At 40.4% G+C, this 144,179-nt stretch overlaps 4 protein-coding genes across 9 annotated transcripts; 3 read left to right on the plus strand and 1 right to left on the minus strand.

Annotated features, from left to right (window-relative positions):
• Positions 1-965: 965 nt before the first annotated feature.
• On the plus strand, positions 966-14,023 carry tnfrsf11a (tumor necrosis factor receptor superfamily, member 11a, NFKB activator). 2 transcript variants are annotated; one of them, XM_026179704.2, is made up of 10 exons: positions 966-1,019; positions 5,136-5,211; positions 5,669-5,794; positions 6,873-7,019; positions 7,116-7,197; positions 7,587-7,654; positions 7,806-7,925; positions 8,091-8,140; positions 8,355-9,276; positions 12,020-14,023. In XM_026179704.2, the coding sequence occupies exons 4-10, from the start codon at positions 6,884-6,886 to the stop codon at positions 12,301-12,303; spliced, it is 1,662 nt and encodes a 553-aa protein (XP_026035489.1). In that variant the 5' UTR covers positions 966-1,019; positions 5,136-5,211; positions 5,669-5,794; positions 6,873-6,883; the 3' UTR covers positions 12,304-14,023. The 2 variants fall into 2 exon arrangements, with proteins under 2 accessions (XP_026035489.1, XP_026035488.1); XM_026179703.2 differs by lacking the exon at positions 966-1,019 and adding an exon at positions 1,036-1,374.
• Positions 14,024-16,660: 2,637 nt separating this feature from the next.
• On the plus strand, positions 16,661-19,561 carry LOC113029089 (retinol dehydrogenase 11). Its single transcript, XM_026179705.2, has 7 exons — positions 16,661-16,813; positions 16,915-17,030; positions 17,415-17,570; positions 17,674-17,778; positions 17,955-18,164; positions 18,569-18,761; positions 19,389-19,561. Exons 1-7 carry the CDS (start codon positions 16,800-16,802, stop codon positions 19,489-19,491), a joined length of 897 nt encoding a protein of 298 aa, XP_026035490.2. The 5' UTR covers positions 16,661-16,799; the 3' UTR covers positions 19,492-19,561.
• Positions 19,562-19,786: 225 nt separating this feature from the next.
• LOC113029090 (retinol dehydrogenase 12) lies at positions 19,787-26,496 on the plus strand. Of its 2 annotated transcripts, XM_026179706.2 has the most exons (7): positions 19,787-20,022; positions 20,425-20,540; positions 22,484-22,639; positions 22,891-22,995; positions 24,170-24,379; positions 25,004-25,196; positions 25,386-26,496. In XM_026179706.2, exons 1-7 carry the CDS (start codon positions 20,012-20,014, stop codon positions 25,486-25,488), a joined length of 894 nt encoding a protein of 297 aa, XP_026035491.1. In that variant the 5' UTR covers positions 19,787-20,011; the 3' UTR covers positions 25,489-26,496. The 2 variants fall into 2 exon arrangements, with proteins under 2 accessions (XP_026035491.1, XP_080162578.1); XM_080306452.1 differs by lacking the exon at positions 19,787-20,022 and having other exon boundaries at positions 20,029-21,339.
• Positions 26,497-28,098: 1,602 nt separating this feature from the next.
• On the minus strand, positions 28,099-117,793 carry tpk1 (thiamin pyrophosphokinase 1). 4 transcript variants are annotated; one of them, XM_080306453.1, is made up of 10 exons: positions 117,552-117,793; positions 115,803-115,963; positions 109,688-109,762; positions 90,851-90,920; positions 79,348-79,420; positions 75,977-76,072; positions 66,704-66,850; positions 59,844-59,952; positions 32,192-32,283; positions 28,099-29,196 (listed from the first exon to the last, which is right to left on the minus strand). In XM_080306453.1, the coding sequence occupies exons 2-9, from the start codon at positions 115,909-115,911 to the stop codon at positions 32,213-32,215; spliced, it is 750 nt and encodes a 249-aa protein (XP_080162579.1). In that variant the 5' UTR covers positions 115,912-115,963; positions 117,552-117,793; the 3' UTR covers positions 28,099-29,196; positions 32,192-32,212. The 4 variants fall into 4 exon arrangements, with proteins under 4 accessions (XP_080162579.1, XP_026035173.1, XP_026035174.1 ...); XM_026179388.2 differs by lacking the exon at positions 32,192-32,283 and having other exon boundaries at positions 117,552-117,790; XM_026179389.2 differs by lacking the exons at positions 32,192-32,283; positions 117,552-117,793 and adding an exon at positions 116,986-117,517.
• Between the last annotated feature and the right edge of the window lie 26,386 nt (positions 117,794-144,179).

Consider the following 144,179-nt stretch of genomic DNA (forward strand, 5'->3'; position numbering starts at 1 on the left):
TCCCCAAACATGATTCCCCAAGATGATGAAACTGGAGAAGTGGAGATCATAAGAACAAGTAGCAGGGCAGCAGATGAACAGTATCTGAAAATCATTTTATTAAGACATAGGAAAAATATCCTGCGAAAATCAAATACAGGACCTGAGAGATGCATCTGGCCCAAAATCGAATCAGACATGGTCTTGGTGAAAGGGTAAATGACAATAAGCGTTTTTTTCATGAAGAGAAAAAGTGGGGGAAAAAAGGCTGAAATGTGACAAAATATAAAAGAACTGGACTGGAAAGCAAAAGCAGATCTTATGGAGTGATGAACACAAACTTTAAACATCTGGTTGAAATAAATAGTGTCTTCAGCCATCTGTAAAGCACGGTGGAGGCTCTGTTATGATTTTGGGCTGCCTTTCATTTGGTGCTGTTAGGGATCTTGCCAAAACTGATGGACTTGAGTACAGAAAAGTACTGTCACATTTTTATCCACCATGCTAAACCATGTGGAAGACATCCATTTGGCAATAGCTTCATTTTTCTGCATGACGGTGATCACAGACATACTGCCAATGCAGTTAAAGTGCAGTTAAAGCATACCTCAGAGAAAAACACACAATGGTGTCATGGATCATTGAAGCAGCAGAAAAAGAAACAAAAGGCAGCCAACATACAAAGAAGAGCTCTGAATGTCCTTCATGAAGCCTGGAGAACTAATCCGGAAGATTGCCTAAAGACGTCAGAAGAAGGCTTGTCTATGAGAGTTCAGGCTGTGTTGAAGAATAAAGCTGGTCATACCAAATATTGACTTTCGAGCTCGTTAGACTTCTACAAACTCTGTTTTTGCCGGCACTGAATGTAGATTTTGGTTTTGCACATGTTTAAATAAATCTATCCACCTGAGAAATAAGGGGTGGTTCATAGTCGGGCGCACTAAATGTCACACACATAATTTCTCCGGCTTGATCGGGAGGGCTGCGATGGAGGCGTGGAACCGTTCTTTGCGTATGAACGTGGGAGGAGTCCACTCTCGGTAAGTCACTCATTTTTTACAAGCTGTTGCATTGCAGCTCCCTTCACTACGCGTGGGTGAAAAGCAGAAGGAAGATGAGAGGGCAGATGGGAACTGAAGCTGTCTAATCGGGAATGAAGGCGCGATGTCCTGTGAGATGTTTGGAGGTTCAACCACATTTACGCACTCAAGAAGAATTGATTTGCAGTGAGGACATTTAAAGAGTCCGGGGATCGGATCTTTGTTTATTGGCTAATAAAGAAAAGTTTGCCTCAGAAGTCGTCTTTGTAAATCAGTAGAGATGAGATTAAACTTTTCTACAAGCTGGATTTTCCGCGGCTGGATTACGTGTGTCCTTGTCACCTTTTACGCACAGGTAAAACGCGTTTTCCCCACTATTAATGATAAACATTTACCCCATTAATTAGCTAAGAGGTTGATATCAAATGAGTTGACGGTCACCTTTGAAGCCTGTGGGTCTCTTGTTTACTGCTTCCCTTGGGTTATCGGGGTCCCTTTAAATGAGAAAGTTAATGCAAAAGTGCTGAGATTAACAGTTGTTCAGTTGTTTTAGGCAAAAGATATGTAACCGTAAACCCGAGTATGTGTCAACACACCAGCATTTGCATGAGCTGGTCAGATGAGGGACGAGGGAAATTTGGGGAACAGTGTTTTTTTTTTTTTTTTTTTTACGCACAGACACTGACTAGAAACAGCTGTATTTGGGCCGAAGCCACTTCTCCCCTGCTCTGACCACAGAAAAGCCGCTGGCAACTGGACGTTCTTCTCCCTCCACCAAGTATTCTTTCCACGTCCAAGTTGCTCATCAGGAACCTCATTGGGTCAGCCAGAGGCGAGGTTTAAAAAGGTGGTGCAGGGGCCACAGCAGGATCTCTATTTTGCATATCACAACCAACTTTTACAAACTTTTTTTTTTTGTGGTTTCCTTTTTTTATCGTAGTTCGTAATATACCTAAGAAGCGCATACTAAAAAAACCCTATTAAGTAGATTTACAGAGATTAAAAATGACTTAATGTCGCAGCTGATACACTGCCACAGTTAATTTGAAGGGGAGAGTGAATATAGTCGATGGCATGTTGTTGTCCACGCCGTTGTTTAGTCCAACCAGCTAACGCTGTCCAGGTGGAGAAGTTTATGAGATGTGGTTGAAGTGGTGGGACTGTTGGGCACCAGTGATCTATCATTGCTTGTGTGCCTGCATTACCGTAAGCCAGCATTGGCATAACTTTGACTGGAACGCACGCTCTTCTTTCCTGAGGTGTGTTGCAAGAGAAAATGCTTGTGGGGGCATTTTACTTGTCAATGCAGTGATCCAGAGAGGCAATTGCGCAAAAGAAATATATAGTTGTTCCTTTCCCCCAAAAAGTCTATGAAATAAGTCAAAGTTTTACCAGCAGCAGTGGCAATAGAAAGCAAACACGTGATACAGACAGTTGTCTGGATAGGAGGGATGGAATATTTTTCAACTACGTTTTAAGGTGACATTGCAAACCCTTGGCTTTGGTTTGTTCTCACCATGGTCTTGCCATTACTGACTCACACTATTCCCAAAGAATTCCCCTTCTTTTTCTTGGTTTGCAACCACTTCATCCAATACATTCCGAGTTCATTTCAAACTGTCTTTGTGACATTGAGCAATGCACAATTGCTTCAAGATGTTCAGAGCTTAAAAGTCAATATATCATGAAGAACTGTGCTTTGTTGGGTTTATTGCTCGCCTGCCCACAAACAAGGCTCCTGAACTTTTTATTTGCCAGATTTTCAAGTCAGTCATGCATTCATCCCTGCTTGTATGCACTCGTGTTGTCCTGTTATCTATTAGCAACATCTTGCTGCCTCTTCCCTGACTTTTTTCATTGAATATTTGACCAGTAATTATTTACCTCTTCAAGTTCCGTCAAGTACCAGATCAGATTTATGACTACCTCCGGTTTAAAAAGCAGTGCACTGCCTATGAGCTCTGGATCAGGTTTCATTAAAGCAATTAGCACATATTCTTTTAACTTTTTGCAGCACCTGCTCTTCCTTGATTTTTGGGTTGTTTCTATTATATGCATTTTTTTTTCTATTCACACATCATTGACTGTCACCAATTTCCACCAATTTAACAGCCGTTCTTTGTGGGGGGGGGGGTTCTTCTGTTACTTGTAAATGAATTTTTAAGACAACTTAGTCCCTTCTTTTTTCTGTTTTGAAGAATTATAATTAAAGGTATGAGATATCAGGTCTTGATTTATGCAGGTGGCATTAAGGGGATTTGCTTTTATGGCTGTTAAGAAACAAACTAATCACAGGTGCAAACATTATACAAAGATCCAGTTGTTGTGCAATATGCTTTTACAGCATCTTATCGTGAACCAGTAAAACCCCTAGAGGCCTATGAGGTGCAGTGTGCTTCTCTTGGCTTTGAGCCTGTTGCTGCTGTGGCCGTTATGCAAATTCCCTTGTCCGCTGAAAGCTTATGGAATGTGCTCTGCATTTGATAGGGTCACACACGGCGGTGAATGTTTCTGTAAGTTAAACAAAACAGCTCGGAAACCAGCTAGGGGGCAGTTGTGACATGTCGCTGAAGGGCTGGAACTCTTAATACCTCTTTGTTCTTAAGCTTCACCAAGTCCTGCCCGCTCTGTCCATCCATATACTTTCCACTTCCCTACATCTTCTTTTTCAAGCAATTCTATAACTTCATATCTGAGTACATGCAGCACATCAAGTTAGCTCTGAGGTCGGATGTGCTATGTTTACCATTATGTTAACCTATAATCATATAGGGTGGGTCACTTGTTTTTCTTTTGCATCCATTATATATTTAGTAAATCAAAACACATTGTTTCACGTAACTCAGACCCAATGTTTAGATGTGGCGGTAACAAAAACACAATTCCCGGCATTCCTTTGGCTTCCTGTGCGCTCTGGTCCAGCTGTGCATATGAAAAGCCATATCTACCTATCTATCTATACTCAAGCCTTTTAATAGCATGGGAATCTTTCCTACTTCTGTCACTTCTGTCTCCTGCAGCATATGGTGTCCATTAGTGCTGCGGTCTGAGCTATGAGCACTGTGTATGATTATCCCTCTGGTTAGATTATAAAACAAAGATTGGCTGATGTGTGAGTCTGAGTGGAGGTAATTAAAAGCTTGAGAGTGTTCATGCTGCGCTGTCGTGGTCTGAAGTTGGAAAGACTGACACAGTCTAATCAGAGGTGTGAGAAAGAAGACAGGGGAGGATGAGAAGGGTGTGAAAACAGTGTTGAGTCCAGTATTGTATACTTGAACTGCTGGGGTAAGCTCAGGGATTTTTCCATTAAAAATCAAATGAACAAAAAGAAATTGTGAATATGCTTCCCAAAGGAAAACTTCGGGGAAGCTTTTCTGAACCTCTGCAACAACAGCAATTCAATTACAGTACAAATTACAGTATTTAGTAGTAAGGAAGATGAAGCTTAGACTGAATGGCAAAATGTTGGTGGTCAATTCAAGGTCGGAGTCAAAGCAGGCCTTTAGGTTTTATTTTTCTACATTTATATATAGACACTGTGGTTTTGGCATCATTTCTGTTATAACAGCCAAACTGTCTAATTCAGCAGTGTGGCCAGGACTTCTCCAGCCCTTAATTTAGAGCGGCTGGAAGGTCAGTACAGTAAGTAACCTTTTCAATAAAGTGTTTATTGTTTGTGAAGAGATGCAAAGATGTTTCATAGTTTGTTTCCATGCTTTCTAACGAGAGCTGTGTTTAGCTGCGTGACATCAGGAAACTTTGCATAGTGGTTTTTTTAGAGCAGAAGGCCTTTAGAAATCTAGTGTAACAACTGCACAAGATTTGTTTTTTGTTTTTTTTATTTTACAGCACAGCACTGATGGCTGGGAAAATATTTGCAAGTGATTAATTATTCAAAGTCAGCCAGAATGGATATTATATGATTCCTGTTACTTCCCTGTTGTGGACTTTGTTTTTCCTGGTCTGGAGGCTTCAGAGCTGCGCTCAGGTGTTCTGAGAGCATGGAAAGAATTTCTGGGCACGTCTTGAAAATGTTTTTACCATCCTGGTCCTGACTCAAACATTATACCTCTTACTAACTGTTACAAACTTATCTTTTGTCTTCATTAATTACAGAACGCAGATTCCAGACCTCAATGTAAAGAAACACAATACCTAAAAGACTCCAAATGCTGCAACAAGTGTCAACCAGGTAACTAACACACACACACACACACACACACACACACACACACACACACACACACACACACACACACACACACACACACACACACAGAGATAGTGGATGCATATCTGGTTTCCTCTGTGGAGTCAGCATAAAGTAAAAATAGCTTTCCATTCACAAATATTCTAAAGTAAAAGAGGAAGGATGTTTAAAAGCAGATCTTTTTGGCTTAAAGTGGCACAGACATGTGCGTGTGTTTCCACAAATGCGTGATACACACACACACACACACACACACACACACACACACTTAAACTGCTAAATATATCAACTGCTTAAAAAGAAGAAGGGAGCTCCAGTTTTATCAGTCTCTCTTTTGTTTTCTTCTATTTAATTAGGCTTTTCTGTGTTATTGTAATTATGTATGCTGGGTTCTTAAATCCTCTGCCTAACACCCACTGTCTCTTCTTTTTGCCACTAGGCTATTATGTGTTTAAAGACTGCACTGATACCGCTCAGACTATATGTCGTAAATGCAGTTACGGAGAATATCAACCCAGCTTGAACAATGCCTATCGCTGTCTTAAGCAGAAGTTTTGTGATCAGAGTGAGTACCTTCATTTATTTATCAATTCCATACATTTAAATCCATTTTTCACTTCTTACTTGTGACAAATACCATTCATTTCAATTCTAAAAAGTTAATCAATTAATTATAAAACGTTTTGCTTATTAATTTGGCAATCTCTGGTTACTTGAATGACAAAGATCAAACAACCTTTCCAAACATACTCTACAGTCACAGCTACACCATAAAAGAATACTCTCCAGTCAACAGTATTTAATTTTATACTCATGTTTTTAATGTTTTAGTTTCTCTTTTGCAACCCCTTTCCCAAAAAATCATGAAGCTGTGTAAACATTAACGAAGTGCAGACCATTTGCCACCGTCCCATTTCTAAAAAGTTGAGATTGAGACGGTTTACTGCCACGTTGGATCGCCTCATCTTTTTAAAACTCCCCATACGTCTTTGGGGACTCGGGGAGCATATTGGTGAAAAAAATCTGAACGTTTTTGCTAAATTCATTCTCAATAAAGTTTTAAGCTGTTCAGCAGTTAAGGTCTTTGTTTGCCTCGTTTAATAATGGGTCAGATATTTTCAGTAGGTCAGATTTTTTCCCCCCATGTCGTTTGGTATTGTCCTGCTGAAATAATGAAGGCCTTCCTCCAAAAAGGGCGAAAACTTTTATCATTCAACTTTAATATGGCCTTTGTAGATATCACCCTCTCCTGTGTCTCCTGACAGTGATGTTTGGAAGTGCTTCTGAGCCCATCCACTGACTCCTTTGTTTTTTGTTTTTTTTACAAGCTTGTGTACAGACATCTCCTTGCCCTCCTCTCCGAATGTTTTTTGAAACACAATAAATACATTTTCCACCTTTTCCATACTTTTATACATTATTTGTGTGCTATTTTCAATCAAATAAATGATTTTCACTTCAGTTTTTTGTTTACTCTTTACACAACACCTCTATATTCATACAAACGGGGTTGTGGTAGCCAAGAATGCTCAGATCATGGAATTATTTTTCCTTTGTATTGAGCTGTGGAATGGGAATTTGCATTTAACACACTTAATCATTCACTTCATTTGTACCTTTGTCTTTTTCTTTTAAATCTACAGCATTGGGTTTTATGAGAAATAATGAAAACTCGATAGAAGAGGAGCCATGTCGCTGTGTTGAAGGCTTCCAGTGTTACCCCATCAACTGTGAGTTCTGTGAGAAGATACCCACCTGCCGACCCGGACAGGGACTTGAGACAAAGCATGGTGAGAAAGTCCACAACGCAGAACATCCCCCATTTATAACAAGTCCCTACAAACGAGTTGTAAATCCGAGATTACGATTTGTGTTGTTAATTATAGATCAGAGGAAGGTGTGTGAGCCGTGTCCAAAAGGATTCTTCTCTGATAAGGACGATGACGAACCGTGCAAACCGTGGACAAAGTAAGCGCTTACACACACGTGCACACACGTGTTTTTAGCCTGGAATCTTTTGACATATTGTGAAGGGAAAATGCAGTTGGGCAGCCGTCCCTACCGGCAGCCAGCAGTGGTTATGAGTAATATATTCACCACTTCCTCTGGAACCCTGGCTGGAGCAGACATCAGCTTCCACTGCCAGCCAGACCTGACAGATCATCGGCGATGATGATGACGGTGGAGAGAGAAAGAATTTTGTTTTCCTCTCTATCCATCTGCCTTTCTGGTGTTATCTTTGCAGAACTGCGAGTTGAGCACGTTGGTAGGAAAATGTGGAGTAGAAGGGAGAACTAAAAAAAAACGAACTACATTCTCATTGTCTAAATATTCCTCTTCTTCTTCCTCTTTCCCAGTTGCAAGGCTGATGGCAGCAAGGAGATCAAGCAAGGCAGTGCTGAAGCCGATGCAGGGTGTGGACCACGTGAGTTTGGAAAGACACGGACATATACAATGTCATTTTTTTCCATATGACAAAATCGTTTCTGTTAATTGGAGGCTTAAATGTCACACTAAATGTGGAGAGGGAAAAAACAGTAGACTAAAAGCAAGCTCAATAATTGTCTGTCTTACAGGTGACCCGGTCATTCCTATGTCCTTCTGGGTGATGGTTTCAGTCCTGTCAATCATTATCATTCTGTGTCCCCTCATTCTGCTTCTCTTCTGCTACAAGGACAAAATGAAGTTACTCTCTGGTAGGTCGAAATTCTCTATGAACCTTTCTCTTCTGCCTGTACGACTGCTTTAACATACATGTAGACGTTGGCACAAAAACGTGAACTTTCATAAATACTGTGATTTTTTTTTTTTTTTTCCCTGCATTTTTTTCAGTACTTACATCTTGTTGTTTCATTTCTCAGTAAATCTGCGATCCTGTGTCCAGAATCTGAAGAGGACCCGGATACAACAGGTAAGGTGGAATTTCTGTTAGAATAAAAAACCTCAAACAAAACCGAATACATATAGAAACTAAACTTGTTGCAAGCTGTTTCATCTACTTTTTCTATTGTTTGTGACAATTTTTTTTTCCCATTGAAGCAAAGAGCCTGTATATATCTAACATCATCTTACGTGCATACTTGCAATAATTTACAACTCTTCTTTTATCGTTTTCTTCACTCTAGGAGACACTGGCTCCTCTTTACCACAGCGGAGCAGGAGGAGGAATAGGAGGTGGTTCTGGTGCCTCAAAATGCACGCCATGTGAGGTGACCAAACTTATCGACCAAGCACCCTCCAGCCCCACTGACAACCCCTCGTGCACCTTGCCCATCTCTGTTCCTGATGTAAAGGTCTCTCTGCCCTTCATAAAAGAGATGACAGAGGAAGGAGGGACTGAGAGGAAAACACCAATGGAGGATCAGAGCAAAAGATCTGGAGAACCAGAAGAGGTGTCGGAAGAAGAGGTCATGAGCGTGTCCCGGCTTTTGACAGGTTCTTGCATGTGTGTCATTCCTGTCCACGAGCCCCTGGAAGTAGGGGAGAATGAGGACTGTAGCCAGGCTGTCAGCCCTGGAACACCGGGATCGTGTTCATGTGGAGGGCTAGATGGAGAGAGGGATGGAGGTGGAAGTGGGAAAGAGGCTAAAGATGGAAATCTCAAGAAAGTGTCCACGAGTCAGTCGGGTGTCGCACCGCTTGTTTCTCTTTCTCCTCCTCTCCTCCACACCTCCACCGCCGTCCAGTCAACCAGTCCGCTTCCTGAACTCTACCTGCCATTGTCCCAGATGTCGCCGGAGTTCAAATTTCACCTGAAAGAGAGATCGCCAACAAAATGGGAGGGGTTGTACAGACTGATGAGCACAGACTCCACATCAACAGAACATAGCACGACCTCTGCGATGACCTCGGTCACCCCCTTGTTGCCATCCCCATCTGTTGGAGAGCTCTACATGGACAAGCCCCCTGAGGCCACAGCCCCAGAGCAAGACCAGGGAGTTCCCTGTGGGGACAGCAGAGACAACAAGCTCTCATCACAGGAGTCAGAATTGGAGTGCTCACCGGAGAGCCTTCAGAGTCAGCTGGCTGATCCAAATCTTACCTCAGGTACATGAAATTTCAAAAACTGATCATATGAGAAGCCCCAAAAAATGTTAATGATAAGGAAAAAGAGAAGTGATAAGGTACTAGCTCCAAACTAGTGGGGGAGGTAAAATATTAAGTAATAATAGTAACTTAATAGTAATCATCAAGTGTTGACAGGACAGAATTATGGCTTTTAAAATTAATGTACACTTTTGTCTATTATATTATATTATATTATATTATATTATATTATATTATACTATATTATACTATATTATATTATATTATATACTTTTTTTCCCCAAGCAGTTGAGTCGCACAGTCACAAATCTATTTTTACTCCTCTTGGGGTAATGAAAAGCTGATTTGGAGCTGGCTATTTCCTGGCTATTTTTTTGCTGTGACCGCTCAGCAGCGTCAATAAAAACTAAAAACACAGTGGTTGAGCGTTATGGGGATAATGGCTCATTACAAAGTTTGCAGGACCACAGTTGTGTTTGCCAGGTGGATTTCTGTGTTCGCTGTTTGTGTAGGCAGTCGCCATTGTGTTGCCACAGGGTCATACCCATACATGATTGGATACACCACATAGCAGTGTTCTCTTTCCACAGCATAGGTGGGACTAGCCACCAAGAATAACAGAATGAAATTTAGATTGGTTTTAATGGAAAGTTTTACAGTCACGGGGTTGAGCATGCATTGTTCTCACACAGACCTTATGGTTGTGCCAAAGAGAAAAATCTACGGGAAACATTTATTCTCTGTGCCTCGAGCTCCTAGTGGTTATGGTTAGTTATAAAAGCAGTAATATCTGAGCAGTCTGATAGAGACGGTGGTCAGCTCGAGCTCAAACGTTATTAGCCGAACACAGAATAGACAGAGGATTGGTCTCAGCGTAAAAATATGGCGTTTGTGTGATTGTTTCCAAGAAATAGCTTTTATTAAAGCCAGTATTGATAATCTGAGCCTGGATTTTGGCGGGGCCACACAGGGAGCAGGAAAAAGATATGTGTGTGTGTGTGTGTGTGTGTGTGTGTGTGTGTGTGTGTGTGTGTGTGTGTGTGTGTGATGTGCTAGTGAGCCACCAGAACCGCACTCTTAACAAACACTGCTCTTTGTGTATGTGTGCACCAGTGTCGAGTATGCCATCTACAGTACAAAACTCCTGTTTACCCAGAGTTCCATAGGGTTGCGCAAAGTGACCGCAGCTTTAATTGAACCAAGATGTGCTCAGCTTGAGTAATGCTTTTATAACCTCGCAAACCCAACAAAAACACACACACACCAACTTGTGAAGCCTTTTTTTTTTTTTTTTTTTGACTCTCACTGATGACTGGTTACTTTAATTACACATCTGATGGCTTGAAGTGAACACAGTTTCCCATCATGCAGTAATGAAAATTGTTACAAGGGCTTCCCGCCTATACTATTTAAAGGTTAGGCAAGGTTCAGAGGTTTCCCTTGTCTCACCCACAGTAGCCGTCCCAGTGCACATTAGCTTTATTTATTAGCTACTGACCGGCTCAGGGCAATTTTGGGGCTGCCTTTGTTGAGCGTCAGCTCAATAGGGCTAATGACCCACATTTAGTCTGACAATCAAAGACTTAAGCTGACACCTATCCATGAAAAATTGGCAGATTCTGATAGAGAATATGCACAAGTCAGTTTTACCCCTGTCAGCGCAGTTTTTGGGTATCCAAAAAGATCAACGTGGTACTGAGAGAGGATAAACAGAAGACCCAAGCAGATTCCTCAGAGCATTGTTTTCAGAGCTGTGGTGAAATGGCATATTTTCAAGCTTGCCCTCTCAGACTGGTATTCCGGGAAATGCGATTGGATACTGAAACAGAGACACACACATTTTGAGACTCTGTGGTAGCGTTTGCCTTTGGCTGCATGTGCTTTTGAGCGCATACGTGTATGTGTAGGTGTGAAAATGCCTGTTAGTGCATTTTCTTACATTTACTGTATGTGTGTGCGTGTGCATATGTGTGAACAGATGGAACATAAGCTGTGAGTCATGGAGGTTTGGCCTCCTCTGTCGCCTGGAAAGTCAGACAGGAGGCTGGAGAAAATAGGAACCAGAGGTTTGATGCGGTGTAATGCGATTTACAAAACAAAACTGTTTATCTCCTAATTCACCTGCTGGTTTAACTCTGTAGGTGAGCAATATACAGGCACTGGCACAAAGGGTATTGATGCAAGTTTGTGTTTGGCAGGAAAGCAACTGTAGGATGGAGATTAGACACTGAGATGTTCGTGGATGGAGCGGCACATTTTAAAAAAAAAATTGTTCAGTTGAATCCTTAAAACCCCAAAACCTGTGACAAATTGCTTCCCTTTAGTGGTCTTGAGTTTCACTTAGTTAGAAGTGCTGGATACTGACGGAGCTATGTCGAGAAGGATATGATATGGCGGTCTCTGTAGCCGTTGCCTTTTTGTGGTCATCCTGCAAAGTCATTACACCCACTGTCCATTTGTCACATGAGGTTAGCCAACAGTTAGTCCCTTCTTCACTTGTGTCATGAAATAGGGCTCTGGAAGCCTGTTTGTACAGGAAAAATGAAAGTCCTACACAACCCTACAATTATAGCAACACATCTCGTTGAATTTCACAATAGGCTGTTATTGCATCGGCATTTTCTATACCAGTCTGGGGATACAGTGTTTATGATTTTCACGTGAAACTAAAGATTTTCTCAGACATCGTCTATAAATAGCCTCCTAACCATTTACGCCTCCTCTGTGTTACTTTTCTATTTAGGTCAGGTGTCTGGGAACCACAACACCACCTTCATCTCCAGCGGTCAAGTGATGAACTTTAGCGGTGACGTCATTGTTGTCTGCGTCAGCCAGACGTCTCACGGCAGCGACGAGGTGGAGCGGGATGATGGCTTCGGCAACCCTGTCCAGGAAGAAGCCACTGAGACTGCTCCGTTTTTTCAGACCAGCTTGAGATCACAAGGGGACTACATTTCCCACTGTACTTTGCAAGATGAAACACTGCCAGTCCAGGAAGCGATGGAGGAGCAATCACTGGGAAAGTGAAAAGCGGCCGGTGGCTTTGCTTTATGTTTTATGTCACTTCAGAGATCATCGCCATAGTCCGGGTGCCTATGTTATCTTTTGATTACACCAATCAGCCACAACATTAAAACTGCTGTCAGCTGAAATGAATCATGTTGATTATATTGTTACAATGCAATGTTCTGCTGGGAAATCTTGGGTCCTCTTCCATTGACTCATACCACCCACCTAAACATCGTTAAAGATCAGTCACATCCCTCCATGGCAACGGCATCCCCTGACAACAGAATTCTCTCCAATGGGACAGAGTGTCCTGTCACAACAAAAAAACTGCTCGACAACTTGGCATAACACATGGCAGTCCAATCAAACATCTGCTGAGTTAGCAAGAACAAGCCTGATCTGCAGAGGCGCACAGGACCCAAAGGACCCACTGGCCAGACACCACAGGACACCCTCAGTGAGCTCATGTGCATGCACAGCAGAGGTTTTTTTTTTTTTTTGGCAGAATGGTGGGTTTAGTGTTATGGCTAAGAGGTGTACATCAAATAAGTTATAGTAATAATGAAAAACAAATGTGTCTTGTCATGTCTGTTTTCCAGATAAAAACAAGGAAAGGATGGTGTAAAGTCATTTTAAAGTGATCAGTCAGATAACTGGGAGATCAGTCTTTTGGGAATCTGACTCTGTGTCTCCACAGTTGTCTTACTAATGAACCATCTATAACCTGGCCTATTTCAGACATTAGTCACTGAATCTTGCCACGGGAATCTATTCCCAGAAAAAAAAAGAAGAAAAGCTGCAGACCTTTTCAGATGGAAACTCCCTCCATTCCAGACAGTGATGGGGAATTTTGTTGTGAAATGGATGTGGAAGTAGAGTTCATACTGCAGGTGCATAATAGTTTTATCGTTGCATTGAACTTACAGCTTGGTCTCGATACAAAGAAGTTACAAAATATTTAATGTCCCACACATTTCTATTGATTACTTGCTTTAGGTAACATCTGTAAGCTCTTAGTTTTTAACTTTTGTAAGTCTGGATGATTTTGATACTTGCGTAACGGAATATCCACCGTGTGGAACATGCGTTTTAGTTGTTGTATCATAGAACTTTGAATATGCAAGCCACAATAAGATCTGGCTGGACAGAATTTTAAACATATCAATGAGTGAATTCTTCTTTCTTGCCTGCAGGATCTGTTTATTTTTTAAGAGACACGTCCAGTTTTGGTACGATGCTTGTTTGTAGACTTTATTTTCTCCCTACTGCAACACAAGTGCAGTTTTTGTCTTCGAAACAAAATGCTATGCATTTGATAAGCTATTCTATTAGTGATTTCTTTTATTCGATTTTAATGCCCAGGCCTTCCGATGCTTGTTAATAATAACTGTTTTGTTTAAAAAAAAAAAGGAAAAAAAAGAAAGATTTTACGAGGCAGATTGTTTGTGTGTATTTCAGAAGTTTCAGATGTGATCAGTGTGTGTATATATTTCATCTGTTTCTCAAAGACGAATGAATATGCTGTCAATTGATTTATTGTGTGGATTTTGTGAAGTCGAGTGGTGCCATTAACAGCGAAGCGCACACAGGAGTTTCAATGAACTGTTAATTTATAGCCCTGCCATATGTATGCAGCTTTGCAAAAAACAAACAAACAAAAAATGTACATATAAATCAAATCTATTGCAATGAATTACTGAAAGACTATTTTGATCGAAATTAAATGTTTTGCATCTAATTTTTTTCACGGATGGCTGCCATCCTGCATTCTGTGGTTACTCTTGGTCAACTTTCCTATTTTAGGGGGGGGAAGATTGACAAAACACAACCAAGGCTTCATTTATCTCCACAAGATGATCTATAATCTTTGTGAAGCAATGCTAATTACACATGTGGCAAGGCCTCTGTGCCTTTGTCCCTGTGTTGACAGACAGGCAGCCTTTCATCAGGCCCGGGGATGGCAAGCAGCTGTGAGGAGAAACTAATCTAGCAGTCAGACCAGCTAGCGTCACAGAGAGACCACATGAGAGGAACTGGCAGCACTCATTTGGGCCTGGTTTGGGTCAGCAGGAGTATGTTTATATGTGTGTGTGCATGTGTGTAAGAGTGCGTCTTGTCTCAGCTTATTTTATGGTTGTTTGTGAAAACAGGAAGTTATGACTAGCTTTCACATGGTTTACATGAGAATTGGCTGGCTGGCCAACACAGAGCCCGACTGCACATTTAAATGATTTCAGCTTTTTCTTTTCTTTTCATGTGTGAGAGAACAGCCTTTCATTTGACTTATATGTAGGGTAGCAACCACCTTGTGTTGCTATAGTGTGCCTCCTAGTGGTAAGTGCAGGTTAAGATGATAAACAAGACAACAAATCATGGATAAATGTTCATGTTCATGTTTACAGTTTCAGCAACACAAGAAACGAGATGCATCTGTTTGTTGCATTTGTATAGGCATTTCTAAACAGACATACAGACATATTATTGTGTACCACCTTATTTATTTGCTTGCAATTTTAAAAGAGGAATCGAGATCACTGGAAAAGAGGAAATGGGCTCTTGAGAAAGGGTTTGTCTTTCATACTGGAGCACTTTCGAGGCATGAGAAAAAGCCCAATCAGCTGTTGGTTTAATAACCTGACAGTCGGTGTAACCAGGTGACAGCGCAGACCTGTGGAAAGCACCAGAAAATCCACAGTGCTTATGTGCTGAAATTACAGTCATCTCACCTGTGGAAGCAAGTTTTGGATTCCAGCTGCAGACTTGCAAAAGATCATTACAGCTGAGATTCGTTACTCAGCACTGACAGCAGATGGAGTTTCTAGTTTCTTCAAAGATAATGATTTTGCTTTTGAGAGGATGTAAATATGATGAACTGCTTTGAATGGAAGCAGCAGATGGTAGCTGATAAATACATAATGAATGAATGAAACTGTGTGGAACTTTTACATTTTTATACATAAGAATCTTTTTAATGAGTGTCTTACAAATTTAATTGAAAAATTTGCTCTTGTGATTTTGTTACATCTACGACACAGTAATAATAGACAGTAATAATAATAATAATTCTAATGCAGAAAAGGAAGAAAATTTTCAGAGAAAAGGTAAATACAGCTACATACAGTCATGTGAAAAAATCAGACAAATACAACCACGAAGAACTACAAATATGAGCATACGCTGTGTCAACGAAAACTAAGGCAAAATGCAGAAATAGTGTGTGAAACGCTAAACACACCCTTTTAATGCTTCCATAGGAATTAAGAGTGTAAGTAGCAGCCAGGTGATGCTGATCAAGTGCTTGTAATTAATACATCAGCATCACACAGTAAGTGCGAGCAACTCTAAAAGCAGGGCTTTTGGCTGTTTGTTTGTGTGGAAGCACAATGCCATAGCGGAAAGATATTACGAATGATTAAAAGAGGCTGTCTATCAGTCTGGAAAGGGTTATAAGGCCATCACTGAGCACAGTGAGCTAGATTGGCAACTGCAAAACATTCTAGACAGTTGCCAATCTTGCTGAGAGCAAACGCACTCAGATCGGGCCATTATTGTTCAAAAGGAAAGTATGACTTTTTTGGAAGGGTTGCAGGACAAACGCTCTTTTCTCTAAAATGAACAAAGCAGAACAGCTTAGGTTGGCACGGCTGCATCTGAACAAACCACAAACTTCTGAAGCAACGTCCTTTGACCAGATGAAACCAAAGTAGAGTGTTTGGCCTTAATCCACAATGCCACATTTCTTGAAAACCAAACACAGCATATCAGCACAAATGCCTCATACCAAGTGTTACGCATGGTGGTGGAGGAGCGATTATTTGGCCTTGTTTTGCAGGACCTCGGCATCCTGCTGGGGTTGTGATGAGTCTTTTTTTCTGTGTCTGTCACAGGGATAACACAGAGAGAGGCGGAAAACCGTTCACACTCACAATCTCACCTACGGCCAGTTTAGAATCACCAATTAAACTAACCCCATTCTTGTCTTTGGATGGTGAATGCAAACTCCACTGAGTCCTGCCTGGATTCGAACCCCGGATGTTGTTGCTGTGAGGGGATAGTGCTAGTTCTCGTTAAACAGCCTTATATTAAGACATGCTAAGGACCAGGGATTTTTATTGATCCCTGATTTATAAAGCCTTAGAATTGAAAAGGGTTTACTTTCCTTTTACAGTAAATAAAGATTCAGTGTCTTAAATCTAGTTTGCTGAGTCATTTCAAATACTTAGTTTGGTACGCAGAGCTGAAACCTCTTAAACAAATACTTCTCTGTTTCTTTGATTCTTTAAAATACTGCATCACCAATCATATGACGCTTATCTTGAAATTCCACCTTAATTGATTAGCACCAGTGATGAGTTCCAACAGAGGGGTATTTCTTTCTGACAACAGCTTACCATTTAAAAGGCGGTCATGTTTGCTTTCTCTCTCAGCCCTGTGCCTCCACATCTCTGGGACTTTTCAACATCAGCGAAAACAATTTTTGAGTAGGGATATCACAGTTTTATTTTACTTTGGAAATGCAAGCAATCAGGTAAGTTTTTGTACATCATCACCAGAAAGGGGGGGAAAAGTCTGACGGTAGCTTTTCATTCATCCATCTGAGATAAAGGCTTTAGGTGTCTCACTCCACAGGTCTCTCTTCATCCCCACATGGTCTTCAGATACACGTCTAGATGGGAAGACAGCTATAGTGACGGGGGGCAACACTGGAATAGGAAAAGAGACAGTTAAAGACCTGGCTAGCAGAGGCAAGCAAACAGCGCTGCACATGTAAAGACAGCAAATGCAATGATGAGTAACAAATTTCTTTACAATTGTTGTCATATTCTTTCTCGTCTGCGTGACTCAGTGTACTTGTGAACTTGTGCACTTGAAGCTTCCTGTTCCCGCAAATATAATAAATACAATCAGGTTACTCAAACATAAACTGTCTTTATGATAACGCATAATTCTAATGAACTCATGTATCGGTACTGGTTAATCAAAGGCAGGCAGAGGGATTAAGTTCAAAGCATACTGCCACGACACAAAGACTGCCAAACTGGCCCAGACATATGTGTTGAAATCGTGCTATCTTGTTCAAATGTCAAACATGCATGTACACGCAAACAAGAGGAATTAATCTCCCGTAGGCGCCCGGGTGATCTTGGCGTGCAGAGACATGGCGAAGGGAGAGCAAGCTGCTTGCGACGTCATGAGGGAGGTGAAGGGAGCGAAGGTAGTCACCAGGCAACTGGATCTGGCTGACACCAAATCAATATGCCAGTTTGCTGAGAATATCTACAACAGTGGGTGGCACACGCAACACACACGCGGACTTCGGAGTAGTGCGTGCATTCTTTTTTCCTTCTAAATACTGTGATGGTGGTAACAATTGTCCTGTTTTCACAGCTGAGAAAGCTCTTCACTATCTGATCAACAATGCAGGCGTGGCTGTGTGTCCTTTTGCCAGGACAGTGGATGGAATTGAGATGCAGTTTGGAGTCAATCACTTGGGTAGGAGGAAAAAACACACAAGGTTTAGTTAATGACAAACATGTTAGATTGAAACAGACTTTAGCAAAAGAGCAGATGAGTTGTCAGTCAGCTCCTGTTGTTACTGCTAAATATGTGATCAGTGATCAGTGGTGGCTTAAAACTCCTCGCCTTTTTCTCTCCTACCACCCATTTAGGTCATTTCTTCTTGACTTTTCTGCTGCTGGACTTGCTGAAGCACTCGGCCCCATCTCGGGTCATCAACCTGTCATCAGCAGCTCACATCTTTGGCAAGATCCATTTTGATGATCTGAAAGGGGAGAAGGATTACCATCACTTCAGGGCCTACGCACAGAGCAAGCTGGCTAATGTCCTGTTCACCAGAGAGCTGGCCAAAAGGACAGAGGGTAGGGACGCAGAGACTGAAATATTATCTAGTCATTATGTGTCGTCTTTTGCCTGTCTACCTCGCCTTCCTTATGCAAGGAGAAAACGGATCTTATCTCAACAGTGTGAGAGTCCCATGCCTCAACCACAACTGCTCTGGGCGACATCAGAGCACAGGGAAATAAGTTGTGTTAAAGACTTAATTGTTGCCCAGCAAATCACTCCTCGTTCACTAATAATGCTGTCATTTCTTCCCAGATATGAGTCAAGGCTTTCTGTAACTTTTTTTTTCTAAATCAAGTGAAACTATATATTCTGGGTGTTTTACTTTACTGATGTGTCCACTCATGTGTGACTACAAGCTGTTATCAAGGATCTGCTTCATTTCAGGTTGGATAAATAATATTTATACCAATCCCTCCAGTTCTAGGTATCACAGCCTACTCAGTTGACCCCGGCTTCGTGAACACTGACATTTTAAGGTATATAAGGCGCCCTCTTCTGGATATAGTCAAGTACTTCGGGTTTCTGATCAGGACCCCAGCAGAGGGAGCCTACACCACCACCTACTGTACCGTCACTCCTGAGAATCAGCTGGTCACTGGAGGATACTACAGGTCAGCGTGAAAACTATTTACAATTACAGACAAAAACTTGCTTAATCGCTATAAAACAGGTGTGATTAAAGAATCATGAAAGACAAGAGGAGCCATTCATCGATATCATCCGAATAATTCTTAATACACTAATTAATGGGTAATTACTAAAGATCTATGAGTCATTCTGTATAAGTGATTCGTTAGATAATAAATATTTTATAATATGCACCTTTCTTAGAAAGAACAGCGTTATCTGTTCAGTCTCCAAATCGCTCAGCACGACCGGAAAATACTGTATCTCCACCCATGGCTATAATTCACATTTGATACATTTTAAACCGAGTCTGTTGATGGTCATGCAGCCCTGAAGCAATGAGTAACTACCTGAAGTAACGAAAAAGAATAAATTAGAAATGTAATGATCAATGAAGAAAGTGTGGAGTTTGATTAATTTACACGTAATGCACCAAATATTACCTTACAGCTATCCAATTGTGTCTCCATTTTATCTACTATCTTCTAACTATCAGCTGGTTACATTTTAATTATCACATGTTTTAGTGCACTTTATGTTACAGCGATGGAAATGTATAGCTCACTTAAACGATGTGCTTATGTATTGTCCATTCACCCCTTTCCCCACAGTAACTGCTCCAGAGCAGAGAGCTCCAATGCCGGCCAGGATGACGGCACAGCCCTGAAGCTGTGGGTTGTGAGCTGCCACCTGTTGGGCATCCGCTGGAGATAAACTTCACCTTTGATCTGAAGGCTAAGACAAATGTAACAGCTTCCAATAAAGAAACATCCCTGATATAGCATTGTGTGTCCTTGTGTGTCCGTTTGTGAGTGAAAAAAAAAACAGACTTCCCATTTTTATTAGACTCTTACATCATTAGGATTTTAGCTCTGGCATTCTGCTACATAGTGAAGTGAGGCACGTTTTAACTTTGGGTTTTCCACGTTCTCGGTGGTATCACACACTGCAGTGGTGAATTATCACACTCTCGCCTCAGCTAACCCCATAACTCGAGTCTCTCCGACAGCAGGAGGCGGCAGGAGAGCCGGCTGCTCCCACAGCCTGTAACTTGTGAATCAATTATGCGTCAGCCCGCCCCTGATTGGCCCCGGCACCTATACGCAAAAGAAAACGAGGAGAGGTGGCTGACAGATGAAAAGCACGGAACCCGCTGATAAAGTGTTGTGGCGGAGAAAGGAGCTGTATTGTCGCAGAGGTCCTAAGGTGGAAACCTGTTGCTCTTTGAGGAAGAATGTACTGCAGGTAGGAGAAAAATACATAAAATAGAGCCTGCAGAAAACGTTAAAGGTTAGGTAGCTGGCTCTAATAATACCAGCAGTGTGAGATATTTGAAGATTATCCACTGTGTCACCAGATTTTGCAGAGTGATTTGCGTCGTGGTTTTATTGGTGTTTTTATGCAAATTTTGAAAACGGAAAAAAGAGCTTTGAGCATGAATCTGTTTAGACGACTTGCGCAATTATTCTGGAAACCAACTGATGTAATATACTCTGTTACAGATGCAGTATGTGTAAGTCTGATGTTGAATAGTTAGTATGAGAGCATGTGCTGATTTATAGACTCTTTTGTGTCCAAATAAAGATCAGGTCTTTAAAACTTTAAGGAAAAATATATAATCAATGCTTTTACTTGCCTCTTGTTCAGGGGTGTGTGCTGTAACCACTGGTCTTCTGAGGAGAGGTTAGATGGGAAAACAGTGGTCATCACTGGAGCCAACACTGGTATAGGCAAAGAAACTGCCAAGGACCTGGCAAGAAGAGGTACTGTGCCCAGCTGCGGGTCTTTCTCCATCTGCCTCTGTCTATCAGGTTTTCAGACGTGTGCCTGCCTCTTTAATTTACACTAACTGGCAGGCTGTGACTTACAGTGCATATCCCACTCTGACCTCGTGATTTAAGCACTAAGAACACTTATGTGATTGGGCTAGGTCCAACTTGCTTGGCATACCCAAGTCTATCATGAATCTGAATAAAAATATAGATAAAAATTTGTGGGTTTTTTGTTTTGTTTTGTTTTTTAATATATATATATTTTTAAATGAGCATCTTGGTTAATGTTTCAATGATTCCAGACGACTGTCAGAAATTGAAGACAGATGAGGCGTCGCAGGGACAGAGGGAGCATTGTGAGGGTCCCCTGCAGGGCCAGACATGAAACAAAGACAGTGCATCTAGCAGTCGTGCACACACATGCACACACACACACACATGCACACACACACACATGCACACACACACACATGCACACAGAGTGAGTAATATGAAAGCTGGTTCTGCATACAAGACTCAGTTTGTTCAGCCATCTGCATCATGACGGACACAGCATGCCACATACACCTTCCTCAGTTTAAGAACAACCAACATGTAATTTTTTTTTTTTAAATTTACACTGGCACCAGTATAAAATAACCCATAGTAATAATAATACAACTAGATTCCCAGCCTTAAAACAAAGTAGAAGGAGGCACAGCATCATCTTTCAGTAAACTGGATTATGCAACAATGTGATGACAACATGATTGGATTTGGAAAGATTGATAACGAGAAGCGATTCCTTCAGGTACTGCATCTCAACATTGTCAATTGTTTGTTATGATTTTGATCGAAATTTATTTTATTATTATTATCATTTACTAATTTATTTTACTTTTTGGTCCACGTAATGAGTTGTCAAAGGAAGCTGTCCATGTGAAATTTAATGTTTATGAAGTGAAATCAGGAAAGACTGTTACAATTACATATCATACTGAGTGTGAATAATCAGTCTATGATCAAAACTGACTCAAGCCATTTTTGCTTTTTATTACATACTCAGATGATTTGCGCATGTGAAAAAAAAATCATCTGCTGAAAGATCTTGGACGTGACTCAGTACACGCCTCTTGGACTTGACTCTCACTGTTTGTTTACTATTTTATTTAATTGTATGAACTCGGCATCCCTGTTGATGTGGGAATAGTTTGGTCCTCAGGATGGAAACAAAGACGGCAGCAATAGGATGGAGATGCTATATTACAACTAGTTAATGGCTCCCATCTTCTGTAATTACTGGGCGCTGCAGCTATTTTGCATATGTGTGAGTGTGTTTGCAGGAGAGCGTGTGTGTATGTGTGTGTGCATATTTGTGCCTGCATATGGGTGAAAGAAAGGGTGGGTGCATGTGTCCTCAAACCCCCCCTTCTGTGCTCATTAAGAAGAATGCATGGTAATTTGTGTCAGAAGCGAATGAGAACGACACAGTCGAGAGGGTCTTGTGTTTGTTCGAGTGGAGCAGTTGGCTAAATGAGATGCTGAGTAAGAGCTTAGAAAACATTACAGGACAATCTGAAGAACCCTGAAAGATTAAGGTTCTTCATTTAATGCTGGGACCTTTTGTATCCCACCAAATGAGCAAAGCTTTTTTTGTAGTTTTAAGTTTGGGAATCTTTTGAACTCTACTGTTCAAGTATTAGGGTAGTACAATACAACTGCTGTGAAAATGGCTGTTATGGGGTGTATAAAAATCATTTGCTGCCAAAAACAGGATGTGAGCTCAGAGTGAAATTTCACACTTTCAAGAATATGATGTGGGTCAAGTCTTTCCTAATGAAACTTGGGGTGATTTAAGGTCCCTGTGCTCACCTAAACTGATACTCTGTAGTGAGGGACTGTATTTTATTATACTATTTGTCACTAGCTTGTGCTCTGTGGATCTTACTTTGTAGGTGCACGCATCATCATGGCGTGCAGAGACCTCGAGAGGGCGGAGGAGGCACGGACGGACATTTTGGAAGACACAGGAAATGAGAACGTGGTCATCAGGAAACTTGATCTGTCTGACACCAAGTCCATCAGGGCCTTTGCTGAAGTTGTTATCAATGGTATATGCTTTTTTTTAAAATCCACTTTTCCTTTCAAGAGCATACTTGTATGCCTCTTAAGGAGTAATGGACTCTTCAAGCAAACAGGGCTCACTAATTGCAGGGCTGATGTATAAATCCCTGTTTGTTCAGCCCCTCCACTGCCTCTGCTGCAGATAATTAGAGGCATACTGTAAAAGCATTTGAATTTAAAACCAGTTGTTTTATCAGATATGCAGTTTGTGTGGGTTTTTTTTGTTTTTTTTCTCCAGAGGAAAAACAAGTGAATATCCTGATAAACAACGCAGGCATTATGATGTGTCCCTACTCCAAGACGGTTGATGGGTTTGAAATGCAGCTAGGTGTCAATCACTTGGGTAAGTTACTCTCAGTTTTGTATTGTTCTCTCTGCATTTTTACGCTTCTTTTTTGTTTTGAAATTAAGGCTCATGTTTCATATTTAGAAGCAGTCATTAAATATGTTTACACAGTTTGCTTGGCTACAACTTTTTCTGACAGCTTAGATTTGCCAGTTTACTTTAACGTGAACAGCTGACAGTTACACTGTGCCTCTGACTGAATTTATGCTAAGTTTGCCTGGTGACAGGCATATTTTCATAGTGAAAAAGGTCATTTTAAATCTGGCATTAATAACACATACGCCAATCTGACTGTCTCACCAAGCTAGGACAATGAACTAGAGTTGCTGCTGCCGGTGTTTCCTCCTTTATTGGACCATGGATTCTTCCTAGGTGATGTTTTCCTCCATGTTATTTTTGTCTCAGGCTGACGGAGCGGGAACACTGTGCTCCAGCATGGTCTCCCACACACATATGCAAATACACAGACATGTACAAATATCCAGAAATAAACCTGTGCACTTTGGCACATTCTTTATGTGTTCACATGCTCTTTTAAACAGTGATATTGTTACGCAAAATGGGAATTAATGAAAAAACAGTAAAGAAAAATGCTCTTATTAAGATCAAGAAGAGTCCCTCAACGTTTTGCAAACAAAAAAAGAAAAAGAAAACTTCTTGGCATGCATTGTATTGGGTGACACACTGTTTACCACATCAGCAGGAATAATATCCGGTGATAATGTAAACTTTCTGACTTCTAATGAAGCAGAAAGCTCACAGCAAGGAAGAAGGAGTAGGAAAAAAACCACGAGATTTGCTTGAGATTGCGACTCCTGCGGTTGTAGAGTGCCATTTAAATTGAAAACGAGGGTGGCCAGGTTTGGTCGTCTAAATGGAGTCAGATTTTAGATTGTTCTCAGTCAGGTGGCTGGCTTTTTTATAAACTCCACAGGAAGAGCTACTTTATGTTGCATATGAGAAACAACCACACAAATTCCAGCAACAGGTATACAAGAAGCACAGCTAGTCACTGATGTGATTGGCACAGTTTCCTTATGTGTCTTTTTTGCAAAATAGTAAAACTAATTATATTTGTTAAAAGGGTTATTATACATACACTACACATTAACTGCTGGGTTTGCTTTGTTAATAAATTAACAAGAAAAGGTGTTCTAATTGTTTTCATCAGGTCACGTCCTGCTGACTTACTTACTTTTGGACCTCATCAAGCGTTCTGCTCCGGCCCGTATTGTCGTGGTGGCATCGGTGGCCCATACTTGGACTGGGCTTCGACTGGATGATATCAACAGTGAGAAGAGTTACGATGCCATGAAGGCCTACGGACAGAGCAAACTGGCTAACGTCCTCTTTGCAGGCTCACTCGCAAAAAGGTTGCAAGGTGAGCTTTTAGAAAAGGAATATCCAAATGTGCATCATGAGGAATGAAGGCTATAACACATGGGTATCTTACAGCCATGATATGGCCACAGAAATGTGTAAAAGTGGAGCATGTGCAGACATCGTGTAGGCGGGTTTTGCTGAGAGACTCAGAGTCATGGAATCTGACTAATGGGATGAAGTTGTGCTGTTGAGTCAAGGAAGTAGTTTTTTTTTTTTTTTTACATTTTTACATAACAACAGTCTGGCAGCAACAAGCTTAAACTTTCTATTAACGTCACCCTGAGTAACTTGCAGAAATACTTGCCTATGTCAGTACCTGTCTTCCTTCGTACCTACTCATCTGCCAACAGGGTCCCACTTCCACTTGAATGCTCTCTTTAATCCTCCAGGAGTAGAGCTCAGTCCATTAACTCAGAAATAAACTGAAGGTGTTTTAACAAAGGCTAACTTGTCTGTTGTTGTTTTCATTAAAAATAAAAAAACTATATTCACTGTAGGGACTGGTTGAAAAAAATGTTACAAACCTCGCTTAAAATCCCAACATGCACATATAAATAGCAGGTGACAATTGTTAGCACATGTTATTTGGCAGCATTTGTATGTGCTTGCATTTGTGTTGCAGGTACAGGGGTGAGCGTCTTCTCTCTGCACCCAGGGGTGGTTCAGTCTGACCTGTGGAGGCACCAGCACCAATGTATCCAAGTGGCGGTGAAGATCTTCAAGGTTTTTACCAAGACCACAGTGGAGGGAGCGCAGACTACCATTTACTGTGCTGCAGAGCCAGGTCTAGAGAGCCTGAGTGGAGGGTACTTCAGGTACACAGTCCCAGTATTTCAGTTAACCGCAAGAGCTTTTAGAGTGCCGGTGTTACCGTGCCCAGTGTTTCTACCTGGTAATAAAGGAAAAGTTACACTTGATGTAATGTTTTTTCCCCATTTTTTATAAGTTACATAAATGCAGTGCATAGTGTGTAATTCTCATTTTCTGTTTCTTTGTGTGTGCAGTGACTGCGCCCCTGCAAGGTGCTCAAGAACCGCCTCTGATGATGACTTGGCGCAGAAACTGTGGGAGGTCAGCTGTAACATGCTCGGCATCACCTGGCAGTGAAGACACTGTGTGTGAAAACATCATACTTTAAACAGCACTGCTAAGCACTTTTATACATGTATTAATGTTACTGTTTAAAAGAAAAGTAACAGGATTGCTCCAAAGACCATTTTATTTTGTAAATGATCTAAAAAAGCTGTACATTGTATGTTTTGGTGGGAAAAAGTGTTATTAAAAAGTGCATGATGCTTATTTCTGTGAGGGCATATCTTGTTCATTCCAGTCTTGAACAGCGAGATAGAGCAAAGTGTGGATCTGGTTCTGATCAGTAAAACTCAGATCATTATAAATGCTTGCAGTTCTACCTTTCCTCCTAACAGTAGAAAGAACTATTTACAGCATGGACACATATGGTTGTAAGTGTCAGCATGTAAGAGTAACAACTACATTGCAAAATTTTGCTCGTTTGTAACCTATAGACATGTTATGTGATGTGACATGTGTGCTTTGACCCTATGACACTGAGATGAGTACGCTAAGTATAATGAAGAAAGGAAAGAAAAGTCATTATAAAGCAAATGCCAGAATGCTGTTTAGAAATCACATCTTAATCTGCATCACATGAGGGAGGATTTAGTGCCTAAGGAATGTGGAATAAGATAAGCCCATGACCAGTAATCTGTCTGAACAATGTGTGCATTCTGATTTAGATATACAGTCTCTGAAAAAAAGGATCTAGAACCCCTGATTGTAATTTTATGGATTTAAATATGTGATAAATTTAGGGGCCCTAATTCCTTTGTAACTATTTAGTTTTCTTATTTATTTTAATTGTGAAAGTGACTAAATCATTGCCAGTTTGCTGTCTGCTAGAGTGTTTTATCTTTATTAAAGGGGATAAACTTGTTTTTCTATACCTAATTCTAGTCCTCGACTAAAGACTTGTTTATTATCTTGATTGTTTTTCATTTTTCAGTCTATTGCTATTAATGTGTTTCTGGGATGATGGCTACAAATGTTTGCTTGCCCAAATATGTAAATAAAGCACAACTTCGATGGGATATATGATCTTACAGTATCACACCAATCCTCTTTATAGCCAGCTCCATTACATTCATGGATCTTCTTTGAGGTCTTCCTCTCTTCCTTCTGCCTGTCGACTCCAGAAAGTGTAATCGTTAAGAACACCTCCCCGCCTGCAGGGGGCGGTGCAGAGAATGATAACAGCGCATAGAATACAATACGCATGCGCTCCTAAAGTCTACGTCAGCTCTTTCTGTACAAGGGGGTGATTTGTGTCGTAGCTACGTGGCTCTCACTTCTCCGACTTTCTTACTAAACATCACGTAGGAAATAGGTAAGCTAACTGCCGCTTTTAAATACACATGTGTATTTTTCATCAGATAAATGTAACCAACTATAGTTGGGTTGGAACCTTTTGATTTTATTTTACATGTCGAGTTTTATTGCCAACATAACGCTACGTCGCCATAATAGTTAGCATATCTTAGGATAGCGTTAGCTAAAGTCGAGTTTTAATTAAATTAACGTAACATAACTGACTTAAAATCAGCTTCGCATGCTTGTTTTTATCGTGTTTTTTGTTTCTTTCTTAGAAAATGAGAATATATACAGTATATTTATAATAACAAAGTTGTTAAAGCTCGGACAGCTTAAGTCAACGTCAGCACTGAAACCAGTCCCAGCTTTAAGATTGACTTGTGTTGTTTCAGACTAAGCACCATGGATCAGGTTATGCAGTTTGTTGAGCCCGGCCGGCAGTTCGTGAAAGACTCCATCAGGCTCGTTAAGAGGTGCACAAAACCCGACAGAAAAGGTGGGTGTTGTTTCTTTTTATTTATGTCGGCTAGCCTTTGTTTGCTGGAAACGAAAATGAATATATAAATTTGAACCAATTGACTAGCAATTTCCGGATCCAAAGAGCTCAATTCTTTAATAGGGACATTGTATTATTTCCAGTATTTTTAACAATGATTATTTTTGCCCTCACCCAGAATTTCAGAAGATTGCAATGGCCACAGCGATTGGGTTTGCCATCATGGGATTCATTGGTTTCTTTGTCAAGCTCATTCACATCCCCATCAACAACATCATTGTGTAAGTAAACAATTTATGATAAACAGCATCACGCAGACCGTCTCCGAACAATTTTTAGATAATATCGTCTAAAACGTGCTCTCATCTGGCTCACTGATAATTGGGGGGTTAGGGCTTTCCTTTGTATTCCTCTCAATCTGAGTACAGCTGGTCATTCAAAATAAAAGTCAGTGATGACTCTACAGACAATGAGGGTAACTTACTGATCCAGACCCACTTCTCATTATCATCTGCCTTTACTTGTTGTTATCTAAGTTCATCCTCAATTTCACTCAGTACAATATATATGTATTTTTATTTTAAAACTCCTGTAATGTCTTAATTTTATAATGAAAAAATACTGCACTTTGATCCAGAATTTCTGCCATCACCCTTGAATCTTGTGAATCACTATGGCTCTACCATTAATTGTTACAGTCATATGTTATAGCTGCTACTAATACTATATTTCCACAGACAAATTTAACATGATTGCATCTTTTATTTAAGTCTCTGATCAAGTTTCTCTTGTATGTAAATTTCATGAAATGGATGATAAAATGACACAAACTCTTCCAGTGATTAATCATTTTTATTACACAAAACACAGGATTTAAAAAGTCACACCAGTACTGTTGGCAGTTGTTTGTGTACAGTAGAAGACAGCATAATAATACTGCTTAGGCTGTTATTAAAAAGTGAGAATATGTGAAAAATAAGGTGCATTTGTGTTCTCCAACTTAACATCCCCTTCTCTGTTTTTCCTTCTAGTGGCGGTTAGGTCCTGATCACTCAGACTTCATCTCGTGGGGACAGGAGATGGTGGTGCAGTGTTAACAGCTGGTGTGATTGGGGGGGAGGGGGGATTGTCGGGATGGCATTTTTACATTCTGTGCTCAACATTTATATGTCACTGTGTAAATAAAAATAATTGGAAATCTGATATGTCCCGTCTACTCTATCAACACAGCACCTTTTTGCAGTAGCTTGGTTTTTACCTTTTGTAAATCTGCAATCAAAAGGCACTTTTAATTAGGCGTTCTCAATTTGATTTAATCCATAGAGATTGCTAACAGCCACAGAAGGCAGGCCCATCGTCTTGACCTCAAAGGCACACGCAGGATGCTGCTATGCAAAGGATATCTGGACACACGTAGGCAATAATGTGCAGATATTAAAACAGAATTGTTCATTTTGAATTTAACACTGCAGTGTAGAAGCTCAAGGTAGGAATAGAGTTTAACTGTATAGTGCCACTTCACGTTACCATCAGAGTAGTAATAATTTGGCATTCACGACTATTGTGGTTTGAGTATGTTATTCAAAAGACAGTGGTCACCATGGTTACAGCAAAGAAATTAGCTTTTCAGCATTAGATTTTTCATTTATATCTGAGCGAACAAAAATTAAAAAGCCTGTTCAAATGTGTAAAACCTGAGATTTTTTTTTTCCCGTAGCTGATCTGGAGAAACTAGGTCACAATTCCACATTTTTCACTTCCATTAAGAAAGATTTCTCTTCTTTGTCATTCCCCGTTTTTACCGATGCCCATGCTCCAAAGAAGAGGCTGGTCTGTGGTCACGGTTACGGCCTTCCTGGGCTTTCCGGGGTCAGTGGGCTCATAAGTGTTGGAGGTGCTTACTAGCTTGCCAAACTGCAGGACGTCATTATCTGGACAGAGGAGACAGAAATAACAATTACACACAATACTAATGGCAGACCAAGTGACACCACACTTAATGCTCTTTGGCTGTTCATTATATTGCTGCATGCCAGAGTCTTTTTCTTTTTGAGAAGTGGTCTGGATCAACATGGTCTTGGATAACAATTGTGAGGCAGGGTGGTCCGCATGACTTTGGATTGTGTAAAGCTGTGTGAGGCCACACGTGGTTTTACAGCCAAATCCACAAAGGGTCTTGAATATTCCTACTTTGTGATTACTGCAGTAATCACAGTCATTACAGTTATGTCCTCATTTTAATTGCCAGTAGCAGGGAAGGTAACCACTAGGGTATACAAGTCACATACCACATTTTCTTTTGTTTTGTGATTTTATACACAACAAGCCTTCAGTACTTTCCCAAAAACGACAAATGATTTGACTAAAGCAGCTGTCCAACAGTGTCCTCAAGTGGTCAAATTAGGAAACTCAGTATCCATGCAACCCACTGTAAGACAAATTTTGCCATCTGCTGGTCCTTTATTGGGAACTTATTTAGCCTTTTGCTGTAGAGAACTAAATTCATTTTAGCCTCCTTACACTGACTCCCACTAAGCTTTAGACCTGATCTTAAGAACACAGCAGGGTATGAAGAGGACTGGTGCAAAACCAATCACATTGTTAAGAACATAATACCGCTTTTTACATCTTTATATTTTGCTTTAAAATAATACATACAGTAATTCACTGAAACATGACAAACATAGATGGAAATACAATACATAAGGCAAAAACTGACAAGCTTCAAAGTCACCATCTGCTAGGACCACCTTTCTTGCTTTGTTTACGTACTTCTTAAATGGCATTGGAAGCTCTTCCTTGGATGTCTGCTGACTTTTGTTTATTTTTCTGTGGAGATGATCCCACAGTGCTTTAAACATTTTGCGGCCTGGGCTCTGAGGAGGCCATTTAATCAGTGATAGCGGTCCACTGTGGTTTTCTCTCCAGGTTGGTTCGGGATTGTCATTTTTTCAACATTATTATGCTGAAAAATGAAGCAGATACTTTTCAAATGGTACTGAATGGTGTGTTAACTCCATCAGTTTTAACAAGATCTCCAACACCACTGTATGAAATGCAGCACCAAACCATGACAATGCTGCCTCTGTGTTTTACTGATGGCCGTAAACACTCACTGTTCACCTCTCTCGTGACCTCCTCCACATGCTGCCAATGATTTGAGCCAAACAAATCATCATGCCATGATTTTCAGTCCAATTCTTGTGTAATTTGGCATACCTCAGCCTTCTCTCTGTGTTTCAATTCATTAAGAATGGCTTCTTGACAGCCACCCTTCCCCTGAGACCATGTCTAATGATGTTTTTGACAAACAGTAGAAGGTCCTGATGGGTCTTTCAGGTCCTGTGTCAGATCTTTGCTGGATAATTTCCTGTCTCTTAAGGACATGGCTGTCAGACACTGATCATCTGCTGTACATAGTTTTTTAGTCTTGCCAATTCTTCTTTTGTCCTCCGCTTGTCCAGATTTTTACCTCTTTTTTTTTAAAGAATGTACTGCACACCACCATGAGATATATAAAGGTTTTCTGCTAAGGGCTCTTTGTGAATCACCTGGCTAGTGCAAAAAAAATTATTTTATGCTTATCAAACTGTCATCTTTGGTATTTTTTTCACAGATTCAGCTACAGAAATCCAAACAAATTGTGTGTTTAAGCAGGCTAGTAATAAAATGTCTAAAGATAAAATTGATTCTTTGCTCACTCGTCTGTTACATGTAAACATAAAACTGGTTATTAAATAGAGTTAGGTGCTTTTCTTAGGTTTAAATGAGAAGCACTCCTTCGAAAATGGTCAGGTAAAAGGACTGGACTGAAAATGAGAGAAAAAGTAGCCCATGTCAAAAAACAAAACAAAAAACCATTTGAAAGACCCCAAGAAAGCCTGGATAACTACTGGATCCAGACCGCTTTCACAATAAATGAATAAATAACAACAGTCTGTCTCACTGGAAGGAAAATGTGAGGGGTGGCTCAAGACTTTTGCACAGTACTGTGAATATTAATCTAGGCAAAATAACAAATCACTGATCATGCTTCAATAGCCCCGAATGGCAAAAAATGTGAATTTGCACGTCACTTTTTCCATTAAGCGTTACATTTATTTACGCTGCATTAGCTCTGAACAAGCTGAGCTGACAAACACTGAGGGAATGGAGCTATTCAGTCGTGTCTAATATGAAAAGGCTACGCTCACGGTAGGAGATTTACACCTGGGGCTTTTTGTTATTTCCTTACTTTTAGCTGGTACTGTGTCCTTAACATCTGCAGCAAATTAACTACTTAAGAAATTTCTGAACCTTCAGTTTAGTAAATTTGCAAAAATTTACTTCAGTTGTGTTAATGAAGGAAAAACAGTTAATGTGGTTTTAAGATCTGAATGGAGGAAGGTTTTTTTTTCCTTTTGGAAAGCTTTGACCCGTTCATGTCTGAACACTTTCACAAAGCAAGACACAGCAGCCTCTCTTTTTTTTTAAATTTCCATTTGTTTTTGGTTTCTTAAATCCATCTTTATTTAATTCTCTGCTTTGCCTGCTTGGTGTCAAGTGTGCTATGATCAGTGTTTAAGAGTAAGTTGGAGGATGAGTTCTCATTAGTACTATAAATCACACTGCAAGCAGGTCTTTCTTTTTTCCTTGGGAAATTATTTCTGCTCTATTAAAATATCAATTTTAGAATTTTGTGGAAGCAAAACTGCCTTAACTTCAAAAAGCAGCAACCTCCAAAGTCTCGCTGACAAGAAAACATGCAAACATGATATACTTAAGTGAAAGAGCTAAACAGCACCTTGCAAACCACATTGATTTTTTTTTTTTTGGCCTGTCCCGTTTGGCTCTTTTGCCCTCAGAATTGTTGTCTAAAGGCAAAGAAAGATGCCCAACGGATTTACTTTACCAAATTGACCATCCCAGCCATCCCATTTGATTCACCTTTTATTGTTTATTTTATTTTCACTTGCTGAATACGGGACAGACTTGACTGGAGGAAAGAAGGGGAGAAAGAAAGAGGGAAAGAGAAACAGCTGAGAAGAGGGACGGGGGAGAAGGGCAAAAGACAAAAACCAACAGAACGGGCAGAGAAAAAAAATGCATATATCAATCACCTGGGTCACCTGCTGAGAAAGAAAAAAGAAAACAAGCAGAAGAGAACAAGAGTAATAGAATAAACAACATTACAATGATATATGGGAATATGACAGTAAATACTAAATATTAAACATTATTGTGCAGCACATAAGATCAACAGAACACAGTGTGCTTTGAGGTAGGAGCCAAAAAGGGTGTAGTTTGTGGGTGTGATCACCCGTGTGTACACCTGTGAGCATGGACGCGCTTGTTTTTTTAAAAGGTTCCTTCATGTAATGATCTGCTAGAGGGTGTGGGGGGGCCACAGCCCCGTCCTCCAGGGCATGAAGCAGGTATAGAGGAGATCAAAACTCCAGACATCCAGAGGCCCCCAGAACACAAGAGACCAAGGAAGACCAACAGAGGGGCAGCCGCGCCACTGTCCCAGAAAGAGCTGAGGAGAGTCCCAGATGAGGGCTCACTCAGCAGCCACGGAGCAGAAGCCAGGGGGAGTTGCAGTGACGCGCCCGGCAGCCAGCCGTGCCTGAGTGACCGAGCCCCAGGCCGAGAGGCCGGGGGCACCCCACCTCCGAAGTGGCCCGAGCGAGCCCCAGGCTCCAGGCCCCGATAAGCGGCCGCCAAGGAGTGAGCCGGTGTGTACCTGGACGCCCATCCCCGGACACAAAGAACCACCAACGCACCGATGTCTGAGGGAGTCCGCCACTGGCAGGGGAAGTGGTGGTAGGGGGAGATAGGCCTCCAAACCTTGGAGGGCCTGAGATGTCCCCAGAGAGGTGGCGCCTGACACCCAACCTGACATATAGACACAGACATACAGGCACACACAGATACAAACATCCATTCCCACCCTCATGCTCTCATGCACTCACTCCACACTCAACCAACGTGGGGACAGACATAAAGAGACGTTGTACACACGATCACACTCCCCAAGCGTACTCTACAAACCGGGTCTAGGTACCCTTGCCCCTGGAGGGGGGAACTGCACCCAGACCCAGGTGGTGTTACCCTTTTCCCTGCGGTGGGGGGAGGCAGACCGCCCCGACTCCGCAGCAGCAAGGAGGCCCCACACTCCAGACTGCAGTCGGACGGCCAACTCCTCCTCCTAGCCCCCCCGCTCCAGCAGGCCGCAGAGAATGGGGGTGAGAGAAGACTCCAAACCTCCCTCCACCCGCTCATTGTAGTGTTGATGCATGTGTGTTCTAAGGTGCATTTAAAACCCAGGAGGGCATGGAGCTACCTGCCAGAGAGCAGCAGGTAAGCGCATGGTCCCTCCTGCTAGCCCTCAATGTCTACGTGTATTCAAAATTGAGAGGTGGGCAACGATGCCAGGGGTGGGGTGTACACCCTGATGGTACTTTGGACTCCGTGTATCGTGCCCACCCCCAAGATCCTATATGTATGTGTAATGAGAGTGTGAGTAATGTGAATGTCTAAGTTGTGGGATAAAATTGAGGCACAGGCAGCCAGAAGGGGACAGAGGGGGGGGGGGGGGGGGGGGGGGTAGCCTCCTCTGCACCCTGGTGACATACCCCTACTCCAAGGTCCTGCATGTGTGGGTGGTTGTGGTGGAGCAGGAAGAGGGAGGCAGCTGGAGATGGGGAGGGAAGGAAGGGAGGGGCAAACCACATTGATAAGTTTAAGTAGCCAAAATATGTTATTTAAGATTTTCTACCACATTTGAATTTAAAGGAGGCCAATATTACAATTACTGGGGGCTGCAGGCACCTGTGCATTCAACCAGTCATCAATTTATCAATTATCCAGTTAAACAATCGTGTGGCAGCAGTGATGTGCATAGGGAATCTCAGTTAATGTTCACAGGAAACATCAGAAAGAGGGACAAACTGAACATCGATGACTTTGATGATAATGATATTGTTGATACCAGATGTACTGGAGTACTGTTCCTCTCCTTGGATTTCCAAGTACAGCAGTCTTTGCTTAGAATTGTGTGAAAAGTATGAAACCACGACAAAAAAAAGTAACATCCAGTGAGCAATAGTTTTGCTGAAGAAAATGTCTTGTTGATGAGAGGTCAAAGGAGAATGGTCAGACTGGCTGGAGCTGACAGAAGGGCTGAGGTAACTCGGATAACAAATCTTTATGACTATTGTGAGCACAAAAAGGATCTCAGAGTTCACAAACATCCAACCTCGAAGCGGGTGAGCTGCAACAGCACATAAATAGAAATATGGAGCGGCAGCTGGCACAAGCTCAAAAGAAACCGAAGAACAGAAAAACACAGCCTGCAGAGTGACGCAGATGGTAGGGTCAGAAATTCACATCAGCACCAAAGTGCCCTGTGTCAACAGTCCAGGCTGGTGGTGGAGCTGTAATGGTGTGGGAATGTTTTCATGGCAACACCAGTCAATCAAGGATTAAATTCCACCCCACTGCAGCTGGCTAAGTGCAGTCTATCCCTTTACACCCACAATTTACAACCTATTGTCTAATGGCTACTTTCAGGATGATAATGCTCCGTATCCTAAAGCAAATGGCCACAGAGGCTAACATCTGGATCCAACATCAAACATCTGGAAGGCGGAAGAGTGGACGATTTGCACGATTAAAGTGCAGCTACAAAACAAAATAAGAAATAAAACATTCTGCAGACATTAACTGATGCAATCATGTTAACATTTTGTAGAAGCTGCGCAGCAAAGGGAGGTCCTGCTCAGTATGTAGCATGGTGCTCCTAATAAAGTGTTCAAAGAGCACATGCTTCCCCCCAGAGCTCACAACAGCAAAAAGCTGTTTTGTACACAGGTGGGTAGAGCCGAGTACTACATCTTTATATGTAAAATCTTAACAGAATATAGTTAATTAATAATGTATGAAATCAAGTGTGCAGTCATGCAAAGCAAAGAACAAAAACATCGTACGTCATTAACTTTTTAAAAAAATATGTGCGTGTCGTGTTTCTTACATAAACAGAATATAGTTAGTTTTAATAAACGAATCATATTTCAAAAGCATAACTTTAGCAAAAGTCTAAATTAATCATTAGGCTGCAAGTCTCTGAATATTTTAAGGGACATTTTTCCTCCAGCCTCAGTAAATTGGGTGCCAGGACAACTACTATGCATCATTAGTGCAAAAATATCTTATATAATCTGGGCTTTTTCTTTTTCTCTTTTTTTGAGGCTTTTTGCATTTCGATACGTCTTTAATGGTCGACACTTAGACACGCATACTTGGAATCTTATAAATGTGAAGTAGCTTTATATTTTATATGTATACACACACACACACACACACACACACGCACACACGCACGCACGCACGCACGCACATTAGTCATACTACTATTGCACAGTAGTAACCTCAAAGCACCACCTTGCGTTGCCTTGGCACACATGTGAAGATGCAAAATGTGAATAGCATTAGATATTAAGAATTTTATAAATATGCAAAAATGGTTTTGGTGCAATCACATCACACAAGGGTAAAAAAAAAATGAACACAAAAGAACAAAGCCAGCAGAGAATGAAGCAAATCATTTGTCCACAGGCGCCTGCACGCACATCAAACAGGGACAAAGAAAAATCCTATTCTGCTTCAAAGACTGCCAAACAAGCATGGTATTAGAGCAGCTTGACTCAGAATAAGGGTGGTGGGGAAATGAGTTGTATGTGAAGTTGCGTTACTTAATAATTGAGCGAGCACAGAGTCAGGCTCGCTATACCCTGGGTGTACGAGAACAATGTCTGACTGCGTTTAAGTGCCGGCTTTAAGGTTACTCTCTGTAGGATAATGTGTTTCCACCATGTTCTTAGCAACTGGGAAAAGAGGGTGAAGTCAAGGCAGATACTGTCGGATTATGAGTTCTGGACTCTCTTAAAAATGTGAAATCAAAAGGCTTTAAAAATACTTTTCTCACATTCTTATTAATGCACATGAGGGGGGTTACTGCCACGGGAGGAACAGTTCTCTTACTTTACATTTCAGATTTCTCTAACTATCTTGTTTGCTTTTATAACATTTATTTATTTATTACATGTACAAGAATATGGAGTGTTTACATCTAAATGTTAGAGGCTTTGAGTAAATTTTGGAGCAGGGTTACAAAAAGTGTGCACTAAATCAATGAAACAAGATTTATACCAGTGTACCGGTAATGTGATGTGACAATAAAAGTGATTTGGTTTGATTTGAACTTTGATAAATCGTAATGGCCTTAACCCAACAGGGTTCCAAGACCAATTATCATAATTATCAATCATCATCCAAATGCAATGATCATAAAACATCTACCTCTGCATACTGCCATTAAACTAAAGTCACTGTGAAGCCTTTTTCTGTTGTAAATAAAAGTGGAAGCTGTTCTTAAAAGTACCACTAGAGGCAGCAGAGCACCACAAGAATTAGGAGTCATTACCAAACAGGATGTCAGAGTGGCACCTGCATCTACTGACACACATTATCTCTGTTTTTCCTCTCCAACACACATCCATTTACAGACCTACACCCACACACACACTTACTTACAGACACACTTATGCTCATGTGAACTTCACTGAGCATAAAAGGCATTAACAGTGATGTGACAGTAAATGAATATGGGGGTTACTCCCAAAGAGGGAACAGTTTTTATAAAATATTTGAAATTTGAATTTGTTTATTACATAATGTAAAAAAAAGGCAATTTTTAGGGGCTCTATGGCTTTCTCTAAAACTTTGGCGTAAGGCTGCAAAAAAATGTGCACTACATCTATGAAATATGCCAACACTTTGATAAATAAAAATGGCATGAGGCACTGCTCAAAAACAGGCTTGCAAAGCTTTACAAATATGCAATTATCACAATATTTCTACCTCAGCGCACTGCCATTGGACTACAGTCAATGTGAAGTGTTTTTCTGGGGGAAATAATCGTGGAAGTAATTAAGAAAAGTACCACCAGAGGCACCAGAGCACCACATGAGGAAGAATTAGGAGTCATTACCAACAGGATGTCAGAGTGGCACCTACATCTACTGACACACATTATCTATTTTTTGTGTCTCCTACACACATCCATTCACAGACCTACACACATACACACACTTACAGATACTCTTATGCGCGTGCAAACTTTACTGAGCACAAAAAGCTTTCAGATGGCTTCATTAGTAATCCCCTCCTCAAAGCTGATACCGATCAATAACGGCCCCCTTTGCAGAGGGGACCGAAATGAGCGTTGCATCCTCCAGTGATAACAATGGAGATGTTTGCTGCCTGTAATTGCATTTCCAGCGCCACAGCTGAAAGGACCCGTCAGCTGTAAGTAGACCGTATTTACACAACAAATTGCCTTAGAGAGAGGCTGGGCGAGAGGAGAGGAGAGATTCCCAGACGTTTCTGGGGCCATTTTTGTGTTTGGGGGCCATTTTTGAGAGCGATAGAGGGTGTGAGAGGAGAGACTGTTACTGGTTTATATTTTTTTCATCTCTGTAGTCTTTTCTATAAAACAGGCTTAGAAACGCTAAAATATGGAAACGAATTACGTTTGATGCAAACTAACCACAGACAGCGCAGTGGTCAAGGTTATCGCCCTCTATCTAAAGCTGCAATTTATATAAAAACTAGAAGATTATACTCAAATTTGAGTCTTTTTACTGCAGGTGCAGCACTTGTTAGAAATCATTTTTAATTTTCAGTCATTGTGAGCAGGAAAGAAAACACTTCATCATCATTTTGAACAACGGAGATGCTGATCAGTGTCAGGGTGAGTCTCATCATTAATGATTGTGTTTATTCATGATCATTTTTCTAATCGCTCATGATAAAGAGCAGGATTTGTCACTGGCAGAAAAAATGGAACGCAGCACACATGTGCAGAGTAACGCCGAGCTCGACACAAACAGAAACTGGTTGTTTTTTCCCGCCCATTACGTATAAATGCATTTAGCGATGCACGGGTGTCCCCTTTTTAACATGAAACGTCAGCGCGAGGCAAATTAAACTCATTCTCTCGGGGGGGCAGATCCTCCACTCCCTCAGAACAGTGTGCTATCAAATTTCCTCGCGCTTCACGGCGCGAGAGAAAGTCATTTTGTATAAATTATGTTTACCCGATACTGAGCTGTCCAAATTACTAAAATGAGGTCAATGTATGACCGCGTTTCACACAATGCTGCAGCTCACTCACCACACTGAGAACAGCATCATACAATATGTCATTGCATTTGACTGTGAAGATGCTTTACCTGTTTAAGGTGAAACCAAAGAGATAGATACATTAATATAAGCTTTTTAGAAAATATCTGCTATGACCACCTTTATTCTTCAACACAGGCTGAACCGTATTATTGAAGCTTTCTTGTAGTTTCTTTAATTAGTCCTCAAGTCTCAAGGCTTCTTAAAGGAAATTCAAAGCTCTTCTTTGGATGTTAGCTGCCTTTTGTTCTGATCTGTCAAGATGTTGAGGTTCAGGCTCTATGGAAGCAAATCCATGACATGATAATGTTCCCCGGAATTTTTTTCTATCCATCTATACTTTTATTTCATTGGTAGTGTGTTTAGGATCATTGCCGTGCTGAAAAATGAAGCTGTTGATTAAAAAAATCTGAGGGTACTTTTTTGGGTTTGTGACCCCAGCAATTTGGATTAGATCTCCAACACCACTGGATGAAATTGAGCTGAAAAACCATGACAGAGCCCCCACTATGTTTTAGAAATAGCTGTAGACAAAGTTGTACCTCCTCTCCAGACCTCATAATGGAGGTACACAATTGACGGATGGATTGGATTTACATTTGGATTGATGCGTCTTGAGGTCAAGGTCACTGGAACTCATCTGAGATTTTTAGCAGATGATAAGAATCTGAAAGTCCTAGGTGACTTCCTTCTTCAGTTATTGCATTTACCAAGATTTTCAGAAAATTTGACCTCTGACCTTGACCTTGATTTTGAGGTCACTGAGACTCAAACTTGTTTGAGATTTTCAGTAGATACAACCTATAGCATGAATTTCAAAATTCTACACTGCCTCATTCTAGAGTTATCAAGTTCAAATTGGGTGTCCAGCCTGCCAGCCTGCAACACCCCATCAGACTTTTATGGCTGAGGGGTAAAAATTGCAAGAGGCTAAATATTTTTGCACAGTAACTAAAGTCTGGAGATCGTTGAGGCAAAGAGAAGAAGAAAGCTGTATCTTACTCAAACAGAATACAAGAAAATCCGGATTTGTATTTTCTCTATTTTATTTTCTCGGAGAGAACAACTTTTCAGGTTTACTGGAAGAAAACCATTCAGATGCAAAACTACACAAGAGCTTCTCAGTTTTGTTTGTACAGTTGATTCAAATCCTTTGGAGTGTGAGCAATGATCACTCTGCATGAAAGAGCGGGGAAAAAAAATAATCAGAAAACTAAAAAAGTGCAAGTCGTTTCAGTTTTGCCAGTGGTAGCAAGCTCACGCCATCAATAAGACAGGATTTCAAAAATCACTGACATGAAAAACGTGACTGCATTGGGTTTAGGCACCGCACATTACATCAAGCCTTGATTTCATTGCAGCGCTGCCGTTCGTTCTATCCACCTGAAAATTCTCCTTACATTTAAGGTTATTTATTGGCCGTGACATGAGCAAATATGTGCACTAGCACTCTTAGCACCATCTGCTGTGCAATGATAGCCGCTTCTATTAAATGTTGCTGGGTTTTAAGAGTGTGAGGTGACAAACACTGTTATGGCTTCAGTTGACCTTCAGATAAGAAAACTCATCTCCGCTGAGAATGTATAAGCAATCAGTCGACAGAAAAAAACCCACGGAAAGCAGAGCAAATTATATATTTTGTTATTAGAATGTGATTGTGGGGGATAAGTCACTGGCTATGTGTTTTGCCTGATGGGGAAGTTGAGCAGATGAATTAATAGGGCCCATGCGTTTGTGTAAATTAATATGCTGCCATGAATAGTTGAGCATAAGCATTTCCATATTGCGTATGAGCGTACCTGTGTGTTTGTCTACACAGTGGGGTGTAGCTAATGGATATTTGGTCTAAAATATGTGAAAAGTGAGCCTCTTTACTCCCCTGCCTCCTTTGCTAGTCTGCAGCTCCACTGGGGGTACTAGCAGCAGTTCAGATCAGGCTGCTCTTCATTTCTGCCCCTGTGTGTGATGTGCAGAGTGTCAGAAATCTACAGATCCATAAATAAAACCATAAAACAGCAGTTTTCCCTCCTGCTGCCACACTGTGCTGCTGCTACAGAATACATACACTTTTCATTTCCTCTGTCTAGCGCTGGGTGAGCCGGCGTGGATGAGAGGGGGAAGAAATGCGAGGGAAGGGAATAAGTTTGAAGTGGGATGGGGAAGTAGAAGGGCAAACAGAGGAGACGCCATTATGTAGGAAGGTGTAGCAATGTAAGAGAGGAAAGAGAACATGTGTTGAAAATGCATACGAATAAAAAAGAAACACGGAAAGATAAAGGGAGACCAGATGAATTTCTTTAGACTGAATCCCTGAAAGCGAGACAAAAGCACGCGGCGAGTACAAGCAGAAAAACACAGACAGCGACGAGAGGGAAAAAAAAAAAGATAAAAGAATAGAAGAAGGTCAGGGTGCATGTTTGCATCTTGAGAAACAAAAGGAAAAGGAACAATGTTACAGTAAAGATGTTTGCCTCTGGCAGGGACACTGGGTTAGACCTTGCTGAACCAAGTTTGTCAGACATATCTATCCGTTCGGCTACAAGATAAAGTACATTGCTTTGCCCTTCTTTGAAAACAATCCTTCCCAGTATTTAGAATGCTTCCTGAATACTGATATCTCCGGCTACACAAAATGCCAAAGGCTTAAGCTGCATGACTTCATCTTAGCCAGTCAAGCAAAACTTTAAAGACAGTCCTGTCAACATACTATCCGTAGATTTATTGTTTCTGAATTCATATCAAAATATCCCCCTCCTGCTGTTTCACACATTTTATCAGGGAACCAAATGCCTTCCTGCTTTTTCTTTTAATAACGTTGCTGAATGTTTTTGACGAGTCTGAGCCAGACACCGCATTTCAAATCCTCACTTAAAACCTCGACACAACAAAAATCCCCGCTGCTTTTATCAATGGAGTATTAGTGAAGTCTGTTTTCCTCTCTTCAGGCAAACTGTGCAGCAGGAAGGCTGTGTAAGTCTGTCCTCATCACCAATGTCTCATGTAAATCAAAAGTCATTGTTGAAAAGTCCCCATAAAGTGCTGAAGGTATGATTAATTATGCTCACACGGAACCAAATCCATGGCAGCGGATATTAATTAGTCTACATGCAACTCATTCTGCATGTCTAAATGGTCAAAATACTATTCTTCATGTTCACAGTGTAACAACAAAAAATATGGGGCATGTAGTGAAATCCTTATTAAAACTGTCTCATTTGCATTCCAATGTGTTTTTGAAGGCGTACATTTCATAAACAGCATGCTCTCATTAACAGTGAGGGCAAGCTTTCTAATCTTGCCCAAAGTTTACTTTTAATTAAGTTTTCTCAATTGCTCCAGCTCTCTGAGAGACTTTGCCACTGAACTCCATCTGTGTTCATGTGTTTGTTTTTTATCAAACTCACCACCTGTCTGTCTTGAACGTGTGTTCATGTGTCTCGTGTTGGGTGGTTTTGTTGAGGGGTGAGGTTTGTGTAAACTCAAATTTACTTTTCTATTTTATGGGAGACAAATTACTGATCAATGCAAATTTTAAATAGCACCATTACCTGCTATGTGCTCGATTAAGATTTCTAATCTAACCATGTTTGGTCTGCTTCCATCGTGACTACGGATCGATGTGCTTCAAAAAGGTATGAGAAGTTATTGTTTTCCTTCCCAGGATTTGCTGCTACTCCCAGAGCTCATACTGAACTGGGAGGAGAAAGTGTAATATGATGCTCCCTGTTTCTGGAAGAAAATTGACTTGACTATTAAGGACCTGATCTTATTTAATTCATTCAAAGCTATTTTAACAAGTCAACATATTTACACGTTTTAAGTCATTCATGGATTTTTAATGACATGTACACTGGATATAAATCTCAATAACATCTTGATGCATGCTCAATCATCCAGGTAAGGAAATCCCAAAAAGGGGATTCTGCTCATCTGGATGTAGAGTTTTCAGTGGGAGAAACGTTTTGTCACTCATCCAAATGACTTTTCTGGATGAGTGACAAAATGTTTCTCCCACTGAAAACACTACATCCAGATGAGCAGAATCCCCTTTTAAATCTCAATAAATCTTTTTTTTTTTAAATATTCATAAGAGGTTAAAACATTGAGCACAAGTTGGGTCTCATTAGGTGATCATTGAGTGTAAGTTTCACTAAAATCAGACTGATAATTTTGGAGGAGCAGCTATTCCTGTGAACAGTGGATGGAAGCATGGACAACGCATCCCTCACCATGGCACAAACTCATCAGTCCTTTGGCCAGCTGAGCTAACAAGTCACAGTGCATTTAATCATAGCAAATGATAGCTATATTCTGTAAATACATCACATGAAGTCCTATTTACAGTATATACACTGCATGTAATACTATGGTATACAATACACGTAGTCATGGTATATCAGGTGCTTAGATGGTATTAAAATAAGGTAAATACAACCTCAGAAGAACAACACATATTACACTTTTTCATTATTTGTTTACCCTAAATTAGGCTAAAATGGAGAACCAGTATGTGGGGGAAAAAAGTACATCCTCACTCCTTTCACTGGAATTAAGAGGATAAGCAGCAGCCAGGAACTGCTAATCAAATGCATTTGACTTAAAGCAGAAATTTTGGTAGTTCACGTCCTCGTGTTTTAACACTAACGTCGAGAAGCAAAGACATCAGCTTATGAAAAAAAAGAAAGACATCTTATAAATAGAAATATATATAAAAACATCTTATGTCCCGATAAGTAAAAGCTTTAAATTAATAGCAGGTGTATTTTGTTTTTACTATGACTGTAAAATACTGTGACATTGAGCATTTTCTGAAATCTAATTTGACAAAAGCTCCTTTAAATAAAATGAATACAGATAAAACTATTCAGCTATGACTGTCATTTAAAAACCAGTACCTGTGCGGGAGATGAGATTATCAATGGTCCTTTACTAATGCGAAGATCATGAGATAAGATAAAAGACCAAAAGAGTCTGTGCAGGGACGCACTTCAAACTTCGTATTTATGGATGTGCCAACATGTGGGTACCCGTGGAACCTGAATGGGCTGAACGTGCTATCCTATTATATCGGTAGAGACAGGTACACTAACTTTTTTTTGGTCTGAAATATGTGAAATTTCACCTCTTTTGGTGCTTTCATTTAAACCAAAACAGGTAAAATTGTTTCAGAATTGCTAATGCACAGAGATGCAAAAGTACTAACTATTGCCCCACCATGCCATTTTAAGAATGCAGTATTTTCTTCCCTTTAATACACATAACTACAGTGATAGTGGGTTTGTGTGCCCACAGATGTGACATTTAGAACTTTGAAGACCTTGAAGAACCAGCATAATGTATGAGATAAATCTTATAAAGTATTATACATCTCAATATTATAAGAATCAAATTCAATTCTAGTAAATTTTCTGCCGCAACAGAGATTTTATATTGATTTAATACCCAGCTCTGGTATGCTGTGTGTGCGTGCATGAGCTGATGAGGAGTTCTAAAGAAGTAGTATGGTGGAGTACGAGGAGCTTATTTGCATATCAACTTGAATGGAAACCTTACAGTAAAAAGCCACCTCAGCCAGTCTGTCATCATTGGGCTGACAGCTATTGTTTATTGTCCATGAAAGTTTCTCTCGCCTGCATAACACAGACACACACACACACACACACACACACACACACACACACACACACACACACTCATACACTCATACATATATATATTTACATACCCAAAGATAAAAAGAAGTCCAGTGTGCAGGGAAACACAACCAGTAGCACAATAAGGTGTGCTCACAAGCACATGCATACCTCCTAATACAAAACACAAGCATAGAAAAGACACATTCATATCCACCCACCCACACACTACGCAGGGAAGAGTTGGTTTGTGGATGACAGCTATTCAAATTTGCTGTTCATTATGATCCAAGCTAAGCCAAAAACATCATGACCAAGCAGGTTTTAATACACACAATCACACCGTGCCAAAAGCCATAACTCAGACCGTGTTGCTGCGGCATGAAAGCTTTTTAATATTAAGCTGTCAGATGGGAGAGGGCTGAGTCACAAAGAAATGACTAAGGAGGTTTTCTGCACACCAGTACATAACATGCATATTCAGAAACACGCATACATACAGTATAACAGTAAGTCAGTCATAGATTCAGACTCAATGTCTCGCTGACCTTCGTAACTATAATTATCTGTGGAGGATTTACTAATTTTTTTTGTGTGATTTAAAGGAGGTTAAAAAGTCACCTTTGGTGGAGTTTCATCTACAGGCAGTAGTAACCTTTGACCTCTCTATTTGCTTGTAAAGAAGCATAATAGATGGCAACCAGTGAGAAGCATAATGGGAAATGCTTCAAACCCAGAGGCATGACTGTATAGAACTTTGTCAAAACCACAGCAGCATTTCTGACAAACCTCTACATTGTATTTCGAAAACTGTGTGCATGTATTTAGACAAAGAGCTTGTTTATTTCCAGTTCTGAACACTACACAACTCCAAACCAAACCTTAAACCTTTGCTTTAAAATTGTATATAAATGCCATTTCTATTAGAAAGTCTTAAATGATAGAAATCTGTTAGTTCTATTAGATCATTTATGGTTCATATTGATTACTGTCTACATATAAGAGTAGTAGTAGTAGTACACTCTGTTTGCCAGCTGATCACATGGGTAACATGGAGATGCAGATGAAAGTCAGAATTAAGCTTGATATTGCCATATCCGTAGATAGTTGCCTGCCTTATTTCGATATAAAACATCATACCTTAACGTCACAAAAAAACAAACATGTCCCCTGGTGGCAATCCCCAGGTGAGAGGAGCTTTATTTACTTATATGTCAAAGATCATATGACTGTAGTGACTTCAAAAATCTCATTTTTACTTTAAATATACACAGGCCCAAAAAGCTGTGGAAGACAGCTCTTCTCAAAGACGCAATCTTAAGCTAAAGGCAACAGATTTAATGTGTCACACATTAAAACCGTGTGCGTTATTTAAAGAGACTCGGTCGTCTTCTCACATCTACACAGTTTTTATCCTAAATTTTGTTCACAGTTCATAAGTCTGTTTCGGCTTGAGTATTTTAGTAAATGAATGCATGAAAATTTAATCATTTTAATGGCTGCCAAGGAAAGGTCAAAGTAGCCTTCATATCTTATGATTAATGTAAATGCACTGAACAAAAGCAATATCCGAAAAGCAAAGGTAAAGTAGAAAATGAAAAATTAAGCCAATACGTAACCTTTTCAGATCTTCTGGGTTTTAAAATATTTAAGAATTTTAGTACATCTCATCAATAAATAGTTATTGTGCAAATTGCGTTCTTATATCCATGCTTTTCAGTCACTGCATTATTAAGGCAAACAACCCTTATATAAAACCCATTATTTCTCCATAAGGTTTTTCACTAAAGTGCAGTCACAGCATGCCAGCTCAGCTTCCCTCATATGGCAGGGTAATGTCAACTTGCAACTTTGAAACACAAATATATATATATCTTCCTCTAATACAGTTTTAAAAACTAACAGTGCATAAACACACATCAGCTGGCTTTAGCTACATTAAGGTGTTGGTGGGTTAATTACACACAAGTTCATTACGCATTTAAAAATGTTATTTTGCAAGATTTAGCTTTAGTGTTCGACAAAACATTAAAAAGCATATTGTGTTAGGTCTTGTCAGGCCAGTAGAACACTTCTGGAGTAAAGTTGGTGTACGGCACCAGATGGTTGCTTTGTGTTTTGTGGGTTGTGTTTTTGAGCCACTATAGTACACTCACATCGTATGGGATCTGGGGAAAATGGATGTTGAATCAATGCCTTGGGCTTTGTGTCACTGAGCCATTCCAAAGCAAACGGTCCTGCTGAGGGAGGCAGCTACCATCAGTGCTCTGTTGTGTTTACAGTGACGTAGGTGAGTGCTATTTGTACCAGCCACATGACATGCCATGATCGAAAGTTTCCCAGAAGAACATTTTGTTGTAATGGAACGATCAATCAGTGATACTTGTCAGTGGCATTAATGTTGAGGCTCATCAGTGTATATTTGCATATTTTGACAGGAGGATAATGTGTCATTATTTGAAAACAAATGATATTTTCTGCATATTTAGAACACCTGCACAGCCTGTTGACCAGGTGTCCACATGATGATGCGCGGGCCGCAAAGAGAACAAAGGAAGCAACAAAAGTACTCGTATTACCTTGATTTTTGTGTATTTGACAAACTTTTTTCCAATGATAACTAAACAGGGTTGAGAAATGTAGAAAACAAAGCAGGCTATTAACATCCCAACAATAGTACTCAATGACTTCAGTATGCAATATCAGTATGTGTATGAGGCTTGGCAAGCTGAATATGCTTCCAGCTCTGCAAGGTTTAATGCCAAACACTGCTAAAGATTATAATCAGTGTAAATAAATCCACAGAGTGCAAAGCATACACCAAATAACTGTGGGAATTAATATGTTTCAACATTTGCACACACACACACACACACACACACACACACACACACACACACACACACACACACACACACACACACACACACACAAGCACAGTGTGATCTCCAGGTTGCTGTGCTTGAGCAGAGGATGGCGGTGGTTTTCGTTCGGTAACTGCTATCCCGCTTTCTTAGCTGTGGAGCCTCAATGACACCCCTCTATGTCAAATTAATGTTACAGCAGTTATTTGCTATGGGCGGTCCAATGCCACTCATTTTCAGTAGGGTAGAGCAAGGGCAAAGGAATGCACTGCAGCAAAGAAAATAAGCAAGAAATGTAGAATGTGGGGCTACTTAATGCAAACAAATTGGTGGGAGCTTAAAGTATTACTGCAGGCAACATCATCAACAATCAGAGGTTGGCCAGCAAGAAGTTGGTCTGTATTTATGTGTCTGGGCATGACCAATAAAGAGTGCAAAGCACTCACCCTTATTTTGCATAATCGCTGGTATCAGCAACCCAGCTTGAGGTTTGCAAAGGATATAAGAAAAAATGGTCTCCACTCTATGTATGCTGTTCCTTATGTGAGAAATATTTAACCCTGTAACAAAGTGCAACATATTGCAAGACTTAGTAATGCATTATTAACTGAAAATAAATCATCATAAGAAAACTTTAAAAACTGCAACTATTACTCATAGTCACTTATTTTCAGGGGCTCATATGGCATTGGTTCCATTTAAGAAATCATAATCATTTCATTTTTAACACTCTGTTGAGAATCATTTGTCATATAGGCAATAGCCGCCTAAAATCTGGGACCCATGGGTATCACCCTTCTGATACTTTTTAGTTGCAGCTGCTGCTGTCTTCAGTAGATGGATGCTCATAGGTCTGCCTTCAGTTTTCTATTCAGGAAGTGAAATGCTTTCTTAATTAGATTGATACTTGGCCATATTCCACAGCTTGACCAGTGGAAACTCCTGGGCTGTGTTCACACTGTGCTTTGGATCATGTGTACTGTGAAGCGCTATCCACTCACCATGTACCAAATCTTTGGTCGAACAGATACATTTAGCTCAATAAATATTTGGACAGAGACAACTTTTTTCTAGTTTTGGTTCTGTACGTTACCACAATGAATTTTAAAACAAACAAGTCAGATGTAGTTGAAGTGCAAATTTTAGTTCAATGGGTTGAACGAAAAGACTGCATAAAGATGTGAGGAATGAAAGCATTTTTTTAAAAACACAATACCTTTATGCTGGCTTTTTTTTAGCAAAGTCCTAAGCCTTTCTATTCTTGAGGCTTATGAGTGGTTTGCACCTTGCAGTGAACCCTCTGTATTTATTTTCATGCAGTCTTCTCTTTATGGTAGACTTTGATACGCCTACCTCCTGGAGAGTGTTGTTCACTTGGTTGGTTGCTATAAAGAGGTTTCTCTTCACCATGGAAATTATTCTGCAATCATGCACCACTGTTGTCTTCCGTGGATATCCAGGTCTTTTTGCATTCCTGACTTCACCAGTGCTTTCTTTCTTTCTTTTTTTCTCATGATGTACCAAACTGTAGACTTTGCCACTCCTAATGTCGTAGCAATTTCTCGCATGGGTTTTTTCTGTTTTTGCAGCTTAAGGATGACTTGTTTCACCTGCATGGAGAGCTCATTTGACCACATGTTGCCTGTTCACAGGAAAATCACGTGTATGTGTGTGTTTGTGTTCACCAGGAATGTTAGTTTTAGCTGATATCTTGATAGTCAACCCTCTCGTTCAAATATAGGGACTGCTGGTGCCAAAAAAATCACGATGGTGATTCCCTCCTAAGAAGCAAACCAGTGGCTGACATCACACTGAATTCAGACACTTTTTATACAAAGTGGAGCAAAATATTTAAAAAGCTTTATGTTTCAGGTTTCACACATTTCAACCTCTCATTAGAGCTAAACAATTCTGTATGTATATATGATCAAGCAAAATGCTGCACTATGCCTTTGAAACAAGCATAACTTATACTTAGGTTCATTTTTAAGTCTCAACGGCACTGAGCAATGTGTACGTCAAGGGCCCCAATCCACCTCATCTACAGTAATAAATCTTAAGACTGCATTTTGTGCAGGTGGAAAAAAAAAACATATGACATTAAAAACAAGCATCAGGACAGCTTCCACAGATGGTTGCTAAAGTATTTGGTCCATGAAGGAACAGATGTACTGCTTGACATTTAGAAGTAGGACAATTTGGACAAACAAAATTAGACACGGCGTACAAGCTTGCAGAACAGCAGCAGATCAGAAGAGTTAAAACGAGCAAGGGGAGTAGAGCACATTCAAAGAAAACCTTCAACTTCCTGTTGGGGTCCAATAATAGAAAAAACACTACAGTGAAGAAGATGAAGAAGTAGAATTAGCATATTCAAACTGCTGGCCTGTCTGAACTATGATTTGCATATTTTCTCAGCAGGAAAGTAGTCATCAGTAGAAGAGAGGAAAATGTCTCACTTCCCACCTCCAGGTTAAAATTATTGCATACTATCTGCAGAAGGCTACAAAGCAGCAAAGCTTTAGCCCTTAAGCATGTACAGGCATATGAGGAAATGGCTGCCATAGGCAGAAAAGGAAAGCAATCGTTTCATTTGTATCAGTTGTTTCAAATGTCTTATTTCCAAGAAGGTGGACACTTGGGACATTCCCAAAAAAAGACTTAAATTATGAACTGAAATTATTGTATCTCATAAAATGTGTTTGTAAAAGAGATTTAGGATTTTCTTTTGATAATTATCACTGCACTGCTGAACACAATCTAAGCGACATCAGGGCTAATATTGTTGTTAATGTTGTTCATAACATAGCTGGAAAAGTCAATACTAGGACATGCCAACAATTACAGTTATCTTGGATGAAGAGTTCTAATTATATTCTCAAATGATCAGGCATCTGCTTTGATTATTTCCTTGCATCTTTATATCCTCTATGTATCCTTTGTCTTATTGTCTGGATTGCCTGAAGAATTGTAAGCCCGGCGGAAGATTGCAATAAAGACTGCTGCTGCACATTCTGCACAAAAGGAATCACTTCATGTGACAAATGGGTTGCTTAATTTGGAAAGGTTGCCGTGTGTATGACAAAAATGTCATCCAGGACAACACAAAAGTACAAACGTAAGTTAAGCAGGGGCTGTGACTGTGTAGAAACGTACACATTTGGTGATACGGTTTACTCAGAAGCTTGTCAAAAGTCCAACAAGAAAACTGGTAAATAACAGTTGGTGATTTAACATAAATAACTGGGAGGAATAAATACACAGGCGGGTTATTCACCATATTGCCAAGCATCTGCTGTGATGAAATGTCCTGAAGAAAAGAACACAATTCTGCTGTGCAAGCTTACTCTAGTGCACAATCTGCGATATCTTTTGTAATCTGATATCAAATAACTGAAACAATAAAAGAAGATGCACAAAATGGATCGGAGCAAAAAAATAAGAAAAAAGGGCAAGAGCGCTTTTTCTTTGCAAATTAACAACAAACACAAATTTTAAAACATCGGGACGCCGGGGAAATGTAAATAAATACAAATCTCACAAACCCAGATTTTATTCACAGGAGAACATCAAAAATGTATCAAATGTTAAAACTGAGACATTTTACTATTCCATAATTTTTTGGCAGCAACACATCTCAAAATTGGGGCAAGGGGAAGAAACGGCTGAAAAGGTAGTGGTAATAAACAGCCGGAGGTAATATTTTGTAATTAATTAGCTTAGCTGGCATCAGGTCAGTAACACGACTGGGTATAAAAAGCTTTTCAGAAGTAAAGATGGGCACAGGTTCACCAATCTGCAAAAAACTGCATCTACAAATTGTGGGACAATTCCAGAGTAACGTTCCTCAATAAAAAATTGCAAGGACTTTAAATATCTCATCCTCTACAGTACATAATATCATCACTCAGGAGATTCTGGAGAAATCTCTGTGTGCAAGGAACAAGACTAAAAATCAGTGTTGGATGTCTCTAATCTTCAGGATGTCTCAATTTAATAGTTCATTATAACATTCATAAATGCAGGTTGAAGCTCTTTTATGCAAAAAAGAAGCCATATGTGAACATGATCCAGAAACACAGCTGTCTTCTTGTGGCCAAAGCTCATTTCAAATGCACCGAGGGAAAGCGGAAAAATGTTGTGTGGTCAGATGAATCAAAGTTTTAAATTCTTTTTGGTAAATGCAGGCGTGGAATCGTCTGAACTTTAGAGGAGAGGAAACATCCATCATGTTATCAGCACTCAGTTCAAAAGCCTGCATCTCTGATGGTATGGGGGTTGCATTAGTGCCTGTAGAATTGGCTGAAAAGGCACCATCAATGCTGAAAGCTTTAGAGCAACACATGCTCTCATCCACCTTTTCAGGAAAGTCCTTGCATATTTCAGCGAGGCAATGTTCAACCACATACTGCAGCATTACAAACACGTGGCTTTAAAGCTGAAGAGCCCGGGTGCTGAAGTGGCCTGCCTGCAGTTCAGACCTATTCACAACTGTAAACCTTCAATACATCCGGAGACTAAAAACCTTGTAAGAACACCTGGGACTATTGTGAAGCTAGAATCCTAGAAAAGAATTGTACAACATGGCACAACATTCCTCTCCTAAAAACTCCCAATATTAATCTCCTCAGTTACAAGAGGAGATGATTTTGGACTGTCATTAAAAGAAGAGGGGCTGCTAGATAAACACTATAATGCACTGCTACCATCAAATTCAAAATGAGCTAATATTTTTGTTAATATGCTGCATTTTCTCAGTTTAATCATTGCAAATCATTGCATTCTGTTTTTAAATTACATTTCACACACCGTCCCAACAGTTTTGGAAGTGGGGTTGAAAATGTATGTGTGTGTGTGTGTACGTATAAGTGGCTGCACAGTTGCAAGCTCCTGTTAAGCTTCCCTACAGTTTCCATAATCTGACATTTTCTGCTGCATCAGCGTCCTAAAACATCAAACGAATGAGATGTTTGACAGGTCTCCTTCTCTTCCTCTCATATGTCATCTCCTCATCGCCTTTGCTTCTTTCCCAAAATTTCACTTTCATCTCTTTGCATTTCTTCTGACTCAGCCACTCTTACTCTACCGTAACCCTCTTTGTCTCTCTTCCTACCACAGCCTCTTCACATTTCCCCTCAGCAGATCATTCTGATAGCTGCACTTTTATGAATGAAAATAAGCACAGGCATAATCTATGTTAATGGAGCCTTAACTTGATTATTAGACACAATGTGTCATAATCATTTAACATAAATTTAACAGCAAGAGAGTTTTGAGCATGCTCAACTACTGCCATTAGATTCAGGTTGGATGCATTTCAACACCATCACAAGATTTATAAGAATTCTTTTTGTGCTCGACCTCCATGAGTGTTGGTGCCAGTGCCAGTAAGGTGTTTTAGCAGCACATGGTGGCACAACACCTTACTAAGAGTTTTACAGTATAATTTTGTTGTTTTTTCACTCATCCCTTGGCTGTATTTAAACCCACCAGATAGAAGTACACTAAATCCTTATTTCTTTCCCCTCATCTTCAAATATACAATACCATTTCATCTCCTGAGAGGCTTGTAATGTAAAACATATGCAAGGAGTATTTTTCTAAACACTGAACAAATAAAGCAAACAGCCAGAGTTGGACAAATGTAGCGGTGAGAACAGCATTTCTACAGAAGATGAGCAGACAAGCAAGAGTGGAAGAAAGACACAAACCACAACAGGGCTGTTTGTGACCAAATATGTTTATGTTTATATATATTTCTAAAACAAATGTATTTTTAATATGTGGAAATAGTCGGTGTAATATACATAACCTTTATTACTGCAATACCTTTACCCATGTAATTTTTCTCAGCACTGCAAACACCTTCCATAAAGAAACTCACTAAGCACCATAAAGTTGGATATATAGGTATATGGACAATTACGCAGTTTTCATAATTTTACCTTGTAAACCACTGCAGCATATTTTAAACCAAAAAATAAAATGTGAATTTGTTGAAGTATTACATTAACTGTTGCAATCACTTTTATGCATTGCAACAGTGATTCAAAAAAGTTTTACAACTTATTAAGAAGTCATTTTATTCATTTTTAGTCAAAAATGGTCCTGTTTCCTCCTTCAAAGTGCTGAACTTGAATTTGTTCACTGGAACTTTCAATATGAGGTCTGAAGAAAGTGAAGGAGGTCATCATTAGATTGAAAAAACAAAATAAACCTATCAGAGAGAAACGTAGTTAAAGGCAGGGAATGCACTGACCAGCTCAGCGACACCAAAAGGCCTGAAAGACCACAGACAGCAATCAAAGCAGTTAACTACAGAATTCCTTCCTTGATTAAGAAAATCGCTTTTCAAAACTAGCCAGTTACAGAAATTTCTTAAGAAGGCAGTCATATAATTGTCAGCATTGTCCATAATCACAGGAAAGCCATGCTTAGACTTTGTTAGAAGTTATGTAAAAGAGCCTGTACAGTTCTGGAAAAAAAAAATCTCTGGACAGATTAAATCAAGACCGGACAATCATCTGATTTCAACCCAGCCAAACCTTCTTTTAGGTTACTAAAGGTCAAAACTGTGGACAGAGACCAGCAAACAAGCAGCAGCTGGAGGCAGCTGCAGTAAAGGCCTTAGACCTTGGATGTTCATCAAAGTATGAAAAAACCTCTCCTATGTAGTTTGTCTAAATATCTTTGAATCAATAAAAATGGGAGACTTTTAATAAAATTGCTGTAATTCCTAAACAATTACAATGCAATACCTCTATCAAACCCCTTAAATTCAGGCCAAACCCCTGGACTTCAATTATAGCTCGATGGTGTACAGAGACAATAGTGTGTCAAATATTTGTTGACCTAAGTGTTTATGTATATGTATACATCAATAATAGCTTCCCCTTTATGAGGTGATAAAAATCACATTTAACTAAAAATACATGTCATAATAAAAAGATGTTTTTGTTCCACGTTTTTTGCCCGGCTAGATGAACACGCACAGGAATCCTGTCTATCACATCAGACTCTATGGGTGCGTTGTATAACTGTGTCGGAGCATGTGACATATGAACATGAATTTTAAAAATCATTCAGGAGAAACGGTATCATTACAGAATATTGCCTCTAGCCATCATCTAAATCCCACAACCCATCTTAATGTACACACATAAGCACGAATACAAGCTCGTACGGCGTGATGCACAGACACAGCCAGCAATACGACAGCATATTTGCGCACACACACTGATGGTATTTACTGACAGTTTCCCTGGGGGGATTTTAGAGTTGATGATTGAAAATTAATGTAACATACAGAAGGTGATGAGAAGCTCAGCTGTCAGAGTATCTAGTAATGAGGGGAAATAGATACTAGGAGTGTGAGAGGGTCTGAAAAGAGGAGAATGAGAGCAAGCTGGAAGGTGAAGGGGAGGAAAGTAGCGAATAGGTAAACGAGAGCCAATCTGCACTACAACAGTCATCTCATCTATCTCTCGTTTCCATTCTCTTCATATTTTATATATTCATGCCAAAGTACATTTTATAATGAATTAATTTAATTCATTATAAAATTGTACACTTGGCCCTATATTGTTAGATTTAGTACACTGCAGTCACTTGATTATTTAGCAGCCAAAACCCTCCTTTAGTATCATTCTCCGAGCCACAGAAATCTGAAGGCTTTTTCCTCTGCCTAGTGATATTGCAGATAGTTGTTTCACCTTTCTCCTTTTCCCCTCCTTGTGCAACAGGCTCAGAGAAACTTTATGGAAAGCTTGTGCATTCAAACTCTTTCTATTGAAATTCTAGTTGATGGGACTAAAAGTTTATATCACAACAGTGGCAAAAGACATTAACTGCCTCAGAGGACACAGTTAATCTTCTGCCATTCCACACTTCAAAAGCTACACTATGAAAAGCTGAATGAATGGACATGTATAAAATTTATACGGTAAGCTCGAAATGAGCATTTTTACTCTTCCGTGTTGACCACAGTCATGGCTGAAATTATTATATTTTCAGGTTCCCTCCATTCCAATCTTGTGAACATGATATCTCAGTAACGGTTGAAAAAAATGGGAATTTTATCAAATTTCTCAAAAAAACAAAAAACAAAAAAAAGAGTCCTCTTAAAGCCAAGATAGAAATGATGGGAATTTGGTCATAGAGGCATACAACTGCAAAGTGGTAATACTAGTTTTAAGTTCTCAGACATCTATAGTAAAAGTCTGCCTTATTGATTGATTGATTGATTGATAATACTTTATTCATCCCGAGGGAAATTGGGTTAAGGCTGCCAGCCGTGCCAGCGCCATCTTACCCTTCAGTGTATATGTGATATGATCAGTGTAAAAATATTCTATTTTAAATATGCGGAAAATCAATTCAGTGTACAAAATGTCAAATTATAGCAAGAAATTACATAAAATGAAAGTGGGCCACCAGCACTACCCATGCCACGAAGCTCCCTGTGTGCACTTTTCTGCTGATGTTAATGTCAGTACCTGGAGGGAAAGAAATTCCACAAACTGACTTGCTGGAACATGGATCCTATTACAGTAAGACCAATTCTTTTACAAATGTTTGTAAAAGGCAGACTTGCATGGCTAGGTGCACTATTTTAAATGCTTACGGCAATGAGACTTTTTGTCCATATAGCGTATGTTTTCTCAATGGAACTTACTCTGTATGATAGTTTGAAGTCTGCAGACAAGCACCTCATCAACATTTACTAACCACTACTTTTTACTTTCCTTTAAAATGCCTGAATAAGTGTGGGTAAGCTGATAAGCTATAGGTTGATCACTGATTATCTGCAAACTGCCTGCAGAAATCTCAAAACACAACGCTTCTGCATGACCTTCAGATGCTGACTTTGCTGCCATCAGTATCTCCCTCCTGCTTGTACCATGGGGCACTGACCCATGTGCTCCTAAGTTCCACTGTTGACAGTCTGGTGTCAGCTGACCTTTGTATCTTAAAGGGTCAGCTGAGGAAAACAACAGAAGTACAGCTTCTTTCTTAACCCTGTCTGGTATCTACTCATGTATTTTCTTGGTGTTTCAAGATATCTGCCCCCCAATTATATGAGGTTGCACATGTACTGTGTCTTATCTGACATCAGAACAATACCAATTATTGATAAACTAGCATGCGATCATATTAATTTGGGCCAAGGCTATTTCGGCTCAATCCGTTCCTTGCCATGGAGTACAATAACCAGAAATATGTTTGCAGAATAATTGGATGGTTATTCAAATGTTTCTCTCTACAACATAACATTGATAACAATTGGATTCTTTAAAGAAACAGAAAAAATAACCCCTGGATGCAAAGAAAAAGAAAAAAAAAAAAGAGTCTCTTTTGGGCCAGCAAAGCTGCAGTGGCTGACAGCCTAAAACTCTGTCTTTATTGAATGATCATATATTTTTCATCATAGAAATGCTTTGAACCAAAGTGTGGAGTATCATTTCAATGGACTTTTAAAGAGTCATAGTGTCACCAGAGGCTGGCAATGTGGTAGCTTGGACTTCCCCGAGCAAGTTGCAATGAAAATTGTGCACAAATTTACACAGAAAATACAAACACACAAACTGAAAGAAAAGGGTAATATAAGACTCACTGTTGCCAGTGTTAAGAAGCAGCATTTAGCTGCATTCACATTTCCATACAGCAGTTATTCAAGTAGCACAAGTCCTCTACACTATGAGCTTCATTCACCCATTCAAACATATTCATACAAGCACTCTATGCCAAAATGCTTTCTATCTAACATTCACACACATTAACACTCCAATGAACACATCAGGAGCGACTTGGGGTTCAGTATCTTGCCCAAAGATACTTGGGCGTGCAGACTGGAACTGCAAGGGACCGAATCACAAAACTTCCAATCAGTAGATGGCCTGCTCTAGCTTCTGAGCTACAGCCACCCAGAAAAGAACAAGCATACATCCCCAATGTCATCAAAGATCAAGATCCCTGATCTAAGCCTGAAAAAGATATCCACGCTTAATCACATCCATTTTTACTAACCAAGAGTAAATATAGTCTCTACTGCAAAGAGTATTTATTTCTTTACAAAACAGTTTGAACTACTTTTTCCAAGTAGCTTTAGATAACCAAAGCAGACATCTCCCTAGAGTAGCTTTGCTGAAGTTCAGTGTCTTCAAGTGAAGCAATTGGAAGGTTCCAAAGCTATGATTTCAAAGTAGCTTCCCCAACGCTGACTGTTGCTATATGAAAACTCATACATGCAAAAGGAAAACATGTGAGGACGGGGGAAAAAAAACATAATTTTTTGTTTCATATTCAGGTCCTTCCTTCCGACCCCACAGGGAAATCATTACTTCTATCCTTCTAAATATGCATGTTGTTAATTATGCATCTTGTTATCACTGGCTAATCTGCATACTCTCATGTTTAAAGTCCCTCTCATTACCATTCAGAAGGCCATCTCACAGGTGTGCTGAGTAAATATACAACACACAGTAGCTGATTAAAAAAAAAACACGCGCACACACATGCACACACGTGCAAACAAACAACAAGTTTACACACGGTCCGCATTCACGCTCGCATATTCAAACACAGGGACATTTTAAAACAAGTGGAGACACATGCGCCTGCTCACTCGAGTGTATAGACTCCCAGAAACATACACATGGACACGGAAACAACAAGAGTGGACATCAACCGAGTTGCAGACATATTACGCAACCCCGCTGACAGAAGGTTCAGGTTTCCCTCCTACGGGTGGCTGTTTGTTTTGTGCCAACTCATTAAGTACACAGCTGGCCAAAAGAGTTGGAGTGGGGTAAGACCACATGGGTCCTCAGATGAGTGTCTGATTGGATTTCAACAAAATATTTAAGAATATAAAAGGCTCTCTGTCACATATTAGAACATACGTGTAACACTTAAAAGTAGGTAAAACCGCAGCTTGATTTGACTGAAGCAAATTAAGCATCTGTACTTCATAGTAGGGCTGCTCGATTATGGCAAAAATGATAATCACGATTATTTTCACTGAAATTGAGATCTCAATTATTTGACGATATTTATTTAACCCTTTAAGACCTACGATAGAACCAAGTCCGCCAGAGCTTATATTATGTTTTTACATGTTGTAGTGCCATTTGTGGGAGCATTTCAAGTTGCTATACAACTGTTATAGCCCATATTTTAATAATATGTATGCATTAAGTGCATAGTAACTACATTAATTGCAAAAAATAGTTTCTCACCACAGGAAATTTATTTTGAGTGTCTTCATAGTTTTATTTTGGAGATACAGCAATTTTTATATACTGCAGGAAAAACAAAAAACAATCCTATGATGCAAATTTGGAAAGAAAACAGCATGTGCATCAAAATAAACAATTTCCAGCTGTGCAATTCGAGTTCTAAGCATCCCAGAAACTATTCAGAAAAGTCAAACATGACTTATAAAAACGCCAGTATAGGTTTTTAAGGCCTATGTTACGACCCAGTGATGTGTGTGTTGTGTTATGCCTCCCACGAGGGGGATGGCTGTGGGTATCTTTCCCCTTTTTCTCTCCTAGGAGGTGGAAACCTGGGCGTGGCTGCTGGGTATCCGGGTGGAGTCTCTGCCTGTCCTGTGTGGATCCTGTGTGGATAATTGATGGACCACCTCCGGTACTTAAGGACTTAACGACAGCCACCTGGAAGTAAAAAACTACATTTTCTGCGAAAATGACGTCACTTCCGGTTTCGGCCAGGAAATGACGTACATGCGATAGTTCGCGCTGACGTCTGTTTCAATGTGGGAAGTGTTACAAGCAACTGATCGGATCGGAATATTATGTTTTTGTTGCTGCAAGCGCTTTTTATGCAATTTTTGCAAAGCTATATGTGGAAGGAAACCGTGACCGAGGACGAGCTGATGGCATGAGATGTAAGTACAACTCCTCTGGTTTCATATGCAAAAATTTTTTTATTGCGCTAGCTTACGCGGTTCCGGTTCTACAGGGATTTAAAAATAGTTAGCAAAACAGAGCGTGCTGCTCTGACCGGCTTTAAAGGGTTAACAATAACAATGTATTGAATAATGACTTTAAAAAATTATATAAAATAGTGTGCAAATACTGATAACAGTGCAAATGTTTGCAATATAAGAAATAAATGAAAAATGTAAACATCTATGTTTAGTGAACTTTGCAGTGTTGCTCTGTGGTGCAGCTACGACACTGTAGCAAAGTTTACACACTATGTCTACTTGATCCACGTCTGACTCCGCGAACCCATAATGTTTCCACACCACTGAAGTTTTTTTACCTCTCTTTTCAACCAACAGCAGTCACTCTCCTCTCCAAATAACTTCTGCTTAGCTTTCCGAGCTTCCCTCGGGTCCTCTTAATTGTTGTGACGCGTGTTCGAAAAGCAGAGAGGTGCGCTCGATTTGCCACACGGAGCAGCGCGAGAGTAAAGCACGAGGGAGGGGCTAATAATTGGCTCAGTCATTTTTAATGATCGTTGAAAGCCCAGATCGTAATCGTGATTAAAATTCGATTAATTGAGCAGCCCTACTTCATAGTGTGTATGAATACAAGTGCCTTATATGGAAGTCATGGGGATGGTTTTGTAGCGAATTGGCTCTACATAAACACAATTGCACTTAACATTTCAAACTTCAAATTAAATTTAAATTCTCTGCAAGCAATAAATAAATTAAGTTTGTATTCTCATTTAGTAATAAAACACATTATACAAACATACTGTAGATTGTACGGAGCCCTAAAAGTTTGGCAGCAATAAAAGTGGAAGACTGATTGCTATTCAAATGCCAGCAATTATAATAATAATCATCAAAATAATACAAAAAAAAATAGACAACAAGGGACTCACTCAGGTTCCATTTGAGCCCAGTGGTGAGTGTCTGGCAGGGTCCACCTACTGGAATCAGGCTGCACCAGTCCCCCTCCAGACCTGTATTCACCTCCAGTCTGTGGCTGCCCTGATGGCACACAGCATTAGTGTGAACATGAATTAGTGTCTATGTGACTCTGTGTGTGTGTGTGTGTGTGTGTGTGTGTGTGCATGTGCAAAATCACTGAGACAAACAAACATGAAAGCGGAAATTAAATTTGGAGAAAGACTTCTTAAAGATTTTGAGCCCCAGCAGAGAAACTTCTTCACCAAGACTCATTAAAATAAATTATTGCTCTTGTCAAAGCTGTAACCAATTGTTGGTTCTTACTCTAGAGGAAAAAAAAAAAAGAAAGAGAGACCTAGCCATTTTGAATTATAATCTTCTTTACTTTGCATTGCAGGGGGGCACGGAATTTTTGTTAATCACACCTATAACTGTACTCACAAGCAACTTTAAAGTCAAAAATAATTACAGAGTTACAGATACCTCACTTGAAGCAAGAAAAAAAGGTTCTTTCTGCTGTAATGTGTCTTAATGCCTTTGAAAGCAGAGAATCTAATGTAAATTTTCTATTTCCTAATTGTGTCTAAAAGATGGATAAAGAATTTTTTCTGAGCCACGGTGACATTTCATGTAGCGCTTTACAAAGCCAACGAACATAAACAAAATTCTGAAATGTCACAGTATCCCTTTGAAAAACTCGGGCTGGGTGACAAAAAAAGCAAGGGAGTCGCACAGTGTAGGTGCAAGCTAGTTTCCAACTTTTCAGGCTAAATAATGACTTTGGTCTCAGTGCACTGGTTATATTAAAGCCTGGTGCTGGGACACAAAAGGTCAAGACAAAGTTTCTCACATCCACGGTGTACACCAAATATAAAAAGAAATACCCTAGTTTCATTCTAGCACACAGATACATATTTGATAAACAATTCTGTGGCTGCAGGAAAGTATAACAAGCCTCAGAGTGAGCAATTACGTGCCATCAACGCGATACGTTTCGGGGCTACCGTTGCCGTGTACGTTGAATTCACCATCCACTCGTAACACTTGAGTTGGTATGTTTAATGCCAACAAAAAAAGTGTTGACAGCTACAGCTTGCACCAGTCGTCTAAAAGATAGAAGTATCACGCAGGCAAAGACAGCATGATATTCAATTAAGAGTTTGAAATCCTTCTTTTGACGTGTTTAAAGTTTTCTTTGCTTGGCTTCCTGGAGTTGCAGAGCCAGAGGGAAGGAACGATGCGGAAATTCTGAGCTTTGGAGCTTTTGGTGTTTAGGAAACAACCCCGAGGATGTTTTCTATACTTAAACACAGTATCTTTGTGTAAACGTGTCAAAGTGACACAGTAAATAAATCAAAGCAAGGCAAACGCATGTGCACTTGCACATGAACACGCACACACATATAGAAGAGAGGCTTGACGTAGAATAAGAATGTAGCCCTTTCTGTTTGTGAAGATACAAACAGACAACATGGAGTCAAACTCTGTCAGGGGGCAAGCTTAATTTTTAGAGTTAAGTTACTTGTGACTTAACTACTATGTAAGGGCATTCTTATTCCAATGTATTAAATATATATAATTAACACTCAACAAAAGCATGTAAAAACCATGTAGGTACAACGCTTGTATTGTTTACTCAGGCTGAATTGTGTGGTATTGATTGAGCTTACTTTTTAGCAGCCTGGTGTAATTTTCACATAATTCAATAAAGATAAACACAGTGGTCGGCCGTGTATAATGGTACTGTAATTTTGCATGGTGCTTTTTTTTTAAATCAGATGGTGCATATTTTCTGATGCTGCTTGAATTTCATGAAAAGAAAGAGAAGCTTTCCACGCAGTACAAAGAAACTGTGACGTTCTGTACAAACTACAAGATCGATTTTTTGACCAAAACACTTACTAATTTGTTTTCTAATTCCAACCAACATCTCTGCTTCAAATAAAATAATTTTTATTTTTTGGTATAACAACATGGCCTATTTTTTTTTTACTTTAGACTTTACTTGCTGGTACCAGGTTGGAACCCCTTACACCTTCAGAACAGCCTTAATTCTTCAAGGAATATATTCAACAACATGCTGGAAACACTAGTCAGAGATTTTGGTCTATATTGACATGACAGCATCACACAGCAGCTGCAAATTTGTGAGCTGCACATCCATATGAATCTGCAATTCCGCCACATCCAAAAGTGACTGCAGAAGCCTTTTGAGTGTCATCGTCATGTTCAAGAAACCAGTTTGAGATGATTTGACAATGTGGTCTGGTACCCTGCTGGAAGCAGCCATCAGATCATGGCTATCTGTGCAAACCTTCAGTAGAAGGTGGGATGGATCCATGCGTCCATGTTCTTTATGCCACATCACAGAAGAAAAAAAAAACTTCATTGTAGTCAATGTGTTTCACATCATCTATTGTTCACTTTCGGTGAGTCTACGCCTCAGTTTTCTATTCCTACCTAACAGCAGTGGCACCCGGTATGTTCTTCTGCTGCTGTAGACCATCTGCTTCAATGTTCAACATGCTGCATGTTCAGAAATCATCTTCTGTATTCAGTACTTTGGTTGAAACAAGTGGTTATTTATGATAAGTGGCCATTCTGCTCTGACCTCTGGCATCAACAAGACATTCATCTAGAGAACTGCTGCTTAGTGGATATTTTTTTCTTCTCTTTTTTTGGACCGTTCTTTGTAGTGGTTGTGTGGGAAAATCCCAGTAGATCAACAGTCTCTGAAATACTTAAATCACCTTTCTTTCCGTTTCTAATGCTTGGCTTGAATTTCAGCAGGTTGTCCTGACCATGTCTGCATCCTTAAATGCATGGAGTTCCTGCCATGCCATTTGCTAATTAGATATATGCGTTAAACAAGGAGTTGAGCAGGTAGACTTAAGAAAGCGGCTGGTGAGTACATCTAATGACTGGGTAAAGTCATCAATTAAAATAATTTACTATTTTAACCCTTGTATGGTGTTCGGGTCTGTGAGACCCATTTTCAGTTTTTCTCAAAAGAAAAATTAAACAATTAATTATTTTTTCAACCTGAAATTCATTGGCTTTGGCTTATTTTCTGTGAAGAACATAAATCCGAACTAATTTTCAATGACCTCATACTGTACCTCCCCCCACGCATTTACATTACATACAAGGTGTTCGGGTCCACTGGACCCAGGTCTAATAAAAGTGTTGAAAGTGTAGGTCCTGTGTTCCCACACTCTGTCTTCCTCCTTTCTGGTGCTGCTGATAGTGTTTTCTTCCCCTCCTGCACAAAGTTGCAACATTGTTGAAAATTCAACTATCAACACCGTCTGCTCTTACATTCCCACACAATTTACCCTCTTTCTTGAGGGATCCAAATTTTATTTTCTCATACCATGTCCCACCTGCAAATTAGGGGCATAATACTATAAATAAGACTTTGCCAGTGTGGTTCCTTATCACAACTGATCAAGATGGCAAACGATTATCTGCTGCGAGGGCCATCCAATTGATTTTGGAAGAGAGAGTGGCTTCGGATGATGATGTTGACAAAGAGGTTTCAGAATATTTCACATTTCTGAAAATTCAGAGTCTGACAGGGACTTTGAAGAAGAGGATGAGGTTGAGCACCATTTAGTAACAAAACAAAGACAGGTACCCCATCTGCAGCCAGCTCCAGGACCAGAACAAGCCCACCAGACAGCAAGTGAAGAAATATGGATGTCAATAACTGGTGAAATTGAATGGTCTTCTTGCCCAAGAAATGAGCCACCCTGCAGAGCTGTTACTGTGATAAGCCAGGGCCAACACGGCTGACAGTTACTCATGTGCAGGACATCAAGTCTTCATTTGAGCTTTTCATCCCAGATTCCATCCAGAAAATTATTCTGGATTGCAGATCTAGAAGGAAGGTGTGTTTTTGGAGAGAGGTGGAAGGAGACCAAATTCATCTAAGAACTCCAAAGGCCTACTTTGGGGTTCTTATCCTTGCAGGAGTTTTCGGGTCCAAAGGGGAATCCACAGAATCCCTGTGGGATGCAGAAACCGGCACGAACCTTTCCGTGCATCAGTGTCTCTGGAAAACTTCCACAAAATTTCCAGGATTATCCGTTTTGATAACCGAGACAACAGACCAGCTCGACGGCAGAGAGACAAGCTAGCTGCCATTAGGACAGTGTGGGATAAGTGTGTGCACCACCTCCCCCTGTTTTGCAGCCCTGGGCCTAATGTCACCATTGATGAGCAGCTGATCCCATTTACTTGTGAAACATATTGCTTCACGTGTAAATGTGTTGTGTATTTCCACTCACTCCACTTGATTATAACTGATTTTTTTTTTATAACATTTTATATAAAAAAAAAAAAAACGAGAAGCACATTGATTCATAAATGTGATCTAACAAAGGTAAAGGGAAAAAATTAAACATGTTTGCTGTTCATATGGCTTGTAATTGGGATGAAGTAAACATCTGTTGAGTAATTTAACATAAAATTGTTTGATAGTGTTAATTTGGAAAGACAAAACTCTAGCGGGTCCACCAGACCCATGAACACTGGCCGAGTAACAAAAATATGAACACCGCACAAGGGTTAAGTATTACTCAATTGTGTCTGCACATTAGCTCTGAGATTTAACAGCTGATTGAGAGATATTAGATGCCTGTTTTCTTTGCAGTCTCCCACCTCCCACTTGTTAGCTACTCTACAGATGTATAAGGTCAGGAAATTACAAAGCTGTTGAAGCAGAAGGAAAATGCTCATGAGGGAAAATTAGTAATAAGAATACTATTAGATTTATTTAAGGACCTTTCTTACCCTCCCTGCATTACTTCAATGAACATTTGAAGCCATTTTCTGTCTCATATTTATTAAACTAAATTATTAATATCAGTACAGAACTTGCTCTGGCACAGAAGGTAGACAAGGTACCTCAGGTATCACACTTTATCATTTAAATCAGCTACTGCACTGACAAGTTTCACTCCTTGAAAGGGCATCAGGTAAACAGGCCTGTAGTTCTGACCTCGAGTGTGTGTGCTAGAAGCTAGAATGATTTATAGCATGAATTTGGCTGACACAGTGTTGTGCATTGAATGTCCCACAACACAGAGAGCCAGATTTCTCAAGCATCTTCATAGGCTGGGATGCTAATTTGAGTAAATGTGGCTCTGGTTGGTCCTCCAACTGAGATTCAATAAAGCAGATACTAAGAGAAAAACAAATAAAGCAGACGCAGTCAATGCAACTTTCCTCTTTCTTTTTTTTTTAAAGATGGAAACTGAGTAAATTTAGCTCTACATTGGGACCTAGACTGATTAAAACATCCTCTTAGTGTTTAGGGACACAGAATCACAAGCTTGTAAGCAGCCCTCACAGTGTCCCTATCCATAACTTAATAAAAGACACCATAATTATGCGACACCCTGAGCCAGCTATAGAAACCACATGACTTGTGCACATTTCCCAAAGACAGCATAATAAAACTTTGACACTTCATTTGGGAGACAAAAAGTAAAACAAACAGACACAACCCTGATTAAATCAGTTCATCCCTGAGTCACAGATATACACTGATTTAATCAAGACGAAGAGGCATGCCTCATACATTTCATACAGTGTGCACGTTTAATGGGATACTGCAGTTATGAGCAGCTTGAATGGTATGTGCTGGCTCTGGTGACATAATCCCCAAATTTGTGAAACAGAAAAAAATGTAATTTAGTTCTGGTCATCATTTGTTTTTGGTGTGTAGCTTGCATACAAAACATGAACTCTGTATGTGCTGATTGTGCCAAACGCTGAAACGAAGCACTTAACGAACCTGCGATTGCACGAAATATGTGTGGTGAGGATATTTGGCAAAAGTTGTAAACACTTCAATTACAGATGTAACTTGAACAAATAGCACTGGGCTTTTCGAAGGTTGCGTTCACCTTCATGTACAGGCGTCTGCGTTCATCAGTCGCTGGCGAATTGGAGCTGCGTTGACAAACGAGCTTAATTTACCTTCACTGAAGTAAGATTAATTGGAGGTGTCGAGGTATGAAGCAGCAAATGACAACACGCCTTTGGAATAATGACAAGAAGTAGGGAGAGTGTGTATGAGAGAGAGGTTTACTTAAGGTGTTACAAGGTGTCATCAGGAAGTGAGTGACTGTTAGTTGTTTGTCCCGAGGACCTCTCAAATAAACAACACTGGGGACTATGGAGAGAGTGGGGGAGGGGGCTAACACATGTCCCAAATGGCGGTCATTCAGCCTACTTGTAAACTCAATCATGTGAGAAGAGTGTGAGAAAGTGGTTAGCATTGAGGGAAAACAATTTAGGAGCATCAAAAGAGATTCGCTCACTCTCATTCACAACAGCAAATTGGGGCACCATAAGAGCAGAGAAGTGTGTGTGTGTGTGTGTTCTCTTGAAGTGATTACTTAACAAAGAAACAAAGTGTTCAACACTCCAATCAAGGTGGAAGTAGACCAAGGAAAAGAACATTTTTGAGAAAGAACAGAAAATGAAGGGCTGGGCGAGGGGTGATTAGAAGAACTGGGAGACATTGTGCTCCCCTGCTAGCATAGTGTGGGTAAAATACTAGAGGTCTCCTTGTGTGTGTAGTGTTTATAATGCAGCTTAAGAAAAGCTAGAGTCCATCCTTCAGCTTTATGAAAAATGAAAGGAAAATGTGCTTTGTAGCTCAAAAATGCAAAAAAAAAGAAAGGAAAAAAAAATAGAAAAAGTGGAGGGGAAATTTTACATTAGCATGTGGATGTTAAGGGCAAGTAGCTGGACCGGTAACTTTATTTACCTACAATACCTAAACGCATTGTGGGTGTTTTGTGGGTTTGTATATACTCACAGGTCTGAGTAGATATGCCAAGCTTTTTCCCTGTATGATCAACAGTGGGAGTTGTGTCATTGACAGAGCGTGGTAGAGGGTTTCCACAGATGCCATGGCCTGGTCAAATCTGCCCGCCAGACCACCCAGTGTCACTATTGTATCCACCTGGAAGAGCGACGAGAGGTTAAGAAAACTGAAAAATGTTAGTGTTTGATAAAGCAGTCTGTGGCATTATGTTAGTGTTTTCTTTGCTTCAATTAACATGCCATCAGCAAAACGACAGATGTAGCTGTAGAAAACAAAATATGATTAAAAACAACTACAGTGCATGCATTTTGATCAAAATAAATCACACTTCCTGACTGATGCTATGTGATTTGGGGAAAAGATATGAATCATGAAAATATTATGAAATTTAGGGGTTTGTAAATCATGTTAGTTAGAATGACTGTAATTTGTCTGCTAACCAACACATTTCAAAGAACTTCTTAGTAAAATGAGTAATACCCAGCTATTTTCAAGAATGAACTATGGGAACAAGAAAGAAAACTGGAAGGACTCGTCTTCCCTCTGGTTCTACACATATTCTACTTTCCCAACAAATGCCATTAAATTTTTCAAGCAGTATACGTTAAGTCAAAGAAAAAAAAGGAGGGGATTTGGAGAGCAAAACACTTTAACAAGGCCAGTGCCCTATCTTGGCTTTATATAATTCTACTGATAGAGAGACACACAAACAATAAAGAGAACAACAAGGCTTTCATTTTGGCAGAGAAACAAACACCAGGGAACTCAGAAAAAGAAATAAGATGGAGAACAGATTGAAAAAAAACAACTGAGCTGCACTATCTGTGTAGAAATGTGAAGAATTAAACCAAAGGTGGACAAAATTATTATCAGGAACTTGTTAAAAGCAAATAAATTGCTATTTCCTGGAATTTCAAAGTAACTTCAAAAAAGGTTTTTCTTAACTTTGGGGCAGGACTTTGCTATAGAACAACCTATACGGCTATATCCTCATACAAGGTCTCCAAGCAGTCAAGCACCAGTGCTGCCAGCCTTAACATCAGACAGTCTAAGGGGCAAAGGCGCTGTCACATCCTGACTGACCGTCACACCAACATGAAAAATGTTCCAATGAACCATCAATCATACACTCTTTGATGTTTGCACTTCAGCCACATACAGCATAGAAATACTAGGTAATACGAGCTATTACTATTTTCATTTTTCACCACCAGTGGATAGCTTGGGCTGCAGAACAGTTGTGACATCCAAAACCGAATAATGCAAAGGTTATTTCTCTGTTTAACAATTTCTGACTTTAAGAATTTACAGTGAAGTGAAAAGAAAACTTTTCAACACCTTCGAACAAGCAAACACTTCGCACCTTTAGCCTTAACAAGGTACATTAAGCACATTTGTTTAACAAGAGAAAACTATATATATATATATACACACAGTTGCATAACTGTCCACCAGTGTCAGGCAAAGTCATGTTGAAATATTTGGCCACTTTTATGTTCAGCTTCAAGATGATTAATGGTCGCCTTAAATGTAGGGCTGGGTATCGTCACTGATTTCTAGAATCGATTTGATCCACGATTTGATTCAATCCGATTCTATTCGATTTGAATCTGGTAAATTTAGCCTCAGACAGTCAGAAATATTATAATTCTGATCACGTATCAGTGCATTTCCATATTTTTATTTCTATAAAAAGAAAGCTGAGACTTTCGAGACTTTATCAAAGGTGTAAGCATCACAGCAGATGCCTTTGTGTCAAAGTAACTGAGGATAAAACACAGAAAAACATGAAGGCGACTTTCTTGGCCTGGGATTTTATAAAAAATATTCTGCAGTAGATCAAAAACGAAAGAAAACCATTAATCAACATATGAACATTATGCTGCTGAAGTGAAGCAGAGCAAAGTTACAGTGGTTTTATTAGAGACACAGCTAAGCGTTTTGCAAGTTTGCATAATTTTAAAAAGTTTACATTTGTTCAGTAGCCTATTGAACAGCAGGAATGAGGCTTTCTTTTCGGAAGCAAGTAAAAGGAAAAAACACAGCGGTCGACAGCGCTGTAAACAACTTGTGTGTAATAAGCAAGCGAATAATGCAGAAAACAGATTTTTAGACGGGAAACTGTTCTTGAAGTACAGAGAGAGAGACAGCTACCTCTGCATGAAATGTGATTTTATCGTGGTGGAAGCAAAAGAGCAAAAGTAAGAGGGAATTCATGACGATGTTTATGTGAAGTGAATTTTGGATCTTCTTTTGCTGCTGGTTCATTCAATATTGTTTGGAGAGAGATAAAACCTGCAGCTTCAGAATAAGCACAAAAAGGGCATAAACACGAAGCGCTGACCCGCTGAAACATTAGAATCAGCGAGCTGTCGGCTTTCAGCTTCAGCTGTCCCTTATATTCCCTGCAATATTTATTTTAAATTCAAATTCGGGCTTTAACTAGGCTGTTCCATAACCCTTCTTTCTTTTTTTCTTTTCAAACTATTCCTTAGCGGATATGAAAGTGTGCTTAGAATCATTATCCTATCCACTTCTTGTTCAACTTCAGCATGGAGACAGATGGCCTATTATCTTCAAGTAGTTTTGGATATGAAGCAGAATTCATAGATGATCAAAGACCAGTCCCTGAGGCGGTGAAACAAGCCCAAACTACAGCATTTCCACCACCATGTGTCCCAACTGCCATGAAATTATCCTAAAAGGCTGCCTTTGGTTTGTGCCCAAGTATCAACTGCCATTATAGCTTGGATTGATCTATCCACAGGTTATTATTTCAAAGCTCTTTGGCTTTGTTTTAATTTCCTAACCATTTTATTTTTTCTAATATAATTTTTATAAATGCAGGTTAATTTTTTTATAGTCTTTTCCCAGTTGCAGAAACACGCACATTTGAGACCAACTTTGCAGGAATTAATGTACCTGCAGATCCTGTGATACATTTTTCATGTTCTTGGAGACTCCTTCTTGCATCAGAAAGTTTGCTCCTGGGCTGAAGTTGCTAAAGCAACTAATGCTGCACAAATTGGGACATTTGAAATCTATGCTACTTTTAGATGATATTCCTCAAAGTGGAATGCTTAATTTCTCCGGCTCCATACATACATAACCATTTTTTCTGAAGGCCTTGTATAAGTGTGCATATGTGTCAAGCAGTAAAGCTGGGCAGGGAGTGCAGGAGAGCTGAGAGAGTGAAGTGGTTACTTAAGTTGAGAACAACTTGAAACAATTTTGTATATATTCTTATATATTTTTGTACACCACCAAAATGGATTTTAAATTAAACATCATAACAGGCCAACATGCACACTTTCAGCTTTAGCCTAAAGTGTTTACAAAAGTATAACATTAACTGTTTAAGAATCACAACCATTTTTATACATAGGCATAATCACTCATTTTCAGAAGCTCAAAAGTAATCAGACAACTGACTGGCAAACAGTTTCATATACACGTGAGCTCTGTTCCCTTAAAAACAAATTAAGCAGATAAAAGATCTGGAGCTGATTCTAAGTGTTGAATTTTCATATGGTAGCAGTTTGCTGGAACTTTCAATATGAAGTCCAATTGATGTAATTAAAGGTCATCATTAGCTTGAAAAACCTAAATAAACCCATCAGAGATATTGCAAACACATGATGTGGCCACAACAATGGCCAAATCAACAATCTGTTACATTCTTAGGAAAAAAGAAATGCAATGGTCATCTCAGCAGCACCAAGAGGTTTGAAAGACCAAGGGAGACAACTAAAGCAAATGAGAACAATTAAACCAGGTCACTTATTTTTCCTGATGACACAACTATTGATAGAACTAGCAGACTTTTGATAGAAATCTCTGATCAGATGGATAATGACCCAAAGCATACTGCAAAAGCAACCCAAGAGTTGCTCAAAGAAAAGAAACTAAATTGACTGACTTGGCCATTGAAGATCTGATAAATGTTCCACCCAATGCAGCATGCTTTTCAATTATAAAATACACAACTGAATGCAACAAAGACACACAAACAAGTAACAAATGAAGGTAGCTGCAGTAAAGGCCAAGCAGAACATACGTCTTTAAAATTGGGGTAGTATGTATAAAATTAAAGCCGAGAGTCATAACTTCAATGACATCTTTGGGGGTTCTTTTTTGTCAAATCCACTGTGGTAGCGTACAGAAGCACAGCTACTAAAAATGTGCATTTGTGTAAATACTGTAGATACGATTATAGGCTTATTTTTTATATGTGCGTGTAGGGCTGTTCGATATAACGACATATCGGATGACGATATAAAAACGTCTATCGTTTCATTTTACGCTATCGTTTGTTTTGTGGTGTCGCAAAATAAACTGTTTACGGCAATATTTTTTCATTGTTTTGATGGTCACTGTAGTGGCTATATTAATTTCTTGAAGTTCACTCTTTCTCTTATATTTAATATAACCACACTACGGATGGAAAAGCGCCTGTTTTTATGCCTTGTCGTTAGCAACAATGATGGTAAAACCATCGCTTGTCCGCTTGTTTATTTTCCACATAAACCTTTCACAATAAAGCTCAAGATGGATACATACATACACACACACACACACACACACACACACACACACACACAAACATATATACACTCATCCCCCCTCCCCCTCCAAACGCCTTCTACGCTTATTCCCCTCCGATAGATCAAGGAGACCAGCGCTTATGCTGCAGGGGTGGATGCACTGTCTACACTGGCTGTCTCTCACCCTTTACCCATCCCTGTTGCTTGTCATGTGTTTCTTTGGTGCATTAAGAGTTTTTTCATGTGCTATGTGCAGAGGTGTTTTTTCTCAAACTGTTTTTTGCTCCAACAGGGAGATCAAACTGATCTCCCTGTTGGAGCTCAGTCTGGGGGGAGTTATTTTTTTCTCCTTATCTTTCCTCATGTTGTGCATTTTCCATGTTATACCCCTCTGACCTGTCTTCCCCGTGTGATGTTTGTGTAATGTATGTATGGTCGGAAGGGTAAGATGGCGCTGGCACGGCTGGCAGCCTTAACCCAATTTCCCTTGGGATGAATAAAGTATGATCAATCAATCAAGATCCTGTTGAGACTTTTCAAAATAAACTGAATCACGTGAAAGAGTATGCAGAGTGTTTACGGATGAGAAGCAAAAAAGAGCCGCCAGGTGCTAAAAAATAAACCTTAGACTCAAACGTTAGAACAGGCTTTTCCCCGCAGCACGCCGTGTAATAAATACTCACAAAGAAAACGGCGGCCGTTACAACTTATGTCTAAAAATGTATCGTTTCATGCATCGGTTAAAACACTCGACTCCAGCTACATGACGCGCAGCTGGAAAAACTTCACGCAAGTCGAACTGCCCGAGATTCACAGAATTTACAGAAAATGTTACATTTTTGTGATTTATATCGTTATCGGGACGATAGATGTTTTATATCGGGATATGAGATTTTGGTCATATCGCACAGCCCTATGTGCGTGCATGCTTTGCCCATTTGTAATTACACTGCAGAAAACTACTGCAGTGTGCCTTTGTCAGCCAAAAAGGCCTTTTTTATTACCTTGTTTACTTGACAACAGTGCACTATTACTTCAGTGTATTCAATGTTCTTCATCACTTAAAGGAACTAAGCCATAACTTGTGCTTTAGTTCATAACAGGAGCACAAATTGCCAAACCAAATATGTCATAACTGACTTTCTCCCTCAGGAGTTGCAGTTAAAACAAAACAAAGTGCTGAGATTGAGGTTATTTCAACATCTGGCAGACGCCCCCACATGCAGAGACATCACCTAACTGTTAACAACACTTGGTAAACAAACTCCACTCTTAACATGATACAGATATTGTTACTCTGTGATTTTTCTTTGTGTTAACATATCGCAAGAATGAAACTGCTGAGCAAGTTAGCTTTTAGCAACCGTTACTCAAACCAGAGTCAAAAAAGGGCTGTTTTTATCTACATACCAATAGCCTACACATTTAATGTTTTATAGCACTATGCCCGTGTCAACCTGTGTGTCAGAGTGGATCATCTACACTCAATGACCAAGGTATACCATGGTAGTACCGGGTTAGGCCCGCTTTTGCCTGTAGAACTGCCTTAATTCAGGGTTTTAGAATGGTACCTGCTGTTGTAGCTGATTTCCTTCAAAGTTAGATGTGTTTTGCATTCGTAAATGTGCTTCTGCATATCTTTTAGAAAGTGGTTATTTGAGTTACTGTTGCCTTAATATCAACTTCTAGCAGTCTGGATATTCTCCTCTGACCTCTGGCATCAATAAGGCATTTTCACTCAGAGAACTGCTGCTCACTGGATATTTTCTCTCTTTCACCCTATTCTCTGCAAAATCCCAGTAGATCAGCAGTTTCTATGAAATACGCAGACCAGCCTGTTTCCTCCCCATTCTGATGCTCGGTTTCAACTTCAGCAACTTCAGTCTTTACCTAAATGCATAGAGTTTCTGCAATGTGTAATTAGGTGTATCTGACAAGGTGGCCAAAGAGCACGTGTGTTTTTGAACAACAGTGGAGGTCTGCAGGACAAAGTAAGGGGATTTGGAGATGTGAGACAATCTGTCATTACCACCTGTCACTTTTAGTGCAAATTATTATTCAATAATAAATCCACAGAACACTTATGTATTTTCTTATTTAAGTGTGACCTCTTACCTGCAACAGTAAAGCCCCAAATTCATCTGTGATGTCCTCCATACCCGTATTATAGCTTAGTTCTAAATTCTTGACACTGTGACAAAAATACAGGACACGGAATCTTAAAAAAATAACAAATACTGAAAAAAGAATGCAGAACAATGAGAAGAGGATGAAAGAAACAAAACAAAACACTGTATTGTGTTTCAACGTCCAATGACACACCGGCTTGCTCAATCTTCGCTTTCCATCATCACTTCTGTTGTGGCAGCTACGCATATCAAAGACTACACAACTGTATGAATTTTTATTTGTTCATATTTCATGTTTGTTTACTAAAAACAAACCAGTAAGCGGAGCAAGGAAACTCTCATGGCTCAATGAAGAAAACTTCACAAGCTGATTTTATACATTTGGTCACTTCTCTTTACTGGTTGGCTAGGAGACGAGGAGTAAGCAAAAAAAGAAACAAACACAAAAAAAACCCCACTTCCATTTATTAAGGATAACAACCAAAGAAAGACTAAAGAAAGTAGAAATAGGGGATTGAGAAGAAATGAGCTAACTAAACAGAGCTGTGAGAGGATAAACAGACCAGCAGACCTATCAGACTTGGGGACACACATACACATGTGCGCTTCTTAGAGAGGAAAACACATGTAAACAGCAATTGAATTCACACACAGAAGAACTAGCTGCCCACAAACACATTCACAGAGATACACACTTTTCAAAGCACTAACACACAAACATAACTACACATATATAAATATATATATATGTATGTAAACAAACACTAATCTACCCAGCATAATCCCATGGTAACATTTTTTTAGGGAGGATTTCAACCAACACAATATGAGATCAATTGAGTGCTAAGCTGTATGGAGGAAAAACATACGGGGGCTGATAGGGCGACTCTTCAAAGCCCAAACATCACAATGCCCAGTAATCTGCATATGTTATTACTTCATCTACATTTATAATTCATTAAATGAAAATCAGTGAATCTGAAAACAAAAGAATACGTATAAAACTATCATAAAAAAGTATTTTATATAACCCATGCCTATTCTAAGTGCTGAAAAGAACAAAAGGTCAAGTAAGAGTTATAGTGGGTAAAGAAAGATGGAAAAGCCTTGGGAAACAAACAGAAAAAGTCATCACCAGCAACTCTTACAGAGAGCCAAAAACTGATTGCCAGGCTCCTATCTCTTGCAGGCAAACAGACGGACAAACAGTGTGTGCCGGTTCAAAGGCAGATTACATATTAGCTGGGGGAGAAAAAAAAGAGCCCACGGAAAGGAAGGACAAAAGTATAGCTCCTCTTAAAGCCTGGCAGTGAGCAACAGAGTAAAAATGTGGCAACATGTGAATATGAGATGAATGGGTTTCTGTAGCTTAGCAATGTGAAGTGATTGGGGCGCTAGTGTGTGATTGGAGCAACACTTATTATGCTGTTAAAAATTCTACTAAAAGGACAAAAAGAAACAGAGAAAGGTCAAGAGGAAGGCAGCGTCAAAAGATAATGTTCTAGGACAGTGCTCGTCTTAACAATCATCACTATTAGCATTTTTAAATTAAAAACTGTGCTGTTTACTAAATTACTAACATTATGGACATTCTGTTGGCATTTTGGGAGTCAGGCTGGAAACTGAATGAATCTTTGGATCGTGTTATTGTCTGCGTGTCTGGCTCTGCAGCAGCAAACTGGGCATGAGGCGCTGAGCAGCCTGTTTAGCTCATTTCAGAGTAGTGCATATCAGCTTGTTGGGAAATGTTTTTACACTTTGAAAAAGATCACAACAAAAGTGAAGTATTTCATATTTTAAGACAGCCAAATCTCACTTTGCATTTTCTGTGTAGGTGTAATGCTATTCCAATGATATTTTTCAGCAGCTATTTCTTCGGGGGACGTTGAGTGAGCATGGATGGTCTTTTCAGGCAAAGAGATTGTTTCATATCCATACACCCACACGCATTCACTACAGGGATTTGCCACAAGAAAACCGACAGTAAAACACTACTGACCTCTGAGCACCTGATCTTAAGTACCTGAAGACTGAATGCCTTACTTAAGGGCACAAAACTGAGGGAGACGTGAGCCTTGCTTATTTCTTTTACCCGGTGCTACATCTGCAGCCAGTTAATGTCATAAAAACTGTTAGTGAAATGAAATAAAAAAAACAATTGTTTCTGAAAGTGATATGTAGATGAAATGTGACTTTAATAAAGCAATATGGACTAAAGCATATGCATTATGCTCATATGAACATTTTTAGCACAGGGGTACCTATCAAGCCCAATTATCGCCAAATAATCACCAAATAATACTATAGTTTGCTAATCTGATCAGTGCAAACAACAGATTAGGATTTTATGTCCGTAATACTGCCCAATACATCTGCCCAACATGGACTTTGACCTTGGCATTAGGGATATTTGGATAAGCTTTTGCCACCTGCATCCAGGACTTTATGCTGTCTTATAGGACTGGAGTTTAACAGTCATTTTGATAAATTCAGAAGAAAGTGTTTTCCAAAATGTCAAAGAATTCCTTTAAAATATAAACCATAAATATCAGAAGTAAGTCAGAACCATATATGAGCTGTGTGGCATTTACCTGTAGCTGTCGCTTCTGAATCTCCTCCACCATGATTGCAAGACATTTGGTGTAGTCCGTAAGATCCTGGTCAGCTGTTTCTATCAGCTTGCACCCCTACACACGCACAAATATCAATATATTAAAAACAAATCACAAAAAAACAAGCAGGCAACAAAACACAATCCAACAGATGTACATAAACATAGATAGTGTAACAAATACCTAAGATAAGGGATAGGGGGATAACAGAAAAACTGAAAGCGATAGGGAGATGGAGAGAGGTATAAATCAGTGTTTTACTGTTGTCTGGCTGTCTTTGGCTTGTGTTGCTGAATAATGTAGAGGTTCCAGTCAGTGGCCCTAAACTACAACAACCATGCTCCGGCTTACTTTCCTTCTGTCTCTTTCTCTCTCTCCAGTGTCACTTTCCTCCAAAACACAGCGACTTTGCTACTTCACTGACACACGCGCGCGCGCACACACACACGCACACACACGCGCAGTCATATCAAACTTGTTCGCTGTGCTCTGTTTGATCCCATCCATCCTCCCTCTCCTCCCCTCCTCTTCCACCAACCCTCCACCCCCCATCTCTCCCTCCCTCCCTTGCTGATGCTTTTCTGTTTTCTGCCTCCCATTTATGCAGAATTATTCACCGTTTGCCAGAAATCTCTGAAGGAACTGCTCGCATTTTCCCATATTTCTGCTTCAAAGGCATTACCATAACAGACTGTTTTTCTCTCACCCCCCTCAAAAAAAGGCATTTCTCTCTTTTTTTTCCAGACAACCTGTGTGATTTTTGTGAAAAGGGTCTAATATTACAGATAGCTACAGAGAGAGCCGGGGGAATCGTGAGAAGAGAAAAAAGGAGAGAGAAACAGCTGAAGACATCAAATAATCTGTGATGGGTGCCTAATCATGTGTGTGTTGTGTGTACGTGTGATGATACCGAATCTGCATTTCAAACTGTAAACAGTGTGCATCAGTAGCATCTGATCAAAGTGACACAGCACAAAGATCGCACAGGCACTGTATTTTGTTTTCTCTAAGGTGTGGGTGTGTGTATGCATGTCTGACTTGCCCTGTATTAATTATTTATTGAACAGCGCTTGTGGGTTGACATTTTGCTTGCTATAAACAATGGAAAGTCCCCTTCATGAAATCATTTGCATTTTATTTTTATGACCTTGAATAGTTGAATCTAAATATGCCTACATGTACAAATTTCTTGCACAGTGAGGTACACAGGGAGTAAAGGCTACAACGAAGAATGTCAAAGGGGGACTCTGGAGAAGCACTTTCTTGTACCTGGACCGTGTTATGTTAAATCTGCAAACTTAGTCACCTACAAAAAATGCAGATTGCTTTGTCCATTTCCAATATCCTCATCTTTATGTGTAGCTAACCCTTTTCAAATGTTATTTTTGTGCATTTATCCCGTTTCTAGTAGTTTTGTATGGATTTTTTTATCATTAGTATTATAATATTTCATGATCACTGATTAATGAAGACTTTTTAAAATATAGTGTTGATTTTTAGCAATGATTAATTTGAAAAAGTGAAGAAGATGCTCCTCCATCTAAGAATCCATCCTCTTAACTGTTAAGGCCTCAGTTAGGACTGATTGGCTGCCTTGCAATCACCGGTTACTTGAGTGTTCCCCTGAATGGTTGTGAGTGGTTGCTGGTAGTTGCAGTGAAATCACTTGATAAGCCCCACACATCCAGGCTCAAAGGCCAGTCAGTGACCCTGGTAACCACCGGTTGCTAGGGAAAAATGTATATTACCTGACTGGATGGTAAGTTGTTTGCTGTCACTACGTGGAATTAATAACAAAGAGGTGTACGGTGCTGCACTAAAAACCTGCACAGCTGTAGCCTGTTGGAAAGATGCCAATGTGTCTGCAAACATTTGGCAACTATTTGCTAGGTGGTTGTGAAACAGTGAAGACTGAAAACTGGTAGTTTAGATTGTTTTTCTTACTGCTGAAACCAACATGTTTCAAAAGATCTAATATTTACTCTGAAGGCAAACGGGCTCTATTTCACGTTTGTGTTGCATTTCTTCGAGTTTCACTATTGCTCAGTGCTAAGTTTTTAAGTATTTGCAGACAAGTTGGCATTTTCCATGCAGACTACGGCTAACCGTGGCATTGTGCTAGCGACCCCAACAAATACAAGCACCCTATTTGCAACTGATTTCAACTAGCAACAGTCGACAATCTCCAAGAGTCACTTTCCAAGCATTCAGGGAATACACATTTTTCCCATGAGACAGGACATTGCTGAAATCATTCTCCAAGCTTGTGTGACCCAAACGTTATCAAATTCAGGGTCGTGAAGGGACTGGAGACTATCGCTACTGAGACTGGCAATAGGTGTGGAACACCTACTGGTTAATTTTGAAAACATTTGTGTGGGATGTGATGTATGACTCCGAAAATATTTAGTAAATGCGAGTGTGTGAGATTCAACCCAAAGATAAATTTGTATTTATAAATGCTAAGAGGCAAGTGCTCATAGAAATGATTACATTTTCCTTCAAATATAGGTCTCCTGTGTCGTGCACACCTATATCATCACAGAGAGTAGACTTTCAGCTGTGCACTAAGCCAGGAGGTTGATCCTCTCTTTAGCCCAGGGGGCACAAGCAGAATTCTAAATTTTGACTTGCCAGGTGACAGGATGGTTTTCCACTTTGCCTCAGTTTATCTGATGCAGGCACGAACTGTGTTCAGTGAAAATTGGCTTTGAAGCTGTTCCTGAACCCTATCGGATATTTTCACTACAGAATCACGTCTGTCACATCTAATGCCAGGCCCAAAAGCGCAGCCATTCAGTGACCTCGTCTCCTGCATGATCTCAAGATTCTCTGAATAGATTACTATCATGTAGTTAAGCTGAGCATCTTCACAGCCTATGTAATTTTGCATTACTCTTGAAAAATGATTTTGTTTCTCTTTTTCTTACTCTTAAGAACATTAGTTTTTTTCACAGAGTGATAAATTTCTTTCTATCTTCACTTCTACAAGCCTCTTTTCAGAAGTGACAGATACAATGCTTAAAATACAGAATAAATTGCTGAATGTCTCCCTGTGTGTTAATGGCTGGGTGTGGTGATTTGAGTGGTCAGTAAGAAGAAAAATGCATTTAACATTTACCATATACAAATTACCGTACTAGGCTTTTTAGACAAACCAGCTGCTCCAGATGTTGAACTAGGCTACCCTTTGTTTCTTGGACTAATCCACTATAATTTCTAAGCAACTACCTTTTTTTCTTTGTACATCCAGATGCTACAACATGTGTTATGGACTCTCCCTACAATCCTACTTCTTCTGTATGAACACCTGTAGGTATAAGAGTGCGTGCAAGTTTTGTTCCACTTACCTTGTCTGCATAGAAAGCTTTGACCTCTGCTGTAATGGAATCAAAATCCCCACTGATATAGTCGGGGAGAAAGCTGGATATAAGGACAGAAAGATGGGGGTTAGTGAAAAAGACAGCGGGTTAAGATTGCAAGAATGACAGAGCCAAGAAGTGAGAGTTAGAGATGGAAAAGAGAAAGGACACTGGGGCATGTGTCAGCTCTTTGATCTGTGCAGCGAGGGAGAAGAGTGACGCCGCCGGGACAGACGAAGAGACATGGAAACTGACAGGGTGAATCTCTGTGGCACCGAGCCTGGCCCTGTCACACACACACACGGCTGACAGAAGATATACATAGATTGATGGGAAAGTACACCCAAACAAACGTGGCAGAATACAGAAGCAAAAGTTCATGTTGATACTGTGATAGTTAGGTGCATAAATGCAAACGCATCAACAACAGATTGGATGCAAATTACTCATTAGTCACATCTAATAAACAGATCACTGAGTTGGTGTCCTTCTCACACGCGCAAGCAAACAGAGCATCATGTACATGGTGTTCAGATCTTGAAATATTCCAGCACACGGGATGAGTAGATTCTCCATTAGAACTGTGCATCAGTTTTAATAAACAGAGGTCACAGTGTGATTGGATGTTTTGACGCATAGGATCAAGTAAAGACTATGTTGCTCTGAACTGACATCAGTTATGTTTTAGAAAGGTATGTGGACTAATGATAGGAATCTGACAGAGCACACAAATAAATTGCACGATAGTTGCTTTCAACTAAACTTCCCTTGTAAATCATTTAAGTCTAGTTGAGTTTCTATCTTTAAAGGAAAGTATCAACAAAAAAAGCACTGAATGAATGAATTGAACCATAAGTTAAGCTTCGTTTTAAAATTTTTCAATTAAGCTTGAAGAATAATCACCTCGACTTCCAACTTGTATTAATGCTGACAGCTTATTATTATGCATTTATTATGCATGAAACAAATGTAAAAAGAATGAAAATAAACCTGAGCTACTTTTGCCAATTTTATTCTTGAAAGTTTATGGTTTGGTTAAAGAAGAGCACTTTCTATATAGCCGCTTATAAATGTGGATACATGTCACAAATGCACAAACAGGCACAATAACTCTGAACTAACAGGATGCAGAAATAGCATGTTGATGCATGCAATTAAAATGATTAGTGCAAATAAAACTGGTCAGGAGTTTTGGGGAAATACGAGCGTGCTCAAAGTAAACTTTTATATGTATTTCATTCATATGAATTGAACTGTTTTCTGAGGCAACCTGCAATCCCCAGAGTGTAGGAATTAACAACCAGCCACTGCTGAATAGAAGATTCCTGCCGGAGAGTAACAGATAGCTCTCTGTTTATTCATTTGTGTGTATGTGTGTGTTTATGTGTATCGGGCAAAACCACGCAGGGATGCAGTGGCTGCTATCTAGAGGCATTAACAGGTCTGACATTACGATTTCATGGTTGGTTGGGTAGCGTGTTTGTGTTTGTTTGTGTGCATGTGCTCCTCTAGCAAGAGGCGAGAGCGATGTTCCAGTTGGTTGAAGAAAGAGATACATAAGGATTATTCCCTCCCTCCTCAGGATTCCCATTTACACCAACAAGATACAGGAAGACAAACACAGGAAATGTTTGCAATCTGCTGCCACATACATGCACACACACACACACACACACACACACACACACACACACACACACACACACACACACACACACACACACACAGGTTTAAAGACAAACAAGCACAATTCCAACTGAATAAGACAAAAAAAAATATGATCAAGGAACAAATTTTTCATCTTGAGATAAACACACAAAATATGCATAAATAGCAACAAATATGCAGGTACACACAACCAAAGGCTATTTCGCCTCCTTCTTATTATACAGAACGCCACAATTGCATCTTCATTCAGAAATAACCTTCATGTGACAGATGGAATGAGCTGTGACACTGGGTCTGATCAGAGCTTTACACAAACGCATACACACACACATGCACACACAACCACACGCACATTCCTTTGTGACCTGTGTGCATGACACCATCGGCGGAGAGTAATTGACCAGCCAAGATTCTAAATTCTGTATTTGTGTCTGTGCACATGAGGGTAAATGCTGTTTGCGTGTTTGTGTGTCTGCATGTTGTGCGCCTGACAGTCTTCACTTCCACATTAATGTTAACTGACACTTTAATTTGGATGGGAAATAGAGCATTTTACCACCAGTTTGTCTGAGCACCGAGTGGCAGGACTGGCTGTGTGACCTTTGCCTGTGTTTGTGTGTATCTCTTTGTCTGTCAGGCAGCTTGTGCGTCCCTCTCTCTCTGCATCGTCTGCCTGTTTTTTTTTTATCATGAACAAGTTCTCACATAATGCTCTTCTCTTCACGGTCTCTTCAAATCATCTCACACTTTTGCACTGCAGTTCTAACTTTTCCGCATAATTAAAGCGACTCTTCAATCTAAACACTGTCCTTAGAATCAACATCTAAGGACAGAAGAAACACCTTCTTTTTGGATAGATGTGTTATATTTTCCACCTTTCTTTTTCTGTCTTTGTTTTCTTCAAATTGGGTCTCACTGCTTCCATATGACCACTTAACTACAACCAAATGTTGTATATGTTATTTTATTTTCTTGTAGCTTTCACCCTCTCGTGAATCACAACATGATAAACACTCTTCTCCCTTTTTCAGGTCCTTTTCATCACTTGAGGAGATGTGGCTCTGATTACTCCTCTCATCTATCGCATCTCCCAATCAGAGTAGAAGAGATGATGAAGAGGTGGAGGAATTGCTTTGGATGACATCATTACATGCCGTATACATAAACAACCAAAACCAAAGCGGTATGACATGCATAGCACTAGATAGACTCACAATAGCTGATGTGATCAGTACACTCTCTTACACACACACACTTGCATACAAATGTGGACACATGACAAAAAACATTTGACAACAAATCACATGACATTTTTTGGTCAAGTGTTAAAATGGAACCTCAAAAATGACTCTTTGCTTAGAAGATAGGAGGGACAGATAGTGGACGATATAGGCACGGTGCTTTTAAATATGACAACAGGTTTTTTGTATTGTTTTAATTACCTTAACCAGACTGCTAAAAGGCTATTTTTACTATGATATGATATAATATCTTATAATATTTGTTAAGATGCACTGCCTTGTGGCGACAGAAAAGCAACAACCTAGGAAAGGCAAGGTATACAGAAGAGCATCTCTGAACACATGTTAAACCTTGAAGTAGATGGGTGATAGCAGCAGAAGACCACACCAGGTGCCACGCCTGTCAGCTAAAAGCTAGCAGGAGGGGCACCTTACAGTTTGCATGAGCTCAAAATTGGAAACTGGAAAATAGAAGATCATAAAAATGTTGCCTGATCTGATGAGACTGTCTCTGTTGCAACATTTGGATTGCTGGGTCAGAATTTGATGTGAACAACATAAAGCATGGATCCATCCTGCCTTGTACCAAAGGCTCAGGGTGCTGGTGGTATAATGGCATGGTGGAAAATTTTCTTGGCACAGTTGGGCCTCCTAATATCAACTGAATATAGCTGAGCATCTTTTAAATACCACAACCTACCTATAAATACATTATACTACCTACAATAGTACTGATGCTGACTACGTTCATCCCTTTATGACCACATATTTGATTGGCTGCTTCCGGCAGGATAATGCACCATGTCACAAAGTTTAAATCATCATGAACTAGTTTTTTGTGTATATACCTAAGTGCATAAACAAAGATGGGTTAATGTGAAGATATAAATTATTAGTTAGTAAAGACCAGTTGCATAATTCATCTTTATGTGGTCGATAACTATCTGGTTTCATAATGGGTAGTTATGTAAGCACAGGCCTTAAAAAAATCAATCAGTGTTAATAGAGTTCTTATTATCCCACTGCAGCAAAGATTCTAATTATCAAAACCTCAAAGCACGCGAGTGTGATCTTACTTGCATGTTGGTATACGTGTGTGTCTAACACGTCTACGCATGTCTATATCAACACACCGCAAACCCTCCTGTCTCGACGTGGCATGATGCTGAAAGCATACATGTGTACATCTGAAAAATTAGATTTCTTTATGTGATTCAATTGTGTCTGATCCCAAAGTTAATAAGTTAAATATCTGCAGGCTTCTAATAACCACATACCTGTCATACCCAAACCACATCTTCTAGGTTTATTAACTCTCTGTATTACTCTTAGGGCTACTAGCTGTAGTATAAAAAAGGACAGTTGTAATTTTAATTATCCTTAATTGCTACAATTCTAATACAATAAACTTAACAAAATGTAGCACACCGCATTATGTAGAAACAGAAGTGCAAAGCTCTCATATTAAAAGGCAAAGCCCAGTTCCCTGTGCTCATCAACTCGACTCAGCATGTCAATTTCCAACACAGAGCAATAAACACTGGGGAGGATTTTCAATCAGTCTGTAATAGACAAACTCCATCAGGAGTGTAGCAGAATCGCAGGTGAAGACAGAGCCAGTTTTGCGTTACGAGTTATACGTAGTCCTGCTAAATAAATTGCTGGTATTTGACCCTGATTTGGTCAAAGAATACCTGAAACTCAACTAAACAGTTTCCAAATGTATGAATACAACCTACATTAAAAAAAACAGTAAAGGGACTATATAATATCAACATATTTGTCTTTTAAATCCTTTCTGATCACATCTGTATTAGAATTCAACCAACATGTGGTTTTGTCTACATCACACATGCAGGTACTTTCCTGTCAGGCACACATAAAGAATAAAAATCGTGAGGCGTCAGTGGAATGTAGAATATATGAAAATGAGAGAAATAAAATGAAAGGCTGTCAAAGATATCTATCCAACACTCAGGCTTATAAAAAAGTACTTCTGCTTTTGACAACTTCATTTGCTGAGGCGGACAGCATTATCTTCAACAAACCAAAATGAATAGACCTTGATATGGTGATATAACTACGCTATAAAATTCACTTTTACATACAGACTAGTCAAACAGAGACACAATAACACAAGCATATGTTCTCATATTTTATTAACATCACATACACCACTAGCTGCAAATGTTATAAACTGCTTGTGTTCAATTACCTCCATCCACATTTAGCCATACTCCTCAAGCTGTTCATCCAGCTCTTGGCATCATCCTGTCTCACAGTGTTAGATTTGATGCAGACATTATAAACAAAGTCAATTTATTTGAAAGAGGCAATTTATTTATTTATTATTTATTATTATGCAAGAAAATCCAACCATCAGTGTCAGACCTGATGTAAAGGCAAAAAACCCATGAATACCCATGAAGTTTATTTATATGAAGTCAGATGCTTAATAGTTAGTGTTAGTGCCCAAAGACAATTAACAATATCATTAACAATATTATAGTACACAATATCATAATGCAGGATGATATAACTAAAGCCTCAAATATTATAATTATTGTGATCGATATTTTAATTGCACAATCCCAATTCTAAACTGGAGGGAAAAATATTATCTCATTTTGAATTTGATGGCTGCAGCACATCTGTGGAAGGCTGGAAAAGTAAGTGGTACTAAAAAGAAACGGCTGGAGGGACACTTTGAACATTTAGCATCTAATTAGATTAATTGGCAACAGGTGAGTAACATTAAAATGGTCTTTTTATACCCAGTAGAGAGGCAGAGCTTCTTAGAAAGAAAAATCGCAGGAAAAAATAAAAATTGTTGGTCACTGTAAAATTGTGAAGTGAATATTTCATCTACAGTACAGAATTAAAAGAATCTGGAGAAATCTCTGTGCAGTGGACAAGACCAATAATCAATAGGATAATAATATAAAAAAAACAGGCATAGTTATGTCCTGGAAATAACTGCATGGGCTCAGAAGTCATTGTCTGTGAATCACTGTTTGCCATGACATCTACAAGTGTAGCCTAAAGTTCTAGCTTCACTTGGAGAAAGCTCATGTAAAATGGACTGAGGCAAAGCAGAAACTGTTCTGTGATCAGATTAATAAAAATTAGTTTTCTTTCTTTTGGAAAACTGCATCCACCAGATGAAAGAGGAGAGGGACCAGGTTTTTTACAATATCAGTCCTCAGTTAAAAAAGCATGCATCTCTGATGGTATCTGGGTGCATTACTGCCTATGAAATTGGCACCATCAATGCTGAAAGGTACATATAGCAACATATACTAGATGACGTGTTTTTTGAGGCAAATTCTTGCCTGAAAAAACTTTCAGAATACGCAAATACGCAAACAACCAAACACATGACCACATACATACAGTAGATACCTGCATCTATTACAATAGCATGGCTTCATAGTAGAAAATGACCTTTTTTCCTGTTTCTCCGCCTTTGCTTTACATTGAGTTTTTTCCACTGTACTGTGAATAAAATACAGGTGTATGAGATTTGCAAATCATTGCATTCTGTTTTTATTCACATTATACACACTGTCCTAGCTTTTTGGGAATTGGGATTATAACTCATTACAGCTGTCTAAACAGCACTGCCTTATAAGTAAGTGCAGTGTTTTGTTATATATATGAATATATATTTCTTATACATAGTATGCATATATTTAAGTAGCCATAGTTTTCAGGGTTTTCCCTTAGGTAATAGAACCTGGTACCAGGTACTTTTTCAGTACCTACTTGCCCAGTGTTCCAAGTGATCCAAGCAGGTACTAAAATATGACGTTGTCAGACTGCACGCCACCAATTGGCTGGTCAGTAAGGTTACTCGATGAGTCATGAGAGCATCTCGTTTATAAAATTCAGAATTGCCATTTTTCAACCAGAGACATAGCAGCAGGTATCGCGTTGCCTTGACATCTACCTTTGTTGTAGGGTTTGTTTTACATACTAATTACATCACGGGACAACAACAATGTACATTAGGTAGTAAACCCTGTTAAGTCGTGGTGATCCATGGTGAGTTGATCCAACTAGGTACTAATACAAAAGGTTCTTTTGATTTAAGCAGAGCAGGGCTGAGCGCATAGCAGTAATCCACAACTTGTTGTTACAATAAACAAGATTATTTACATTCTCAGGAGTGGCCCCAACAGACTAAGAGACTTGGAGAGTATAATCCCAACCTAAGGTGGAGCAAGATAGAGGACAACTTAAAAACGTAACATGGACAGAGTAAAAAGCACATATGCATAAACAACACTGTCGGGAATATTTAGGAGATCTAAGCATGCTGCACTTAAATATGTAAAAGGAGAATTGGAGATGCAAGATACCAAGAAAAGAACAAACAGCTGACCCAAATTTCTAAGAAATTAGCAGTTGGTTAAATAGTATGATTCAGGGCGTGCACATCAGAAAGAAATGTATTTAGGTTTGAAAACAGAGTTCGAGAAATATATAAACTTCAGCTGGAAACTAGCTAATAGAAACTCAATAATGCATGATATTAGAATGTTTCTATGTCTTACATAAGCTTGGAGTGAACACTTTAAAATAAGATTGAAAAAAAAAAATATATAGATGCATGCTTCATGGAGAAATCAAAAATATGCACCGTTTGCCTTCTCTCACCGAGTAGAATCATTGTCGTTTGACTCATCATGAGAGGCAGAGAGCCTTAGCCTGAAGCACCCCCTCCTCTCTACATCCCTAATGTCTACCATTAAGCCTGTTTTGACAGAAGATTACGTGGCGCCTTTCTTTTAACTGTAGGAGGCCGTCCACCCACTCTGCTCTTGTGGCAGTACAGAAGAATGTGAAGGTTGACCAGAAACATTATTCTCATTATTCTGTGATGGAAATCATAGTCACAGCCACATATGTGGAAAAAACCCTGCAAAGTCTCACTTCACTTTTTATGGTTTGACATCGTCCACATTTTGAAGAAGGCATTAATAAAATCGCATTGCTGGAAAATTTCAATTTCGAATGTCTCTTGTCTTCACTGGCAAACAAAGCAGAAAATATGGTCAAACTGAAGGACAAGAAAATCCATGAAAACCCCATTCTGCAACTCAAAGATTTACCCCCCACATCCCACCACCAGACACTAATTATGGCCAAAAGGATACTCACAATTATTTTAATCAATATTGAGATCACTACTGTTTCTCACAACCTTACCTTGATTTTAGTGACAAAACTGTTTTTAATGGACTGTCATTTGACTGCTGCTTTCACATCCATGTTGTTCTACATTCTTACTACAGCAAAATAAAATTGGTCCTCCAAATTCACCTAAATTCAGTGCATCTCTAAAAAATAAAGAAAAAGAAAAATCGCTCAGCTTTCCCATTAACCTTGTTCTACATTCCCGTTTATTAAGTCCCTCACAAAATAGAAAGTGTTTCACTTCGTACCTGCATAATGGATGTGAAGAAAAAATCCAGAGAAAAGTATTCAACATCTGTGAGATCCGTTTTTCCCTTCCATGTGATGTTTTGCATATTGTACAGTGGAGGTATTGCCAGTTAGAGTAAATCATTGCGTGAGGGGATAACATATCTTTGGTTGATCGGAAGTATTTGCTTTGAGAAAAAAGCTCTTTACCTTCTGCTGTTACAGACATTGGAATCGATGATTGTTGTATGCCCGACTGTGAAATGCATAAGTGGAAGAGGATGGATTGATGAATGGATGGATTTGTCTTATGATGTAGTGTTACTCATCCAGGAAACATCAAGCAGCATAGTTACAGTGCACAGTTTTGACTGGCACATGCAGGCACATCATCAGGCATAGTTTTAGGGTTTCTTTTGCTTTGCATTTTAATTGGCTCAGCAGGCATTTTTTTTAATATTACTTAATAATGTTCATTTAATTGTAGGAAAACAAAATTATGATCAAGATTCAAATTCGACTGTGCAGTCCTAGTCCTATCGTTCTTCACTATGGGGGCACGAGTATGAATGTGCCCCCATAGTGAAGCAGTGCAATTTTTCTGGATTACTTGCAGGAATTTGAAGGGATTAATCGTTTTATGAGTCTGCTGATCTCCAAGTGAGAGTTTATAACACTGAACTAACAGCTTTTTTTATTTTTGAGTGCAATTTGCTCTGTATGTAAATGAATATTAAAAAAAGAAAAGAAAAGAAATTCTGTAATGTGTTTACACATAATTTGGGGAAAGCTCAACGTGCACTCCCACATTACTATAGACGAGCATGCCCACTGTATGTACTACATCTTTATCTTCAACTTCTCTTTGTTTTCAATACATTTCTTCTGCTTTTCTCTTCCTATTTATCTCCCTCATACCTCACACTGCTGAATCTTATTTGATTCATGGGAAAGTTGCTGCTCTTGTCTGTGTTCCAGCACCGTTATGCTCTCATAAAATTTGGCTTTGATTGATTACCTGCATTTCTTTATCCCTTCCTCCTTTTCTATCCCTCTCTGTAGTCCATTAGTTATGGTAATGTTGGGTTAAATACATCTTAACTTGCTGGTGATTGATTTACACTTCCACACCCATAAGCATCCCCTCCCTTTCTTCCCTCCTTTCCGGCACCCTCCCAGCACTGTAATGCATAACTTTTGAGGACAGATGCTGTTGGTGTTTGGAGCACTCAGGCTAAAAGGCGGGCATAGCTGACAGCTCCACTGTACAGCCTGCTGACAGAGCTCGAGCTGAGGGGTCAGATGATGAATCTGCTGTGTCACACAACTACACAGAACTAAGTGCAATGCTTCTGCCATCAAGACTCACATGGCGTATGTGACAGACACACAACATAGATCTATATATCTATATATATATAGCTTGCTTTATTTCTAAAGCAGAGCAAAAAAACACACAAAAGACAGTCTTACTAGCTTATTAGAAATGATAGTTGCTGTTTGAGCATTGTCATAATATATGGTAAAATGCACTGCAGTCAACCTGCAGCATGCAGGTCTTAACTCACCATGTTTATAGTATTGATCAGATGAAACTGTCTTACTCAAAACACTTTGTTATAACACTGAACTGAAATGGCAGTTTTGTTGTTTCATATTTGCAGCAGTCATTTGTAACTATAATTTTTTAGCTATTACTGTGGCTGGAAAATAACATTTTATTGGTTTTCTGCTTACATTTGTCCTGATCATGCAACAGTGCACTGGCCATAAATTAACATTTTTAATCAATCCAATTATACTTTTACTCTTCTTTTATTTCACTCTTATTTTTCTTGTTCTTAGTCTGTTTTGCAGAGTTACAGATAATACAGGTAAGCTGTTATTTTTGAAAAAATTGCTAAAATTTACAACACTACACACAGCCACTTCATTAGGTACACCTGTTCAGTTACTCATTAACGCAAATACGCAAACAACCAAACACATGTCAATATGGTCAAGTGATTCTGAACATGTATTTTAGAAAGTGCTGATTAACACATATTTCACTGCACATATCTCTGGAATGGTCTGAAAAAGAAAAAAAAAATAATATAAATATGTTACCTAGATATCAACTTAAAGTAGGGACCACTTGTCACAAGATATGCAGAAGACCCTCTATGAATGCACAACACAGCTAACAATGAAGGAGATGGGCTACAGCAGCAGCAGAAGACCTCACCTGGTATGCTTCCTGTCAGCTAAGAACAGGAAACGGGAGGCTAAAACGTGTATGGGTTCACCAAAAAAGATAAACAGAACATTGAAAAAACATCTCCTGGTCTCATGAGTCTCAATTTCTGATGAAACATTCAGCTCTGAAAGCAAAAAATAATCCAAACTGGTACTAATAACATGTAACTAATAAGGTGGCTGAAAAGTGTACAATTCATGAGCTCATGCTTTAACTCATATTTGATCGAACAAAAGTAAATAAAGATAAATAAACAATATGCCCAGCATAACTACATACTTTCAGGCAATAATATTTTAGCTTGAAAATTTAAAAAAAAAAAAAAGATTGATGTATTTTCTCTTTTTAAGGACTAATATAAGTTTTTCTTGTGAGGAAGTTAATGGGCCTCAAAGACATTAAAGAGATGTCTACAACTTGAAAGTTTGTTACATTGAAAGAAGAGAAAGAACATGCACGTCGACAGACAAACACACACAACATCCCATTCACACCCTTACAAAACACAGGCTCGTGCTCACATGCTGGGTGTTAATGTGAAAGCCTGAACACTTCAGGGACCCAGTGATCCCCAGATCCATCTCTGACCTGACAGCAGTCCTCCATTAGCCTCACACGCACACGCGCACACAAATGCCGCAACAGAATGCACTCCTAAAATACTCTGTCAGAAACACACATGTGGCACACATACAGGATACATCTGAGCTGGAGAGCAGGGGTAAAGTCATGCACAGAAGTCACAGAAACCAGACGTACAGCTGCTGAACCCAAAACATAACACTTGGAGAAAAATATCTAAACAATTCCTTTGTGTAATTAAAATTCTCCAAATCATACAAGTAAGCACAAAAACAAAGGCACTTTAGAGAAAGCACATATTAACTAATGCAAATGTGACACGAGGTCGCCTCACCTGTCGCGATCCCCAGCTGTGATGTTATGAAGGTGATTAGCAGCTCCATCAGCACATGCCCTCAAGAGAGCTATAGAAAGAAAGATGCATATTTATCCAGTTTGTTTGAAATAAATGGTGCATATTTCTAAAATTTCCTCTAAAGGTGAAACAAGATTCTCTTCAAACCTTGATCAACACTACATGTGTGTTCGTAAAGTCTCTTATGGATCAGTAACCTGGATACAGTCACTTCAGGATTTCTTGAGTCAATTTTTATTTTACCATATACCATAACTTTAATTTTTTTCCATACGCCTCATTACCATAATTAAGAAATGTGCCATTATGAGTGCGAAAAATAAAATAATTAAGGAGCTTGTATATTTAGATACGCTATCATTAGGAACCAGCTCACACGCGACATCTTTCCACTGTCACTTCTAATAAATGTAATTCACACTCGCTCTTTTTATCCCCGAAAAGTTTCCTTTCAAAACGTGTCAAGTGGTTTTTTTTTTTTTTCAAAAAACACATTTATACAAAAAGGGACTTATATAACATTAACAATGTGTTATTTTTAAGAAAGTACTTTGAACGCCAACATCAGCATTCCCAAGGTTTTTTGATAAATGGATTTACTTCAATCATTGCAGAAATGTACAAAGTTTGAATAAGGTCCAAATTTTTTAGAAAGAAACCACTTTCTCCCAATGAAAACATTACAAGCGGCGCATTCCACAGTGCCAGCAAAGCATTATGGCTAAAGCTATTTGACCCTTTAAAAGGGAAAGGCAGCGAAAGAGCACTTATCTTTTTAGCTTTAAGTAACACTCAAATGATGGGATTATTTGCCATTCTTAAAATATTATTCAAGTTGCACTAAATTAGATGCAAACCATTTGCAAATGTATGCTCTCTCTCTCTCTGCTTCTATTCTATTCAAATTTAACACGCAACCTATTTTTTAAGAGCCCTTTTCTGTTTAGGGCTGCCGTGTTCACACAAGGGAAAACTTCAAAGGATCAGCCAAAGTTTTACTTTCACCTTGTTTAAAACTAACTAAAGCCTGCACCACAGAGACGGGCAACACTCGTGCATTTTTATGTCTCTAAAGCTTTCTTTTCAAGAACTGTGTCCATTCCCCCAACCCAGTACTTTTCATACGCTTGATATAACTCTGTGTTGTGTTTGGAACACGGAACCCCCCCAAAGTTTACTTCTCATTTAATGTGAACTTAGAAAAGAAGACATTAGTCTAAATAAAGTGGTATTTAGCGTTTGAATATTACTTTGCATTCCTAGGTGTTTCATTATTAACTAAATAATGCTGAAAAGATGTTTGGCTGTGGTATAAAAAAAAAAAGGAAAAAAACTCACACTCCTGGGGAAAGACGCACTGATTTTCACACATCATACATGCACATACTGAGTGAACTGTGACAAGAAATACAACAGATGTGCAACAGTGTCAACTTGAAATAGGTGCTAAAACCGACTTCCATTACTTTTACATATGGCACAACTTTTAACACATCAGCAGCACCGTGGCCTCTAAAAATACGTGAAGGACTTAACAATGTACATCACACCTACATACTGTAAATCACATTTAAACGTATGCTAAATTGGACGCAATTAGCGAGATAAAAGGAGAAGAATGATTATTCTCACATTCTGAGTCTAACTCTCCTCACCCTTAGCTCTTAAAAAGCGACAACGCAGATGCATTTGCACTGATGTAAATAAGACGCTTATACTGAAGGTACTGCTTTTATTCATAACCTCCACCACCTGCTGCCGATGTTTCACGTCAAGAAATGATTGGAATGTAAATGACTCATTATCTCTGACAGAGAGCAAAGGCTGAGAAACTTTTCAAATGACAACTCCTTGAAAAACAGAAACTTTCCTTTAAGACCGGTGACAGACTGTAAAGCTATCAGTCATTATCTGTGTATAAGTGTGTGCATACACACACAGACACTGAATAATTTTCAGACTTCACACAAATTTGAGAACAGTAACTTCTGTCTGTCAGTTGTTTTTTTGCAGCTCTGTCTATATTGCGCTCCATTTAAGCGTACAAACACATGTGGTTACAATAAATCTAAAAGCCTTACCAACATCAGAAAAATGTTTCAAAATGATGTATTGTCATTTGTAGCAATGATTATTACATGCAATAGCGTGGCTATATTTATTTTACTTGTAGTGATCCGGTAATCTCGACACATTCTTTCTAAGTTGTAAGAAAAAGAGCTGCCAGTCCGTCACTCAGTAACACTTTAGAGCCGGAGACTTCTCCTAGACAATACTTGTTTAGATGTGCAGTACTTCCAGTACTGTCTAAAAGTCCATTTTAACTTTACATGACTTTAAAATGCAAATAGAAAATCTTATAAAAGATTGTTTTTACAACCTCCTGCCTGACTTAAAATAAGGACAGTTTACAGCGATGAGTTAAAAAAAAAAAAGCAATCTCATAAAATAATAATAATTGAGCAGTGGTGTAACAGCACAAAACCAAAAGCTATGTATTTGTTAAGCAAGCAAGAAACTACCTGTTCTTAACAAGTGTTAGCATGACTCTGCTCAATAGGCGACCAATTAATTTGTTATATTTACAGTTTATTTCGAGTAAATGGGTTAAGAATTAACATTTTGCTGCAAATACAATGATTTCTTGGTGAATGATCATCTTGCAAGAGGTGTTTGCAGACACACAGACAGCGATTTGGTGTATTATAGTGAGAATGTTTGCATGGTAAATGTCAACCGTTACGGTCCTTTTACATTACTGGATTCTCTGTCGAATCCAGTAATCCCAGTGTTAGTGCACGCGTAAAGGTACGTTTGGCTCGTCTTGAACTTGAGGCCAAAGAAAGGGAACGTAAGGATGAGCTTGCCAACCCTTAAACCCTTCATTTTCGATGGTTTTGTCTCCTTAACAGGGTTTCCTGGGGATCAAAAGCCCGTGAGAATACTGAGGGACACGGGTGGTTCACAATCATTTCTATTGGCCGACGTTTTGCCAGTCAGTGAGGAGTCATCTTGTAACGCGAGTACGATAGTGCAAGGTATTGGGATGGCCTACATACCTGCACCATTACATTGTGTTCATGTGCAGTCGGAGTTAGCCTCTGGTTTTTTCAAGGTTGCAGTGAGAAACTCATTTCCTATTCAGGGTGTTGAGTTTATAATGGGAAATGATATTGCTGGGGACAAAGTACTCCCTGTTCCTGAAGTGGTGGATAAACCCAGCTGTATCCCAGAAGAGGATGAGCTGTTGAAATCCCACCCTGATGTGTTTTCTGTCAGTGTTCTTACCAGGTCGCAAGCTCGTAAGCTGGAGGAAGTGAACCTGAGTGAGACTGTTCTTGGATCTGTTCTAACTGGGGACAGAGAGCCGGCTGCTAGCCCTTCTAAACCAGCACTCGATGAACAGGGTCTGGCTACTCTGTCTGAGGTTCTTCCTTTGCCAGTCTCACGTGAGTGTTTGAGCCATGCTCAGGAAAAGTCACTCGCTAAGTGTTTTAAAGAGGTAAGTGAGTTAACAAACAATAAAAAGGCACACAGGTTTTATCTTGAAGATGGGTTACTGCTAAGGAAATGGGTCTCAAGACCTACATTACAGCAGGAAGGAGATGATGTGGGTTGGGGGGTGGTACGCCAAATAGTCGTTCCTAGGGATTGCCAGGGTGGCATGTTGCAGCTTGCGCATGAACACCCACGGTCAGGTCATTTAGGAATCACTAAAACCTATGACCGCATTCTTCAGCACTTTTTCTGGCCAGGTCTAAAGAAAGACGTTGCCAAGTTCTGCAAAACATGCCAATTTTGCCAAATTGTGGGTAAACCTAATCAGACGGCGCCACCTGCTCCTCTTAAACCCATCCCGGTAGTTGGGGAGCCTTTTGAGCGTGTTTTAGTGGACTGTGTGGGCCCTCTACCCAGAACAAAAACAGGTAATCAGTTCCTCTTGACAATCATGTGTGCCACAACCAGTTTTCCTGAAGCCATACCACTTCAAAAAATCACCGCTCCCACTGTGATTAAGGCTCTACTTAAATTCTTTTCAACATTTGGTCTGCCTAGAGTTGTTCAGACCGACCAAGGCAGCAATTTGCCATTGGCCAGAGGGGCCGATGGCGCGATATGGCAGCCTCGCTTCTGTCAGTCTGCCCCAGGGCAGCTGTGGCTACAACCGTAGCTTGCCTCCACCAGTGTGTGAATGTGAGAGTGAATGAATAGTGGCATTGTAAAGCGCTTTGGGTGCCTTGAAAAGCGCTATATAAATCCAATCCATTATTATTATTATTATTATCATTATTATAATTTCCAGTCAAAACTGTTCAAGCAGACATTACAATCACTGGGTATCAAACACATCCCTTCCAGCCCTTACCATCCCCAGTCACAAGGTGCACTAGAAAGATGGCACCAGACCATAAAGTTGATGATGCGAAAATATTGTCTGGTGACTGACAAGAACTGGGATGAGGGACTGCCATTCCTACTGTTTGCAGCTCGTGAAGCAAAACTGGAGTCCCTTGGTTTCAGCCCTGCTGAACTAGTTTTTGGGCATAGTGTGAGAGGGCCACTAAAAACTCTGAAAGAACAGTTTTTATCTGATGTGCAGCCGCAATCAAATGTGCTTGAGTTTGTCACGCAGTGTCGGGAACGTTTGTACCATGCTTGTGCAATAGCTAAGAAGTCTCTGTCAGCAGCCCAAGGGAAAATGAAGCGGCAGTATGACAGGAAGGCAGTGCAGCGTTCTTTTAAACCTGGTGATCAGGTACTCATGTTGGTGCCCACATCTGGTCCATTTCTGTCAGCCCAATTTGCGGGACCATATGTGGTAGAGTGCAAAGTCAATGACACAGACTACATTGTTTGCACTCCAGATAGAAGGCGTAAAAGATGGCTCTGCCATATAAATATGCTGAAACTGTTTCACTCTAGGGAAGACGATCACGAGGGCTCCATCTCACTCATTTCTGTGCCCATAAACCATGATGATGGTTTGGTGAAGGGTAGTGAAGGTCAGCAGAGTGGCAGGCTCGCAAACTCAGAGGTTCTTGGTGCCTTAGACACGTACCTCTCCTATCTTCCTCATGACAAGAAAGACGACATGAAAAATCTGATCCAAGCGCACCCTAGTCTGTTTGGGGATGTATCGTCTAAAACCCCAGTGTTAAAGCACGACATTGACGTGGGTGATGCGTGCCCTATTAAGCAACACGCATACCGGTGCCCCCCACTCAAGAGGGAATTAATGAAAAAAGAGGTACAGTACCTGCTTGAAAATGGTTTGGCGATACCTAGCCATAGCTCTTGGAGCTCTCCATGTCTGCTGACACCAAAGCCAGATGGTTCTCCACGTTTTTGTACTTATTTTAGGAGGGTAAATGCAGTCACAGTCCCTGACTCATACCCGTTGCCTCGCATGGAAGACTGCATAGACAGTATTGGAGCCGCCACCTACATAAAGCTAGATCTGTTAAAAGGGTACTGGCAGGTTCCTCTAACTAGCAGAGCCTCTGATATTTCAGCATTTGTTACTCCAGACCATTTCTTGCAGTACACAGTGATGGCGTTTGGCATGCGGAATGCACCAGCCACTTTCCAACGACTTATGAACTTTGTGTTAGCGGACATTAACAGTTGTAATGTGTATTTGGATGACATTGTGGTATATTCTTCTTGCTGGACTGACCATGTGAGTACTCTGAGGGATGTTTTTGCTCGTTTAACCCAGGCTTCCCTAACTCGGAACCTGGCAAAGTGTGAATTTGCCAAGGCGGTAGTGACATACCTCGGAAAACAAGTAGGACATGGCCAGGTGCGCCCCGTGAATGCAAAGTGGAGGCCGTACTGAGCTACCCGGTGCCCACCACAAGACGGGAGCTCAGGTGATTCCTGGGTCTAGTGGGCTACTACTGATGTTTCTGCCGGAACTTTTCGACAGTAGTGGCTCCCCTGACTCATCTGTGCAGTCCAAAGGAACCCTTCGTATGGACTGCTGAGTGCCAACATGCATTTGACTGTGCAAAGTCTCTCCTTTGAGGTGCCCCTGTAATGGCTGCTCCGGACTTCAGCAAGGCCTTCAAGCTGGAAGTGGACGCAAGCGCTACCGGCGCTGGAGCAGTACTGTTACAGGATGGAGTTGATGGCATCAGTCACCCGGTTTCCTACTTCTCAGCTAAGTTCAAGCCTCATCAACTCAACTATTCCACCATTGAGAAGGAAACCCTGGCCATGTTGCTTGCTCTGCAGCATTTTGACATGTACGTGGGGTCAACCACCACCCCTGTCATGGTTTATACTGACCATAACCCTCTGGTATTCCTAAAGCACATGTACAATCACAACCAAAGATTGATGGGATGGGCATTGCTTGCTCAGGAGTACAACATAGACATCCAACATCAGAGAAGTATGGACAACGTGGCTGATGCACTGTCCAGGACCCAGTATTAACCCCAGTAACGGACTTGGTGGCAGTTGTTAAAAGTGTCTGTTTACTGTATGTGATATTTTATGTGGGGGGGTGTTACGGTCACTGACCTCTAGTGGCTCTCCCTCTGTAAAAGAGGTTTTTTTTTCTCCTTTTCTTGTGTTGCAGGTCTGCCTCATGAGCCACAGCTGAGGTGTGTTCCAGCTCGTCAGCCACGGCATATAGTCTGCCATCCTAAACTGCCACAGCCCTGCCACTTTCCCCATTTTTGCCAGAGCTATGAGCTGTAGTGTTTTGGGCAGCGGGCCTTAGTGTGTATGGGTGTGAGAACTTAAACTCTGTGAACTTTGGTTTTCTTTCTTTTATTGTAAGCAAAGGTGTGCCCTTATTGTGTTAATTAGTTCATCATTGTGGAAGCAGGTAGGGGTTCTCTGCCATTTTTGTTTCAACTGTTTTCTCCTGTTTTTGGTTAGACATGGAGCTCAGCCATTGTATTTTGTTTTGGTTAGTGAGTACTTGGTTTGATTTTTAGCTAAAGGGGGTGTTTTGTTTGTTGTTTTGGCCTTGGAGACCCTGAAGAAAAGAGCTTCCCTGTGTTCATTTTTACTGTAGTAGTTTTGGGCAATAAATCACGTTTAAATGACATCTATTCTCCAGTAGTTCATGTGTTCTCTTTCACTTTGTGTTACCCCTCACTCCAGTCAACACTTCGTTTTTAAGTGGGGCATGACATCAACTGATGTAGAGGCCTGAAATATATTCCTCCATAGCTTTGCCAGTGGTCAGAAAATTGCTTGAGAAGCATTTATTTGGTCAGTCAGCTGACATGTGCCTGATAATCCCCATTTAAAGACATTTTATACATGATACAGTGTGGCCATGCTGAAGTAAACTGAATTAGCATCAGCCCTTAGGACCAGGTTGGACCAAATGCCTGTGACTCACTGGCTAATTTTCTATGGTTACTTGTATTTTTCCCCCTCTAAATTGTCACTGTGAAGGCCTTTGATTCATTTCTGCATGTCAAATACTCAGAAAGTGAGTTCTCCTGTTTTAACACTGCTATTCTTGACACAAATCCTTTAGAGTCAGAAATGTGCATACAACAGATTTCTCAATGTCCCATTTGCCTTCATCACAGTAAATGGCTCAAGTGGGTAAACTGAACTTGAGAAAGATTATCTCTCCATCTGTACTCTATCCGCAGGCAGTAAAATCTAATTACTGTTATTCTGTTGTTTGAAGAAGACCACAAATACAACAATTAACTCATCTTCTCCTTCACATCAGGGCATTTGAGCCTAACAAGCTCATTCACATACATACAAACACAGCAGCATAAAGGTTTTGGGAACCCAGAATTTATGTCACTGTTAAACTGATGTCCAAAAGGCATGATGTTAAATATTAAATATTACTTTCTACATTATTATTTTTATTTTGTATAATTTCAAAGGAAAGAGTGAAGGAGTGCTATGCTAAAGTTCGGGCAGAGTTCAAGCTTTCATAACTTAACAGAGTGTCCTTTTACCTTGTTCAAAATCTAAAAGGACATAGGATGCAAATTTGAAAGTTATACATAGTGCTTAGACCTTGTCCTATCAATCAGCAGTCATGGGTTCCTCTAAGCAGCTGCCTAGCATTCTGAAAATAATTGATGCCCATAGAGAACAGACGAAAAATGGTTTTGGGGTAGCCACTTGCTCATTTAATAATCCAGTTAAGAAATAGAAATTAACAAGTATGTGGAGGTCATGCTAAGATCTACAAGGGAACTTTCCAAGAAAATTGTTCACAGGATAAGCAGAATGGCAAATCACTTATTTCTCCAAAAGAGGCCTTGAAGAAGATTTTGAAGCCTCTGTAGTGGTGGTGTAACAATCCTAATGTATCTTGGAAACAGGGTCTGTGGACTGATAAAGTTATAACAGTTTTGTTTTTTCTGTATTTTTGAAGCAGAAACACATTTGGATTTTTAAAAAAGGCTGAATAAGTTTGGTGGAAGCATATGGATAAATTGTCTAAGGAGCTTGGAAAGAAAAGCGACTGGACTTGTTTAAGTTGCTTGAAGACGTTTCATCTCTCATCCGAGAAGCTTCTTCAGTTCTGAGGGTCAAATGGTGGAGAGTCCCAGATTTAAACCCAGTGGGAGTTTCTCCCCAAAGAGGGACAAAGGACCCCCTGATGATCCTCTACCTAATCACATGAGCCGAGGTGTGAAACTGGGTGTGGGTCACAATCAGCCAGGGTTTCGGGTGAGCTCATTGTGAAACCTGGCCCCACCCTATCATGTGATTTCCTGAGGTCAGATGGCCCAGGATGTGAGTGGGTGTTAAGGCGTCTGGGAAGGGTTCTCAAAACTGGATTATAGATGGCAGACAGTTGGTGTCGTAAACCACCACCTCTGTTCAAAGATCTCACAGTGGACATAGATGGCTTCTTTCACTCCTCTTTCAAACCATCTGTACTCTCTGTCCAAAATGTGAACATTGGCATCCTCGAAAGAGTGACCTTTGTCCTCTAGATGTAGATGAACTGCTGAGTCTTGTCCTGTGGAGGTGGCTCTTCTATGTTGTGCCATACGCTTGTGAAGTGGCTGCTTGGTCTCTCCAATGTAGAGGTCTGGGCATTCCTCGCTGCACTACACAGCATACACCACATTGTTAAGTCTGTGTTTTGGAGTTTTGTCTTTGGGATGAACAAGTTTTTGTCTGAGCGTGCTGCTGGGTCTGAAATGCACCGGGATGTCGTGCTTGGAGAAAACTCTGAGTTTCTCTGATACACCGGCTACATAGGGGATAACAATGTTGTTGCGTCTGTCTTTCTTATCCTCCCTCGCTGGTGTCTGGTCTTCTTTTCTGTGCATCTTTGCTGACTTTATAAATGCCCAATTAGGATAACCGCATGTTTTGAGTGCTTCCTTTATATGTGTGTGTTCCTTCTTTTTTCCTTCAGGCTTAGAGGGGACATGTTCTGCCCGGTGGTGTAGGGTCCTAATTACTGCAAGTTTGTGTTCCAGAGGGTGATGGGAGTCAAAGAGGAGGTACTGGTCCGTGTGTGTGGGCTTCCGGTAAACTTCAATGTTGAGGTTGCCATTCTCTTCAATGTGCACAGCGCAGTCCAGGAAAGGCAAACAGTTGTCCTTTGTGTCTTCCCTGGTGAACTTGATGTTTTTATCCATGGCGTTAATGTGCGCAGTGAAGGATTCCACTTGTGTTTTGATTTTGACCCAGGTGTCGTCTACATATCTGTACCAGTGGCTGGGTACTCTCCCTTTGAAAGAGCCAAGAGCCTTCCTTTCCACTTCGTCCATGTAAAGGTTGGCTACAATAGGTGACACGGGGGAGCCCATGGCGCAGCCATGTTTTTGTCTGTAGAAGCCCTCGTTGTATTTGAAATATGTAGTGGTGAGGCAGAGGTCTAACAGTGTGCAAATCTGATCGGGTGTGAAGTCTGTCCTGTCTTCCAAGGAGCTGTCTTCTTGTAGTCGTTTTCTGACAGTCTCCACGGCCTCCGTGGTGGGTATGCAAGTGAAGAGAGAGACTACATCAAAGGACACCATGGTTTCATCTGGATCCAGGGTAAGTTTCTGGACCTTATCGGTGAAGTCAGTGGAGTTCTTGATGTGGTGTGGGGTGTTTCCCACAAGAGGTGCCAGGATGGTAGCAAGGTGTTTCGAAATGTTGTAAGTGGCTGAGTTTATGCTACTGACAATGGGTCTGAGTGGGACACCTTCTTTGTCGATCTTAGGAAGTCCGTAAATGCATGGTATGGCATTCCCTGGGTAAAGCCGGTGATATGTGTGGCGGTCAGTGATTTTGTCCTTTTCAAGGTCTTGAAGGCAAGCTATAGCTTTCTTCTTGTAGCTGCTTGTGGGGTCTCGCTTCGTATGTATTGTTGTCACTGAGGAGAGTAGTGATCTTTGTGGTAATCCGTTATGCTCAGGACCACGGCGAACCTTCCCTTATCAGCTGGTAAAATAGTGATGTTGTGGTCTTTTTGTCAGGGAAGCGACGGCCTTCTTTTCTTGTAATGTGAGGTTAGACGGCGGAACTTTGGCACTGGAGAGGGTGGCTGAGACTTTCATCCTAATTTGCTCTGCTTCTGTCAGTGATAATTTATTAATCTGTATGGCGGTTTCTGTGGCTGTGATGAGGTCCACTATAGGAAACTGTTGTGAAGAAATGGCAAAATTGAGTCCTTTGGCTAATACTCTCTTTTCAGGTTCAGTGAGATTCCGGTCTGAAAGGTTCTTCACCCATTTTTACTGACTGTCCTCAGTTGTGTGTTCTTCTCTGAGTTGTGTAGGTTCAGACCAAGGAGTGACTGTTCACATTTTGGACAGAGAGGACAGATGGTTTGAAAGAGGAGTGAAAGAAGCCATTTATGTCCACTGTGAGCGACCATCTTTAAACAGAGGTGGTGGTTTACGACACCAACTGTCTGCCATCTATAATCCAGTTTTGAGAACCCTTCCCAGACGCCTTAATACCCACTCACATCCTGGGCCACCTGACCTCAGGAAATCACATGATAGGGAGGGGCCAGGTTTCACAATGAACTCACCCGAAACCCTGGCTGATTGTGACCCACACCCATTTTTACACCTTGGCTCATGTGATTAGGTAGAGGATCATCAGGGGGTCCTTTGTCCCTCTTTGGGGAGAAACTCCCACTGGGTTTAAATCTGGGACTCTCCACCATTTGACCCTTAGAACTGAAGCTTCTTGGATGAGAGGTGAAACGTCTTCAAGCAACTTAAACAAGTCCAGACGCTTTTCTTTCCAAGCTCCTTAGACTATGATGACCTGGATGACTGAGAACCTTCACAGACATATGGATAAATTCATCCATCATCCTTTGAGCTTGTGTTTAGTCCAGTCAGTGGCACTGGAAAGAATTCATTGGCAGTGCGAAGAATGGATTCATTCAAAATCAGCAAATTTTGTAATCAAACTTCATATTGTCTAAAAATGCTGAAAAAAGGATGAAGAGGATGGCTTCTATAACAGGAAAATCATCCTCTAAAGCCCTCCAATCGACTATCTAAAGTAGGGCGACTCTTTAGGTAAGACATGACTGAAAGTCTGTGGATAGACATCCAAAAAGCAGGGCATCCGGGGAACAAGCATGACACACAACTAGAAGCCTTTTGTAGTGAATAATAATAGAAAATCCTTCAAAAAGGAATCAAAAGACTCTTATCTCTACAAAAAGTGCTTACAAGCTTACCAAAAAGGAAGTTATTGTATACTCGCAATGTTCTTTGTATTTTTTATTATTTCAAACTGTGAAAGCCAGAAATTTAAAAAAAAATATGGAGAAAAAAATAAGAACAATTAAAAATATTAAAGAATTCAATTTGGAAATCAGGCCACCTTTGACTCGCTCAGACTCACAGTAAGAAAAATGCTAGGGACCCAAACGTCTGGATGCCACTGTAGATCTCTCATCATTCCTGATGGCAATATGATGTGAGCTGAGTGGGGACAGCAGAAGAAATGAAGAGGAGATGACCTTGTAAATAAACTACTGACTCTAATCCCTCCCTGCAGGCTTCCAAGCCATCCTGACTTGTCATTCACTCTGCACTTCCACACACACGTAACTAAATCTGTAATTTTACTAGGTTTTTGACAAACTGTGATGCTGCTTTAGGTATGATGTGGAAACACCCACATATGCTCATGTGTGACTGTGCTATAAATGTATATTTATATATTGTTATATTGTACATACAGCAAGCCTGTATTGATGGGTTTTTGCTAGGAAGATTAATACCTGTCAGGTTGGGGCTTTAGCTCTGTACAGGAGAGGGCAAACGGTCACGACGAGTGGTGAAAAGATTATTATCCTTATTATGATGCCTCGACACCCTCACTTCATCTATCATACCACCTTCCCCCTCCATATTTCACCCTGTCCTCAGATCCAGTACGCACCCCACACCTTTCCTCAAATATGATTGATTCCCTGCACAACCATCTCATTTTCTATAACTCAACTCTGATACTTCTTACACTACTCTAGCCTTCCCTTTATTACTCTAGATGGTAAATTTTCAAATCTTTTTATGCCCATCCGTCTTTGAAAGTCTTGTTGGAATATTTGGAGCTCCAACCTTGCTACTGGCTTCTCTCTTTGAATTCTCCACATACCTATTAGCTCCATCTGATGTGTTCATAAATGCTTCTTACTGGCAAGGCTGATATTCCTGATGGGTGATGTTTGCAACCTTCAACTTTAGCAAGCTGCTCAACGTCATCAAATGATTGATTGATGCACTTGTAGCCAACTCAGGTCAGTTTTGTTTTGCAGACAGGGTCACCTTCACTGAATCACCTTGATTTGCTAAACTGCTTATTTGTGTTGCTGTTCAATGAGCAAGTGAGGGATCTCAAAGCAAGTAAATGCGTGACTGAGTGAATGAGTGAGCGGGTGACTGATGATGAGTGAAAGGTTGGGTTGGTGAGATAAGCAGGTTGATCTCACTTCACAACATTACACTTGGCACCAGTAAATGAGTTTCCCCTTTGATCAGCTTTGCGCTCTTGTAGCCTCCATTGCCGCTGTGCTCCCTGCTGCTCTACCTCTCCCACAGGTAATGAGGGGTGGGGGGGAGCCCAGGGGCACCAGATCAGAGGACCTGAAAGTGTGTACATGTTTGTGAGATACACCAGATGTTTGTGTATGTAAGGGTGGAGACTTGGCTATGATGCCTCTAGGTGAACAACCATTTGGAGAGTGGCTCACACTCAGACACGCTCATGCACACGCAGGCATCTGCTTAGCCAAAAACAAAATTAAAAATGCATCGCACATCAAGCATGGGATGATAAACTTGCCACAACTGTGTTTACCATTGAACCATGAGAGATCTGAGAAGCGCCACTCACACGCAATCATCATCTTGTCAAAACTTCTTGAAGTCCCAGTGTGCACTGCTGCCAAGACCAAAACTGATCAAAACTCTTTTTGTGTTCAAGAGAGCCTCACAATTTGACATCAAAACCACAGCATTGGTTTTGGCACTTCAGAAAGCACCCAAAATCACTTTTTTCATCAAAGTAACATTGTCTTAGCACAACCAAATGCACAAATCATTGCATGACACAATCAAGCCGCATCATGTTTTCAGCTGCTGCCAAATGGTGCACTTGCTCTGTTTGATGATTTTTATGATTCTTGCGCCCGTCATACAGCAGAGAATTGAACGTGATAACTAACAAAATTATCACCTTGCAGCTGTGTGCCCCACCAGGTGAGGCTGCAGTTTAAACACATGTCAGTCAGTCTAATGACTTACATAGTCAAGACCCTGAACCTACCTATTAGATGGACACCAAAGATTAGTGTCAGCATGTTCTCCTAGGTTACAGGAAAACAGAGTGCAGTGAAGATGCGGTCATTGCTATGCTTTTAATCCCTCTATTTGTGTTACATTTTCAAGTAATTAAAAATCTCTGGCCATCAAAATGTAATCAGAAGTGTGAAGAAAATTCTCTCAAGACATTCAACAGATTAATGAAAATTTAATGGGATAGACAGCTTTTTGGGTATATATATGCACTCATATGTATATTTTTTCTTTATACAATTATATAGAACTATAGACATATACAAATATTGTTTCTAATGTTGTTTTGTCATGCATTTACCTAATCACCTTATCTTCTCCCTCAAGATCCCCACCCACCCAAAAAAAAAAAGAAACAAAAAGAAAAGAAAAGCAATCTTCATCATGTTGGGTAGCAGGCAGGTTTTGGTGTGAAATCTCATCAGGAAGATTGGTTTGTCTTGTGTTATTAAACACTTTTCACAGGTTCTCTTATGCAAAAGCAAAAATCAAGCGAGCAACATATTTCTTACTATACAGCTGCTGTGCGATGGATAAAGCGGAGGTGCTTCTTGGGTTTTTGCTAAGTTGATAAGAATATCAAAGCCACGTTCATTAAAATTCCACCTGAAGTGGTTTCAATCACACGTTTGCCTTCAAAGTTATTTTGTTTACTAACATTCCTCCATGACTGCGTAAGTTTGCTAATTACATTATTTCATATATTAGCGTACAGTTTTATTGTATTTTCAGGTGATCATCAAAACTGAGGGAAAACCAGTGATCCAGCTCAAATAAATGAGAATTTTAAAGTTATTCTAGTTCAGAGCGGTGCTGTTTTTGATCAGTGATTAAAAAGAAAAATAAATAAACAAAGCTATAGGATGTAGGTTATCATGACACTGCCTGGTTTATATGTTTAATATTTAATACATCACAGTCAGCTAGCATAACTCTATGCATCAATGCATCTAATAAACAACACCTTAGGGAGTCTGAAGCTCTACTTTTGTTCAAAAATCTATTTTTAATCTATTTTTAATCTTTTAACGACTAGTCTTACACACACATTTTCTGAGTTTCTTTTTGTTTTATACTCTGATAAAGTGACTCAGACTATTCATGGAGTCCTCGCATGTCCCCTAGTTACCACAAGGAAGTGGCTGGAATCTAAGAGATTTCCTTGGTCCATAAACTACCAGCAAACTTGTGACCAGCAGGTTGCTGATGTGAAAGTGACTGAGCACAATTCTACTCATCTTCAACAACAACGATCAAAATGCCCTTGGCCATAACTGCTTTTCTGAGTGTGCTAAAGTGGAGCCATTCAGTGAGCTTGTACTGTGCAACTACTCTGTGTTTGAATAGGATTGTACAGCCCATTCTGCATTAAATTTTCTGCCCTTTTCACAGAAGTTTGAGTTATTTGCAAATATTATATGTGTAAGCAAGATTTTCACAGGAGTGAGAAAACCTTTAGGGTGATATAGAATGGCAGTTCCCTAAATGAATGGCCTTTTAGAATTTCACATTTGACAATGCTCTGTACTCATACTAACATCTTGTCATTGATGAAAAACACCACAGGATTCACGTACTCACATTGCAGGCCTAGTGATAGACTGGCGACCAGTCCAGGGTGTACCTGCCTTTCACCCATTTCTTTGTAATTTACAGTCTGGACTGTACAGACAAATAACCAGACCTTACTTGCCTTTTAATAAGCATATATATCCTACAGGGTAAGGCTCTGACTTTGTGTGCACGCATGCACCAAGCAACACTTCAGAGTATCTAGCCTACTTGGAATCTCCAAGTGGTATCCTGGTCTTTGGTTATGAGTATATACACTCAACAAAAATGTAAACGCAACACCTTTGTTACTGCTCCCATTCCCCATGGGATGGACGTAGAGACCTAAAATTCATTCCAGATACACAATATAACCATCCCTCCCAAACAGTGGTCACAAATCAGTCCAAATGTGTGGTAGTGGGCACATCTGCTATATTGAGATAATCCATCCCACCTCACAGGTGTGCCACATCAGGATGCTGATCTGACATCATGAGTAGTGCACAGGTGTACCTCAGACTGCCCACAACAAAAGGCCACCCTGGAATGTGCAGTTTTTTGCGCTATTGGGGGTCTGGGGACCCAGAACCGGTCAGTATCTGGTGTGACCACCATTTGCCTCATGCAGTGCAACACATCGTCGCATGGAGTCTATCAAATTGTCAATTGTGGCCTGTGGAATGTTGGTCCACTCCACTTCAATGGCTGTGCGAGGTTGTTGGATATTCGTGGGAACTGGTACACGCTGTCGTATACGCCGGTCAAGCACATCCCGAACATGCTCAATGGGTGACATGTCCGGTGAGTATGCTGGCCATGCAAGAACTGGGACATTCTCAGCTGCCATCTGCCCTGAACAATGTGAACCATGATTTATCCGTGAAGCGCACACCTCTCCAACGTGCCAGACGCCATCGAATGTGAGCATTTGCCCACACAAGTCTGTTACGGCGACGAGCTGGAGTCAGGTCAAGACCCCGATGAGGACGACGGGCATGCAGTTGAGCGTCCCTGAGTTTCTGACAGTTTGTGCAGAAATTGTTTGGTTGTGCAAACCAATTGTTCCAGCAGCTGTCTGGGTGGCTGGTCTCAGACGATCTTGGAGGTGAACCTGCTGGATGTGGAGGTCCTGGGCTGGTGTGGTTACACGAGGTCTGCGGTTGTGAGGCCGGTTGGATGTGCTGCCATATTCTCTGAAACGCCTGTGGAGACGGCTTATGGTTGAGAAATGAACATTCAATGCACGGGCGACAGATCTGGTTGACATTCCTGCTGTCAGCATGCCAATTGCACGCTCCCTCATTGCTTGTGGCATCTGTGGCATTTTGCTGTGAGACAAAACTGCACATTCCAGGGTGGCCTTTTGTTGTGGGCAGTCTGAGGTACACCTGTGCACTACTCATGATGTCAGATCAGCATCCTGATGTGGCACACCTGTGAGGTGGGATGGATTATCTCAATATAGCAGATGTGCCCACTACCACACATTTGGACTGATTTGTGACCACTGTTTGGGAGGGATGGTTATATTGTGTATCTGGAATGAATTTTAGGTCTCTACGTCCATCCCATGGGGAATGGGAGCAGTAACAAAGGTGTTGCGTTTATATTTTTGTTCAGTGTAATTGAGAAATACTTATTTATTCCTCTGCTGACTTTGCATGTTTGCTCACTTCCAAAGACACAATCTCTAATTTTTATTGTAGTTTAATTTTAATGGAGACATATGGAATATCAATCGAGAATCCAGGGGAAAAAATACATTACATATAAGTTATACATTGATTTTTTATGAAAAAAGCATTTTATCCTCAAGAAAAACAAGACTTAGTACTTGGTGGAAAAGCCTTTGTTGGCAAACAGATATGAGATGTTTCTTGCAGTTGGTCACTGTCTCAATCTCACGATGGATTTAGGCACTTTGCAGAATTTCTCTAAATCTTTTAGGTTTCTTGGCTGCTGCTTGGCAATTTGAAGATCCTGGTATCTCCACAGGTTTTCTATAGGACTGATGTCTCGAGACTGGCTAGGCCACTCTATGATCTAATTGCACTTCTTCTTTAGTCACTCCTTTGCTGGCTTGGCAACAAAGGAATTGCTTTTGGGTCATTGTAAAGCTTGATTTAGACTTCTAAGGGAAATATACATCCAGACTTGCATAGTAACGAGAAACTGCTGCCATCCCCACACTGCAATCTTCCACCCCATTCAAGACAAGGTATCCGTTGACCTGACATGTAGTTACATTTTATCGCAGGTGCACTTCAGGTTACGTAGAAGGTTGGAGCATGCAGTTAAAATGGGATTCCGGTTATGCTGTAAATTACAACATTCATTTTCTGGCTGAGGAAAAGATGTTTTTATCCATTGGTCACTCGATCCAATTAAGCCAAAAGCCCAGATGCATAGTGTTTCCTCCTCCATGCTTGACTTTGGGGATGGTGCTCTTTGGGTCATACTTGGCATTTCTAGTGCTCCAAAGGCTTCTTGAGCAGGGGGGACTTGCAGGCACTGTAAGTTTCAAACCATTAGCATAGTGTATCATCAGTAATGTTCTTGGTGACTCTGGTCCCAACTGCTTTCAGGTCATTAACAAGCTTGGCCTGTGTAGTTTTGGGCTGATCCACCACCTTTCTCTTAAATCAACCTCACTTGATCAAACCTCATGCAAGATCCTGCATGGAGCGCCAGACAAACATCCATGCCAGAATCCAAGGCACTATCAAACCAGCCACCAAATGTGAGGGCTCCACCAGACCAAGCTAGACACCTTCACAAGGTTAGGCAGGTGTTGTGGCTGATGTGCATATGTTCTTGTTTGATCACAGGTATTTAAGAAATGACAGCCATTGTATTACTTAGCGATAGTGAGCATAATAGTCTTCAGCTCAACTAAGTTTTGCACTAAAGTCTGTATTGCTTTTCTGCTCTCAAGTTACCCTCTGTGTGTCTGAAGAGCACAGCCCCACTCTCATGCAAACAGACAGTGACAAAGAGAGGAGAGAACGGAACAGAAAAGCAGTCAGACACAAATCAACACTCACAACTGGGTTACAAGTGACATCCCTTGCCTGTATCCGTGCTCCTTACTATCAGACATAATTACTGCCAGAAATTCCATTACTGAAATTAACAATAGTTAAATTTATTTTTGAATAATTTACTGTCCACCAGTTCATTCATAATGGAAATGCCCTTTTTTTAAAAACAAATTTTGTTGTGATTGTAATAACTGTTTAACTAATTCAGCTAAAGAAGTAATCAAAAAAATAAATAAAATGGTACCAATGCAGAAAGCAGAAAGGAAAAGGCAGAGAGTGGGGAAGTGACATGGCAGAGTGAAGGCTACACAGACTAGAGAGCACAGTATGACAAAAAACAACTGGGGAATACATGTTCGGTGCAAATCAATGCAAATGTGATATAAGTGCTGTAAAAGGGGCTTGTCTGTTGTCTGATCTATATTTGTGATGTGTGAGAAATGTACCTTTACTCCAGAGGATATGTAGGTGGTCCTTATCCAGCGGCTGGTTCAGTATGATCAGACAGATCCTCTGTTTGCCTGAAAAGAACAGACACAAGGAAAAGGGGAAATGTGTAAATAATAAACAATCGGATAGAAAACACAGACGACTGATGGAGCACAATCAGTAACACGTAGCAAAATGGCAACGCTAGAACATGTCATTACTTGCATGTTCAAATTAATACCTTTAAATCCAGACTGGAGACTACTGTTTGTGGCATTGAATATATTTAAAAATAATAATAATAATAAAGCAGCAATAACAAGGTTATTATAAGGCTCCACAAAGGAAAGAAGAAAATAAGAGAGAAGATTAAAAAATGAATTCATTTCAAGCAAGTCTTGGTTTCTTGAGAGATCAAAATTGGTTCCCACTCGATCCAATTAAGCTGCAAAGGGTTTGTTTGCAACAGCAGAAGATAACAAAACCTAACACCACTACGGACAGTGTGCATCCAGCTCAGACAGTGATTTCCCTTGATTATACTGCCTTTAATCTCTTTAATCAGGGTCACAATCAATGTCTGGATACCTACCATTTGTTAAAGAAAAATAAAGAAAATCAGTACCCACACTTGCACGCATTTCATTTTTTGCCATTTAAAATCTTTAACCTTAGTTGCATATCATGCATGAAAACAAAGCTAAACCTTTTCTGTCATCCTCATCTCTCTTTCTTATCAGTGTACCTCTACGTTTCTTTGTTAAAGTCTCTCTCGTGGTGTTGCTTTTCATAAACCCATTTCTTCCCTGAAGCTCCCATCAATCTCGCTTTTAGCTTTTCTTTGCTCTGCTGCTAATGCAGATCCCCTGACTAATACTTTAGAATTGTCATTTATCTATCTGCAGGAAATGGGGAAAAAATGGAAACATTCATTGACAAAGTAAAAACAGAGCTGCTAGAAAAGCTTTAATGGACCAAAGACTAAAGCACAACCTTTCTTCTCCTCACCATCGCACTTTTCATGCTCATTTATCTTTCGCTCTCATGTCTGCTCTTATAAATGCTTTCCCATCAATGTTTAAGGCTTTCTTTTATAACAAAGCCAAAATGCTATCTGCAACTTGAAACACCACCTTGTGATTACTCTCTCCTAAAGCGAATTTATGTAAATTCCATAACTGTAAAACAAGAAATATCCAGTAAAGCCTGTATCCCTCCCAGTTTCCCCAGTATGGAGGAAAAAGTGCAAAAGCATAGAAAGAAAAAATATATATATACACTTCAGGTTTCATCATCAATTTCTCACAGCAAAATGTGCATCACCTGGGGAAAAAAAAGCTCTTTTTTGGGGGGGATTTTGGACCCTCAGGTGTAAAAAGTGCATTTAGGCTTGGCTGAGAAAGTGTGGAGAAATAAAACGTCCTTTGGGTTTGTGACTTTGTTGCAGCAGTGGGCTTGATGTTGTTAAAAAGTTCACATCACTAGAAGGTCATTTCCAATCCAAAATCCAAACCCCAGCCGGCTATGGTAAAAAGTCGAGGAAAGGAAGAGAAGATAAAGAGGCGACACAAAGGAGGGGGGAAAGAGAGGACGATGCACGGGCGGGGGTAGGTGAGGGGGAGAAAGAGGAGGAGAAGATTTGTCAGTCTTGTCTCTTAATTGGCTGGAGGTGTACAGAGAACAAAAGGCAAACTCAACCAGCCGTGACTTTTCAGATAACCCTTCGACACACAAACACTCACCTTCCCACCCCACCCCCCACACACAAACAGACACACACAAGAGGAGGCGCGTGGCCTTTCCTGCACTCCGTTTCAAAGAAATGTCACCTTGGGATTCTCTTAAAAGTGCCAGACAGCATAAATACTACAAACACGCGTGCACACGCGCGCGCACACGTACAGAGTATCCAAAACACATAAGCTAGCACAAAGATATTCCAGAAATAAGTATTTATAATTAAAATGATGAAATTTAAAAGGCTAACTGTGCACACTAGGGATTTTAAAATGCAGACATCCAGGGGCTGTTCTTATATCCTCCTCAGAGAGTCTAGATAAGCATTTCCTCCAAGAGATTAAACTAAGGAAGCCATATAAATATATCCTAAAAGTGTATCGCTATACTGTGCACTTGGGTAAAAAATAAATAAATAAATAAAAAAAATGTATGATGCTGGGAATCTCAGGCACATCTTTCACCTTTAATAGCAAGTGACAAATTTATCCACAAAATTATAACACCGGGGGTGTATGTGATTTGTTGCTTCTGCATCATTCTGCGGATTATTTGCACACCCAGAGAAATCTCTAGCCTAAATCTTGGATTTGTACAGTGAGCAAATGCAACATTGCAGCCTGTAACGCTTATCTAACATGCTTGAGTAAACATTTGTTTCAATGAATGCTTCAAAACTGCTGATAGCTTCCTGACATGAGTGAGTGTCTCTTGACTGATGTCGGTCTCCGTGTGGTACTGATTTTCAAGCTGTACACAAATAGAAAATCAACAGCAGTTCCGTCTTCCTGCGTTGCACAAATAATGCACGTGTGTGAGAATGTCAAGTATATACAAACATACCCTGTGCACACAAGCATGCAGCAAAAGTACGCCTCTGCAGTTGAACAAGATGATTGTAGTGCTTTAGACAACAATAAATGAGATGTGACTCAAATGTGCTTTAATGTAATAAATATTTTGATCAAATATGCTAGATAATTCATTGGAGACCATCGCAAGTTGAAAGAGTGCCTTCAAATTATTTATTTCGTATGTCAATGGCAAAACTACAAACTGGGTCAGTTTAATGGAGAGAAACAGCGAGTACGTGCTGAAAGGCAGAAAGCTGCGAATATGCACTCATTGCCCACTATATTAGCTTCTTAACATGAATATCGAATCAGCTAATCAAGTCAGGCATTCGAGATGACCTGCTGAAGTTCAAACTGAACATCAGAATGAAGAAGAAATGTGACTGAAGGGAGTTTAGACAGTAGAAGTTCATAAAAACACTGCCTGGTCTGGGTCTGATGAGACGCCTGATCACTACTTAGTATCAAGCGAACATTGTTTAAACACCACAGACTCGTATTGTTGCCAACCAAGTCCATCCCTTAATAACCAGTGTATACCAATCTTCTGATGGATGCTTCCAACAGAATAAGACATCCTGTCACAAAACTCAACTCTACTCAAATGGCCTCCACAATCATCAGATCTCAGTCGAATAGAGCACCGAAGGGATGTGGTGGAACGGGAGATTGACATCATGGATGACAAATCTGAAAAATTAAAGCATTTCTGAATCCAAACGGGGGTCCAATCTGGTACTAGTGAGGTGTACCTAATGAAGTGGCTTGTGAGTGCACAGCTCTTTATCATAAGACACTTTTAAAACAACTTCTGTAAATATCATAATTGTTGTTTTCAGTCATACGCAAGTCAATTAAAGTTAACTTACTAATTACTTTAGCTCAATTGAGTACAAGCTTGAGATTGTGATTATATTTTATGATCTGATTTAAATCCCTATATTTAGCCCACTCTCAATATAACTGCGAGACAAACTATAAGCATGCAGCTTAATCGTAACATTAGCATTAATAAATGCTCAGCCTAGAGCCAACACAGTAACTGATGAACAGAGGCAAGCAAACAGGTTTTTGTTGTTGTTGTTGTTGCTTTATTCAATTAATATCAACTCATTTATAGCAAACTGTTCCCAAAATGTTCCCATGTTCAGTTAAACCTTCATTTCCTTCTGTTTCTTACCTTATTGCTAAGAATTTCACGTTCATACAAAATAAACCCAGTAGCGCTTTTTTGAAAACAGTTCTTGACATCCCAGCTTGTTTTTCTTAGTCCACGTTCTTATTTGGTAATGCATTTTTTACATTCCACTCTATGAACTGTGAGGCATACACAAGAAGAGAGACCAGCAGTATAGCTATCCAAACAGTAGCAGGTTGGAGTAGAGTGGTTAAAAAAAAAAAAAGACAACATTTCAAGAAATGACTCCAAGAATGCAACAAATGCCACAGAGCACCAAGACTGATTAAAAGGACGATTTTTCTAGGACTCAGACCTCAGATTCATCTTATCAGTAAAACTACACACAGTGTGTGCCTGTGATAGTTAGATGCCAAGGAATCCAGAAAGAATGAGAAAAGCCAGACCTCAGACAGTGCTCAGCATACCGTGGATATAACATTTTATCATATCTTTCATATCTTTCTGTGGAAGAATAATATTTCTAACCTGGGTCAAATTTTCATAAAATGTATTAACTCACCACCAATGACCCGAAATATACTCTTCTACTCCATTATGTTATACGTTGCTTTATAAAGTAATCCGTGGTTCACTGAAACAGATGCAGCAAACATTTATCGAAACACAGTATAAGGTGAATACAACTCAAACTAACTTGAAAGTTGATATTTGCCATGATGACTTTTATTCTTCAAAACAGCCTGAACTCTCTTAGGCAAGCTTTCTTCTTTAAGTAGTCTTCGTGAATCTTTCTCCCGGCTTCTTGAAGGTCGTTTCAAAAGGCTTTTATTCTGCTCTGTCAAGGTGATCCCACACTGCTCCAATAATTTTGAGGTCCCGGCTTCTACATAACATATTTTCCATTGGGTATTGTATGTTATCTGACTGTACATCCCTATTTCCATCAGTTTCGACAAGATCTTAAACACTACTGAATGAAAGGCAGCTCAAACCATGACAGAGCCATGACAATTCTTAATTTTGGCTTTCAGTTGTTCAGTTTCCTTAAACTTTTTAAGAGCAAACCGCACACCATGCTGTAATATGCCAAGTTTATGTTTAATAGCTTTTTGGAATTCACCTTGTTAAGGCAAAAATATTATTTTATGTCTGTCAAACTGAGTTATCTTTGGCATTTTTCATGGACTGAACTAAACAAATGGAAACAAATGTGTGTGTTATGTGTAGACACAACACTGATTCATTCTTTAGGTAGGTAAAAAAAAATGGCTGGCTCCTTGGATGCAAAACATGAAGAAATGAGGGGAACCCTCGAGACTTTTGCACAGTACCCAACTTTTGCAAAGCTTCTTTTCCATTTCTGTTCATGTGGTCAGTAAGGTGGATTATTCTACTTTGTGTTCCTGGTTAGGTCAAAGCACGGTATTAATAGTGGAATTCACAGAAGAGCTGTTGCAGCTGACTGCATTAGATTTTAGCTAATAAAATGAGTACAGTTGTCAGGAATTACATGGAACTAATAAATGTAACTCGAGCCTGAGGAAAGTACAAGTGTCTGCTGTCTGTTCTACAGGCCAAACTGTTGTACGATCCCGTTGACCTTTACAGGTCTGGTAATAACCTGCCCTTCGGCTCACATCAGCTTTCCTTCCTCGAAGCTCATACCACCAGAGAGCTCACATAAACCTTGACCTGAGAGCAGTGGCTAAAGGCAGATATAACCAGCTTCCTTCTCAGGTCTGTAGGGCAGCCAGCCATCTGGAGAGTTTCTTTTTTAGGAGCATCACTGGGTACAGGACATGTCAGATTATCGTTAGGGTAATGAATTCTATTGTAACGTGTTAGCTTGCCTTTGGAAATGAGATAATAAATGTGCTATGTACTGAACTTAGACACATTTAATATGGATCTAAAATGTTTTGTTGGAACAAGGAGAATTTATGTGATGTCAGGCATTTCATTCAGACGCAAAAAAGATGATTAGATTTTAGAAAGATCAAACTTAATTAAACCACCCCTTTAAAGCAAAAACATCAAAAACCCCTTTCAGCAAAAGAGAAGGGAAGGCATGTCTCATACATATGTACACTGTTGTCATGAAAGTGCAAGTGATTTGTTTTTGAGTTCTAATTCCCCAAAGACCGTGTGTCGGAGTGAGTGGGAGAAGCAGAGGGAGGAAGACAAGTGTGACAGTGATGCGAGTAAGCGTGAATTTTGATCAGATGCATTGAGATCGTCTGTGTGTGGGTGGGTGCCCCACGCAAGAGTATAGTTTGTGTATGACAAAACAACAACAACTGAAAAAAAGAAGACATATGCATCTGTGCATGAACCTTCAGATTTGATTGATTGTGTGCATGTGTTTTTCTGGTGAGGGAATGTGAGTTTGAAAGGCAGTACCTGAGGGCAGCAGGCAGTCCAAAGGTGTCATCTTTTCATCCATGGCTAGGATCCACAGCAGCCTGTCTTCAATCAGTCGACTCACTTGGACTTGAGGAGAACAGGGCATATGTTGCTGCTATTCTTCCTTTTGTCCGTCTGTTTTCTACTTTTATTCTTTGCTTGTAAGCCGACAAAGAAAGAAAGTCATTTAAATGTCTACCTCTGACCGGGCTTGTACTGAACTATTAATTCTCCCTAAAACAAGAAAACTGATTAAAAATACAAACATCCACATGGAAGCTGCATTTGTAAAATGGTAAATGGCCTGCATTTGTGTAGCGCTTTTCTAGTCCCTAAGGACCCCAAAGCGCTTCACACTACATTCAGTCATTCACCCATTCACACACACATTCACACACTGGCGATGGCTAGCTACATTGTAGCCACAGCTGCCCTGGGGCGCACTGACAGAGGCGAGGCTGCCGGACACTGGCGCCACCGGGCCCTCTGACCACCACAAGCTATGCAACTTCAAGGTTTACACGCATGTTTCAAGACACAATACCGACACAACAGGGTTGCAACTAATAACTATTTTTCTTTGCTAATATATCTGTCTTCTTTGACTGATGGGTCATGTGGACTTGGCTGAAAATGTAAAAACCTACTGTCAAAATTGTCAGCAAATTTGCCTCAGTCTTCTTGTTCATGTCAATAATCTTCTGGTTTAACAACAATGACAAACTGATGTGATGATTTTTTTTAAATTTTCTTGCTGATTAAATTAATCAATGAATCAAACACAATACCTGTGAAAAATATAACACCATCTGTATACTAGAGAGGAACTAAAGTTAAAAATGGAGCCCAGGTAGTTAATGATTGACTAATCTATTAACAGAAATCTTAACACCCAACCCTTTTTCTCAAATGTGTGGCTCTTGCATATCTGATGTGACAGCAAACTGAATATCTTTTGGGCAGGTTGGAATGTTTTAAGGTCATAATATATGACAGATTCATTAAAGGAAAATTAAAAGCTGTGACTCTGTAAACTGTACTTTATATGAAAAAAGAAAGCAACAACCCTGTAGATAACCAGGGCATATAAACGACCAAAAAGGCTAAATACGCCTAAAACCTCACGAACCAGCTGATGACAGCACTAAAACAAATGTATACTTCACCTGGATCTGCTCACCTTCCAGCTTTAGCAACCAAAGCAGAGCAAACTACGAAAGAAAACCAAGTGCAGCAGGGTTTAATGATCATTATAGTACTCTGAACTCAGCTGAACCTTTAACAGCTAGCCCTCGATAACGATCAGACCCTCCCCTCACGGTGGACTCTCAAAGATATAGTGCAGGCAGTTTTTTATTTTCTCTTTCTAAAATGGATTTATTGTTTAATAGTGGGCAGTTTTCCTGTCTTTCTCCCTCATTTCTCTCTCTCTTTAATACTCCATACACACTCTGGACTCAATGAAAGTACATTGCATCGTCTCGTTACCTCTTTAATACTAACCGACAAAGAAAATTAGCTCTTGTCACATATTAACACAGCCCTTCTCTTAAGTGCTCGACCTAAAGATCGTTCATTCATTTCCACAAGCATTTCTCCCACTTCACGTGCAACACGTGACGAAGAGAAGTCCTCCCGTCACAGACACAACAGTCCGACTTCAACAAAAGCGACACATAAACACTCTGACTTCACACTGTGAAGCTATCAGTGCTTTACTTTAAAAGAAATCCTTTATACACTCACAGACTTAATCCGCTTCCGCCATTGATGGAGTAAACAGTCAACGAGAGGGAAGGATGCGTGCAGAGAGGGGAATGAACAGCGGCTCGTGATTGTTATGGTGACCCCTAGAGGCCAAGCGTGGAAATGGCGCTTCTTTGTGCTCTCAAATGGGAATTCTCCAAGGTAGTCCCAGGGTTTCTTAAGGAAACCTGAACAATTATAAATAATTTAACCTGACAGTTTGATTTATTTCTTTTTTCATTTTTTTTTACTATATAAGAGGAAATAACTGCTGTTCTCTCTCCTTTAAGTTTACCTGCACTATCCATGCTATAAGGACAGCGAAAAGATGTCAAATTTAATAACTACGCAACAGAACAGCTGTGTTTTTCATTAAAGATGGCAAAACAAATCACATTCAAAAGCTTGCTGTGCTGTCATATTGTGTTTACATGTGGCGTTATATGTAAAATTTAAAAATGTTAAAATGTCGGGGACCCCTGAAGCAAATCTGCACTATTGTCAACGACCCGTGCTTTAGTTTAATGAAGCATTAATAGTCTGACATTTACATGCTTCATTGATTTAGCAGGTGTAGTCCTGCTTTAAGAAAGTACAGAATTGTGGTGGATTAACCCGTATCCCAGTGTCTTTATCATGCTGCCATTCAAAGGTAGACATGAATGATTTTGAAAATATGAAACATCTACATCAGTTCTCATGTCTGTATGAGATGTATAGCAAGATATGATAAAACATTTCTGTTTTTTCGGTTGTTTTTCTGGCTGTTAAGGTTTCTTAGACATGTAGATTTATTGGTTTAGTGGTTAAGTAGGTCAGGATAATTGAAATAATGCTTCAACATTAATTTATAGCAACCAGTTACACCCACACCCTATCACTTAGCTTTCCCTCTGCTGTTCTCGTAGACAGGGGCACCAAATCTCACACTTGCTATACAAAAAGAAAAATGCACAAGCAAAACACAGAAAGGTAAACACACAAAACAAGCACACATACACACACGAATGCGAGCAATAGACTGATGGTGTATGCCTCAGATATCTCCAGACAGCAGTAGAAGCACTGTAAAGTGAGCAACCAAATCTTTCTCAAGGTGAAGCCACTCCAGAGGCTCGTTAAAACAAACGTTGTCTCATCAATCAGCAGTTGTTCTGTCTCCCTGACACACCGCACATGCAATGTACACACTCGCAGTTTTGCACAAACATGTATGTGTAAGTCACACGCACGTGCACACATGTGCTACGGGAAGTCATTCATTCTGTGGGCATGCATTATAAATGCATCTATGAATAAATTCCTGGCTCAGTGCATTCTTCATTGGAAAGGATTTCTTTTACAAGCCTACACCCACTGAATGTTTGATCAGATTTCTCTTTCACAGTGCATCCATCCAACCAATCCGCCTCGTTCTTGGACATCAGTCTTTCCAATATTTACTACTATTTCCCTTCCTTCCTCGTTTAGCATTTTTTTTTCCTGTTTAAACTTTTTTTTTACCCTACACTTCCCCCTCTGAAACACTTTCACTGCTTAGAATTCCCTGATATTTTTTTAAGCTTGACTATTTGTAGGTAGTAACAAAAAGTGGGTCAGTGGTGAACTAGATAAAGATGACAATGGAGCCACTTTCTCATGAGCAGTTGAGGTGTGCGGCTATAATGAAACAGGTGATTGATGGACGCTGAATATTTAACAACTGACGCTACACTGACAACTTTTCTGTCAGTCATTAGAAACTCAGCATGTCACCAACCCGGCACTCTTAGCTCAGGTTGTAAAGAAGGCAGGGATTGCATTCTTTAAAGTTTATTTCAGAGTTGACTGCCAATCTCAGGATTTCCAGTGATGGCAAATAAATCTGTTTTTTTCTGGATTTGGAAGAAACGTTTAATGCAATGGCCTCCTTTGTATTGTACATATATATTGAGAAGCTCCACCTGCATTGTAAGAAAATTCATGAAACATTTTTAAATGAGCAAACACACCAGTCAGTGACTACAGTTTAAAACGACATATTTAAAAAGCACAAAGAAAATTAGCTCCATCTATAATTTATACAACAGAAATATGAACAGATCTATTCTTCTGAGTACCCTCATTATTTTATCTCTTGGTTTCTTTGCACGTCTTGTTTCATATACAATATTTAATACGATTTTTAATCTAGATTTCGACCAGTCCATTCTGTAACCCTCAATTTCTTCTTTTTGAAGCATTCCTTGGTAAATGTGCCAACGCTTGTAGGATCATTATTCTGCTGAAAAGGTCTCCTTCCAGCTCAGCATCAGCTCTTGGACAGATGGCCTCACATTATCTTCAGACACTTTTTGATACAATGAAAAATTCCTTATTGAGCCAATAACAGCAAGCTGCCCAGTCCCCGAGGCAGTAATGCAACCCTGAAACATAAAATTTCCACCACCATGCTTAACAGTTGGTGTAAGCTATATTTGGCTTGCAACACACTTTTCTGTTGTTAGTGTGGCTAAACACACTGTTTAGAGCACATTATTCCAAAGACCCTGCTTTTGTTCATTAGCAAGCTAACTGCATTGGGCGATCGTGGCTCAAGAGTTGGGAGTTCGCCTTGTAATCGGAAGGTTGCCGGTTCAAGCCCCGACTTGGACAGTCTCGGCCGCTGTGTCCTTGGGCAAGACACTTCACCTGTTGCCTACTGGTGGTGGTCAGAGGGCCTGGTGGCGCCAGTGTCTGGCAGCCTCGCCTCTGTCAGTTCGCCCCAGGGTGGCTGTGGCTACAATGTAGCTTGCCATCACCAGTGTGTGAATGGGTGGATGACTGGATGTGTAAAGCGCTTTGGGGTCCTTAGGGACTAGTAAGGCGCTATACAAATACAGGCCATTTACCATTCCCCAGTAGTTTAATGGCTACAGCTGCACAACTGACCTGTAATGAAAATTTGGGTTTCTTGGAGAATTATGTTGCGTCTGACAGGAAGCTCTTTGAGTTAATTTGCTGGGACAGCCATCCTTTGGCAAATTGGCATTTGCTTAAAATTGAGAGCTCTTGTAGATCTTTTTTTTTTTATTGTAGAAAAATATCTTTTGAAATCTCTTACTTGTCCCAGAGGGTTATTTAGCTCTTGGCATGATGGCAACCAATTTTCAATACTTAAGAGAATGACTTGAGTAAGACAGATTTCACATGCAGCTCCCGACCGATGTCCCTGCTATTCTGAGATTTTACACATCAAAACATCACTCAAAAATAATAATAACCCAGTCCTTCACAGATCTTGAAGTTAGGTTAATACAATCGCAGATTAACTATATTGCTTGTTTGAATGTGTTTAGGAGGAAAGACAGATCGTAGAGAAGCGATTGTTACTCTCCATCAGTCTGGGGAGTGTTATAAGACCATTTCCACACATTTGAAGTTCATCATTCTATAGTAGGAAAGTTTATTCGCAAATGGAAAACATTCAAGACAGTTGCTAATCTTCTCAGGAGTGGATGCCCCAGCACATTCACACCAAAGTCAGACTTTTCTCTGAGCAATGCTCAGAGAATTAGTAAAAAAACCCAAGAGCTACATTTCACTCTCTAAAGGCCTCAGTTAGCGTGTTAAATGTTAAAGTTCATGACAGTAAAATTAGGAAAAGACTGAACAAGTATGGTGTTTTTGGGACTGTTGCCAAGAAGCCTCTTCGCTCTAAAGGAAGATGGCAAATTTGCATCCGAACAAACCACAAGACTCGTGGAGCAATGTCTTTTGGACAAATGAGACCATATAGTGGAGATGTTTGGATGTAATGCACAGTCCCACACTTAGAGACCAAAAACTTCATATCAGCATAAACACCATGTGCCAAGTGTCAAGCAGGCTGGTGGAGGGCTGATTATCTGAACATGTTTTGGACCTTTATAGTGATTGAGTCAACAATGAACTCCTCTGAGTATCATTATTATCAAATGTGAGGACATCTTATTTATTTACTTAAATTACATGAATGATTTCTGAATGAATTTAGCAAAATGTTACACCATTTCTGGGGAGGGGTAGGAAACAGGAGAAGGATGCAGATTAAGTAATCTGTAGTTTTCTATATGTTGACATGTGACATCACAGAGTCCTTTAGCTGTAGATGAAGATATAACTGATTCATTTACAGCATGAAGCTCACAGCTGGCACATCATGTAACCTCAGAAAAAAAACACCTTTTCTAAGAATCCCTGTGATTTTCTTTCTGCTACTTTGCAAGGCAGGCGAATATCAAAATCTTGTGTCACATGCATTTTAATCATCACGTTTCTTTTTACAAGATATTGGTTTTCTTCCAACTATCCGGCAAAGAGCGCTGTTGACAGTTTCTCACCTGCAAAACCGAGCGAGGCAACGTTTGGTTGTAAAACGCCCGTGATGGCTGCCGAAGCAGAAACAAGCATGCTCTGTCATTCTTTTCTCAAATTATTACCTGCTTTCAGATATTATGGTGAGGAACTGCTGTGGACTTTCTGATTTCATTTTCTCCTCGAGGTCACATCATGCTGAAGAGACTGTGTTTGTCTTTAGTTCAATTTAATATCTCTTATCAGTGGATACATGGGTCATAATAATGCCCCTTTGCCCCTCGGCAGAAAACACCTGTTATTCTAGCAGATAATGAAACTGAAAAGGAGAGACACTAACTGACATGCAAATCCAGACTCTCTCCCCCTTGCAGGCACTCTCTCTTCCTTTAATATTCCCTATCATTACCTTTACTTCTTTCTGTCATTTTTCTTTCGCTTGTTCTTTTTTCTTCAGTAATATGCTTTCTCTTTGTCTCTCTTTTATTCCTTTTTATCTGTCTTAACCTCATATCCCAGCTGCCTTTTTCCTTTGCCGGCTCTCTTTTGTCTCTTCCTTTGCTTTCAGCTTTACTTCCCTTCATTGTGCCTATCTGCTCCTTTTCTGTCTTGCTGTGGGGTTTTGTACTCGTGCGACATTTTACTTCACCTATAATGATTTCTTTTTTATGGCAGATAACAACTCAAACAAGAAAGTTCGGGTTACTCAAGGGATATTACAGCTTTGCTCAGTTTGGGGTCAACTCCTCACATACTGGCTACTGTTGATGAAGTGGTAGGAGAAATGTGCATCTGAATTAGGGCTAAGTAGGCCATATTTCATCTTTATCTGCCAATTATGATGACCCATTTTTTTTTGTTAGAAATGAACAAGATAGGAGAGTGATGCAGGACAGACTTTTTCTTCCGCTTGTGCCTATTGTGGAATCTGATGCCATGGTCAACAAAGGTGAAAAAACAACACAGTTCACTGCATCTCTCTTGGATGAATTACTCTCCTAAAGCTAATAAATATCCCCTAGTGGAAAAAGACTGAGTCTAAATTACTTGAGGTACACCCGAGCTCTGAGGAATGGGTCACTGAGAACAAGGAGGGCATATTACAGGTGACTGGCTGCTCTTACATGGGCAGGGTGGGTATTATCGACTACTTGGCAGCTTCTTCCCTCTGGCATCACCTTGCTGTACTTAATCCCACAGAGGCTTCCTCTCATATATCCAGGGGAGGACTTTTTTCCCCCTTTTTTGTCACAATATCATTGCCTAAGGGCTGGTGTCTCTCACCTGCCTGTTCAGAAGCAGCACGGATAAAGACCAAGCATGAGGTGGCATCATTCCAGCAGCTATAAACTCACATGTTTTGAGCAAGCCAATATGTGTGCTCTTAGTGAGTACTGGGACTGACGTCTGAGTGTGGACATTTTCTTTTCCACATGTAAAGCCAAAAATGACCGCCCTGAGTTATTAATAACTCATGCCTCTGATTCTACACATCTGCCCTGAGGGGCTGGTACCCACCGAGGTATACATTAGCTCGTGGTGTAATATGTACAGTGAGGTTTAAAGAGGAAAAGGGCAGTAGAAGTCTATCATCTGAAAAATTTATATTTTCACTTATACAGACTGAGACAGACTTCTGCAAAGGTCGGTATCACAGTCAGAGCACATCATCTGTCGCCTAAGGGTTAGAAAACAAACAAAAAACAGAGATGACCACGTTTGGACTGACCTCCCAGAAACTTCTGGAGGTGCTCACAGGGGAGCTTCTGAGGGCTTTGCCAGGTGCTGTGAGAAATGATGCAGATGGTGCCTGGCGATGCCACGGGGGAGGAGATTTCTAATTTCCCTGCAGTGCAAATACCAGTTGAAACTGGGGTTTGGCACAGGGTAATGGAGGCAAACTCTGAGTGTATGGGTTATTTTAGACAGATGCCGAGGACAGGGTTTCTCCACAGCATGTGTTAGGGTCGTGAAGGCACATTGGTGTTGATGAAAAGTTCATAGCATAACCTGTATTTGCAACAAACACCTTTTAGTACTGTGTCAAAATTGCTACACATACAAAATATCTAATATTGACATTTCTTTATTATTTTCCCCATTTACTGAAAGTAAAGTTAATGTTTGTCAATATGTCATAAGTTAAACACCTTGCATGGACCACCAGTGGCAGGAGGGCACCAGCTCTCCTTCGGAGGTCAAAAAACCTGCACATGGCTGTAATTTCAGAAAATAGCTGAAAAGTGTTGCACAGTTTAACTGTGTAGCTTGACTGCCTACAGGTTACATGTATTTGTACTTGCTCAGTGCTTAGTGTGATAGGCTGGAGGTAAACTTTGTAGGCGTCATCAGGCACATGTACTGTGTTCTCCATGTAAAAAGACCAAAATCTTCTATTGAATTTTCTGTTGCTAGGCCAAGTTGCCCCCTTGGGTGATGCACACGATAAGGATGAGTGTTTAGGTCTGGGGCTGTGCTCAAAGAGATGGTCTCAGCTTGCCTAAGGGTGAAGATATATTTTTTACACTTAAAATTATACTGTCACAGGGAGAATACTTTTGCAGGTTGTGAAATGAATTCATGTATAATATATACCGAGACAAGGTCCAACATTTCTACATTTCATTGCCAGTGCTGCTTCCTCTAACATTGTGGATTTGTGGCATTTTCTGTGTGTGTGTTTGCATTTTGCTTGATTAATCTGGTTAAACTGTTTTTTCCCTCCGTGTGATTTACATTTGTACAGGCATTTTTGAGTTGATGCAAAGTGTACTCGTTTCATTGTCTTCTTGCTGTATATTTCACCAAAAGCTTCCACCCATATCACTTTCCCTCACACACTCTATTTATCTTATGTCCGTAGTGCTTTCTCTTTTCCCCTTCCTACTTCATTCTTTCTCTAAAGCACAATTGATCTTTCTCTCTCTTGCCTGCCCAGTCTCTTGGGTTCTGTGTTGTCTAAACACACAGACCAACTTAAACTCTGACAATGAATCAATCAGTTTAATGAATGAACTGTCCTCGTCTCTCTCTTGCCATTCTTCTGAAGGACTATTTGCACAACCCTTCTTGCTCTGGCATTGTCCTTCTTAATTTTCAACCTTCTCTTCAAACCGATCCAAAGATACCTCAGACAAATGCAATTTTTAAGGAGAAAAGACCACCTGTCCTTGAGCACATTTCTCACCAACACTAACCTCCACAAGTGGTACGAAAATATTGAAGTAGGTCTACAGTATTTTTTTTTTATACTGCTAATGCCCACTTACCTTATGGGTTCAGTAAGTGAAGGTAGAAAATTAGGCCATCAAGAGCAGTCGGCAACCACCGGTCTCTAGGGAACAAATCATGCATTTCCTGAGTGTTTGCCAAGTGGTTGCTTAAGAATATTGCCAGTGAAACTGGTCACAAAAAGATATACATTTCTGGACTGAAAACCTCGTGATTGCTTTGGTTGCTAGCCGATTCCTACAGCTACTTGTAGTCTGTATGAAAGATGCTGACTTGTTTGCAGACTTTTGCCAGCTACTCTGCTAGCAGTGGGAAAGGAGATTGTTTTCTTTCAAAGTAAAAGTTACATCCTTCAAAATGTGTGTTGACCAGACACAATTTTTACTTTGAACACGGCCATTCTCCACAGTCTTTTCAAAGAAGTCAGCATCCTTCATGCAAATTATGTGTGGCCATGGCAACCTGCTAGTTGCAATCATCAGCAATCATAGGAAATGTTTTTTGGTGCACTGGCAAATGATTGAAGTCAGGCAGGAATCTCTATGAACAATATTTGCAGATGACACTGTGATCTGTATTGAGAGTAGGGAGAAGGTAACAGAAACCCTGGAGAGTTGGAGGGAGGAAAGAAGAAAGTCAGTAGAAGCAAGAAAGATTACATGTGAGTGAATTAGAGGGGGCAAGTGGAAAGATGAAGATGCGAGGAGCAGAGGTAATGAAGGTGGATGAGTTCAAAAACCTTGGGCCGCCTATCCAAAGCAATGATCAGTGCACAAATGAGTGGATGGAGACAAGTGTTGGGTGATTTCCAACAGAAGGATAGCAGCAAGAGTGAAAAGGAAGGTATACAGCATGGTAGCAAGACCTGCTGTAATTTATAAATTGAAGACAGTGGCAGTTACAAATTGACAGGAGGCTGAGCTGGAGGTGGCAGAGTTGAAGAATCTAAGGGTTTCTTTGGGAGTGCCAGGAGGGACAGGATTTGAAATGTGTATATTAGACGGACAGGTTGAGCGGTTTGGAGACAAAGTCAGAGAGGCAGGGATGAAACAGTTTGGACATGTGCAGAAAAGGGTTAGCGGATATACTAGGAAAAGGATGCTAAAGATGGAGCTGCCATGCAGGAAGAAAAGAAGAAGACCACATTGTTTGTTTTTCATGTATAAATGTAAATGTATAAAGTTATTTAAAGATTTGTGTGAATTCTGATGATTTACTAGTTATTAGAGGATGTTAAGCAGTTCTTTACTGCATTTATACTCGGGAGCTCTAGTATGGTCATGTAAAACAAATAAGAAATACAAAATGCAAACTATAAGCCCAGACTTCAGATGGAGGTCATGTCTAAAAGTGTGAGAAAGATCCACTTTAGAAATCCTCAGTGATTTCACTGGAAAGCACTGAGTGTACCACAGCAAGGTATCGAGGAAGATTATGGGAAACTATACAGTTTGTGTCCCCGTAGGAGGGTGCATTTGTGGGATGGTGAACATACACATAAAGGGTATACCCTGACATTAGAGATTGTTGCTGACAGCACAAACTCAGCTGGAGGTTAGATGACAACATTTGAAGTGAATGCCAACAGAGTCAACAAAGTTCGTGAAATTCTGAGGACATTTAATAAACTGATTGATCTCTAGGGAGACTAGTTTTCCTTTTTTTATTTACACAGTCACAAAATGCATCTGCAATACAACCTCATGGCAGTTTGTTAAATATTCGTAAAGTTAAATCTAGTTGTGTTCATGGACACGAACTGTAGGGCTTCTAGTTTGAGTCACAGAGTCCACCCTAGGAGGAGGAGGAGGTGGCAGCGATGCAAGCCCGGTTCATCGCTGGACCATTATTTTTACACACTGACTGATGTTTTCTTGTCACTGACTGTCTGGTTAAATTTAGCCATCAACATTATTTGGTTATTAGCAACAATTGACTTCATCAACAACACATGGTTTGGCCCATCTTTGACGGCTCTATTTCCCCGGCAGCCTGGAAAAGGAAAAAAGTTTTTACTTTCAAAGCCATGAAATTACTCACTGTTGCCTGTCTGCTTATGACTATTGAACTAAATTTGTCATCTTAGTCAAACCTTGAGTGATGGATAATTACCGTGGAGTGTATCGCTTTGGCATCTTCGTTATCAAGTATTCAAATAATCAAACAAAACTGTGACAACAAACCTCCTGACACCATGCTTCTGTCCTCCAGGGAGGATGAGTTTCTTATTTTTCTTAACTTTTCCGCCCTCTTTCATGGGTGAAGGGAGCATAAAAGATCATTATTTCTTTCCTGTCACACTGAGTGAAGCACTATAATCTCAGGAGAGGCTGCTTTTTTGTTATTTGTATGCGTTTGTATTAATGCTCTGTGGGAAATTCACAAGTATTTGAGAGAGAGAGAAAAAAAAGACACTTACATGTTGCTTCCCTTTCAGATCTCATAACATAGTCACTGTAGATGTACAATAAAATCACTAAAAAGACAAAAGAAAGAGAGGACTAAAGAAATGTAGACCTCGTGTGAAAGCGAGACACATAAAATAAAACGCTGACCTATCAACTTTTTGTCTCAGTTTACTGAGATGTTGCGTTCTTCACTCTCATATTGGTATCTATTCTGGGTTGGATCTGGGTTACACTGTTCTTATTAGCTGGGTTCCCAAAGCAAGATGATTTTCTGTGGCATAATGGAACCATTTGATTTCCCTAAAACCAAATCCTCAGTCACAGTTGCGCACCAGGAAACCTTAAGTAAAAGTTAATTAAAAGATTTTCCAACAGTTCCAGGTCTGGATTACATTTCAGAGCACGGGATAGACAGATCTCTGAGTCTGTTCGCTGAAACTCTGAAAATCCTACTTTTTCAAGGCTTTATTACCTGATAGAAGGTTTTCACAGTGTGTGAAACTTTGCTCTGCTGCATACTCACACTCATTCCACCCAGTCATACAAGAGGGTGTTAAGTATACACACAGAACAGACTTTTACTATTCAAACCTGAGTGGAACAGATGAGGATCAAGTACCTTGCCCAAGGAGACTCTTTAAATGACACATTTTTCAAGGTAGAATAAAGAAATGCTTCTCCTCTTCCCTGTCCAGATTTTCACAGCTTGTTCAGGGATTCGAACGGGTAATCTTGTGGTCCTGAGCTCAGGTCTCTAATCTTTTGGTTAGCGCTGCCTGAATTTATGTGGAGAAAGTGTCAGGGTAAAAGAGCGGGGACCTGAGAAATCCTCTTGCCATCCCAGCAAGGAAGAACTTGCGACAGAACAGCAATGGAATAACTTCTCATCATAAAATATGTCCTCCAGCTATGGCTTAAATCTTCAATTGGCATGTGGACACACAGCTTCAGCTCCAAACTCAGCAAAGTATAATTTGAAGACTTTCTAGTTTAAGTGTAGGAGGTGCCTGTGATTACGTCGGTTTGAATCTCAACTTCTATGGAGCCTTAAATCGAATTTACCTACACCCCACCTCTTGCTGGTAAAATATTATACTAGTGGTATGTTGGATGTGGCTTTTGCTGCAAACTAAATATACTGTCAGAGAGAGAAAAAAGTGTTTTGAGCCTAAATTTAAAGAGTTTAAGATGCAGGCAATGAACATTTGTCTTTTCGGAAAAAAAGTACGTCTGCAATGTCTATGGTATTTATGATAAAGCAAAAAAAAGAAAAAAGTATTTATTTCACCGTCATGCACTCATTAAATAACTGCTTGCCTCTTTTTGGTGATGTGCATATACTCTAGAGAAAGCATTTGTGCAAGCTGGAAGATGCACAGAGCCACATACTGAAATTTTTAATCTGCCGTTGTTTGAAAAGGATATAAAGGTTATTTCTTCCTCTACTCAATAAGACCCTCTGGCTTAAATCGGGACTCTTGATGACATCATTACAGAGAGCAAAGGATTACTTGGGTTTATTCAGTGTGTTCACCTCAGCAGTGCTTTGTCAGCATCGGTAGGGGAGGCAATTCAGATTTGCTTTTTAGTTGGCTGTGCTGGTTCGAGGTCCACGCTTAACCTGGTAATAACAGGTATTTACAGGGTAAAGCACAAAGGAAATAACACGCAAGGAATTTTCTTGGATTTGTTGATATCCAAGGTTTTTAAAAAAAGATCTGGTTTGAAAAGCTCGGGGGAGTAAATTTGAAAACTAGCAATATTCAGACTAATAAGCTTTTTTCAGACAAGCATCGGGGCAGTTTAAAGAGTCAAGCATAAAACAGATGGTAGAAAAGATGCAGAAAAGACGCAAAAGGACACAACCAAGATAGCTGAAGTGATGTTGTTTTGCTTGTCCTGAACTTTACACTGAAGTTCAGAGCTAAAATTGGAATTTTCTTTTAGTTTAATTCATGTTTTTGTAGCAGATAAGAGGGGAAAAATAGAGATTAAGAAATGATGGAAGAATGGGAGGAAGGAACGGGAGGAGAGAAGAAAAAAGATTTCTTTTGTCAGATACAGAGTGGAATACATTATCCCTCAAGAGCTGCTGTTGGGGCTAGATTTAACCTACAAGCAATCTTCCTGGAGAGTGTCTGCATTCTGTGTGTGTGTGTGGTATGCTGCTCTGCAGTCTCTTGGGGCAAGCCTTTCATCCCTCAGAACAACATACCACACACAGTCTCTGCTCTCGGTCTTTCGCTTCTCTCTTGTATGCTTTCTATCTCACAAATGCAAAAACTCACACATACACCCTCATTCACTCGGCTGCCTTCCAACTTCTCATATTACACTTACACATATTCTCACATTCTCTCTTAAAGACAGTACATCTTGTGGAATAAGACCTTAGGGCTCACATATTATTTTCTGATCTTATAATATGAACTGCCCTCTTTCAGTTCCTACATTAGAAGGAACGTCACTGGACAGATGTTTTGTAAAACAGTTAAAAAAACATTTTAAAAAACTTATTTAGACTAATCAGCCTTTGCAGATGTTGGTACTATGTCATTTTGCTGGATTTTACGCCTAAAGTTGTCTAATAGCATTTGGAAATCTTTGGGGGAGTCAGTTTTAAAACTTGAACAGGAACTTTTTTCCATGTGTAAAGGAGCGGTGACAGTTGTGTCACTGCTGGTTTTTATGGGTTAAAACACATTCTTAGCTGTTCGAATGTTTACAGCATGATTACATGTGCTTATCGCTGTCTTGTTGGAGCTGAAAACATAGTAATACTGGGATGAATTCTGACACTGTAACACAGTGGTGATATCTGGGCACTTTCTGTGAGAATCAATAGAAACTGAAGCACCAAACATGATAAGACTATCATTTTAGGACCATGATTCCCCCTGTCAGTAAACATTTTCCCAAGAGGCTTCCAACTAAAGCTTGGTCCAAGTCAAATAAGACACATAAATCTTACCTATTTTTCAGCCCATCTTGACATCTTTTTTCTACTGTACATAAAGGAAATGTAATACCTATGGATTTTTTGTTAATGTTGTTGAACCCCATATTCAGCTATTGATTTTTCACCTGCATGTTGCTTTTTGCCCTTGTTAGTATAATGTTGCAGTCCTTTCTTAGAGAGAAATATATGGCTGCTACGAACAGCTGCTTTGTTGTCCACTGTGGAATTCTAAGGACACTCAGGATTTATACAACATTTAATTTACATTTTTTTTGGACTTACTATTGGAATATGTCAAAAGTGTTTTTCTTTTCTTCCTATTTGCTCTCAGGTTGTGAAAATAAATTGGAAAAACTGGCATTTTTAGTTAAATGTAATGCCATGCTGCATTACAGTTACTTGTTTCAGCATCCTTTCAGTACGTATTTCATGACTTCACTCTGAAGGTGTTTAGAACAACATCACACACTCTCACACGCGCACATACACACACCAGATCACACCGGATTTTCTTTCCTGTAGTGCAACAGATGCCGTCGAATGTCTGCTATATGATATTAATTAGAAAAACAATGATGCGAGAAAGCGTTTGAGCGGATGGCTGCTTGGTTTTCAGACTCATGGCATAGCTGGTGATTGACTGATTTGCAGGTGGGAAGCTTCGTTGGCTGGCAGATCGTCTTGATTGACAGGCTTGCCTGCATTGCTGACCGACTGACTGCTGAGGCGATGTGCCAGCAGCAAAAGAATTACAATGGCCTCTACTGGGAGAAAAATCAATAGCTATGGAGAGGTGTGAATAAAAGGTAGGTTTTAAAGTATTATAACAGGTATGGATTTGTTTTTTTCTCTTTCTTCTCTTGAGTCATGTTACACTTACAAGAATAATTAAACATAAAAACTATGAGAGCGATAATGAAAAGATCTTCCTGAAAAGAGGCACCATGACATAGTGATGCAATGTCAAAGAGAAGGACTTAGCAGGGATCAGACATAAAACTATGACCTTGGGCACCCAAAGCTATGAAGCTACCACTGTGCCATCTAAGGTACTCTTTAGCTCGGAGGCTAATAGTCAGTTTTCGGGGGTTGCATCAGCAGTCTGTATCAGACATAACAAAAATAGAGTCATTTATATGGATTCAGAAGGAATTCAGAGCTAGTGAGATTACCTGACCTGCTGTAATTTTGAGGGTAACTGCTTTTAGAATTATTGCAGTACCTCTTGTTTTTCAATTTCTAGTTCACTTTGTGTAAACGTAACATCTGATTAAGTCAAGTTTTAATCACACGGACGCATATCCATGGTTGTTTGTGGGAGAAAGAAATGTCACTTTAACCAATTTATTAGTTGATGTTGTATTGAAAGCGCAGATATCAGATGATATCTTGTTAAATATTAAAATCTTCCTTCTAGCATCCCTGTGCAGGGTTTCAGGTTGATATGGTTTGATCTGTCAGTCACCTGCACCGTTAGCTATACAGCCCTGCTCACTTTAATGATAAAGAATATATTTTAGAACTACTATTAAACTTGATATGTGGCTGCAATGTGATTAAAAACATCACCTCTTTTTTGTTTTTGTTTTATTTGGTTATTCTTAGAGAAAAGCTCCTTTTCCCCCCACAAATATGAGAAGAATTTGCCAGTGCTTTGGATTAGATGGTACTGAGACTGAGATGCCTGTGCCAGCATTAATGAAGTAGAGGTAGATTTTTTTTCTTCCAACAGTCTTTTGGAATAAAAAGAATGATGGGAGTCAGCCAGCAGGTGTAAAAAGAATAACTGAACATGCCAATGGGATACACAGGTTTGGACAACCTGCGCTGGTTAAATCATTGTTTAGTTTTTTTTTTTTTTTTTTTTTTTTTTTTAAATGACATCAGAAACAGCAGTATGCGACATTACGTGATGGCAGAGCTTCAGTTCATCCTTTGTCTTTTTTTTTTTTTTCTTTAATAAATAGGACAGGGGGAATGAATGAGAGAAAGAGGGGGAGAGAAAGAAAGAAAACCAAAGGGGAGAAGAGACGGTGAGAAGGGGGGGGAAGAGAGAGAAAAAAAAAAAAGAACTCCTGGGTCACCTGTATGGAGAAAAAAAAAACAAACAAACAAAAAAAACAAACAGAGGAGACAGCAAACAACAAAGAGCAACATAATAATAGAGAAAACAAAGCACCATCACAATAAACTAGCTAGTCATAGATATCAATATTTACTAAATAATAAACGATATTGTGCAGCACGCAAGATAGACAGCGCACAGTGTGCTTTGAGGCAGCAGCCAAGAAAGCTTTAGTCCGCGTCTGTGAATACCCATGTGTGCATACCTGTGTGGATCAGCATGCTTGCATTCCAAAGGTTTCTCCATGTAATGATCTGCTAGGGAGTGTGGGGGGGCCACAGCCCCGTCCTCCAGGGTGTGAAGTGGGTATGGAGGAGATCAAAACTCCAGACATCCAGAGGCCCCCAGAATACAAGAGACCATGGAAGACCAACAGAGGGGCAGCCGCGCCACTGTCCCAGTAAGAGCTGAGGAGAGTCCCAGATGAGGGCTCGCCCAGCAGCCGCGGAGCAGAAGTCAGGGGGAGTTGCAGTGACGCGCCCGTGAGCTCCGCCGGCCCCCAGCTGCGCCTGAGTGACCGAGCCCCAGGCCGAGAGGCCGGGGGCACCCCACCTCCAAAGGGGCCCGAGCGAGCCCCAGGCCCCAGGCCCCGACAAGCGGCCGCCAAGGAGTGAGCCGGTGTGTACCCGGACGCCCACCCCCAGATACAAAGAACCACCAACACACCGACACACCGAATCATTGTTTAGTTTGAAGGCTGGCTAGCTGTTAGAAAGACGAGCATCTGAAATGTCAGAAAGAAGAAGTCATTTGATGATCAACTGTGAGAACTCAAAAAACTCTGTTCTTCTCCTGACCCGGATGCCAAGAGCCACAAACTTTGCACAGGCGGTTGTAAAAAGTTCACAAGAAAATACATTTATCTATTTTTGAAAAGGGAAATGAACAATGTAGGAGGTTTTTCAGGTTGATCGTGCAAAGTCGCTGCTGCCTTGCTCTCATGTGGTCAATAAATATTATTGAAGACCTTTGGGGTGGAACATCTTGGCCTTATCATGCTGAATTCCTCAGCTAGTCTGCCTGAAAGTCTGCCTGCCAGCCAACACATTTATTGATTCTTTCCAGCTAAGGAGCAAGGCAGCAGCAGCACAGCGTAATACAAGTAAGTGAGAGCAAGTAAATGTTAATCTGTTTGTTTTAGTGTGCACACAAATCATTGCTATGGGATGGGAATTATGCAGAAAAAAGCGATAGTGAGATTCCATGGGTTCAATTCAAAAGAACAATATCTCTGCATGAGAAGCTACATCATAGTCTCTCAGCAACTGTATAGTTTCTCATTGCCTACTGCTGAGATATTGACTCCCCACACACAAAATGATCATTTCTGCAGCGCCTTATAATTTACTTGGGGTTTTTGCATTTCTGCAAAGCTCTAAACTTGATATGCATCATCATCGTTGCCCAGTAGCGAGAATAGTGGGAGATCATTAGAATACTTGGAAGATGAAAGATAAAAGCACGGGATGGTTGCTCTCCTCTGACTTCACATATGGAGAATTCAATATGCAATTATAGAGCAAAATGTACAATATGCATGCATGATTTAGAGAGTTTAAAATACAAAGCATTGCCCCATTTAGGATACGCTAAACCTATATCTTGCTACAAGTTAATGTATTCTCGTATAAATATAAATGTTTAACACTGACAACAGTTATTTAAGCCCTTTTCAAAACCATTTCATGACTTTTTTCCCCTCTAAAAATTGGCCCCAGAAAACATTTGAGAGCACTCACGAGATAACAGTTGCCAGATTTCCATTTATCAGATGTAAAAGAGATGTGGGAGAAAGTGAAGATGGAAAGTAAGTAAGCAGGGAGAAAAAACTGAAATGACAAGACTTGATATGGTGATATTCAGCAGACTATGTGCATATGATCCCGGGGATAATAGTAGTAGCTGATCTGAGAAGTCTCCCTCAGAGTGCACAGTTCCTTCTCCCTGGAAACAAATCTTGTCATAGAAAACCTCTAATGCCAATCTTAATAAAATAGCCCATCCTGCTGAATGACATATATATGAACCCATACCCTTCACTGCAAAGACAGAAGTCAGAAGGATTGCAGAAAAGTCTACAATGTCTACCTGCAAGGTGGCACACAAGGTGGTGACAGACAGACAGACAGACAGACAGACAGACAGATAGACAGATAGATAGATAGATAGATAGATAGATAGATAGATAGATAGATAGATAGATAGATAGATAGATAGATAGATAGATAGATAGATAGATAGATAGATAGATATCAGAAGACAATTTCCAAAAGTGCAATTTCAATCCAAAAATGTGTCCTTGATTGACCTTCATGTTCAGATCTATGGCAATATGTTTTCTATAGTTTCAGGAAGAAACCATGTATATGACATGAAACCAACAAACCCCCCTGCACTGATGCACCGAAACCTAATCTTTCAATCCACCATCTCTCTCTCTCTGGGAAGTCTTCCATCTTTTCTGTAGTCCACTTGCTTACTTGGGTCATCCATGTACATCCGTGAGCTAATGATGCGTTACAGCCTCCTGCATTTTTCTGGAAAATGGAAAAAGAAAGAATCAGAACAGTTGATTCCTTTTTTGTCAGAGGACTCTTCTCTTTTGCCATCTGACATTCAGCATGATCTGAAACAAGTTCATCTTCATGTTCGGGTTTTTCAGAGGCCACGATTGCACTCGATGTTTTAAATAACCACCTGCTGACTGACTGTTTTTCAGGTGATCAGGTGGTTAGCTGATCTCTTGTTTGTTAACAAGCATTTCCTTAACCACAGGCCTGTTATAGTTGAATATAGAAAGAAGCTCAAACTGGAACATGTTGCAGTTCTTTAGACAATCTGATTCAAATGAGATCTAAAGGGTTTAAAATCATTATTTAGATTATCTGCATTGAGACTTGTTTAAGTAGATTTACTGTGTAGATGTTTTATTATATCCGAAAAAGGAGAAAATTCATACAATATTTATCACGTGACAGTAGAAACCTAATGTTGAGAATTGATTTTAGTACACTGTAAATAGTTGTTGAAACAGAGTCATTTTGTGAATTTGTGCTCATATACATTTCACTAGTAATTTAGATGATTTTAGTTTTGCATAAAAACATGTTTCCCTTTTCTTTTCATGTGTCAGTTATATTCTGGTGGGAGGGAGCTTGTTACAGTTTGCAAAATAAACACACAACTCTCCAGTTATTCAGATTTAGGCAAAAACTAATATTCATATTTGATGAGGACTTTTCAGCAACAGTTTAGAAGAGGGGCAAACTTTACATCCTTAAATATGTTTCGCACCACAACTTTTAACATCTAGGGAGAGTGTTTAAACCCTGCTTTTTTTTATAACATTGGATGAGTGTGTTAATAACCTCTTTATGACATCAACAGATACGGGAAGAGGATGTGTATGAACCAGTCACTTGTCAGTTTTTTCAAACCTAATCCATACGGAGTTCTTTAGGCTTAATGCCATTACTTCCCCGTTACCGCAAAGGTGTGTATTTGCAAAACAACATGGCTGTGCTCAGCATGTGCCCTAAGGGTGGAAACCCAGCCAGTGAAAATAGGTTCAAGCTAGGAAAACATGTAGGAAAATCCACAGACATGCACAAGCCTACACATTTAATGCAAATGAATGAGTAAAGACAGAGAGTGCGAGAGAGAGAGAGAGAAAGAGCAAAAAGTAAAGCCGTTAGGCTGACTTTATGAAAGAAAAAAAATGAAGAAAACATCTCTCTGACACACTCAAAGTTCCAAAGTTGTCTGATCATGCACACACACACACACACACACACACACACACACACACACACACACACACACACACACACACACACACACACACACACACACACACACACACACACACACTGCACCCAAAACAAATCTAAAAAATGATAACTCCTGATTTGCAGGTTAAGCCAGTAATAACAGTTTCTACTTTAACCTCTTTCAGTCTCTTGTATTAGCAAAGAAAAACTATTTCTCTTTTCAACTCAAACTTATAACTCATTTAAATTGCTTGGCTTTGAGGCACTCAGTAGCAGTACAGCAACATGGCATCAATCATACAGTGCTTCACATCTTCACATTCTTTTTTACTGTAAGAACTGGGGGGAAATAGATATCCAACAGATTCCCTATAATTCCAACATTCACACAGACTCTTTTAAGCCTTTAGGCCTTACAGAAAAAATATGGTGTCCTGCATTGCTTATATTTCAGATTTTATTTTTCAATTCCAGATTGTACACTCTGGGGAGTTTTGGCTTTAAAGAACAACAATAGAGTCATTTAAACAGAGAAAAGTTAGGGGGACCACGGGCGTTTTACAAACCGTTAAATCACAAACAGAAAGGATGGTTTAAGCTGAAGCTCATACACACATTAAATTGTATGCACAAAGAGCCTGTGGATGGGCGGGTTAAACAGAATGAAATTAGACAGAGGCTGGGTACTTTTAAAATCCCATCTGGGACTCAGTCAAGCAGTCATGACACCAAATTAGCATTTACAGCGAGGAGCAATTACCGAGAGAAAAGCTAACTGCGCTCAGCGTTCTGCATCCATACCTGCCTTTAAAACCTGGGACACCATCTCTTTCTGTCACACACAAAGACCTTACACACACAATTACCTACTCTCTATCATGCACACTTATAAATTTGTTCTTTCTACTCTTAGACTCTTTTTTCACAATCAAGTTTTTTTCCTTTTTTAATTTATCACTACTTTGATCATATGCGTGTGAGCTTGCTATGACATTCATCTTTCTTTGAGCGGCACAATCAAAACGAAGAGGGACAACATATGGAAGTGAGGGAGGCAATGAAAACAGAGGAATTAAACTGAATGGCAAACTGATAGAGGTGGGTTAGAAATTCATTTTATGCATTACGCACTAAGTCTAAGGGTTTTCGTTTTAGTCCCTTATGCATTTGGAACAATATAGGGTCATCCTTCCATAGACACTAAGCCCTTGAATGTCTTTCCATGTTTCTTGATGCTTTTGTCTGTCCGCTGCTGAGACAGCATGTAGCCCTCCACGAGGAAATGGCAGCGTATTAAAAAGTATTAAGCGAGAGGGGGAATAGTAGGTGATAAGAAATGAAGGTTTACATACAGCACAGCTATCTTTGAGGCTTTTCACTGAGAAAGGGATTAGTGAAAGTGGGGCTGGCATGATGGAGGTGGACATGTATCAAAATTGTTATGAAGATAAAATAGTCTAATACAGAGCATGCAGAGTTTTGATTACCACAAATTAGGATTATTGCGTTTAATCACGAAAAATAAATTCATAGAAGTGTGTGAGGCTTAAAATGGAATTTCCAGCAGAGTTGAAGTTGAACTTTAGTTAAGGATGCAGTCTTCTGCCATCAAATGATGGGAAACACAGGCAGTGCAGCAGAAGTGAGGTGCCCTGTAAACTTACCAAGGTGGCATGTGCCATATCTTGATGCTACATGCTATGTGCTCGCTCCCACAAACTCATTTGGAACAGATTATCCTCACATACATCAAAAGGTTACTTCTGCACCCGTGTCCGCTGTAATTGAGTAATCAGGGCCAGATAACATGAGCAGAGCTGAGATTAACACCTGCTTAGCCACAAATCGCCTCTTCCTCCTCCCAGCACTGACCACAAACTCACTCTATTAGCAATCACCCGTGATTGTTGTGTTTACAAGGCCAAAATCTGATGTGTTTGGTAATTTAAATGCTATTCACACCTTTAACTTTTGCATATATATGAGCCCATTTCCATCCCTCAGCCCTCAATGAGTGCTCTTAGGCAGAGTTATGACTCGCCTCAGTGAATGGCAATTGGGACACGTCAAATCTAAAATCAGCAGTAGAGGTGTTGCAAGTGGAGCATTGAAGATGTTTCCTAGTAAACTTCAGATAGGGGTGATCACTCTTGTTGTCAGCAAAGTTAGAGTTTTTGTCATTCAAGTAAAACTTGTAAAATGTGTTTCACTTTGCAAAAGTTTTAAAATGATGGATTTTTATGTCATTTTAAACAGGCAATGCCAGGCAGCCTTTGAAAGAGACGATTTAAAATTAATTTCATTAGATATTTAAAATTAATACCTAGTTGCCAGAACAAAAAGGTCATGGACAGAGCTGTTAAACGTCTTAGATGCTAACCCATACTTCTGCCTCATTTGTATAACCAGGGATCTATGAATACGAAATTGGTCCCTGCCTCACACCTCCCCCGTGGAGAAGTAATATTTTTGGTCAATGCTGCCAAAGAGTGTGTTTGACTGAGCAGGAGAGGAAAACCTAGTGCTTAATATGCTGGCTAATTAAGCACTAGGATGGATGATAACACAGGGAGGATGCTGTTCCTGCAGGTCAGGGGAAAGAAAATGTATCCAGAAAGTATTATACCAAAAAATAAATAAATAAATACAAAATCCACTGTGCCTTGGAAAACTGAACCAAACTAAACTACCATTACTAACATCACCGACAAAGCATTTTGGTGGATTAACACAAACTAGGAAGCTTTTATAGCACTTTAGAGCAACAAAGCCATTTGAATAAATAATGTTGAAAAAACAAAGTTTATGTAGCAGTAAATCACAACCCGCGCCTCAAGATGCTTTATATTGTAAAGTAAAGAGCCTAGTATAATACAGAGAAAACCCCAACAATTAGACGGCTCCTTATGAGCAAGCACTTGGCAACAGTGGGAAGGAAAAACTCTCATTTAAGAGGAAGAAACCACCAGCAGAACCAGACTCAAGGAGGGGCAGCCATCTGCCGCGAGCGGTTTGGAGTGAGTGGATGAAGACAGGACAAAGACACAGTGTGGAAGAGATTAATCATAACTAATGATTAAATGTAAAGTAGCCTTATAGTGGCACAACAAAGGAAGAGTTTGTGGTTACCTAATTTAGCCCTAAGTATAAGCTTTATCAAAAAAGAAAAATACTGTCATATTCATGAAAAGTGATCAGTTTCTGTTCACCTCACATTGATTATGTTGTAAGAGAAAATTCTAAATCTTTCAAGAAAGAAAGAAAAACAAGCAGAAAGTCCAAGCGTAGAAACTGAAATTATAATAATAACATTTAAAGATAAATCCAGAAAAGATACACTTCTCCAAAGTGTTCCCACAGCAGTAACAATGGTTTAAAAAGAAAGTTGGGGGGAATGATGTAGGCACTGAATATAGTTTCCCTTGAGAGAGTAAGTCTCTCAAGGGAAACTACGTGAAACTATGTGGGGAAAAAAGGGGTAATCCTGACATGAAAGTTGATATGAAAAAAAAAAAATCCCAGACAAAATCAAAAGAAAATAAGAAAAAAGCAAACAAAAAACAAAAAACAAGTGGAAGCTCAAGAGCACCTGATCTGTGAAACAGAGACGAAGGACTCAAGACAATTACTGGAAAAGTGCTTATGTTTTCAAGCATCTGTTGGCTAGTGCCAAAAAATAAACTTAAGTGACAACCCCCAACATTCATTTTTACTGAAAGATAAAGATAAGGTCAGATAAAATGTTAGGTGTTGTCTATGACATCATCATAATAGCAAAGGTGAAGGTAGTTTCACTTCCACAGCAGATTGAACGTAAACTCAATGTGCTTAACCTAACAGATAAAAATATAAAAATCTCTGTAGGTCTACTAGGCCTTAATAAGGCCTCAATAAAAGCAACAAAACACCCTTTATACAAAGAATTAAAATACAAGGTTACACACACACACACACACACACACACACACACACACACACACACACACACACACACACACACACACACACACACACACACACACACACGCCTGTAAGAATAAAAATGGCTTTGAGTTTGTTTCTGAATGTAGGCACAATTTTAAATGACTATAGGTCAGCACGCAGTGTTTTCCAAAGAACAGGACCACAGTAGCTGAAGCACCCTCAGCACACTCAGATCTAATTCTCAGAATAGTTAAAAGTTCTGCACCTGAAGACTTGAAAGCTGTAATTTGTCATGGTCCTGCGGCCATGACTCAGTGACTTTGTGTTTATGTTCTTTATTGTTGTTATTCTCTTTATTATTCATGGGCTGTTTTGGGATGGTTTGTGTTTTGGGATTTTAGGTACTGGGTTCTGAGTTTGTGCTCCCTCTATTGGTCCCTGGTGTTAGTGTTCCCCTGTCTCGTCAGGTTAATCAGGTCCAGCTGTGTCTCCCACCTGTGTGTGATTTCCAAGTGTCTCTCTGTGTACTTATAGTGTGTGTTTGCCTCTGTTCCTCGTCGCGTCGTCTGTATTCATACCTTGTGAAATCCCCTGCGTGCTCTCCCTGCTGTTCACCCTTCATGTTCAGGTTTGCCACTCCTTTGTGTAGTTTATCCCAGTTTAGTTCATCCTTAGTTCTGTTTGCCATCTCCACTTTATGTCTGGTATTGTTAATAAATCACCCTTTACGTCTGAATAAGTGCTGCATTTGAGTCCTCCTTCCACTCTTCACACGGCCGCTGCCCCGAACCGTGACAGTACGACGCGACCACAAGATGGACCCAGCAGCGCTTAATCCGTCCAGGGAGCTACGGGAGACGCTCATCGATGCCACACAGGAGCTGATCGACCTGTGGCTGGAAAGCCCGGGTGGCACGTCCCAGCGCGCTATAGAGAGGCGGCTACAGCGTCTGGTGACCGGTCTCCCATGGCTTCTAGACTCGCTCTGTTCGTGGGAGCGGGAGTTTCTCCTTTTGGACCTTGGACTTCACCCCCCGTCTGCATTTACTTCCGAGCAGCCCGAGGCGGTGAGTGAGCGGGATGCATGGGCTTCCCCAGATTCCGGGACTTTGTTTTCTGGGGCTATTCAGAGCGGGATGGGAGACTGTACGGGTCGCTTACCCACCTTCGTGGTAACAGATCCTTCGCAAGTGGGCGTGTACAAACCCTCTGTAAAACCGAGAGACTGTTTCTCTTTCGCCCCTTCTGAGCCAGGACTTTATCGCCATTCTCCGGCTTAGTTCTGTGTCCAGCCACAAGCCTCCCAGTCTGTAGCTCAACCGCTAGCCTCCCCAAGGACACAATTACCTGTTCTGCCGCCGCTCCAGTTAGCCACTCAGCCACCACCACCGCTTGCATCACCGCAACCCGTAGTTCAGTTAATGGCTGAGTCACAATTTTCACACTGCTTTTCCACCGCTGTTTCTGAGCAGGGAGACAAACTGTTTCACTACGGACCTGTTCCTCAAAAGCTGGCAACATTAGAGACTGTTGCTCACTCCGGGGCTTCCCCAGAGGCTGGGTTACTGCCCTCAGCTTACTCTGGACCCCTGGAGGCCAAGATGCCAGCTGTGAACTGCACCGGGCTGTCACTGCCTGAGCAGGGTCAGTGCTCTGCGCAGCTGCAGCCCTCCATACGTGCGCCAGAGGCCCACGTGCCTACTGGTTTTGTTTCACGTGCGCCAGAGGCCCACGTGCCTACTGGTTTTGTTTCATGTGTGCCAGAGGCCCACGTGCCTACTGGTTTTGTTTCACGTGTGCCAGAGGCCCACATGCCTCCTAGTTTTGTTTCACGTGTGCCAGAGGCCCACGTGCCTCCTAGTTTTGTTTCACGTGTGCCAGGGGCCCACGTGCCTCCTAGTTTTGTTTCATGTGTGCCAGAGGCCCACGTGCCTCCTAGTTTTGTTTCGTGTGTGCCGGGGGCCCCGGTGCCTGCTGGTTCTGCGGCTGTTTTCACAGCCCGTCCAGCCTCATGCAACACCGGCTGCCACGTCGGCTGGGGGGCCCGAGGAGCCCGTCCAGCCTCCTGCTTCGCTAGCTGGGGGGCCCGAGGAGCCCGTCCAGCCTCATGCCACACCGGCTGCCACGTCGGCTGGGGGGCCCGAGGAGCCCGTCCAGCCTCCTGCTTCGCTAGCTGGGGGGCCCGAGGAGCCCGTCCAGCCCCATGCCACACCGGCTGCCACGTCGGCTGGGGGGCCCGAGGAGCCCGTCCGGCCTCCTGTGGCTGCTTCTCCACCTGTGGCTGCTTCTCCACCCGTGGCTGCAGCGCCGCCTCCTGCAGTACCACCACCTGCAGCGCTACCACCTGCTACTGCCACGCCTCAGCCTGAGGACGCAGCCTCGCCTGGCCCGGCTTCATCCTCGCCTGGCCCGGCTTCATCCACGCCTGGCCCGGCTTCATCCTCGCCTGGCCCGGCTTCATCCACGCCTGGCCCGGTTTCGTCCACGCCTGGTCCGGCTTCATCCTCAGCTTCAGCCTCGCCTGGTCCGGCTTCATCCTCGCCCGGCCCGGCTTCAGCCTCGCCCGGCCCGGCTTCAGCTACAGCTTCGTCCTCGCCCAGCCCAGCTTCACCCTCGTCTGGTCCAGCCTTCGTGTCTGCATCTTCGTCTGGTCCAGCCTTCGTGTCTGCATCTTCATCCTCGCCTGGCCCGGTTTCATCCACGCCTGGCCCGGTTTCATCCTTGCCTGGTCCGGTTTCATCCTCGCCTGGTCCAGCTTCAGCTTCTGCTTCAGCCTCGCCCGGCCCGGCTTCATCCTCGTCTGGTCCAGCCTTCGTGTCTGCATCCTCGCCTGCAGCAGCGTCTTCAGCGTCCGCACCCTCGCCTGCAGCAGCGTCTTCAGCATCCGCACCATCGCCTGCAGCAGCGTCTTCAGCATCCGCACCATCGCCTGCAGCAGCGTCTTCAGCATCTTCGCCCGCTGCGGCCCCGGCTTCCGTGCCTTCAGCCTCGCCTGGCCCAGCCTCGTTTGGGTCTGGAGCTAAACGGCCGTTTTCTAGACCGCTGGCTAGGCTACTGGCCGGGCGCCGTCGCCTGACTGGCCGCCGTTGCCTTCCGCACGGCCGGCCCCCGGACCGCCATCGCCTGAGCGGCCGCCGTTGCCTTCCGCACGGCCGGCCCCCTGAACTTTTTGCGCGCCGCCACGGCCTTCTTCGTGGCCGGCCGCCTGAACTGTGCTTCGGACTCGGCTCCCCTGTGAGTTTTGTGAACGTTTGTTTGGGACTCTGGGGCCTTCGTTTTGGTCATGGCCCGGTCCCTCCGTCCTGGGCCCCCTGCCACCCGCCCGGGTCTGGTGGTGTGTTTCTGTGGCTGTCAGGGGCCAGCCCTTGAGGGGGGGGGGTACTGTCATGGTCCTGCGGCCATGACTCAGTGACTTTGTGTTTATGTTCTTTATTGTTGTTATTCTCTTTATTATTCATGGGCTGTTTTGGGATGGTTTGTGTTTTGGGATTTTAGGTACTGGGTTCTGAGTTTGTGCTCCCTCTATTGGTCCCTGGTGTTAGTGTTCCCCTGTCTCGTCAGGTTAATCAGGTCCAGCTGTGTCTCCCACCTGTGTGTGATTTCCCAGTGTCTCTCTGTGTACTTATAGTGTGTGTTTGCCTCTGTTCCTCGTCGCGTCGTCTGTATTCATACCTTGTGAAATCCCCTGCGTGCTCTCCCTGCTGTTCACCCTTCATGTTCAGGTTTGCCACTCCTTTGTGTAGTTTATCCCAGTTTAGTTCGTCCTTAGTTCTGTTTGCCATCTCCACTTTATGTCTGGTATTGTTAATAAATCACCCTTTACGTCTGAATAAGTGCTGCATTTGAGTCCTCCTTCCACTCTTCACACGGCCGCTGCCCCGAACCGTGACATAATTG

Source organism: Astatotilapia calliptera, chromosome 9 (genome assembly GCF_964374335.1).
Source record: "Astatotilapia calliptera chromosome 9, fAstCal68.1, whole genome shotgun sequence".
NCBI classification, from domain to species: Eukaryota; Metazoa; Chordata; class Actinopteri; order Cichliformes; family Cichlidae; genus Astatotilapia; species Astatotilapia calliptera.

Excerpts from the sequence above, each read along its gene's own strand:
- LOC113029090 (XM_026179706.2), top strand. Across the intron at positions 20,541-22,483 it reads CAAGGACCTGGCAAGAAGAG|GTGCACGCATCATCATGGCG; the intron begins GTACTGTGCCCA and ends CTTACTTTGTAG. Across the intron at positions 24,380-25,003 it reads ACTCGCAAAAAGGTTGCAAG|GTACAGGGGTGAGCGTCTTC; the intron begins GTGAGCTTTTAG and ends TTTGTGTTGCAG.
- LOC113029089 (XM_026179705.2), top strand. Across the intron at positions 17,779-17,954 it reads GTTTGGAGTCAATCACTTGG|GTCATTTCTTCTTGACTTTT; the intron begins GTAGGAGGAAAA and ends CCACCCATTTAG. Across the intron at positions 18,165-18,568 it reads GCTGGCCAAAAGGACAGAGG|TTCTAGGTATCACAGCCTAC; the intron begins GTAGGGACGCAG and ends CAATCCCTCCAG.
- tnfrsf11a (XM_026179703.2), top strand. The coding sequence starts at position 1,300 with ATGAGATTAAACTTTTCTACAAGCTGGATTTTCCGCGGCTGGATTACG. Across the intron at positions 7,198-7,586 it reads CCGTGCAAACCGTGGACAAA|TTGCAAGGCTGATGGCAGCA; the intron begins GTAAGCGCTTAC and ends CCTCTTTCCCAG. Across the intron at positions 7,655-7,805 it reads CGATGCAGGGTGTGGACCAC|GTGACCCGGTCATTCCTATG; the intron begins GTGAGTTTGGAA and ends TCTGTCTTACAG.
- tpk1 (XM_026179388.2), bottom strand. The coding sequence starts at position 115,911 with ATGCCCTGTTCTCCTCAAGTCCAAGTGAGTCGACTGATTGAAGACAGG. Across the intron at positions 79,421-90,850 it reads ACAGCTGGGGATCGCGACAG|CTTTCTCCCCGACTATATCA; the intron begins GTGAGGCGACCT and ends CCTTATATCCAG. Across the intron at positions 29,197-59,843 it reads TGGGCTCAAATGGAACCTGA|ATAATGACGTCCTGCAGTTT; the intron begins GTGAGTCCCTTG and ends TCCTCTGTCCAG.